Source organism: Schistocerca serialis, chromosome 7, assembly GCF_023864345.2.
Source record: "Schistocerca serialis cubense isolate TAMUIC-IGC-003099 chromosome 7, iqSchSeri2.2, whole genome shotgun sequence".
Lineage (NCBI taxonomy): Eukaryota > Metazoa > Arthropoda > Insecta > Orthoptera > Acrididae > Schistocerca > Schistocerca serialis.
The window spans coordinates 545952369-546096547 of NC_064644.1; the positions used below are offsets into that span (position 1 = coordinate 545952369).

At 43.8% G+C, this 144179-nt stretch overlaps 1 non-coding gene across 1 annotated transcript; it reads left to right on the top strand.

Annotated features, from left to right (window-relative positions):
* The first annotated feature begins 119857 nt into the window (after positions 1-119857).
* On the top strand, positions 119858-119932 carry Trnat-ugu (transfer RNA threonine (anticodon UGU)). Its single transcript has one exon. It is a non-coding gene; the product is annotated as a tRNA-Thr (tRNA).
* The last annotated feature ends 24247 nt before the right edge of the window (positions 119933-144179 follow it).

A 144179-nucleotide genomic window follows, 5' to 3' on the forward strand; every position in this document is an offset into this window, starting at 1 on the left:
CAGCGAAATTAAAGGACATGGCTGCAGTCGATTTGTTCGGTCCAGTGGTTCGATCTACTAATGGTTTTGCGTACATTTTCGTAGCAGTGGAGTTGACATCAAAATATGTGTGTTTTACACCGTTACGCAAAGCAACAGCTCGTTCAGTATCTAATGCTTTCATTAACCATTTTCTTAAAGAAGTGGGTCATGTTGATAAGGTTATATCAGATAATGGTTCACAGTTTCGTTCTAAAATTTGGCTTCGTACTCTACGGCGTCGTAAAATTAAACCAATTTTCATTTCACTTTTTCACCCTCAATCTAACGCTTCAGGGAGATGGATGAAGGAAATCAATAAATTGTGTCGTCTTTATTGTCATCAGAATCACAGAACGTGGGATCAGTATCTTCATATTTTTCAAAACATTCTGAATGAACTCCCTAATGATTCAACTTCTTTACCGCCAATACTGATATTTAAAAACAAAGCACCGACAAATCGCATTTCTGAAATCGTTCCTTTTCCACCTTCACGGAAACTGGCTCTACAAAATATTGCATCTGCTGCTGCTGGAAGAGAGAAATCAGCTAAACATCCTGGTCGTTTAAAAATCTTGTCAGTTGGTCAAAAGGTGTTAATTAAGTCTCATCGTTTGTCTCACAAAGGAAAAGGCTTGTGTCGCAAATTTTTTCTGCTTTATAACGGTCCATATAGAATTCGCAAAATTATTCATGATAACACTGTTGAAGTAGAAACTCTTAAATCACGACGCTCTAAGGGAATACATCATATATCTAACGTTAAAATTTTTGTGGAATGATATACTTTTGAAAAATTTTTGTGGAATGACATACTTTCGAGAAACCAACAGTTTACGTAAACACACGGAGAATGCAAGGTACCGCGCTGTGTTTTGGCGGCGGCACATACTCAAAGCAACAGTCAAGTCTGCGCGCCGCACAAGGCAGTCGTTGACCGCAAACAATTGCTTCCTACGTCACGCGCCTACAGCTGATCGAGCGCTCAGTGCGAATGCACTGACAGCCGTAAACAAATACACAGTTTAATTTCTCCGATTAAATTCAGTATAAAGCTATAGTGACTTGATGAATTATGTTATTAACATTCAGTATTTTTCAGGATACGGTTCTATAAAATATTTAAGAACTTCAGGTAAATTCTGTGCGTGTCCGACGTTAAGACGACTTGCTATCGAGAAATTTTCAGGAAGAATGTAATTTCGAAGAAGAAACTAATAAACTAAAAAAGGTAACTATTAATTGAGTTCATTTTTCAGTTAACATATTTCCACTTAGGTACGTACTTTAGACGTAATTTGCTGCTCGCAATTACGTGATTCATACTTTGTGCTAATTTCATGTTCTATGAATTTACTTGTGAAGCGACGTGCTTGCGTACATTTGCTGATTTTTGTCAATGTTTTATTAATGAACAGGGTTGTTATTTGTATATATTATGCATCGCTTGGCTGCACTGCTTTTTCATTGATGTCATATATTTTTTATTATGTGCCTGCTGTGCTTATTTATTTAAATTATAATTGTCACCTGATTAGTTGTGCTGATATGTATGTAAGTTATACTTTGTGATTTATCTGCTTGCGCCTTCATGTTTACTTATTAAGATTACATATGAACATTTATTTGCTTATGCTGATATGATGCTAATGACCTGTTTGCTGCTATGCGTATGGATTGCATATTTATACATTTCTGTTTGTTGTCATAACTACTCTTTAATTTGGTATATAGAAATGCTGTTATAAGGTGTACAAACATAGAGTTTAGGTCACACTATGGTATTAATTATAGATTGTTCGCTTGGCAGAGCCTCGTTGTAAGAATTGTGCTGCATCCACTTGTTGACATTCTGTTCTCTACTGGTATATTTACTCGCTATTGCTTGTTTTGCTTACGATCAGTGCCTTATATTTTTAAGATAGGAAAATGAACTGCTATAATTCGACATAAACGACATTAGTATAAGAAACTTCATAGAAGTCACATGAGCTAGAGGTTTTATGGAAGCTGTATAAATGTATGCTAATAGGAAGGAAGCTAACGACACGACATACCAAAACTAGGTTTAGACCATTGACAGTTATTACACTGCATTTTTCGTGAGCAATTGAAATAGGAAGTGACACTTGACACAAGAAATACTCCACATGTTTGCTTCTGTTTGCCATAATTCTTGAAGTGATGTACACACTGTGAAATATTATGATCATTCACACTCCATAATCGTACTTAATTACTGAGAGTTATTCGAACTAAGTCTGTTAGAGGTCATGTATGCATTTCTTTTGTTTATAATTCATAATGAGTAGAAGATTTGGGTTAGATGGATTACACAGAGGTTGTGTGTTGACAGTGTGTCTTTGGATTGTATGGGATGATGAGGTTTGCATTAGGATTTTATCTGTACTTGTTCGAGGAGACTGACTAGAGGAAAGAGTTGTTATGGAAGTGAAATGATATTGGCGATAAGGTTTGTATATGAAGTTGATGATTATTGGAGTTTTTGTGGACAAGAGGTAAGGTAAATGCTATTAATGATAAGGTTTATATGTATCGACGTAAGAGGTATTATTGAAGTATTGAGATTATGTGATGCTAATGATTATTGGAGTTTTGGTGTATAAGAGGTAAAGTAAGTGAGGAGCATATTTTTTTTGTTGGTCTATATGGAACAAGGAGGATGAAGATAGCAGACTAGAACACTAAAGTGGAAAGAAGATTGTCTACACACACTTTGTTAAATCACTAAGCAGTATATAACTTTTTTTTGGAGAGAGGAAGTATTTGCATATCTTGGCTCACTGACAGTTGTTCAGCAACCGTACATTTTGATCTGGCTTGGCAAACATTGGTCTTGACATGATGACTATGACGTTGACTAACTATTATTGACTGTATACATTGCTGCCACTACTACTTGATACACAAGATGAACATCAAATTTTGACAGAATTGCATTTACACAGTTAACACTATTCAATTACACAGTAGTGCTTAATGTGGATGAAAGATGAGTGAGTGTGTTTTGTGTGTTTTCCTTTCCTAATCCTACCCACCTATCTCCTAAATATTATTTTATTTGTTTGTAGTGGCTTGCACTGACACCCATAAATATTATAGGTTTACTGATATTTGAGTATTTGTAATAGCTAATATGACAATTATCTGATATCATTTGTGTGTTTATTAGAATTTGTATGTTTAGTGTAAAAGCATTTGTATGTGCATTCAAACTATTGTTCATGCCTGAACTGTCTGATCAGTGATAGTGAATATTATGGACTGTTACTTGTACTTTTTCTACATGATTGGTGCCACTAGGACATGTTTAATTTCTGCTAATAAACTCTGATGAACAGTGTGATCAGTGATAGTGAATATTATGGACTGCTCTCTGGACCTGCTCATCATTGCTAGGTGCCACTGATGGACTGCTTCTACTGAAATGATGTCACTTGTTGGTGTCTGCACCTGCGCAACATTGCTGGGTGCCACTGATGAACTGCTTCTACTGAAATAATGTCACTTGTTGCTGTGTGTACCTGCTCAACTTTACTGGGTGCCACTGATGAACTGCTTCTACTGAAATAATGTCACTGTTGCTGTCTGCACCTGCTCAACATTACTGGGTGCCACTGATGGACTGTTTTTTACTGAAATAATGTGACTTGTTGCTGTGTGTACCTGCTCAACACTACTGGGTGCCACAGATGGAACTGCTTTTACTAAAATGATGTCACTTGTTGGTGTTTGCACCTGTTGACCATTGCTGGGCTGGAATTATCAACTATTTGTTTTTTTTAATAATTAAAAGTATTTTATGTGAACATTTGTATAAACTGATTTTTTGTGTATTGTGTAAACTATTATGTAAAGCCACATGTATGAAAGAATTTGTATTGCCTACTGTATTTTATATATTAGGTTATTGAAAGGTCAGTGCAAAGCCAAAATTTTAACTAATTATGTGATATTTAGGTATTAATATTATCTTTTATTTTTGTCTGTATTTTTGTGGACGAATTTGGTGGTATTTTCACCACCAATGCTGGCAAAAATACCATCAAATTCTGGCCTGTGGAGGAGGGGCATATGAAAGGTGGCTACACTGAGCCACTGCGCCAGAGATTGCGCCAAAGAGTATTATTAAGCCGCCTCAACAGTGCTTGGGGAGAGCTCGTAGTAGTCAGTGCCTGTCGATGACTCGGGGTAGTCTGTGCTGAGATGTCGTAGTGAGGAGTGTTTGTTGAGATGTGCTAGTAGGCAGTGCTTGCTGAGATGTGATATTGGAGGGTTCTGGTTGAGATGTAGTAGTAGCGAGTCGGTGTGGAGAGGTTGTAATGTCTAGAGTGCTTTTCATCAATATAAATTAAGGTAACAAACTACTTTTCTTTTTTTTTCTCATTATTTCAATGTCCTGAATAATGCGTCATTACAGGTTCAGTCAACAAAGGATCTGGCGTGTGTTCTTGTATTAGAGTGTAATTCTGGGTTTCTTGCGCAATTATAGTGTTTCTAATTTTTTTTATCACGTCAGTATAAATGATATTTAAAATTTCTTGTCTTGTTGAAGAAGAACCGTGCCAGATGTGTACGTTGAGTCACACTCCCACACACAGAACAAATACACTTGTGCTTTGGTTTCGTTGGTTTTATAGTTGCTGGGGACTTAATTAATTAATTGTGTTAACGAAAATTTTCATTTCATTCTTTGTTGTTGTTCTATGCAGTCAGATTGCTAATAATACTAGTTAGGGCCAACCGTTTACGAGATACTGCGTAAGCGGACATACAGCTACTAAAAATATTTGCATTTTATTTAATTAAGCCCCCATGCAAGGGTTGTTCTCATCAGAATCGAGAGTAAACCAACACCGACAACAACGGTTCAGGTATAGATACCAACGACGCCAGCAGAAGACGAAGAAACATAGAAAGTATATGAGGATATTGAACTGGTAATTCAGTACGTAAAGGGAGATGAAAATCTAACAGTCATGGGAGATTGAAATGCGATTGTACGAGAGGATGTAGAAGATATGGTTCCGGCAGAAACGGGTTTTATCGTAGGAATGAGAGAGGAGACAGACTAAGTGAATTCTACAATAAATTTCAGATGGTAATACCGAATGCTCTGTTCAGAAATGACGAGAGAAGGAGGTATACTTGGGAAAAGCTGGGAGGTACAGAAATATTTTAATTACATGGTATCATGGTCAGGCAGAGATTCTGAGATCAGGTATTGGATTCTGAGGCATCTACAGGGGCAGACATAGACTCAGATCACAGCTTGGCGATGATGAAGAGTATGCTGAAGTTTAAAAGACTAGTTAGAAAGAATCAGTGCCCTAAGAAGCGGGATACGGAGGTACTAAGGTATAAACAGGTACGCTTGAAATTCTCTGAGGCTACAGGTACTACGATAATGGATATCTCGATAGGCACGTCCGCAGGTCGTGTTCTAGTGGCTAGCGTTGCTGCCTCTGGATCACGGGGTCCCAAGTTTGATTCCCGGCTGGGTTGGGGATTTTCTCTGCCTGGGGACTCGGTGTTTGTGTTGTACTCATCATTTCATCATCATTATCATCATCATCATTCGTGACAGTGGCAAAATTGGAGTATGTAAAAACTGGGACTTTGTACGGGCGCTGCTGACGGCGCAGTTAAGCGCCCCAAACATCATCATCACCACCGATAGACAGTCCAGTTACAGAGGAATGGACATCTCTAAAAAGAGCAACCACAGAAGATGGAGAGAAAATCGTAGGTACAATGTGGGTATCTGCGAGGAAACCATGGGTAACAGAAGAAATGTTTCAGCTGATCAACGAAAGAGGGATTTCCAAAAACGTTGAAGGAAATCCAGGAATACAGAAATACAAGCCACTTAGGAAAGAAATAAGTAGTAACTGCAGGGCCACGTGAAAAAATATTAAGAAATCAAAAAAGGAATGTTTGTCGAAAGGACTGACTCAGCATATAAAAACGTCAAAACAACTTTCGGCGAGATGACGAGCAAGGGTGGTAACATTAAGAATACAAAGGGAATTACACTGTTAAATGCAGAGGAGAGAGTGGATAGGTGGAAAGTATACATTGAGAGCCTCTATGAGGAGGAGGACTTACCTGATGACTTGGTGGGAGACGAAACAAACGTCGATAGGGAAGAGAGAGAGGATCCAGTATTAGAAAGAGAATTTACAAGAGCTTTGAAGAACATAAATTCAAATAAGGCAGCAGTGATAGATGGAATTCCATAGGAATTTCTTAAATTATCGAGGAAAGCGGCAACAAAGCTCTTATTCGCGTTGACCTTTTCAATGTACGAGACTGGCGATATACAATCAGACTTTCGCAAAAATATCATCCACAGAATTCCCAAAGTTGCAAGAGCCGACAAGTGCGAAAATTACCGCACAATCGGCTTAACAGCTCATGCATTCAAGTTACTGACATGAATAATATACGGAAGAATGTAAAAGAAAATTGATGATCTGTTGGACGATCAGTATGGCTTTAGGTAGGAATTTAAGGAATTGGGAGATGGATAAACTGAAAGAACCAGAGGTTGTAGAGAGTTTCATAGGGAGCATTAGGGAACGATTGACAAGAACAGGGGAAAGAAATACAGTATAAGAAGAATGGGTTGCTGTGAGAGATGAAATATTAAAGGCAGCAGAGGATCAAGGAGGTAAAAATGGCTCTGAGCACTGTGGGACTCAACTGCTGTGGTCATAAGTCCCCTAGAACTTAGAACTACTTAAACCTAACTAACCTAAGGACATCACACACATCCATGCCCGAGGCAGATTCGAACCTGCGACCGTAGCGGTCGTGCGGTTCCAGACTGTAGCGCCCTTAACCGCTCGGCCACTCCGGCCGGCAAGGAGGTAAAAAGATGACAGTTAGTAGAAATCCTTGGATAACACAAGAGACATTGAAATTAATTGATGAAAGGAGAAAACATTAAAATGCAGTAAAGGAAGCAGGCGAAAAGGATGATGTACCTGAGGGCAATGTTATGGAAATGGAAGAGGACGTAGGTGAAGATGAGATAGGAGATATGATACTGCGTGAAGAATTTGACAAAGCCCCAGGAGTAGACAACATTTCATTAGAACTACTGATAGCCTTAGAAGAGCTAGCCACGACAGAACTCTTCCATCTGGTGAGCAAGATGTATGAGATACGCGGAATACCCTCAGACTTAAATAAGAACGTAATAATTCGAGTTCCAAGGAAAGAAAATGTTGACAGGTGTGAGAATTACCGAACTATCAGTTTAATAAGTCACGGTCGTAAAATACTAACACGAATCTCACAGAGACGAATGGAAACACTGGTAGAAGCCAACCTCGGGGAAGACCAGTTTGGATTCCGTAGAAATGTATAAACACGCGACGCAATACTGACCCTACGACGTATCATAGAAAAGAGGTTAAGGAAAGACAATCCTACAATGATAGCATTTGTAGATTTAGAGAAAGCGTTTGACAATGTTGACTGGAATACTCTCTTCCAAATTCTGAAGATGGCAGGGGTAAAATACAGGGAGCAAAATGCTATTTATAATTTGAACAGAAACCAGATGGCAGTTATAATAGTCGAAGGGCACGAAAGGCAAGCAGTGGTTGGGAAGGGAGTGAGACAACGTTGTAGCCTATACTCAAAGTTATTCAATTTGTACATTGAGCAAGGAATAAAGGAAACAAAATAAAAATTTGGAGTAGGAATTAAAATCCAGGGAAAAGAAATAAAAACCTTGACGTTTGCCGATGACATTGTAATTCTGTCAAGGGCAGCAAAGGACTTGGAAGAGCAGTTGAATGGAATGGACAGTACCTTGAATAGATGATGTAAGATGAACATCAACAAAAGCAAAACGACGATAATGGAATTTAGTAGAATTAAATCAGGCGACGCCGACGGAATTAGATTAGGAAATGAGATACTTAAAGTAGTAGATGAGTTTTGTCGTTTGGGCAGCAAAATAATTGATGGTAGTCGAAGTAGAGTGGTGTAAAATGTAGACTGATGACGGCAAGGAAAGCATTTCTGAAGAAGAGAAATTTGTTAACATCGAGTAAAGATTGAAGCGTCGGGAAGTCTTTTCTGAAAGTATTTGTATGGAGTGTAGCCATGTACGGAACTGAAACATGAACGATAAAACAGTTTAGACAATAAGGGAATAGAAGATTTGAAATGTGGTGCTACAAAAGAATGCTAAACATTAGATGGGTGTTGAATAGAATTGGGGAGATGAGGAATTTGTGGCACAACTTGACTAGAAGAAAGCATCGGTTGATAGGACACGTTTTGAGGCATCAAGGGATCACCGGTTTAGTATTGGATGGACGAATGGAGGGGAAAAATCGAAGGGGGAGACCAAGAGGTGAATACACTAAGCAGATTCATAAGGATGTAGGTTGTAGTAGCTACTCGGAGATGAAGAGGACTGCACAGGATAGAGTTGCTTGGAGAGATGCATCAAACTAGTCTTTGGACTGAAGACCACAACAACAGCAATGGCTCTAGGAAAAGTAAAGACACCAGAGAGGCAGTTCAAAAAACGTTCAAATGTTTATGAATTACTGAGGTACCGAACTGCTGAGGTAATCGGTCCCTAGACTTACACGCTACTTAAACTAACTTACGCTAAGAACTACACACACACACCTATGTCCGGGGGAGGACTCGAACCTCAGCGGGAGAGGCTGCGGAGTCCGTGACATGGCGGGAGGGAGTTCTGACGTTACGGTTGTTAACGGAAGCAAGACTGAAGGAAAATCAGGACAGGATTTGTCGGACTGGGGAAAGTGCTCCTCAATGTAAAACGGTGCAAGATGTTCGAAATTCTGAGAAGAACAGGGATAAACTATAGAGAAAGACGAACAGTATACAGAATATATATAAACCAAGATGGGACAATAGAAGTGGGAGACCGAGAACAAAGTGCTGAGATTAAAAAGGGTGCAAGGCAGGGATGCAGACTTTCATCCCTGCTTTTCAAGCTATACATCGAAGGGCCAATGGGCGTAATAAAAGAAAGGTTCAAGAGTGGGATATCAGTGACAAGAATCGCTTATGACATTGCTATCCTCAGTGAAAGGGAAGAAGAATTACAGTAGCAGTTGAACGGAATGAACATTGCAGTGAATACAGAATATGAATTGCGAGTAAATCGAAGAAAGATGAAAGTAAAGAAAAGTAGTAAAAATGAGAGCAGCAAGAAACTTAACATCAGAATTGGGAATCACGAAGTAGGAGAAGTTAAGGAATTCTGCTACCTAGGTAGCAAAGTAACCCATGACAGACAGAGCATGCAGGACATAAAAACCAGACTGGCACTGGCAAAAGGGACATTCCTGGCCAAGAGCAGTCCACTGGTATCAAATATAAGCCTTAATTTGAGGAAAAAATTTTGACAATGTACATTTGGAGCACAGCATTGTATGGTAGAGAAACATGGATTGTGAGAAAACTGGGACAGAAGAAAATCGAAATATTTGAGACTTGGTGCAATAGAAGAATATTGAAAATTAGGTGGACTGATAACGTAAGAAATGATGAAGTTCTCGGAAGAATCTGGGAGGAAAGGATTATATGGAAAACACTAAGAAGAAGCGACAGGACGGTAGGACCTATGTTAAGACATCAGGGATTAACTTCCACGGCACTAGAGGGAGCTGTAGGGAGTAAAGTTACAGAGAAAGACAGAGATTGGAATACATCCAGCAAATACCAGAGGACGTAGGTTGCAATTGCTACTCTGAGAAGAAAAGGTTGGCACTGGATAGGAATTTGTGGCGGGCCGCATCTAAGCCATAAGAAAAATAATGAATCAGAAAAAAAAGGAAGAGTCCAACAAAGATTTGGTGATGCGTCACCACGCGCGTATTTCTTTTAATTAGTTTGAACTTCCTCACAATCTTCGTCGTTAATAATTTTCTGAAACATGACTAAACTCCTAACGTGTTGTGTCGTTACCACGTCTGTATATACCTGTTACTTAACCTGGAGGGCTGTGGCCAATATGCAATGGCAGTGTTGTAAATTATATGTCTGAGGACGTCCTACAAGACGTGAGGGCCACAAGCATCCAGCAACAGACGCATTGATATATATATATATATATATATATATATATATATATATATATATATATATATATATATATATATATATAAAACACACACACACACACACACACACACACACACACACACACACACGACATTAATCACTGTGATACACCAAAAGAGACAACGGAAAAGCAAACAATTTTTGTTTTTAGTTTTAAAGCGGTAATATCATCAATGATGAGCTCTCTCTGAATGTGAAGCTAATTAGATTCTTGTACTATCTTCGGTGTCATCCTTTGTGTGATTAATATTATTGAAATAATGATACAGTTGATTTAACTGTTTATCGTGTTCAGAATGGTTTAAATGGCTCTAAGCACTATGGGACTAAACATCTGAGGTGATCAGTCCCCTAGAGTTAGAACTACTTAAACCTAACTAACCTAAGGACATCACATACATCCATGCCCGAGGCAGGATTCGAACCTGCGACCGCAGCAGCAGTGTGGTTCAGACTGAAGCACCTAGAACCGCTCGGCCACAGCGGCCGGCTGTATCGTGTTACCGATTTAAATTTCCCTTCCCACCAGTGCAATGGTTTTTGATTAAATGTAAACGTGTCCGTCTTTCATGAATGGTATCGATTCGCAATTTGAACAAAGTCATTGGTGAACGCCATTGTGCTCCATTGTCATGTTCTTAGTATTTCCGAAATAGAACCTGCAGAATTTTGTAAAGAAAGTCCGATTGCTTTTCCGATTAAATTCATTTCTATAATCATCGTTTTTTAACAGTGCGTGTACTCAAGCATAATTCAGAGCAAGATCGTTTCAGACTCAGAGCATTTTATCCCGAAACGTGCAGGCAAAATTCATGCTACTAATTGCGGCGGAGGTGTGCGTTAACATTCACAACCCCACTTACCGTACGTTTCATACGGCTCCTGTTTCCACTGGACTCGAATTCGCAAGAGCGCTGCTAAATCCACCTTGGAACATGGAAACGTTTTCATTGATTTTCGGAAACATTAAAATAAACAAGTAGACGATTCGTCCGGAAAGGACATGCTGGATTTTCTTCCCAGTCTCAGCCCTGTCATATTGATTTGCATCTGTAATGATTTCATGGTCAACGTGATATTAACACCTAATTATTCTCCCGTCTATCTTTATTGATGCTGCTGCTATACAGCTGTTAAACAGTGCCTGATGAAAGTCAAAACTGCGTAATTTACCAGGAGTAATATAGTCTTATTAAACGGTGCAGTCACATTAATGCGACCACCGCATTTGTTCGACGTCAACGTGCGATAGCCACTCACAGGCAGCAGGCGGCAGCACTAGCTTTGGAGGATAAATGAAGCGAGAGTCGGAGGGACGCGGGAAACAATACAGGTGTTAAAAGGATATTGCGAGACATGGCTTTTAGCCACAGCCTGGGGGATGTTTCCAGAATGAGATTTTCACTCTTCAGCGGAGTGTGCGCTGATATGAAACTTCCTGGCAAATTAAAATTGTGTGCCGGTCCGAGACTCGAACTCGGGACCTTTGCAGAAGAGCTTCTATGAAGTTTGGAATGTAGGAGACGAGGTACTGGCAGAATTGAGTCTGTGAGAACGAGTCGTGAGTCGTGCTTGGGTAGCTCAGATGGTATAGCACATGTCCGCGTAAGGCAAAGGTCCCGAGTTCGAGTCTCGGTCCGGCACGCAGTTTTAATTTGCCAGGAAGTTTCATATCAGCGCACAATCCGCTGCAGAGTGAAAATCTCATAATGCAGGTGTTGTCATAAAGCAGAAACACAGAGATTTATCTGACGTCGAGAATAGTATAACCATTGGCTTCCGGGCCAAGAATGGAAGCATTTCTGAAATGGCTAAATCTTTAAACTGTTCATATGCCACCGTGGCTAAAGTGTACCGTGCGTGGCCAAATGGCGCTGTCCAAAACCGGCACCGAGGCGACTGTGTTGCACCACAGGCGATCGACGACAGGGGTGAACGACCGCTGCAGAGATGTTTACTGGCGAATAGGCGTGCCACTCTTGAGCAACTGACTGCTCAGATGAACCGAGGGTCAACCAACAATGTCTCCTCAACGAGTGCTGAGCAGGCACCTAGTTCATGCACCCATGCTGACTGCTGTTCATCTGCGACGAAGGGTGGAATTTCCACGCCAGTACCGCGACTGCGCATCCACTGAGTGGTAACAGGTGACCTTTACAATCGAGTCACTTTTTATGCCTCATCGGACAGATGGTCGTTGGCGTTTGCGGTGTGAAATGTACGCAGGAGATAGATGTGATGTGATGGTGCCGTGTAATAATGTTCCAAGAACAAGAAACAACGGCATCCACAAGTTCAAATAATGGGTACCTCCTATTTTGTAATGTTGTGCACTACGGTGACAGCCTGCTGTAAGAGAGAGAGGAAAGATGGTGTTGGATGACTTGGTACTTCCAGCGTGGCTCCTGGTTGACGTGGCTTATCGTCAGGCACATAAGAGAACATTTCTGGCTGAGCTACGCAGCAACATATATTTTCAAACAAAATTCTTAACTCGCTGATTTGACGAAATATAAGGCAGCAGATCCACGCCTTGTGTCACAGGTTGAATGTCAGAGGAGACAAGTTGATCACGGAAGGAAGGCCATCAGGAGCAGAAATGTGTTGGTTGTACCTGCTGCTCTTTAAACTAATTTTTCAATTTCTTGCCTTAAAAGTGGAATCTACGTCGGTGGTCTCAGTGATTAACAGATCAGGAGTCGCTCTCGATAAGTACACTCAATCTACGTGTTTATATTTGCATCTTCGCGGTCCGTTATTGTGAAGCCGTTGTGTTCGTAAAAAGTGACTTTTGCGTAATCTGTCTGTAGCTGCTGAATGGGGTATTAATATGAAACGAATGAAGAGGGAAGTGCAGTATATGTGACGACACTACAGGATGGTTTGAAAATTGCACGGCATCCCTTTTTAAATCATTTCACACCATTTTCTTTGAGGATTACCTTTGCAAGTAACCATTGCAGCCATACTTCCACGTCCAGACCTGATGAGCCCACGACCGGCGCTTCCACTGCAGTGAGAGTGACATCATCTGGAAGAAGCAGGTTAGTGGTTTTATGGTTTTCGGATCTACAACCAAGAGATGTGTCGGACGTATGCATCTCTAGTGACCACCTCGCCGTGTACCGTTTCCCTGCTACAAACAGAGGCTGGTACTGATCTTGCCAACGGAAGGGGAATGTTGTAGTTAGAATGGGGTGTGTCCACCCTTCACCTTATGGCGGCCAGGACTCTGCTGGGGGCACATACAATGCTATGTCTGTGGGCGAACTGCGGCTCATCCTCCCTCACGAGTCGAAACCACAGAAGGTAGTAATGGCGGATCCTCGGATCTGGGGCGAAGTCGACTTTCCAACTCATTCCAAAGACGTTCCTTTATGATAGGGAGCACTGCCAAGCTGATATCGTCATCGTCTCCGCAGTTTTCGTCTATTGTATAAGTACGCAATGCAGCAAAATGTTCAAATGGCTCTGAGCACTATGGGACTCAACTGCTGAGGTCATTAGTCCCCTAGAACTTAGAACTAGTTAAACCTAACTAACCTAAGGACATCACAAACATCCATGCCCGAGGCAGGATTCGAACCTGCGACCGTAGCGGTCTTGCGGTTCCAGATTGTAGCGTCTTTAACCGCACGGCCACTTCGGCCGGCGCAGCAAAATGTGTTAACACTGTTGCGAATTTAGCGCTTTCTCTGTTGCAATAGCGGAGTCACACCCTTACCAGGAATAACAACTCCACAACACAACTCCACCTTTCCCTGCGACGGTACCTAAGGTCTCTGCTGAGTAGTTGTTCCTCTAAGCAGAGATCATACGAGCAAACCAGTTGGTACTTTGCCTAATACTGCTCGTACCTTAGATAGTTGGGCTATGCGTGGCTCTGTTTAAAAGAATAGGTCGATATAGTCATAGGGTCGAGTCACGCATGGGCTGGTTTCATGCCCCCTCAACTAATTCGCTGGAAATAATAAGTTGTAGCTGTAATCCTGCAGACAAATGGTCTATGCATTGACTAGAATTGAGAGTTAATAACTTACACAGAAATACAAAATAAAAGTTAAATGAATAATATAAAAACATTCTAACATCTTTAATTGATGAAGACGGCAGAGAAATATTTTGAATAATGTATAATAAAGAAATATCTCAAATAAACGAGAACTGGTCCTACGATATTCATTTAAAATACAGACAGAAAGTACCCTTTCGCTATCATTATCAGAATGGAAGCAAAATCCTCAAACTAAACTGTAATCAAAGAGAAGCAAAAACTAAGTCCATTCATGACCACAATACAGGGAAGATTGACCAGCTCGAAACAGTTCAGAGTTCAACATGATGATTCACAAATTCACACACGCAGTATAAAGAATAGAAGTCACACTCAATCTATTCCCACTTTCATAATACAAGCAGATAAAGTTAGAGTCCTACTCTGGAACACATACAGACCTCTCGAAATATAAAGTCGTTTCAGAAGTTAAAGAATGGTAGAGGCAATACACCGCCCAGAATCCACTAAAAACTGCACGATATCACAGACAGGACTGTATTCTTACAGCATGAACATCCAATGTCCTGTACCGCTCCATTCAACGCTTCACTCGAAAAGTCCCTATATCCACTTGACTCCCATAGTGTTCTCTACTGACTACTTTTCCATTGGCTGAAACTCGTTCCCACCAGAAAAACATCACTCTTAATCTCTACAGACATGATCTGACTCAACATGACCGCTTTACTGCACCAAACTAATATATTACAACAATCTTTAAATAAAAGAAATGTTATAAACTTTCATTTAATATAAGATCATTTACAATACGTATAAGTAATAGTTGGTTCACAAATAAACAAGCCAGCACTCCTGTGCAAGTGTGCTCACGAGAAATGACAATAGATTGCCTTTAAATATTTCATTAAAAGTTGTCATGACTTATTAACAGAAGCGTCTTTTGAGTCTCTTTTCAATTGTGGTGTCCGCTACAGCATGCTACTGACCACTTTCAAACTAGGACAGTGTTTGAATAGCACTTGCAGTCAATATTTAAATAAAGTTATTGGAAATGCAGTAAGCAAAACAGTAAACTGTTCATTAACTAAAAACACTAGTATGAAAAATGGGAGGAATTGATGCTGTGTTCATTTGCTGCTTAAACCTGGAGAATACATCTACATCTACATCTACATGATTATTCCGCAATTCACATTTAAGTGCTTGGCAGAGGGTTCATCGAACCACAATCATACTATCTCTCTACCATTCCAATCACGAACAGCGCGCGGGAAAAACGAACACCTAAACCTTTCTGTTCGAGCTCTGATTTCTCTTATTTTATTTTGATGATCATTTCTACCTATGCAGGTTGGACTCAACAAAATATTTTCGCATTCGGACGAGAAAGTTGGTGACTGAAATTTCCTAAATAGATCTCGCCGCGACGAAAAACGTATTTGCTTTAATGACTTCCATCCCAGTTCGCGTATCATATCTGCAACACTCTCTCCCCTATTACGTGATAATACAAAACGAGCTGCCCTTTTTTGCACCCTTTCGATGTCCTCCGTCAATCCCACCTGGTAAGGATCCCACACCGCGCAGCAATATTCTAACAGAGAACGAACGAGTGTAGTGTAAGCTGTCTCTTTAGTGGACTTGTTGCATCTTCTAAGTGTCCTGCCAATGAAACGCAACCTTTGGCTCGCCTTCCCCACAGATATTATCTATGTGGTCTTTCCAACTGAAGTTGTTCGTAATTTTAATACCCAGGTACTTAGTTGAATTGACAGCCTTGGGAATTGTACTATTTATCGAGTAATCGAATTCCAACGGTTTTCTTTTGGAACTCATGTGGATCACCTCACACTTTTCGTTATTTACCGTCAACTGCCACCTGCCACACCATACAGCAATCATTTCTAAATCGCTTTGCAACTGATACTGGTCTTCGGATGACCTTACTAGACGGTAAATTACAGCACCATCTGAGAACAACCTAAGAGAACTGCTCAGATTGTCACCCAGGTCATTTATACAGGGTGTTACAAAAAGGTACGGCCAAACTTTCAGGAAACATTCCTCACACACAAAGAAAGAAAATATGTTATGTGGACATGTGTCCGGAAACGCTTACTTTCCATGTTAGAGCTCATTTTATTACTTCTCTTCAAATCACATTAATCATGGAATGGAAACACACAGCAACAGAACGTACCAACGTGACTTCAGACACTTTGTTACAGGAAATGTTCAAAATGTCCTCTGTTAGCGAGGATACATGCATCCACCCTCCGTCACATGGAATCCCTGATGCGCTGATGCAGTCCTGGATAATGGAGTATTGTATCACAGCCGCCAACAACACGAGCACGAAGAGTCTCTACATTTGGTACCGGGATTGCGTAGACAAGAGCTTTCAAATGCCCCCATAAATGAAAGTCAAGAGGATTGAGGTCAGGAGAGCGTGGAGGCCATGGAATTGGTCCGCCTCTACCAATCCATCGGTCATCGAATCTGTTGTTGAGAAGCGCACGAACACTTCGACTGAAATGTGCAGTAGCTCCATCGTGCATGAACCACATGTTGGGTCGTACTTGTAAAGAAACATGTTCTAGCAGCACAGGTAGAGTATCCCGTATGAAATCATGATAAAGTGCTCCATTGAGCGTAGGTGGTAGAACCTAGGGCCCAATCAAGACACCACCAACAATGCCTGCCCAAACGTTCACAGAAAATCTGTGTTGATGACGTGATTGCACAATTGCGTGCGGATTGTCGTTAGCCGACACATGTTGATTGTGAAAATTTACAATTTGATCACGTTGGAATGAAGCCTCATCCGTAAAGAGAACATTTGCACTGAAATGAGGATTGACACATGGTACATGGTACGGAAACAACTGGTTCTCCCGTAGCACTCTCCATACAGTGGCATGGTTAACGTTACCTTGTACAGTAGCAACTTCTCTGACGCTGACATTAGGGTTATGGTCAACTGCACGAAGAATTGCCTCGTCCATTGCAGATGTCCGCGTCGTTCTAGGTCTTCCCCAGTCGCGAGTTATAGGCTGGAATGTTCCGTGCTCCCTAAAACGCCGATCAATTGCTTCGAACGTCTTCCTGTCGGGACACATTCGTTCTGGAAATCTGTCTCGATACAAACGTACCGCGCCACGGCTATTGCCCCGTGCTAATCCATACATCAAATGAGCATCTGCCAACTCCGCATTTGTAACCATTGCACTGACTGCAAAACCACGTTCGTGATGAACACTAACCTGTTGATACTACGTACTGATGTGCTTGATGCTAGTACTGTAGAGCAATGAGTCGCATGTCAACACAAGCACCGAAGTCAACATTACCTTCCTTCAATTGGGCCAACTGGCGGTGAATCGAGGAAGTACAGTAGATACGGACGAAACTAAAATGAGCTCTAACAGGGAAATGAAGCGTTTCCGGACACATTGCGACATAACGTCTTTACTTTATTTGTGTGTGAGGAATGTTTCCTGAGAGTTTGGCCGTACCTTTTTGTTCAAAAATGGCCCTGAGCACTATGGGGCTTAACATCTGTGGTCATCAGTCCCCTAGAACTTAGAACTACTTGAACCTAACTAACCTAAGGACATCACACACATCCATGCCCGAGGCAGGATTCGAACCTGCGACCGCAGCAGCCGCGCGGTTCCGGACTGCGCACCTAGAACCGCTAGACCACAGCGGCCGGCGTACCTTTTTGTAACACCCTGTATAGATCAGGAACAGTAGACGTCCCAGGACGCTTCCCGGGGAACACCTGATGTCACTTCAGTTTTACTCGATGATTTTCCGTCTATTATTACGAACTGTGACCTTCCTGACAGGAAATCACGAATCCAGTCGCACAACTGAGACGATAGCCCATAGGCCCGCAGCTTGATTAGAAGTCGCTTGTGAGGAACGGTGTCAAAAGCTTTCCGGAAATCTAGAAATAAGGAACCAACTTGAGATCCCCTGTCGATAGCGGCCATTATTTCGTGCGAATAAAGAGCTAGCTGCGTTGCACAAGAACGATGTTTTCTGAAACCATGCTGATTGCGTATCAATAGATCGTTCCCTTCGATGTGATTCATAATGTTCGAATACAATATATGCTCCAGAACCCTACTGCAAACCGACGTCAATGATATAGGTCTGTAGTTCGATGGATTACTCCTACTACCCTTCTTAAACACTGGTGGACATGCGCAATTTCCCAATCTGTAGGTACAGATCTATCGGTGAGCGAGCGGTTGTATATGATCGCTAAGTAGGGAGCTATTGTATCAGCGTAATCTAAAAAGAACCTAATCGGTATACAATCCGGACCTGAAGACTTGCCCGTATCAAGCGATTTGAGTTGCTTCGCAACCCCTAAGGTATCTACTTCTAAGAAACTCATGCTAGCAGCTGTTCCTGTTTCAAATTCTGGAATATTCCATTCGTCTTCCCTGGTGAAGCAATTTCGGAAAACTGCGTTCAATAACTGCGCTTTAGCGGCACAGTCGTCGGTAACAGTACCACTGGCACTGCGCAGCGAAGGTATTGACTGCGTCTTGCCGCTTGTGTACTTTACATACGACTAGGATTTCTTCGGATTTTCTACCAAATTTCGAGACAATGTTTCGCTGTAGAACCTATTAAAGACATCTCGCATTGAAGTCCGTGCCAAATTTCGCGCGTCTGTAAATTTTCGCCAATCTTCGGAATTTCGCGTTCTTCTGAACTTCGCATGCTTTCACCGTTGCCTCTGCAACAGCGTTCGGACCTTATGATATTCGCTGTTTTTGACTTCATTAAAACAGCAAATTGTTAATACTTTCAGCCAGAAGGCAAATACTTGTTTATAAAGAATGATTAATGTATAATAAGGCGTCGCATAGCGACGGTGGAATTTTCTAAATAATGTAATTCGTCGTCTTTGGGCGGCAATATAAACAGAAAAATACGGATAGATGTGCGATCCTTCACTATTTTGTTCGCTGGAGAATAAATGAAGCCTTGAGCGCTAAAAGACTTGTACTGTTTTTCTTAAGTAAGACGGACGCAGATTTGTGGCGGTCTGATCTAATTTCTTTTACTAAATGTATAAAAACGTGTTCCGTCTAAGTTTGAGTGAAGTGTAAAAAGAAGAACTGTTATAACTTATCGTGACTACGCATGAGCGACTCAAGAGGACAATGGCTGTATAAAAGAGCGCTCAATGGACATGAACGGACATAAAAATCTACCGTCATTGTAGTACTAAGCTGAAGGTACGATACATGTTTTAGTTATAATAAATATTTGTTCTGGAAATATTGAATCAGTTGGCAGTGCTCATTTCTATCATCTCCTCAGTATTATTTCCATTTTAATTATGCATTTTGCTAAGATTACAGACACCGAGATCAGCAGTCCAATGTGCGTGTTACATTGACAAAAGGAAAACTGTTTTATCGTCTTCTTGCATCAGCTTTAATATTGAATTTTCCTTTTGTGTGATGTTACAGTTGGTTTTGTGCCCTTAAGAACTTTCTGGTCCCTTAGGAAATTGTTTTCTCATAACAATAACTTCACGACCGGGTATGATCTTATCTACGATCATGAAGTAATTAGAAAGACGATAATGCAATTTCTTAATCAATAGCACGCTAGCTGTGACTGCTTCAAGCCACGCGAAACTGCAAGTAAAAACTATTCGCATTTCATAATGCAATATTTTATGACAATGGTCAATCCATGATTCTTACGCCGAATGTAACATCACACTTGGCGCCAGAACAGGGACCTGACCAAAAACTAGTTCAAATTCTTGGAAAAGTTTCTATGTGCTTTTGTTAATAAATGTTCTGTCGTTTCATGTACACATCATCTCTCTGTGAGAAAGACGGAAAATATGCTGGTTGATAAGGCAGTTTAGTTACCGAGAGGAAGGAAAAGAAAAGAGATGCGAATTTGCTGAGGCAACATAGCGGTAACCAAGCCATCAAAAAGTGTCAGGATTTTGGATACGCAGTGTAGTGCTTCAGTAGCAACGTTTCTTTTCCAAGTCGATCCACATCCCTTCTATCTCCTTCTCGCTATAGAAAATCTGCTTTATTTTATCTTTCAAAGTAAAATTCTTCGTAGTCTGATAATAGAAATTATTTCTCTCCATTGCTAGTAAACTGTATTACATTTTCAACATGGTGGATATTGTGTGCAATTTGCAGTGAAGAGCATCTTCATTCATTTGTCTGAAATGTTTAGGTTCCATCTTGTGTTCGCCAGATAGAATTTCATTTGTGGTTCATGCGAGAGCGGTGCTCTTAGCGGACTCACCACGTCACTGACAAACGACGAAAGCCTTGCGTAGCACGTGATTTACTGACGAAAATGGCAGATAGCAAACAGAGACAGGTGACAACAGGAGACGGGAGTGAAGACGTTAACCGTATTCCATACCCTTTACGATCGCGAACGGTAGGTTCCCGTGTGGGAACTGAACTAACCATGTCTGTAACAGGTGAAAGTGACCCTAAAGTCCAAACTTTTCCCGCTGCAGCTACAAATGACCCCGGTGCGTTAATGGAAATGCTGAAACAACAGTTTGACGCAGTAAATGAGACTATAAAAACACAAAATGAGACTGTTAACGCCCGATTAGATGCTGCAAGCGAATCAGTAAAAACACAAAATGAGACTGTTAACGCCCGATTCTATGCTGTAAGCGAATCAGTAAAAACACAAATTGAGGCTGTTAACGCCCGATTAGATGCTGTAAGCGAATCAGTAAAAGCACAGCTAGGCACAATAAAAACAGATCTGCATAAATAAATTACGGCCGAATTAAATACCCATTTGGGTGAGGTGCAAACTAAGATCAGTGATCAAATTCAGAAAATGCAGAAACAGGTGAAAAGTGAAATAGCTGAAGTATCTGGAACATTAAACACAAACATTCAGGCAGCTACCAAAGAAATAAACTCAGTTAGAAATGCAGTATCTGACATTGTAGGTGTAGTGAAGGATCTGCCGAGGCAGATAGACTCAATCAATATTGAAGAACAGGTTAAGAGCACCGTGAAAGCACACGCGGAGGCATTGTCGGAACACTACGGTAAATGGATAAAGGGTAAATATATTTTTATCGAAAAAATGGTCAGGGAGGAGATTAGGGAGACTCTCAAGGATGTAACATATGAAATCTTAGCTGCTTCTGGTAAGTCGGGAGACACAGTGGTTTCTGAATTGGGACAGATTCGAAGGACACCTACACGGGATCTTCCCGAGTGGAAGCAGCAAGTAGTGGACGAAGTCAGAATGCTGAGAAACTGGATAGAAAATCCGCACACGCATACGCAAACTATAGTGAAGAACTCTTTAGACGGTGACGAATGTCAGTCAACTCCTTATCGTTCACCGCCTGATTACATGCAAAACAGCAGTCCTGTTGAACCCTGAGTGGGGAAAATAAATGATCCGCCCACAATTGTGAGTTTAATGCAAGAGGAAAGTGTGATTAAGCATCGCACTTTTCCTGTTTTTCATCCGCAGAAGCGAGAAATACACCCCATCGTTTTCCTAAAGAATTTTTCCGGCATATTTCCCAGGAGATGGACAGGTAGACAGCGTATTCAGTTCGTCACTCTATTTATTTCCGGTGATGCAGCATTATGGGGAACGGAAATGGTAGACACGTGTAGGATTAGAAAGAGTTTGAGAAAATGTTCTTGGCAAAATTTTGGAGTAATGGGGTACAGCAGAGATTAAGGAAGGAGGTGAATGTTGCGGAAATTTTCAATGAGATGCATGGAAGTCTCCGGCGATACTTTGAGAAGTATCTAGCAAAAATTAAATTCTGGGATTCTCCGATTTCTTCCAAGGACGTAATTATGATTCTCAAAAGCAAACTCCCTGTGTCTATTAGAGAGAAACTAGTAAATGTGTCCGAAGAAGACACGGATGTATTCCTTTCTGCGCTGGATTCCTTAGATTTAATTAGCGAGGATGTGCGTTCCAAGGTTGGCAGCGGCCAATTTTTCCCTGGCAGCCAGCACGCGGACAATAATGCGCCGAAGGAGAGAGTGCGCGCTACTGCGATCGCGGGTACCAACCTGCCAGCCGTTATGAAAACACAAACGGCAATAACTTTAAACGGAAGCAGAAAACCAATTACAGAAATCAGCAGAGATACCACCCAATTTACAACCACCAGGTACAACATCAGTACGGAAACCCACCCTTTAATTCTGCGCCTGAGCAGTATGGAAATTCTCCACAAACGATTGGTAATTTTTCAAATGGGCCAGTGTACAATCAAAGTTATAGGTGGAAAAATAGCAAGTGGCATGGGCAAGGCGGAGGCCACCCAGCACAACATCAGAACAACTTTTCACAGGATAGAGGACCGCGGAACAATTTTCAAACGGCACCAAATGCGAACTTTCCTTCACAAGGAAATGGTTTTGCCGGCAGCCAAAAGATGGGGCGACAGCAGCCGTCTCAAGTATTCTATTCACAAGTGAATGCACCCAGTGGATTTTACCCCTTTACACCGGCATTTGTACCACATAACCAGCACCGATTTGAAACGGAACAAACACTTAAGGCCATGAATGACAAACAGACTAAACATCCTGCGCAAAATTAGAGGCAGCGTCTTTCAGCCTCCTAGAGGTCGCTCCCGGTTCCAGTTGGGGGTACTAACGAATCCTCTGATTCTGAGTATGTTAGCGGGATTCGGTACGACCATGAGACCGACTTACGAGATGACCTTGCACCTGACATAGAAGCTCAAGACATTAACGACAATTATGATGAACAGGTCCAGGCTTCGATTAAGATTTCTATTGCCAACATTCCTGTCAAAGCCATTGTTGATACAGGAGCAAACATCAGTGTCATGTCATCATGTCTCTTCAGACAGGTGTCTTCTGTTTCAAAAGTTTTATCATTGCTGATTCAGGGTTTCTCCATATCGGGAGCGATTGGTCCATTGAAACAGAGAGTTCGTTTATAGACACAGCCTCAATTGCAGATAGAATCTGTTTTGGTTTCTTACCTCTTGCGTACTGGAAATTTCCTTGTGTGAACTGTTAATGATAAGAAATGTGTTGAACAGCGCCCCGGACTACATGGTAACGGTTGCTACATGGGAACTTTAACTATTAAATGTTATGTGTGGGAAAATTGTTTATAGTGATGGACATGAACTGATATTTCTTCAACAAACTGAAGCAGGGAATTAAGGTCGCAGAAAGAATTTCAATTTAACTTTAAGTTAAAGTGCTTGCGAGGTGATTGCCCGGAGCTATATAAATATGTAAAGGTGAGAAATGGAGGAGGATGCGTACATAAGCACTTCTCTCTAGGTACAAGAAGAGTTATAGATTTATTTTTAGTAATGTAAGTACTTGAAGTTCTGTTGTAAAAGCCCAAATTATCGGCTTAAAAAAATATATATATATGTTTGTTCAAAACGTCCAGACAGTGAACAGGAGTGGAGAAAACATCTTAGCTTAATGTTCAGTTAAAGTATACTGTTAAATGAGAAAACAAGTGGTAACCCACATGTGTTCATGCAAGGAGACAATGAGCTGTAGTAAACTAAGTTAGTTGAAATGCAGTACAAAGAGCGACAAACCATGAAGCATGAGTAATGTAGCGTAAGTACCCCACGAGGCCATTAATTGCTATGAAAGTAAACTGTTTCCCTGTGATCTGTGCCCAATCTAAAGAGTATATGAGGAATGTTAGGTGACGAATTGATTTCAGTAGAATCAAAGTACTAAAAAACCACACAGCAAGCCCCCTGTATCATAAATAAGTCCAAGTAAAGATCTTCAGAAGTTTTTTAGTGTAATCTAGCGACCATTCAATACCCTAATTGATGGCTAATCTAAAGAACAAGCAATGCAGTGATATTTAAACTTAATACTGACTATAACCAGAGTAAGACGTAGAAGTAGCAAAGCATGCTGCAATGAATGTGGTTAAAAATTTATATATGAGCCTATGTTTATAATGGTAATTTTATTTACATGCAGAATGTATTGTAAAAATATCTCCTAAGACACTCCTCTTATGAAATCCATTTTCCTTGTGCTCGTTCCTTTTGATCCTGGTTCATTAACCCAGACCAAGGGTCGACTTGTAAAAGGCACGTGTTCTTGGAGGCAAAGCAGTGCTTATGAGAAATGAGACAAGTAGCGCGATGAACTTCGCTAGCTTTGGTAATATTTTTTTATGCAGAGGTTGCGTAAACCCAGTGAAATGTGGGTAATTCCATTCATGCGAAAAATAGTAGACACGCGTTACCCTAGTTTTAATTTTTTTTTTTTTTTACAGAGAACGATTGCTGAGTACATGAAGCGAAGAGGGAGACCTATTGTTATCCAGTCTGCCCTCAAATATAAAAAAAAAATTGGCAAGCACAAAGGAAAGCACAAAAGAAAAGATTCAGCGTTAAATGCGTATTCATTAGGTAGTAGATATGCTACGTGGCAGTAGAAAATGAGCTTGGGTGCACTAAAGAATAAATGCAACGAGTGTTGCGAAATCTGTAGTTTTCATAATGAGGAGATGAGCCCTTAAAAGAAAATTTGAAAGAATATATTTAGATTCACTTGTGACAGTAAACCTTGAGATATAAAGAGTCCATTCATAAAGCAGTTGTTCACTGGAGTTAACAAAAGGAGTGACCATTAATTGTAAATATTAGCTCGAACGTGATCTTTTGTAAATAGTCGTATATAAGTCTTTCTGTACCAATGGAGGAAACCTGCAAATTTTATTATTTGGAAATGAACACTGTCGACGAAGGAGCTGAGCACGAATGCTGCGTGAAGATGCACACTGAAGTGCGACGTGCATAATAACTGTTCAGTGTGTATTAGTGGTAGTGTTATCCTGCAAGCGTAAAAATAAGTTAAGACTACGACAATAGGTGCAACGCAAAGTTCCGTGTTGTTGTAAGTGCAGCGACAGCTAAAATATTCGTCTTCACTTACCAGTGAGCCTCATGGGAGGCAGTTGACAGGGAAGTATGGAGGCAGCTTCAGTGTCCGGCTCCTCCGATGGAAAACGCGCGCGAGGTGTGTGTATCGATGCACTCGCGTGATATGAAGTTCACAAAAAAGAAAAAAAAAAAGAGAAAAGAGTGATCGACGACCGGCAGCTCTGTTACAACCTGAGCGCGAACGGATACTGAGTATTGGAGCTCACGCAACACTGTGCGGCCGCTGTGAGTGGCTGACGTGTGGGTGACGAAACAATCCAAACTTTAAACGGCTAACCGCCATGACTTCGATCGTACATACTGGAGGAAAGACATTTGCACACTTGTGTGACTACATTTTCATACGTAAATTATGCAATTTTCGTGAGTTGAAGTTAAGATGAGTGAGAAGTAGATTGTCAGATTACTCAGACCTTAAAGCCATTAATACCGGCACTCCTGAACACTGCTAAAATGAATTATAATCCTGTCTCTTGATGGACAAAGAAAATGAATGTGCACTATAGGAAGAACCTGAACTCCAGACCAGTCCCGATCCTTAACCAATGTATCCAATAATTTGTAAGTTATACTAATAATTTTACACTTCTTCTGTTTGATATTGTAAATAAAAACCCGGGAAGCCACTTGAATTCCTGGCACCACAGTGGAAAGGACAGATATACTGCATGATGAATGCCGTATACAGCTAACACAGAAAGTGAAAGCATCACATAATGTAATGCTACGTTATTAAACTGTAATTGAACCACAATGAGTCAACAGAAGCTCCAACATTGTCCACTCTAGTTTAGTGAAAATAAGCATTCACTGAACTCATGTATTAGTTGTTAAGCTCAAGAGAACGTAATTTCTGAATTCTATCCCCTGAAGTGTGAAATGAACGTTCACTTATTGTTATAAGCAAATATGGACCAAACTTAAATATGCACATAAATGTTTATCTTGGTATGATGGAATGAAGTGACTGATGAACAAAGAGTGAAAAACTTTATTTTGAAAAATGATAAATATCTGATATATTTTTCATAAATGTAATTTCAGTTTATGTACTTAGTACGCCAGGAACATTATGTAAATGTCACACCAAAAATCACGAATATCTCATGAGGACATGAGGATCGAGGTAATCCTTCGGCATTCCCTCTCTCCTCATGGGAGGCGATGTGATATTCGCTATTTTTGACTTCATTAAAACAGCAAATAGTTAATACTTTCAGCCAGAAGGCAAACACATGTTTATAAAGAATGATTAATGTATAATAAGGCGTCGCATAGCGACGGTGGAATTTTCTAAATAATGTAATTCGTCGTCTTTGGGCGTCAATATAAACAGAAAAATACGAATAGATGTGCGATACTTCACTATTTTGTTCGCTGGAGAACAAACGAAGACTTGTACTGTTTTTCTTAAGTAAGACGGACGCAGATTTGTGGCGGTCTGATCTAATTTCTTTTACTAAATGTATAAAAATGTGTTCCATCTAAGTTTGAGAGAAGTGTAAAAAGAAGAACTGTTATAACTTATCGTGACTACGCATGAGCGACTCAAGAGGACAATGGCTGTATAAAAGAGCGCTCAATGGACATGCAACGGACATAAAAATCTACCGTCATTGTAGTACTAAGCTTAAGGTACGATACATGTTTTAGTTATAATAAATATTTGTTCTGGAAATACTGAATCAGTTAGCAGTGCTCATTTCTATCATCTCCTCAGTATTATTTCCATTTTAATTATGCATTTTGCTAAGATTACAGACACCAAGATCAGCAGTCCAATGTGCTTGTTACATTGACAAAAAGAAAACTGTTTTATCGTCTTCTTGCATCAGCTTTAATATTGAATTTTCCTTTTGTGTGATGTTACAGTTGTTTTTGCCCCCTTAATAACTTTCTGGTCCCTTAGAAAATTGTCTTCTCATAACAATAACTTCACGACCGGGTATGATCTTATCTACGATCATGAAGTAATTAGAAAGACGATAATGCAATTTCTTAATCAATAGCACGCTAGCTGTGACTGCTTCAAGCCACGCGAAACTGCAAGTAAAAACTATTCGCATTTCATAATGCAATATTTTATGACAATGGTCATTCCATGATTCTTAAGCCAATTGTGATCGATAAAACAGTAAGAGAAATCTCAAATTCTAACTTTTCCATGGAATAACAACATCACTTTTATTTTGTTACATCACAACCTGTTTTGTGTACCATGGGGGATCAGTTCCATCTCTTACCAATTTATGAGGTATGAATCTCTCAATTGCTGTTGCTACTATATCTTCGAATTTGAGCCACATCTCGTCTACATTTGCATAGTCAGTTCGGAAGGAATGGAGATTGTCTCTTAGGAAGGCTTCTAGTGACACTTTATCCGCTTTTTTAAATAAAATTATTTTGCGTTTGTTTCTGGTGGACTTGGAAGAAACGGTATTGAGCCTAGCTACAACGACCTTGTGATCACTAATCCCTGTATCAGTCATGATGCTCTCTATTAGCTCTGAATTGTTTGTGGACTGCTCGAAATAATTTTCGGAGAAAGCATTTAGGACAATCTCGGAAGATGTTTTCTGCCTGCCACCGGTTTTGAACAAGTATTTTTGCCAACATATCGAGGGAAGGTTGAAGTCCCCACCAACTATAACCGTATGAGTGGGATATTTATTTGTTACGAGCCTCAAATTTTCTCTGAACTGTTCAGCAACTATATCATCGGAGCCTGGGGGTCGGTAGAAGGACCCAATTATTAACTTATTTCGGCTGTTAAGTATAACCTCCACCCATACCAATTCGCACGGAGTATCTACTTTGCCTTCACTATAAGATAAACCACTACTGACAGACACAAACACTCCACCACCAATTCTGCCTAATCTATCTTTTCTGAACACCGTCTGAGACTTCGTAAAAATTTCTGCAGAACTTATTTCAGGCTTTAGCTAGCTTTCTGCACCTATAACGATTTCAGATTCTGTGCTTTCTATTAGCGCTTGAAGCTCAGGGACTTTCCCAGCACAACTACAAAAATTTACAACTACAATTCCGACATGTTCCTTGATCCAAGCACGTCCTGTATTTGCCATGCACCCTTTGAGATTGCAACCCACACCGTACTTTCCCGAGGCCTTCTAGCCTTAAAAAACCGCCAAGTCCGCGCCACACAGCCTCCGCTACCCGCGTAGCCGCCAGCTGAGTGTAGTGAACTCCTGACCTATTCAGCGGAACCCGAAACCCCACCACCCTATGGTGCAAGTCAAGGAATCTGCAGCCAACACGGTCGAAAAACCGCCTGAGCCTCTGATTCAGACCCTCCACCCGGCTCTGCACCAAAGGTCCGCAGTCGGTTCTGTCAACGATGCTGCAGATGGTGAGCTCTGCCTTCATCTCGTAAGTAAGACCGGCAGCCTTCACCAAATTAGATAGCCGCTGGAATCCAGAGAGAATTTCCTCAGATCCAGAGCGACACACGTCATTAGTGCCGACATGGGCCACCACCTGCAGCTGGCTGCACCATGTGCTCTTCTTGGCATCCAAAAGGACCCTTTCCACATCGGGAATGACTCCACCCGGAATGCACACGGAGTGCACACTGGATTTCTTCCCCTCCTTAGCCGCCATATCCCTAAGGGGTCCCATTACGCGCCTAACATTGGAACTCCCAACTACCAATAAGCCCACCCTCTGCGATTGCCAGGACCTTGAAGGCTGAGAATCATCCTCTTTAACAGGGCAGGCAGCTGCATCTGGCTCAGCCAGAGACAGTACCTGAAACCTGTTTGTCAGACGCACCGGGGAGGCTTTCTGATCAGCCTCCGGGGACGTCTTTCGCTGCCTGCCACGCCTTGGAACGACCTCCCAATCAACCACACACGAGGGCTGAGCCCCACTGTGGGCAGCATCCGGGGCAACCACAGCGGCAGACCGATCTGGGGACAGACGGGACGAGGTTGACATCCTCGTGATACCCAAGTCCGGCTCCCCACAGTAGTGCCCATTGGCAACAGCCTCAAGCTGCGCGACCGAAGTCAGCGCCGCCTGCAGCTGTGAGAGAAAGGAATGCCAACTCAGCCCTCATCCGAACACAGCAATCAAAGTCCCTGTCCATTCTAATCGATGTTGAACAACAGTTACTGAAACACGAGTCCGTGCCTAGATAACGCAAGGGAAACACGCAAAGAATGTATGAACTAACCTGTACAAATGCCTAACGACTGCGCTACAATCTGCCTGAATTTACGATTAGCTCCTCACTTGGCATCACGAGGCTGAGTGCACCCCGAAATACGGCAACAGCGCATGGCGGCCTGGATGGTCACCCATCCAAGTGCCCGCCACGCCTGACAGCCCTTAACTTCGGTGATCTCACGGGAACCGGTGTATCCACTGCGGCAAGGCCATTGCCTCCAAATACAGAGGTCCTATAAAAAGAAAAGCTTTTGACTAGGACCTACGTGTTTGGAAATCACCGATTTTCACCTTTGACTGGGGATCACTGTAGCAAATATCTACGAATAACACTATTGCTGGCCCCAGTTTTGAACAGAACTGAGGTAGATTCTTCCTACACGTCGGTCAGGGGCTTGAAGATGGCGTAGTAACACGCTGAAACTGGTTGCCAAATGAAATAAAGGTGAAAATTGACGGCTGAAAGGTATTTAATTTGACATCCTCTATCGAACAGCTGAGTCCCGCAACCACTTATAAAAAGATGGACATACAGAGACTGTCTGGGATACGGTCAGTCAGCGACTTATTCGTTCAGGTGCTGCTGCAGCCTCAGTTGATGCGACCAGAAAAGAACAAACAAGCAAACCGCATGGCAGAATATTCTCCAGCAGTATATTCACGCGCTCTTTGGTTCCGTGCCATAACGTCTAACGGTTCTGAATATTAAACATGGTGGAGATACTCCATACTGATTTCTACAGTCACAGAGCATATACAACGCTCTAACTCTAACCATTTGTGTGGTGTCCTGTCCCTAATCAGTGGAACAAACTGAATTGTAATCGCTTCTTTTGGTCTAGGTGTTTCACTTTCTCCAAACAGTAGTGTATATATTTTATTGCTTTAACAGTCACGCTAGAAGTTAACACTAACTTTCTGAAATTTATTTTGTGGAGAAATCTAAACTATTAGCTAACCTTGACGGTATGATTGTACTCTATGAGTGTGTGGACAGGACATACAAACGCATACACCACTTATAATTATTCGAGACAGTTCTGTACTAAGAGCCTTTCGCATGCAGGTAGATGATGAGAATTATACGGCCACGTAGTCACTGTACAGTGGTACACAGCAACACAGAGACGTACAACTAACCACTTCATAGTAATAAAAGGGAGGACAGTAGAGCATCTGGCGGAACAACGACAATGTCATGTACTACGAATTGCTTTCCCGAGCTGTGCGCATCACTGCTTACATTTAATTTCAACAACCGAGGCGTCTTGCAGACGCAGTCCTAGAACTACAGTGAGGTAGCCTGCTTAAAGTTATGCTTCTCCACGACAACGCCCGCCCGCGTTCGGCTAGACTGACAAAAAACACTACACTGGAGCTGCTTTGGGAATTCATTCCGCACCCACCTTATTCACCTGATTTTGCGCCATCAGATTTTCCCCCTCTCTATTGACCAACCTTCAAGGAACTTGCTTTCCGGATGAAAGCGCACTCCGATCATGGCTCGACGAGGTCTTCGCCTCAAAACCGCATGATTTCTACAGTCGCGGAATCGAAAAGTTACCCCATCGTTGGCAGACTGTTGTAAACAGCGAAGAAAAATATATTACTGACGTGTATCTGTTGTGTTTGTCAAACTTACGGAAAAACGCAACGAACTTCTGCATCAATCTATTTCTCATACCCAGTTTTGAAATTCCTGCCTGTCATTTCCAGGTATACTGATTTACATTCTTGACGTTCTAACTAGTGCACATTAGATGGTTAATATTTATCTGGTTTGTCTATTGTAATTTGTAGATGTGACTGGAGTGTGTTTCTTTTGTTGTAAGCAATGCATGATCATTGTATCTTTAGTATATTTGCTATTGTGGTGTTGATTTGTGTTTGTACGTTAAGAAGTGATAGATTTCAACATACGAACACAATCAATTCACAGAATAGCAAATATACCGAAGAAATTCATTGCGTTACGTTCCGTCTTTGTAACTAAAGGAAAGGGAGTTCGTTTTTTGGCACAAGCGGTCCGCTTCTTTTATTTATGTAGCATCTTCATAGTTTGTGATACATGTTTCTTTACAAACAACTTTCGCAGCACAAGTTTCGTGAGATTAAATTATCGTTTGATGTTACGATTTTCAATGTTGCTAGTCCATGTGTGTTGGCCTCGAGATATGTTTACTCGGTCTACATACTACAGATTGCTGATTTCCAGCGTTTTTCCTCGCCCACGTTTACTACAAAACACTACTTGTACTTCTCATTGTGTGTTGTGTGTGTGTTTTTGGGTGGAGGGATCAATTAATTCCTTATTCTGTCTTATTCTGATTATGTTTCACATTTATGTTTGTTATTGTTGAAGTGGCTCACATAATCAGTGTGTTATTGCTGATGTTGATTTTGTCATTAATTAGTTTCTGTTTCATTGCAAGGGCTATTTGTATGTGAAAGTTCTTCTGTAATGTCAGAAGTTTTTAGTTGTAAGTATTCACTCTAATAATTTTCATATGCTTTTCCATGTTGGATGGCTCATGTCCATATTTTATCAGGTGTTCAGCAACGGCAGAATGGCTGTTTTAATACTTCCAGCTTCTTATGTATTCTTTACACATAGTTTTGAAATTCCTTCCTGTCATCCCTAGACTACTCATTCACATTGCTGACTTTCTAACTGGTATATACCTGCGCTTTGGCATTAATGTGGCTTGTCTATTATTGTTCGTAAATTTGACTAGAGTTTGATTCTGTAGGTGTTGTGTAATCCTTATTTCTTGCATGAACCACTGCGTGTTGATGAGCAAGGCAGTAGCAAGAAGCTGTGGAACGAAGCTATTGCGAAGCATGCTCAAATAACGCTCGCTGTTCACAGTTTCTTCAAAGAAAAAGGGTCCAATAAGTCCGTGACTGGAAATTTCTGTCCACGCTGTAATCCTTGGAGCGTAATGTTGTCGTTCAAGAAGCACTTGTGGGTTTTCAGTGGCCCAAAAGCGTACATTTTGTTTGTTAACCACACCGTCTAAATGAAAATGCACCTCGTCTGAAAACCAAACGTTGTTGAGAGTTTCTTCCCTATCCTCCGCCCACTGAGCAAACAGTAGTCTCTGCTGCTTGTGTTCTTCAGTGAGCTTCTGTGCACAGGTCATCCGGAGCGTCTGGATATTCCCGGTTGCACTGCTGCCTTTTTACACGATTTCGCGGGAATTCTCTGTACAGCAACTCGTATTACTTCAATAATCTCCGGCGAACAAACAGGCTCAGGCCGCTTCCAATACTATTCCTTCCTGTACAAATTTATCGTACAACCTGTGGATGGTCTTGCGAGGGACCCATCGTGTGTTAAACTGTTGTTTTCGTTTCATGAAAAAGTAACAAAATTGCCGATCGTTGCTGTGTCGTCAGTCTTCCACTGTCAGCCATTGCTGCTTACTACTCTCCTAGCGGCAGTATCGTGAATTACACGTCATTTCGTAACTCATTTGTTTTTCCAAGCTCTGCTGGTATTGCTGTAGAGATCTCAGCGGGATATCTAATGTGCGTCGTAAATTGTGAAAGAAACAATTTGTAACACATTTAGTGCGCCACCCTGTAGTTTTGCCGGGCCACGTCGAAGGAATGTATCACTTATTAAAGCTGTTAGGAGAGTTACTATTATTTGGCACAGTACTTATATTGTTATAGGACGAATACACAGGGTGACAATTATTGAACTACACTCCTGGAAATTGAAATAAGAACACCGTGAATTCATTGTCCCAGGAAGGGGAAACTTTATTGACACATTCCTGGGGTCAGATACATCACATGATCACACTGACAGAACCACAGGCACATAGACACAGGCAACAGAGCATGCACAATGTCGGCACTAGTACAGTGTATATCCACCTTTCGCAGCAATGCAGGCTGCTATTCTCCCATGGAGACGATCGTAGAGATGCTGGATGTAGTCCTGTGGAACGGCTTGCCATGCCATTTCCACCTGGCGCCTCAGTTGGACCAGCGTGCGTGCTGGACGTGCAGACCGCGTGAGACGACGCTTCATCCAGTCCCAAACATGCTCAATGGGGGACAGATCCGGACATCTTGCTGGCCAGGGTAGTTGACTTACACCTTCTAGAGCACGTTGGGTGGCACGGGATACATGCGGACGTGCATTGTCCTGTTGGAACAGCAAGTTCCCTTGCCGGTCTAAGAATGGTAGAACGATGGGTTCGATGACGGTTTGGATGTACCGTGCACTATTCAGTGTCCCCTCGACGATCACCAGTGGTGTACGGCCAGTGTAGGAGATCGCTCCCCACACCATGACGCCGGGTGTTGGCCCTGTGTGCCTCGGTCGTATACAGTCCTGATTGTGGCGCTCACCTGCACGGCGCCAAACACGCATACGACCATCATTGGCACCAAGGCAGAAGCGACTCTCATCGCTGAAGACGACACGTCTCCATTCGTCCCTCCATTCACGCCTGTCGCGACACCACTGGAGGCGGGCTGCACGATGTTGGGGCGTGAGCTTCAGACGGCCTAACGGTGTGCGGGACCGTAGCCCAGCTTCATGGAGACGGTTGCGAATGGTCCTCGCCGATACCCCAGGAGCAACAGTGTCCCTAATTTGCTGGGAAGTGGCGGTGCGGTCCCCTACGGCACTGCGTAGGATCCTACGGTCTTGGCGTGCATCCGTGCGTCGCTGCGGTCCGGTCCCAGGTCGACGGGCACGTGCACCTTCCGCCGACCACTGGCGACAACATCGATGTACTGTGGAGACCTCACGCCCCACGTGTTGAGCAATTCGGCGATACATCCACCCGGCCTCCCGCATGCCCACTATACGCCCTCGCTCAAAGTCCGTCAACTGCACATACGGTTCACGTCCACGCTGTCGCGGCATGCTACCAGTGTTAAAGACTGCGATGGAGCTCCGTATGCCACGGCAAACTGGCTGACACTGACGGCGGCGGTGCACAAATGCTGCGCAGCTAGCGCCATTCGACGGCCAACACCGCGGTTCCTGGTGTGTCCGCTGTGCCGTGCGTGTGATCATTGCTTGTACAGCCCTCTCGCAGTGTCCGGAGCAAGTATGGTGGGTCTGACACACCGGTGTCAATGTGTTCTTTTTTCCATTTCCAGGAGTGTATATGAAAAAAAAACGGAAATTAGTTACAAACTACGGAGTGGACACACATTATTCAATATGTAAACGCCCTGCAGATATTCGGATTTAGGCTATGACATGTTCGATATGTCTGCCGTCATTGGAGATGATATGACGCAGTCGAATTGCGAAATTCTGTATGATCTGCTGGAGTGTCGGAACATCTATGTTGTCGATGACCTCCTGAATGGCTGTTTTCATCTCGGCAATGGTTTTGGGGTTATTGCTGTACATCTTATCTTTAATGTAGGCCCACAAAGAGAAGTCGTGTGTGTTCAAAAATGTTCAAATGTGTGTGAAGTCTTATGGGACTTAACTGTTAAGGTCATCAGTCCCTAAGCTTACACACTACTCAACCTAAATTACCCTAAGGACAAACACACACACTCATGCCCGAGGAAGGACTCGAACCTCCGCTGGGACCAGCCGCACAGTCCATGACTGCAGCGCCTAGACCGCTCGGCTAATCCCGCGCGACCGTGTGTTCAGATCCAGAGAAGATGGCGGTCAATTGAAGCCCATGCCACTGGCTTGTGAGTACCCCGTAGCCAGAATGCTGTCTCCAAAGTTCTCCTCCAGGACATCAAATACTCCCCTGCTTCGATGGGGTCGAGCTCCGTCTTGCATGACCCACGTCTTGTCGAAATCAGGGTCACTGTGGATAGTGGGAATGGAATCATCTTCCAAAACCTTCACATACCGTTGGATAGTCACCGATTATTCCGTGACTGGACATTGAGCACCCGTTGAGGATGAAGAAACTTCTCGATCCCGAAATGCGGTTTCTCAGTCCCCCAAAGGCAGCAGTTTTGCTTATTGACGGACCCATCTAAATGAAAGCGGACTTCGTCGCTGAACAAAACCATATTCACATCAAAGTCCTGTTTGTCAATTATGTGGACAATGGGCGAAACACAAAGGCTGTTCCATGGCCCTGGGGCTTAATGGCTGATGGGTTTGAATTTTGTATGGGAAGAGAAGCAGGTCTTCAAGAACAATTTGTCGCAGTGTCTCCAGTTGATTCGACCTGTTGTGTTGGTCGTCTGATCAGTTTCCTGGAGTGTCTTATCGATGTTTTCAGGCGTTTTCACTCTTTTTGGACGATCAAAATTGGCAACACTGCCATCACGAACACTACCCTTTCTCTCAAACTTGCGAATCAAATTCTTTATTGTTAGCACACTTGGACCTGTCGTCTTCACTTTGAACTCGGACGCAAACTCCCTTTGAGCCGCAGTTGCGGAATTATTGATCGCATAGTAGGCCTTCACAAGCGCTATACGCTCAGGCACACTGTACCGTGACATTGTCACGTGCAAATGGCCAATAACAACAAGAAGCGTGCGCATGCGCATACGAATTTGTATTATGCCACGCGGCAGACCGATCAGTTTGGACGTCCTGACGCAAACCGTTCAGAAGTTATGACCATTTTACTCCGTATAGTTCAGTAATTATCAGCCTGCTTGTTTGAAAACAGTGCTCGATGGTTTACTTTTCAAAATTAACTGACGTGAAAACGTGTTCGATTTAGTTCACAATAATGTTGCTTAGTTTGCAGCTTTTGAATGGTGCGCTGCGCAATAACCATTAATTCATTGAGTTAAAGTTCGTGTTCAATTGTATTGCTAGCGGCGGAACGTTTCATTTGTGTCAGATGCTGAATACACGGCACCAGCTTGACCTTTACTCTGGTAGCTTAATTTTCCCAGCGGAGTTTTGTTTATTCCCCTCATTGTGGTGCTTCACCCGAGAAAAATTATAAAACGAACATTTGCTCAGGCGCAACAGCAACCCTCGGGAATGGAGTTAAGCGAATATTATGTGACGTGGCCTGAATTAAACCGACTCTTTCGTATCCCCTTGCCGACTGTTTCCTGTGCGTGGCTGGACCTAGGCTGGCGCTTAGGTTTTACACACTTCATGCATCGTCAACTATTTTCCGTGTCTTGCTAGGACTTGTCAGTTTTTATCTAGCTTCCTTAATTTGTCTTCAGGCAACTCTTTTTGCTTAATGCTGTAAGTTACACTATTTCTATTCAAATATTGTAATCACAAACTGATGTATTTTTGAAGATGAAGTTGTGTCTTTGCAGCACCTTGTGCTTATTCGACTGACAATAGTTTCAATATTTCATAATTTTTACTCAGTTTTTTTTCATTAGAGGCACAACACTACGCCATTTTACCAGTGCTCCGTAATATCTCTCCCTCTTCCATTTTTAAAAAAGGACAATAAAGCAGTCAATTTTTAGTAATTACTCTCAAGATTTCCACACGACTAGGAAGAAGAAATACGTAGATCAGTTTCAGTGGGTAAAGCATGCAATAAAGTGTTAAAGACGAGGGTGACTGTCTAATTCTCTTTTCAAGTATTACAACACTAGTGGAGAAAGGGCTGATACAGATTTGTAACATTAATGTTTACCTGTACCACAGTGGATTTTACACAAATGGCAAAAGACCAAGGGACTAATACATTTATTACGCGGATCTTATTCGCAAAAGATCCGACCTAATAGTCAATATAGAGGAGAACATCATAGAAAATGTGACGTACCGTTACCATATAGCGCGTTCTGGTTTTAGGACTTGATGTGATATATGCGTTTTAGGCAGTCTGCGTTTATATTATCCTTTACACTTGATATATACACGTGTCGAAGGGTTTTATTTGTCGAGATCTGCTTTAACAATGATTTCACACGAAGTTTTCCTTAATGTTGTCATTTTATATACGATCTAAGAGTCTACAAGTTTCGACAGTTGGTAGAAATTTCATTTCTCCTGGATAAGGTTTGCCTACCACCTTTGCGAAGAGTTTATGTTTCTGACATGCATAGTGATGTTGAAAGTGCTACAGTTTAATAAGTTTTTTTCTTTCAGTAATACACCTTTTTGGCGTCTCTACATTGATTTCAAAGACGTTACTGTGAAACACAACTCTTCTGCTGAAAAAGTGCCCATACCTCTTAAGGTAGGCAATTTAGAGCTCAGATTTACTAGATTTTTTTTCCATGCTACCCTCATCGGAAATATGGAAGCTAAACAGCTTTCAATAGAAGAGATGCGTTTGACAGTATCGAAGATGAACAATGCTCGTAGCTGATACGGTAAGCATTTTAAGACCCATTTTACTAGAAATCTTTTTTCCTGTTTTGGTCGATACTACCAACTCTGAAAGTTGCTTACTCTACAGTCTTGGCAACGACAGTACTGGTACATGTATTCCACTGTCTGACGTACCAGAATTTTTTTCACTTCTGACTTTAGACTCGGTAGTTTCCGGAGTAGGATTTCTTAAGTATCGGTTGATAGGATGCGTCTTGAGACATCGAGGATAATGAATGGTAATGAACGGTAATTGTAATGGAAGAAATGAGTTCTTTTGATGAGAGGTGGGGAGACTACTTGTAGAGATCAAATTTTGGCTACAGTAAATATTTTCAAACGGTTTTACATTAGCGTATTTATGAAGAAACGAAGAGGCTTGGACAAGATAGATTAGCTGCTTCAGATCGTTCTTCAGACAGAATCAGCAACAAACAGGACAAGAAGGGAGAAATTCCACATGTTGAGGGCACATACTAAACTTCTTAATCTTGTAGCGATTGATCTCATTCCAAAATCATCGAAACATTTACCAGAAGTTACTGAGACGGTCTTTCAGCTCGGATTCTGCGCGCCTGGGCGTTATGCAGCTCACCAAACGCCGATGATACGCAACCTAAAATGCCGATAGGTGTTCGCATGTTTTCTTATTATTATTTTCCTGCAGTGGGGACACTATTACTGTTTGACGCTGCAGATTGCGCTATTTACATTTGAGTGCTGGACTGTACGCCTGCTACGTCGATTTATTTGGAAGGAAAAAAATTGTTGCTCGTTTCATTTCGAAACGTGCGCTCTTGGAATTTCGTCAGTAAATCCCTCCTTCATTCGCAACGACACTCTTGAAGCGTCTGCCACTGTAGTCTGGCGACCATCTCTATAACACTCTAATGTTTACTAAACGAACCCGTGAGGAAACGCATTTCTCTTCACTAGTTAATTCCAACTCTTGTATTAGTCTTACCAGCTATGGAGCCAGACAGATATGCAACGCTTGACCCCTGTTAAACAAGGCCACATCTTTCGTGGTATCCTTATATTTCCTTGTGATTTGTCCAGTGAATCTCAGACTATTATCTGCTTTTCATGGGGCTAGTTTTTTGTGGTCATTCGACTTTACGTTGCCCCAGCCTGTTACAGTTGTTACTGTCTCTTGTGACTCATCGTCAATACTATAACTGAATAGTAATGGACCTATTCGTCTATTTACGTGCTGTGCGATACATTTATTTACTTTATTTTATAAGTCATAGTAATGGATTAGGAATGAGGATGGAGTGAGTCAGGATAAGAGATTTATTGTGTCCACAGCTTCAGCTGCGGCAGTTTCCCCAGCCGACTATCTAACGTATGATAACATTACAGATTTCTACGTACATTCATTGTGAAGTGATACTTAATCTGTTTTTTTTTGTTTTTTTTGCATAGCTACTTCAAGATGACTGAAAACCCAAATCTGAAATAGAATAAATTGATCGTCACATGTCAGACTACTATCTGGCAAAACGTTTGTAATGTCGTAAATACAATGCGACTGTGGTGCCAAATCAAGCACAGTTTATAAAATAAACGTCCACGTACTATCACTGACAATTCCAGGGTGCGTGTTGCACTAATTAATATTACAGATAATGCTACAGGTAGCAACCGTGTGCATTCCTGAATGATCATGCTTATTTGTTGGACGAAAATAAGATCCTATAATTCAGACTGTTATAACAAACTCTTCACTGCTTGCAGCACGCCCAGCAGTGAAATGAAAGGTTCGCACCCACAGTCCGTAAATATGCACAGGTATTGCTGTTGGCTATTCAAAACTATTGCAAGGTGGAGAGACAGTGCGACGCAGACTAGGTTCAGGAGAGATTAATTAGTTCTTCAGACGAGCTCAGAAAGGAAGCTTTTAACAGATAAAAGCTGTTCACCCCACCTAGGGCGGTAATGACGACGAGTGTGACTGTGTCTGGCGATCTATAGCTAACAAGGGGGCAACACGGCAACAGAATATTTTGTGATCTTTTGTCCGTGAAATTGTGAGCTCATTCATACCTCTTCCAAAGTATCTCTGAAAAGTACTCGACAAAATCTACTTTGAAGTTTCCCACCATTCTTAATATTGTAAAATAAGGCTCTGTTCTTTCAGCAAGCTCGCCAGACATGTGGGCGAACGGGTGGGTGTCGGGGTTCGGGGGAGGGAGCTGGGTACGAATCCTGGCGGAATTAATTTTTAAACAAAGGTATGTTACCGGCATTTACGTGAAAAAACATCTAAAAAGATAGAAAAAATGTAATTGATAATTTTTTTTAAATTTTATGATCTGCATTTACAATTTGTAAAAGATGGGTAATTAAAAATTTTTGTTTGCAAATCAAAATTGGATTCTTGTGTGCAGTATATAATTAGAAATAACAAGACATGCATTTTTCACAGAGATGACAATTACATTTCTTAATTAGCATATATATCATGAATCTTATATTTAAATTATGATGATTACCTGACAATGTTAGCTGTATTGGCGACGATCCCAGAATCCAAACACGGTTATTCTTATTACAGAAGTTTATTCACCCAGATCTCATTAAAAATACACAACGTGTGTATTTTTAATGCGACCTGGTTGAATAAACTTATATGATATGAGAAACAACCGTGTTTATATATAAATGATATAAGTATTAGAACTGAAAGCAAAAAGACGAAAAAAATAATGACCTAAGTGAGGTTCGATTTAGCGATTACCCGTTTCGTATGCTTTATGTATTCTCCCACACAACGAGCGAGCACTCTACCACAGAGCCGCATTGCTGGTCCAATAATATCTACCTTATTTTAGTATATTAAACTTGATTGGTAAACTTCAAAATAGATTTTCTCTAGAATTTTTGAGAGTGACGTCGAACTGCTTTGGGGGAGGTACTTTTGCCTTCTGAACTTCACATACCACAATAACGAAAAATTACAGAATCTACTTAGAAGTTTTCCAACCACGTTTAATATACCAAAATAAGATACATGTTTCTGAACGAGCAGCGTGGTTGTGTGATAGAGCGCTTGTTCGCTGTATAGAAGGCCTGCGTTTGATTCCACGTGGAATAAAATTTTCAAGCAAATGTGAATGTTCTGTGGACATTTGTGTAAAGCGCAGAATACAAAAAGCATGCGAGACTGGTAATCGCTAGATCGGACCTCTCTCCTGTCATTATTTTTTCGGTTTCTTCTGTTCAATTCAAAATAATGGTTCAAATGGCTCTGAGCACTATGGAACTAAACTTCTGAGGTCATCAATCGCCTAGAACTTAGAACTACTTAAAACTAACTAACCTAAGGACACCACACATATCCATGCCCGACGCAGGATTCGAACCTGCGACCGTGGCGGTCACGCGGTTCCAGACTGAAGCGCCTAGAACCGCTCGGCCACACCGGCCGGCTGTTCAATGCAAATACGTAGGTCATTGGAATATAACATTCATTAGATACACGTTAATTAACAGATCTAATTCTCACTTGTATGAACAAGACATGCCGTGTTATTTCTAATTATACGAGGGTCGTCCGCAAAGTAAGTTCCGTTTCTATTTCCACCCGCGGCAGCTCTACGATCGCAGTTGCGAGCATTCCCGGCAATTACTCTGACTCAAGAAGAAGACATGTACGCCATTTACAGATCGCTGCTGGCGACGTGTGCTTCGTAGTGCTTCTTTATATTGTCAGCCGTAACTGAAACTGCCGCCTGGTGTGAAATCAGATCTGTGATTCGTTTTCTAAATCAAAAGAAAGTTAAACCAAAGGAAATTCATCGCCAGATCTGCGAGGTTTACGGACAAAATGCTATCAGTAATTCAATGGTTAGAAGATGGGTCAGACTGTTCAATGAAGGACGTGATCAAGCGCACGATGCAGAACGAAGTGGACTCCCGTCTGTGGTTACTGATGAACTGGTTCACACAATTGAAGAGAAGATTAAGCGCTACCGTAAGTTTTCACTTAGTGCCCTTGCTATGTAAGTTCCGCAAATCTCACGATCACTAATTCATGAAATTGTTACTAAAAACTGAAATTTTGAAACTTTGGTCACGTTGGGTACCCAGAATTCTCACTGAACAACACAGAAAACAACGGATGGGCAGTGCACTTCAGTTTTTGACACGCTGCAATGAAGAAGGTTTTCTCTCTCGGATAGTCACGGAGGATGAAACTTGGGTATCGTACGACACTCCTGAAACAAAACGGCAATCAATGGAATGGAGGCACACTTCATCCCCAACGAAGGTTAAGCGTAATCAAATATTGACACCTCGAAAAATCACGTGCACCGTTTTTTGGAACAGAAAAGGCATTTTGCTGATTGATTTCTTACCACGAGGCTAAACAATCAATGCACATGGAGTAGGTTGGTAATCAACACTTCAACGATGATGACGAGCTGAAACATGGTTGAATACACAGGGGGCAACCTTCTATGAAGAAGGCATACAAAAACTTGTGCCACGCTATGACAAGTGCCTACAAAATTTCGGAAGCTATGTAAAAAAGTAGTTTAACAGTTGTACATTTTTGGACAATAAATATTTTTTCTCTGTCTGTAGACGTTTGTTTTACATAACCAAACGGAACTTACTTTGTGGACATACCTCGAACATTGTACATTGGAAAAAAGCTGCCCATCTTATATAAATCATATTTTATCATTAAAAAATTTTCTTCTATCTTTTTTCTGTTTTACGCTTCACGTAAACACTTATAGAACATACACATTTCGTTTTGAAAAGAAATTGATTCCGCCAGGATTCCAAACTGCTTTGGCAGAGGTATATTTGAATTCTGAACTTCACGTACCATAGTAATGAAAAATTATAAAAATCCGATTACCCTGTGGTCCCTTGTAAGGGAAGCTATTTAGAGTCGCAAATTGCTATAATTTTTCGTCGTTGTCCGTGCGTCCAGCTTCAGAAGACGGGGAAATCTATCTCTAGATTTTAAGGTTTTAAAGAGTGTATAAAGCCATTTTGAACATTACAATGACTTAATTAAATTAATTTAAACAGACATCACATCAGTTACAATTCTTAACAATATGTTACGCAACGCAGTCAGCTCCACAATTCCGTAAAAATGTCAAATTAAAAGCTGACAAAGGCAGACAAAAGACGCCAAATTTAGCAATGAACCAATGGATTTCCATGATAAATGCGTTTCTAGATATGAACCGCTATATCAAAAATGTTTCAAATGGCTCTGAGCACTATGGGACTTCACATCTGAGGTCATCAGTCCCCTAGGACGCCGGCGTCGGTGGCCGAGCGGTTCTAGGCGTTTCAGTTTGGAACCGCGCGACCGCTACGGTCGCAGGTTCGAATCCCGCTTCGGGCATGGATGTGTGTGATGTCCTTAGGTTAGTTAGGTTTAATTAGTTCTAAGTCCTAGGGGACTGATGACCTCAGATGTTAAGTCCCACAGTGCCCAGAGCCATTTTTTCCCCTAGAACGTAGAACTACTTAAACCTAACTAAGCTAAAGTCATCACACACATCCATGCCCGAGGCAGGATTCGAACCTGCGATCGTAGCAGTCGCGTGATTCCAGACTGAAGCGCCTAGAACCGCTCGGCTACACCGGCCGGCCAATTGCAATATCATTTACTGATACAAAAATATAGTTATTTCGGAATCTTGTGGTAAAAAACACAGCAGTTGTCACAAAACGAGTAAACGTAGCTATAGGTTGGTGCTGCACGCGCCACCTGAAAAAGAACACACACGGATGAAAATGCGCTGTGGCTGCTGATTGATATAAATGCATTATGCGATTATTTGTCAATGGGTTCTTGCATGAGAAATGGTCCTAGACGAGAACGCACTTTTCGGCTCTAATCTAAAGTATATCCGAATTTATAACAGTAGTAAAGAACTATTTGCAAATATCTACTGCGTTAGTATTGAGTGGAGTTTGAAGTGATCTCACTTCAATTAAATTCATGGACAAGCACTCTGTATTAATCATCCTTAGATATAATTCAGATTCATGTTCCATTCACGCATCCGGTTCTAGTTTTCTTGCACGATTACATATGGAGTACAAGTTACTTGCATAGAGGAGTAAGTAATTTAGGCACAGACTCACCTATGAAGAACTATCAGGTGCTTCTTTGATGAATTCATCCAGTAAACAAAAGCAGGGCTAATAGTGAAAGCAATGGCAGCATTAGCTGGTAGGCCGACAACTTCTGGGGGTAAATACAACTAAATGGTCGAAATAACAACATAATGACAGCTACCCGTTAGGCCAGGCGTAGTGATTCTGGTGGACACTGCAGCCAATCCTCACTGTAATTCAGCAGAAGTACGCACTATTAGCTTGCCGGGGACAGAATTTATTTCAGCACAAAATGTACAAGACCTCTACGCTCAGGTAATCAGCATCGATTCAGAAAAATTAAACGATCATGTGAAACACACACGAGTTTTTGAAATCACTAAATTTAGGTAAACAAGGAGATTCTTTCTTTCCTGATTTCCAAAAATAATTCGACGGTATGATCGAAGATTCGATCATAAGAGTGTCTATGGTAATATGTGGCTGCTTGGAGGAATATCTGATTAATAGGGCTCATTTCGTTATACTGGACGACGAATCTTCTACAGAAACCAATGTAACGTTGGGTGTGCCGCAACGAAGCATAGGACAAGCTTTAATGTATTCAGAACTCATAAATAATTTATCAGGTAGGTTCAGCAGAGTTATAAGGGTGTTCGCCGATGTCGTAGTTATGTGCAAGAAAGTTAAGCAATTGCAAAAAGACTGAACGATATTTCCATTTGGCGTAATAAACGGCAGCTATACTTAAATTTGGATGTGCAAAATAGTGCCTATGACAAAGACAAAAAGCAGTGTAGTATCTGGTTACAAGACTGTTGATGAACATCTTGAGCGCGTCACATCACCTGAGTGTTTAGCAGCAATGCTGAGAAGCGATATGAAGTGGGACGATCACACAAAATCCGCATTAGGGAAGGTGAATGGAGGGCTCAGATTCGTTGGAAGGGTTCAAAGGAAATGCGGTGCACCTGTAAGAATGGTACGACCAGTTCTGGAGTTCTAGATTTTGAATTCCTCAGCAAGGAATCACGACAACAGCCATCGAACGAATCCGGAAGTCCTAGAATCAGTAACGCCCCATATTTTCCTCCGACTGTCTGGTACGCAAACTGATCTTCAGCAGTCTGCATGTCGTTCCATCCCTCTGCAGATAATCCATGTAAGTGCTTTGTAACCATTACTTATTAAAGTAGTGGCTGAGTGACATTTAGATGTGCCACTATCTGACATTTTTGGTATTAATGTTATTAACATTCCTAATGAAGTCGGATAGTGGTTCCACTGTTTTTATTGTATTGTGAGAAAAATGAGACCTCAATTATTGTTTACCATTTACAGGTTTCTGGACCTCATGACACCTTACACACTATGCGTGCTTGTTTTTCTCGCTATCAAATGAGTAACTTGATGCATGCATGCAGACTAAAGCGAGAACAAAAGATTCGAATCTAGGTCTCTTGTACAGTAGTCAGATGCGCTAACCAGTATTCGACCCTGGCACAGTGGTTTTGCACAACTGGATGGACTACATAACTACACCTCCCTCCTCAACCCAAATCCCCCCCCCCCCCCCCCCCCGCGCCTCAGCCCACTTGGTATTTCCCCCGAACTCGATCAGGAAGACGTGTTAGGGTAGTCCGTGCAGTTATGCAAAGACTGTGACAGGGTGGCGTAGGGGATAAAGTGCCTGCCTATTAAGCAGGAGACACTCGCTCGAATCCTGACCTTGGTACAAATTTTCGTTTATCGCTCCAGTCTGCTATTTACATCTTAGATACCTGAGACTAGAAAAGGTCTCTGAATCTTATAGCTTTATTTGATTAAAGCACCTATGCCTAGGTTTCAGGCAGGATCCCTCCCTTCGTTCAATGCTGAGGTGCTATTGCAATGCAGTCGGATTGCCTCTGCAATGCTCTTCGAGTTTAAGCGGAATACCAAGTGGGTCGAAGCGTGAATAGAAGTTTGGATTAAGGAGGGAAACATGCTAGGGCAGTCGGCGCAGTTATGCGCATCTACCGTGCAAGGGTGGCGTAGGCATCTGCCCAGTGAGTAGCAGACGTGGGTTCGAATGAGACCTCAATTATCGTCTACCATTTACAGGTTTCTGTACCTCATGACTGCTTACATACTATGTGTGCTTGTTTTCCTCGCTATCAAATGAGTAACTTGATGCATGCAGACTAAATTTTCATTCTTCGCTTCAGTCTGCATATATGCATCATAAACGTTTGAGGCTTGAAAACGGCTCTGGAACTATATACTTTCATTTGAAATGAGTGGTTCTTGTGCTCTGTCATCAGTTCATCAATTGGACTTTCCGATTTTACAATTTGCTTTTAAAAGACGGTGTTCGAGGTTACGGCTGTAGCAGTCATGTCGTTTTACGAGAAGTATTGTGAGAGACAAGTGTGGGTGCCGATTACCTGTGCATACTTCGGCAATTTTGAGGGAAACTAAACATAACGAAAAATGAAGCCTGAAATACCCTGTTATAATTGCTACGAATGATTTCGTCTAGGATAAAATGCTAAGCATGTGACCCATGTTTCAACACCACAAGACAGTGCGAGCTCCAATCTCAGTGTCGGACATACCTCAAAAACTATTTTCAGTTGTTTTCCGTTTCATCTATAAGTAAATGAGGCGGATCTACTCTTATGGCATGTACGGTGTCAGTTCACTGTTTGGACCTTTTTGTAGGAGCTGAAGTTCGATAATTTCCACACCACTAACGTGTACCACGAATCGGAGTTTTTATGTGATAGGATCTCCAGATTAATGCACATAGTCCAGTGACAATAATGTGCCCACCGCCTATGTTCGACATAAACGTTCAGTAACCATGCAGAGACGGTAGGTGGCAGCACTAGCAGTGCAGGGTATGGAAAGTGTGTCGGGAGGGCGAGGTAAACAGTGGAGTTGTAGTTTTAACGTGGCAACTTAACGATTTATCTGACGTACAAGAGGTATCACCTTTGGCTTCCAGGCCAAGTGTGGAAGCATTTCTGGAAAGGCTAAGTTGGAAACTGCACACGTGCTGCCATGATTAAAGTGTACAGTGCATGGAAAAATGGCGCCATCCAAAATTGGCGCCGAGGCAACTGTGGTGCATCATGGACCACATATGACAGGGGTGGACAATGGCTGTGGGTCCCTTTGAAGTCAGTACCGCCATTAGACTGTTTTTTGTTTGCAGTGTTACATTTAAACGATCATGATTTTGGCTTCAAAGTGCCATTATCAAGTGTTTTAAGTGTTATACAGTGCCTAAGATGGCCTATGTCATATTTAAAATACACTATTAAACACATTGTCTAAGGATCGATATTTCTGGTAAAACCTACGGCTTTATCACTGATATACCACTTGAGTCAAAATGGTATACTCTAGGGTACCCTCTGCCACTGGCATGGGCCTCGATTGGCCGCCATATTCTCCGGATCTGAACACACGCGATTCCTTTTTGTGGTGCTATATTAAGGACTAGGTGTACAGTAATAACCCAAAATCCATTCCTGAGCTGAAAACACCCATACAGGAAGTCAGCGAGAACATCGATATTCTGACACTTCAGCATGTCATGCAGAATTTCGCTATTCGTCTGCACCACATTGTCGCCAATGATGACAGGCATATCAAACATGTCATAACCTAAGTCCGAATGTCTGTAGTGACGTTTACATGTCGAATAAAGCGTGTGCACACCATAGTTTGTAAATAATTTAGGTTTTTTTCAATAGTTCAGTAATTGTCACCCAGGAAGAATTACTGCTGTGCTTTAATGTATGTTGTTGTTGTGGTCTTGAGCCCTGAGACTGGTTTGATGCAGCTCTCCATGCTACTCTATCCTGTGCAAGCTTCTTCATCTCCCAGTACCTACTGCAACCTACATCCTTCTGAATCTGCTTAGTGTATTCATCTCTTGCTCTCCCTCTGCGATTTTTACCCTCCACGCTACCCTCCAACACTAAATTGGTGATCCCATGATGCCTCAGAACATGTCATACCAACCGATCCTTTCTTCTAGTCAAGTTGAGCCACAAATTTCTCTTCTCCCCAATTCTATTAATACATCCTCGTTAGTTATCTTCAGCATTCTTCTCTAGCATCACATTTCGAAAGCTTCTGTTCTCATCTGGTCCAAACTATCTATCGTCCATGTTTCACTTCCGTATATGGCTACACTCCATACAAATACTTTCATAAACGACTTCCTGGCTGTTAAATTTATACTCGATGTTAACAAATTTCTCTTCTTCAGAAACGCTTTCCTTGCCATTCCCAGTCTACATTTTATATCCTCCCTACTTCGACCATCATCAGTTATTTTGCTCCCCAAATAGCAAAACTCCTTTACTACTTTAAGTGTCTCATTTCCTAATCTAATTCCCTCAGCATCGCCCGACTTAATTCGGCTACATTCCATTATTCTCGTTTTGTTTTTGTTAATGTTCATCTTATATCCTCCTTTCAAGACACTATCCATTCCGTTCAACTGCTCTTCCAAGTCCTTTGCTGTCTCTGACTTTGCTACTCCAGATCTTTCTTTTGTTTCCTTTACTGCTTGCTCAATATACAGATTGAATAAAATCGGGGATAGGCTACAACCCTGTCTGACTCCTTTCCCAACCACTGCTTCCCTTTCATGCCCCTGGACTCTTATAACTGCTATCTGGTTATTAAACTGATAGTGCGGTAATTTTCACATCTCTCAACACCTGCTTTCTTTGGGATTGGAATTATTATATTCTTCTTGAAGTCCAAGGGTATTTCGCCTGTCTCATACATCTTGCTCACTAGATGGTAGAGTTTTGTCAGGGCTGGCTCTCCCAAGGCTGTCAGTAGTTCTAATGGAAAGTTGTCTACTCCCGGGGTCTTATTCCGACTTAGGTCTTTCAGTGCTCTCTCAAACTCTTCACGCAGTATCATATTTCATGTTCTTCTACAGCCTCTTCCATTTCCATAATATTGTCCTCAAGTACATAGCCCTTGTATAGACCCTCTATATACTCCTTCCACCTTTCTCCTTTCCCTTCTTTGCTTAGAATTGGGTTGCCATCTGAGCTCTTGATGTTCTCTTTTCTTAAATGTATATGTAATTTAAATTACACCCTTGAAACTATTGTTTTATCTCTGTTCCTAGAAATAAGTCTTGACGCGTGCAAAACTCAAATCTTGCCAGGGGAGCTCATGACCCTAGCTATGACGTTGAATGTACGATTTCGCTATTGGCAACGAATCACAGGGAACACCAACTGATGGAGCTGTATTTAGGCAGGAGCAATATATGCAGCTGCACAGGGTGGCAGAGTTTTCGGGGAGGCAAAATGTTGGCACTGAAAAGAAATTTTTGAAGTATCATTTTAATGTTCATTGAATCAGCATTGAGACAGTCAATAATTTATTGGCAGTGTGTTGACAAATATTTGTACCTGTCATTAAACGCGTATGTTACTACTAGCAGCTGTGTATCGGTTTACGTGTACGAGCGTATCAAGGCTCTCTCAAACAGGGAATGCGCAACCTGCTCGGGCACCCGCCGCTGCCCTGCGTTGCACGCTACGCCGCGCTACGAAGTTGCCCCCTGTCTGACACGAGGCGGGCGTCAGCGCTAGACCGCCCTTGTCTGCGGCGTGCAGCAGCCGGGTTGAGACTTCATGCAAAGTCCGTGGCGAGCAAGTGTGCGCAATATGGCGGCACAAGCAAAAAAGACTGAGTTGGTACATGCAAACGAATTTTTGTACGATATACGACACTGACATTATAAAACTGTGATGAAAAAGGAGGCAACGAGGAAGAAAACTGATGCGAGTGTATATCAAACAGGCGTTTTCTTAGTTTATAAATAAATGTGCAGCTGCATCATCTAGTACAAGCTGAATACTGTAGTGTACAATACAGTTCAGTTGAAATAATAATGTGCTTGCACAAACTAGTGATGCCACTGTAGCACAATTTAAGCTACAAATATGCCGCTTTGACAACTGCTCACGCAGTATCTAATCTATAGGGTTTACAATGACTCATCACTCTTGAGTGAGTGTACCGAAAGCGTTTTCCACCATACCACCCTGCATATTTGTTGACTGAAAATCGTTTTGTAGGGTGTTCTAGTGACACTGATTTGGCGAAAGAGGTCATAGATAGCTTTGTAATTTAAACTCTTCGTCGCCCGTCAGCACGCGAGGGACGGACATGTTTGCGCCCGGCTACGGCTTCGGAGGCAGGATACATTTTCCTCGTATGAATTCGCGCAAAAATGCAGAGTTTTAAAAACTCGTGCTGTCATAGTGTCTGCCATAGCTGTCCACGTCAATAACCACAAAGCTACAATCGTGATCAATAACTGGAAGAACAAAAATAATCTGATCCACTTTTTTTTAGGACAGTTCATCCTAACATGCTTCTCATATATGCTGCCAATGCAGACAGGAAACCGCATTTCCATCAATTCCGTCTCAATTTATTCCATTTCCTCTGCTGTTTGAGGTAAGTACAGTGATTCTACAGTGATTCTAAAACGTTGTACAGTTCTCGACACGTGTTTGACTAAGCTCGGAACGGCTGTCCTTCCCATGTGGAATAAAAAAGCGGTGATGTGGTGTAAGTCACCAGTGGCCATGGGTGTGGAACCAAATGTACTATTTATTATTAATAAATGTACGCTATGAAATAAAATAATTTGCATATGGCTTGACTGACAGGTGAGGCAGTTTAAGTCAAACCGAAGACTCTATGAGACAAAATACAGCAAATACCTGAAATTCATAAAAGGTGACACAAGTTCGGCCAAGAAGTATCAGAATTGGCCAAGGGCAGATCATTTCTATTTTCTTCCTGACACACTGTGGTTCATGGTGTGGATTCCTGTAGTCATGTCCTAGTTCATGAACCACGGGCAACGTATGAGTGGCCAAGTAAGTGGTCCCGACAGTCGGGATACCAGTTACTTTGCAATAAGGCTGGGCATCTCGAACATATTCTGAGTCGTGGTGACCTTTGTGCTCATACGGCAAAGACCACCAAATCCACCGGTTAGTCCCTCAACCGTTAGGGGTAAAACCCAATGGGACTGGGGGCAAGTAAGGCTAGCAACCTGCTTACCTGGTACTTTAAATATGATGCTGGCAACAATCAGAGCAAAAAGCCTCGGACCTTTGCAGGTGACGGAGCTCCACCTCTAACTGACAAACCAGGGACTCCTAAGATACGACTTGGCAAACAAATGGTAATGAGATGGGGAGCTATTAATATCAATGGGGGCTACTCTGGGAAGAAGGTAGAGCTGGCAGAGGCTGCAAGTAAGATGGGGCTGGACGTTTTAGCTGTCAGCGACATTCGGGTAAGGGGTGAGAAAGAAGAGGAAGTGGGATAATACAAGGTTTACCTGTCAGGAGTCAAAGCAGGAATAGCACAATGGGGTGTAGGGCTTTACATCAGGAAAGAAATGGAACCCAGCGTAGTTGCAATAAGGTAGGTAAACGAACGACTGATGTGGATAGATTTGACAGTGCCTAGCAAGAAAATTAGGATTGTGTCAGTATATTCGCATTGTGAAGGGACAGATCAAGATAAGATGGATAGTTTTTATGAGGCACTCAGTGATGTAGTTGTTAGAGTAAAGGACAAGGACAGTGTTCTGCTCATGGGTGATTTTAATGCCAGGATTGGAAATCGAACAGAAGGGTATGAAAAGGATATGGGTAAATTTGGAGAGGATATGGAAGCCAACAGGAACGGGAAACAACTCTTGGATTTCTGTGCCAGTATGGGCTTAGTAATCACAAACTCCTTTTTAAACATAAGAACATTCACCAGTATACTTGGGAAGGCAGGGGAACCAGATCTGTCATTGACTATATAATAACAGATCAGGAATTCAGGAAGGCTGTGAGGGACACACGTGTATTCAGGGGATTCTTTGATGACACTGATCATTATTTAATCTGCAGTGAAATTGGGATTGTGAGGCCGAAAGTGCAGGAGGTCAGGTCCATATGTAGGAGGATAAGAGTGGAGAAACTTCAGGATAAGGAAATCAGGCACAAGTACATAACAGCGATCTCAGAAAGGTACCAGTTAGTTGAATGTAGTCAATTACAGTCATTGGAAAAGGAATGGACAAGGTATAGCGACACAGTACTAGAAGTGGCTAAAGGATGTCTTGGAACAGTAGTGTGTAAAAGTAGGATGAAGAAAACAGCTTGGTGGAATGACACAGTCAAGGCAGCCTGTAAAAGGAAAAAGAAGGCGTATCAAAAATGGCTACATACTAGAACTCAGGTAGACAGAGAAAGTTATGTTGAAGAAAGAAACAAAGCCAAACAGATAATTGCAGCATCCAAGAAGAAATCTTGGTAAGACTTTGGAAACAGGTAGAAGACTATGGGTCAAGCTGCTGGAAAACCATTCTGGAGTGTAATTAGCAATCTTCGAAAGTGAGGTAAGAAGGAAATGACAAGTATTTTGGACAGGTCAGGAAAACTGCTGGTGAATCCTGTGGATGCCTTGGGCAGATGGAGGGAATATTTTGAAGAGTTGCTCAATGTAGGTGAAAATACGATCAGTAATGTTTCAGATTTCGAGGTAGAATGGGATAGGAATGATGATGGAAATACACTCCTGGAAATGGAAAAAAGAACACATTGACACCGGTGTGTCAGACCCACCATACTTGCTCCGGACACTGCGAGAGGGCTGTAAAAGCAATGATCACACGCACGGCACAGCGGACACACCAGGAACCGCGGTGTTGGCCGTCGAATGGCGCTAGCTGCGCAGCATTTGTGCACCGCCGCCGTCAGTGTCAGCCAGTTTGCCGTGACATACGGAGCTCCATCGCAGTCTTCAACACTGGTAGCATGCCGCGACAGCGTGGACGTGAACCGTATGTGCAGTTGACGGACTTTGAGCGAGGGCGTATAGTGGGCATGCGGGAGGCCGGGTGGACGTACCGCCGAATTGCTCAACACGTGGGGCGTGAGGTCTCCACAGTACATCGATGTTGTCGCCAGTGGTCGGCGGAAGGTGCACGTGCCTGTCGACCTGGGACCAGACCGCAGCGACGCACGGATGCACGCCAAGACCGTAGGATCCTACGCAGTGCCCTAGGGGACCGCACCGTCACTTCCCAGCAAATTAGGGACACTGTTGCTCCTGGGGTATTGGCGAGGACCATTCGCAACCGTCTCCATGAAGCTGGGCTACGGTCTCGCACACCGTTAGGCCGTCTTCCGCTCACGCCCCAACATCGTGCAGCCCGCCTCCAGTGGTGTCGCGACAGGCGTGAATGGAGGGACGAATGGAGACGTGTCGTCTTCAGCGATGAGAGTCGCTTCTGCCTTGGTGCCAATGATGGTCGTATGCGTGTTTGGCGCCGTGCAGGTGAGCGCCACAATCAGGACTGCATACGACCGAGGCACACAGGGCCAACACCCGGCATCATGGTGTGGGGAGCGATCTCCTACACTGGCCGTACACCACTGGTGATCGTCGAGGGGACACTGAATAGTGCACGGTACATCCATACCGTCATCGAACCCATCGTTCTACCATTCCTAGACCGGCAAGGGAACTTGCTGTTCCAACAGGACAATGCACGCCCGCATGTATCCCGTGCCACCCAACGTGCTCTAGAAGGTGTAAGTCATCTACCCTGGCCAGCAAGATCTCCGGATCTGTCCCCCATTGAGCATGTTTGGGACTGGATGAAGCGTCGTCTCACGCGGTCTGCACGTCCAGCACGAACGCTGGTCCAACTGAGGCGCCAGGTGGAAATGGCATGGCAAGCCGTTCCACAGGACTACATCCAGCATCTCTACGATCGTCTCCATGGGAGAATAGCAGCCTGCATTGCTGCGAGAGGTGGATATACACTGTGCTAGTGCCGACATTGTGCATGCTCTGTTGCCTGTGTCTATGTGTCTGTGGTTCTGTCAGTGTGATCATGTGATGTATCTGACCCCAGGAATGTGTCAATAAAGTTTTCCCTTCCTGGGACAATGAATTCACGGTGTTCTTATTTCAATTTCCAGGAGTGTAGAATTACATTTGAGGAAGTGGAGAAAATGGTCAATAGGTTGCAGTGCAATAAAGCAGATGGGGTGGATGAAATTAAGTCGGAACTCATCAAATACAGTGGAATGTCAGGTCTTAAATGGCTACACAGGATAACTGAAATGGCCTGGGAGTCGGGACAGGTTCCATCAGACTGGACAAAAGCAGTAATCACACCAATCTTTAAACATGGAAACAGAAAAGTTTGTAACAACTACAGAGGTATCTCTTTAATCAGCGTTGTGGGTAAAATCTTCTCAGGTATTGTTGAAAGGAAAGTGCGAGTACTAGTTGAGGACAAATTAGATGAAAATCAGTGTGGGTTTAGGCCTCTTAGAGGTTGTCAGGACCAGATCTTTAGCTTACGGCAAATAATGGAGAAGTGTTACGAGTGGAACAGGGAATTGTATCTATGCTTTATAGATCTAGAAAAGGCATATGACCGGGTTCCTAGGAGGAAGTTATTGTCTGTTCTACGAGATTATGGAATAGGAGGCAAACTTTTGCAAGCAATTAAAGGTCTTTACATGGATAGTCAGGCAGCAGTTAGAGTTGACGGTAAATTGAGTTCATGGTTCAGAGTAGTATCAGGAGTAAGCCAAGGCTGCAACCTGTCTCCACTATTCTTCATATTATTTATGGATCATATGTTGAAAACAATAGACTGGCTGGGTGAGATTAAGATATGTGAACACACAATAAGCAGTCTTGCATATGCGGATGACTTAGTTGTGATGGCAGATGCGATTGAAAGTTTGCAAAGTAATATTTCAGAGCTAGATCAGAAATGTAAGGACTATGGTATGAAGATTAGCATCTCCAAAACGAAAGTAATGTCAGTGGGAAAGAAATATAAACGGATTGAGTGCCAAATAGGAGGAACAAAGTTAGAACAGGTGGACGGTTTCAAGTACTTAGGATGCATATTCTCACAGGATGGCAACATAGTGAAAGAACTGGAAGTGAAGTGTAGCAAAGCTAATGCAGTGAGCGCTCAGCTACGATCTACTCTCTTCTGCAAGAAGGAAGTCAGTATCAAGACTAAGTTATCTGTGCACCGTTCAATCTTTCGACCAACTTTGTTGTATGGGAGCGAAAGCTGGGTGGATCCAGGTTACCTTATCAACAAGGTTGAGGTTACCGACATGAAAGTAGTTAGGATGATTGCAGGTACTAGTAGATGGGAACAATGGCAGGCGGGTGTCCATAATGAGGAAATCAAAGAAAAACTGGGAATGAACTCTATAGATGTAGCAGTCAGGGCGAACAGGCTTAGATGGTGGGGTCATGTTACACGCATGGGAGAAGCAAGGTTACCCAAGAGACTCATGGGTTCAGCAGTAGAGGGTAGGAGGAGTCGGGGCAGACCAAGGAGAAGGTACCTGGATTCAGTTAAGAATGATTTTGAAGTAATAGGTTTAACATCAGAAGAGGCACCAATGTTAGCACTGAATAGGGGATCATGGTGGAATTTTATAAGGGGGCTATGCTCCAGACTCAACGCTGAAAGGCGTAATCAGTCTTAAATGATGATGATGATGATGATGACACTGTCGCCACACCATACATCATCAAATGTTGGAAAGTCAGAGGAACCATTAGCTGACCACGGGCACCGAAAAAGAGAATCATAATTGAATCCATAATGCCAGTTCATACAGCGAAAATTCAAAACGAAAGAAAATAAATGAAGATGTAGCTGCAATCACAAATTATAAATACACCAGGAAGAGAAACGCGAGCTAGACAACACGGCAGCTTATTTTTGTATTATGCACACTCGTTCAAGACATTCCCATCTCGAACACAAAGTCATTTAAAAATGCAGCTGACACAGTATTTTGAGAGACTGAACTTGTGATATTGAACGATGAAACATCACCACATCTATTCCTGGCAGTACTTGTATCACCCAACGCTGTGGTGTCACGGCATAGTGCCGATACTCCATCCGAACAGGCCTTGGAAGGCCCAAAGGTAGCGACCGGACACCGTGTCATCCTCAGTCCGAAGGCGTCACTGAATGCAGATATGGAGGTGCATGTGGTCAGCACACCGCTCTCCTGGCCGTATGTCAGTTTACGAGACCGGAGCCACTACTTCTCAATCAAGTAGCTCCTCAGTTTTGCCTCACAAGGGCTGAGTGCACCCTGCTTGCCAACAGCGCTCGGCAGACCGGATGGTCACCCATCCAAGTGCTAGCCCAGCCCGACATCGCTTAACTTCGGTGATCTGACGGAAACCGGTGTTACCACTGCGCAACGCCTTTGGCTGTAGTGCTGATACCGTATCAAAAAATGAGGTTACATTGCGATTTTGGAACCAAGGGAATCTTCCAAAGACCTTTCTAGCGCCAGAGAAATGTATGAGAAGACAGAAGTTTGTTTAAGTGTGGACGATTGACAATTGACCTGTAGCTCTCACTTGTTCGTACATAGTTGACAATATTTTTCTGTTTATATTTGATTTGTATAGTTCGATGTTTTATAATTATTAATGGTTTTGAAAATACAGAGTTGTAGTAACTAATAAAATAAAGTAAATAGTTTTTACCATAAATAATGTTCTATAATTAATAATGTTCTAACAAGCAGCGACAGAATGGCCAATTAACATCAAAAATAATGTGTTTGCCTAAAAAAAAAATAACAAGTCTTTTCTCCAAACCTATGGGCTCTCTCTACTTCGTTTCAGTTTTTGAGACTTTTGGTTAAATGAAGTTGTGTAACGTTTCCAATTGTTCAAGAGAGATTCGAAAATAATTGAACAAACGGTCTTCACAGGACCGCAGTTCCTTGTAAAGACGTGAAATTTCCCTTCATTTTGCTGTTTAATGTTAATTTGATGCCGGCTGGGGTGGCCGAGGGGTTCTAGGCGCTACAGTCTGGAACCGCGCGATCGCTAGGTCGCAGGTTAGAATCTTCCCTCGGGCATGTATGTGGGTGATGTCCTTAGGTTGGTTAGGTTTAAGTAATTCTAAGTTCTAGGGGACTGATGACCTCAGTCAAGTCCCATAGTGCTCAGAGCCATTTGGACCATTTTTGGTTAATTTGATATTTCCACTGACTTTGTTTCTCGAAGCGAATGCAAACAAAGACAACAGTTGATAGTCCTGAGAGCTACTATGTGTGTTTACCCAACAGCGGCTGACTCGCTGATAACGAGCGCCGTCCGACTACTGGATCGCTGCGTCCTGTACGCTCTGTGTTTGACCACAGCCGACCACAGTGGGCAACAGGACGTTCTGAGCTCACGGCAGCTCACGCACTGTCTGAACATGGCCTTACTCTCCACGTAATCGCGTAGCCTGCGAGATCTGGCATGTGGCTTGTTCAGTTCGGTATCCATCCATGGTTGTGTTGCCATCTTACACGTGGTTCTCAGTTTAAAATCAAGGTATGTAATTCGACCACTAACTAGTCGTATTGAAGTTGATTCTGTTGTATTTGATATAATCGAAGTACAGCGTGTTTATAAATGAATATCGAGGTTTTAACGCTTTATAATATTTATTAAACTTACAGTTATAAATGATATGTCAAATGAAAGAGCAACTCAAACAGTTTTACCCTTATAAACGTTCAATGTGAGCACCATTTGTCACACGGCACACATCAAGTCTATAGCCGAGTTCTTCCCAAACGTTCATAAGTGTGTCTTCAATGATTGTAGCAACAGCTGCTTAAACCCGCTTTCTTAATTCAGGGAGGTCTGCTGGTAGCGGAGGCGCGTACACACGATCGTTGATGAAGCCCCAAAGGAAAAAATCGCATGGCGTTAGGTCGGGTGGACGTGGAGGCCATGCAAAGCAAGCCCTGTCATTGGACCCCCTTGCGGCCTATCCACCACTTGGGTACAGTGAAGTTCAACCAATAGCGTACTTCGCTATGCCAGAGAGGTGGCGCACCACCTTGCTGGAAAATGAAGTTCTCTGGCTCATCTTCTTCCAACTGAGAGAAGAGCCAGTCCTCTTATGTATCAAGGTAAGAAGTGCCAGTTACAGTAGGTTCACCAAAAAAGAAAGGCCCATAATCTTTCCGCTGGGCACAGAAAACACTCACTTTAGGGGAATCTCGTGGAATTTGTACCACCTCATGAGGATTTTCTGAGCCCCAGATGTGCACATTGTGAGTGTCAACATGTCCACCAAGCTGAAAGGTCGATTCATCACTGAAGACAACATGATCCAGAAAATCGTCATCGTCATGAAACAAAACTTCGTTTGCAAAGTTGGCACCTAATCCACGGTCTGCCGACTTTAGAGCCTGTAATAACTGTAAACGGTAAGGACATATCTGTATGCATTTTCTTAAATCTTTCCAAACAGTCGACATGGGAACTTGTAATTCATGACCAGCCTTCCGGACTGATTTCTTTGGGCTATGAGTGAACGACTCTCTCACTCGCTCAACAGTCTCTTCACTAACTCTTGGTCGTCCTGTGCTCTTCCCTTTACAAAGGCAGCCGGTACCTTCAGATTGATGATACCATCTACGAATGTTATTATCACTTGGAGGATCGCAACCGAACTTCAGCAGGAACGCACGTTGCACAGTAACTACAGATTCGGTCTTTGAAACTGCATAACACAAAACGCTTTCAGTTCACTAGTCGCCATCTTTGCTACTACCGCTGTCTAGCGGATTGCGGCGGAAACATTGCGTTTGCGCATGCGCTGGTGCCAAACACAACTGATTGAGTTGCTCTTTCATTTGACATATCATTTATAACTGTAAGTTTAATGTAATAAGTATTACAAAGCGTTCAAATCCCGATATTCATTTATAAACACCCTGTACAGTGCACTCTCGACCATCTGACTCGTGGCCAACTGGCGTCTAGACTATCTGACGTACTTAATTAATATCATAATAATACTTCTCCATAATAGAGGATTAATGTAATGTACGTGCTGTACTCATTAACTGAAACATCTGGGCCAAGAGGCCGCGGTCGAACAGTAGAAATTCTTCCTCCTGGCTTTCCGTTGCCAACTGCGGGCAACATCCTCCGAGGTGAGCCAATGACTGGCTGCTAGGCCGTGGAGGTCCCGTCTGTACAGAGCGCACAGAGCACGCCACCACTCGTCAGGCGCTGCAGTCAGCCAATAAAAACCCTCTGAAGTGGTATCGGTATGGTGAATGACACTTCTATGATATAGAGTCACGGTGAACTGAATGGTTTCTTGGTGCAGTTAAATAGTATTAATCTAAAGATATAATTTACTATGGAAACAGAGAGTAATGGACAGCTTTATTATTTGGATGTTTAAGCAGTTAAATGGGCAGATGGGACATCAGGTCATAAGGTATATAGGAAAGATACACATACCGATCGTTACTTCCATAAGGATTCGAACCATCATCCCAGGCAGAAGACAGGTGTCACTAAAACATGGGTGGACAGGGCTAATAAAATCTGTGAGCCATTTTACACTCCTGGAAATGGAAAAAAGAACACATTGACACCGGTGTGTCAGACCCACCATACTTGCTCCGGACACTGCGAGAGGGCTGTACAAGCAATGATCACACGCAAGGCACAGCGGACACACCAGGAACCGCGGTGTTGGCCGTCGAATGGCGCTAGCTGCGCAGCATTTGTGCACCGCCGCCGTCAGTGTCAGCCAGTTTGCCGTGGCATACGGAGCTCCATCGCAGTCTTTAACACTGGTACCATGCCGCGACAGCGTGGACGTGAACCGTATGTGCAGTTGACGGACTTTGAGCGAGGGCGTATAGTGGGCATGCGGGAGGCCGGGTGGACGTACCGCCGAATTGCTCAACACGTGGGGCGCGAGGTCTCCACAGTACATCGATGTTGTCGCCAGTGGTCGGCGGAAGGTGCACGTGCCCGACGACCTGGGACCGGACCGCAGCGACGCACGGATGCACGCCAAGACCGTAGGATCCTACGCAGTGCCGTAGGGGACCGCACCGCCACTTCCCAGCAAATTAGGGACACTGTTGCTCCTGGGGTATCGGCGAGGACCATTCGCAACCGTCTCCATGAAGCTGGGCTACGGTCCCGCACACCGTTAGGCCGTCTGAAGCTCACGCCCCAACATCGTGCAGCCCGCCTCCAGTGGTGTCGCGACAGGCGTGAATGGAAGGACGAATGGAGACGTGTCGTCTTCAGCGATGAGAGTCGCTTTTGCCTTGGTGCCAATGATGGTCGTATGCGTGTTTGGCGCCGTGCAGGTGAGCGCCACAATCAGGACTGCATACGACCGAGGCACACAGGGCCAACACCCGGCATCATGGTGTGGGGAGCGATCTCCTACACTGGCCGTACACCACTGGTGATCGTCGAGGGGACACTGAATAGTGCACGGTACATCCAAACCGTCATCGAACCCATCGTTCTACCATTCCTAGACCGGCAAGGGAACTTGCTGTTCCAACAGGACAATGCACGTCCGCATGTATCCCGTGCCACCCAACGTGCTCTAGAAGGTGTACGTCAACTACCCTGGCCAGCAAGATCTCCGGATCTGTCCCCCATTGATCATGTTTGGGACTGGATGAAGCGTCGTCTCACGCGGTCTGCACGTCCAGCACGAACGCTGGTCCAACTGAGGCGCCAGGTGGAAATGGCATGGCAAGCCGTTCCACAGGACTACATCCAGCATCTCTACGATCGTCTCCATGGGAGAATAGCAGCCTGCATTGCTGCGAAAGGTGGATATACACTGTACTAGTGCCGACATTGTGCATGCTCTGTTGCCTGTGTCTATGTGCCTGTGGTTCTGTCAGTGTGATCATGTGATGTATCTGACCCCAGGAATCTGTCAATAAAATTTCCCCTTCCTGGGACAATGAATTCACGGTGTTCTTATTTCAATTTCCAGGAGTGTATTTGCGAGAGGAACTAAATCATTTGCGAACAGCTTTTAAGAAAAATAGATACCCTCGTAATGAGACAGACCATTCCATTCCAAAAGAAAAGTGTCCGAAAACATGTAAAAAACAACAACTGTCGTTTGGGAATGTTTTTCTTCCATTGAACGACAATATTACAGACAGTAGTGGGAAATTTCTGGTTAATTTTCCAGTTGAAACAATCTTTATACCCACCAAGAAGATCAGTGAATGTTCAAGATCGGCGAAAGACACACGACATCCTTTCGCAACCTCTGGGGTGTATAAAATTCCGTGTAGTTGTGAGAAGGTTTATACTCGAACAACGAAAAGAACACAAAATGAACTGTCGTCTAGGACACACCGACAAATCGGCTGTGACGGAACACATTTTTCAAGATCGTGATCATGAAATTAAATTTAGAGAGACGAGAGTGCTAACTAAGACATCGCATTATTATGCACGAACGTGCAGAGAAGTCATAGAGATTTATAAACACAATAATTTTAACAGAAAAGAAGGCTTAAAGTTAGATAAGACATGGCGCTTGACTTTGTTCCAACGAAGTAATAATCGATTGCCTTTGATCGGGATTAATGACTTTAGTCAGAGATAGTTTCACTGTCGACACCATGTGTGGTGGCGCCCTCTATGAGCTCTGTATAATCGGCGAGTTGTTGACTCACCTCGGAAGATGTTGCCCGCAGTTGGCAACGAAACGTCAGGAGGAAGAATTTCTACTGTTCGACCACAGCCTCTTAGCTCGGAAGTTTTAATTAATGAAGACGCCGGTCGTGAAAGCCTACATGTTACGTACTGTACTTTCCCAAAGCTGTAACAAGGAGGCGCCAGCTATTATGCTCTGGGGCCTTTCAAAATGTTTTATAAATCTTTTGCGCTTCTGACACTTTTGGGGGCGCAATTATAATATTAAATAAATTACAGGAACCACTCTTCAAAAAAAAAAAAAAAAAACAATACTTAGAGGCGCTCACACACGTGGAGAGCAGCTCTCTTGGCAACCCCGTGTTCTTTGCTTATTCCGTTGCGTAGCAGACGACCAAAGTGCATGCGTTGTTAAATTTTTTATTTTGTACGGTCCTTTGCATTGTACTTAAAGAGTCCGAAATGGGTAATAAACGAAAAATCTTGTAGTGATATGGAAATCAGAAAATGTTAATAAAATTGGGGATTTGGTATGAAAAATGGTGTTTTTAACGGTACCGCTGGGGTCGGAGGAGAGAATATACACTGAAGCACCAAAGAAACTGGCCTAGGTATGCAAAATCAAATACAGAGATATGTAAAGGGGCAGTATATGGCGCTGCTGTTGGCAACGCCTATATAAGGCCAAAAGTGTTTGGCGCAGTTGTTAGAACGTTTACTGCTGCTACAACGGCAGGTTACCATGATTTAAGTGAGTCTGAACGTGGTGTTATAGTCGGCGTACGAGTTATGGGACAGAGCATCCCCGAGGCAGCGATGAAGTGGGGAATTTCCTGTACGACCATTTCACGAGTACACCGTGAATAGCAGTAATTCGGTAAAACATCAAATCTCCGACACCGCTGCGGCCTGAAAAAGATGCTTCAAGATCGGAGCCGAAAGCCCACAAGTGTACCCTTGATGGCTGCACGACACAACTCTTTACATTCTGCCTGGGCCCGTCAACACCGACACTGGGCAGTTGGTGACTGCAAACATGTTGCCTGGTCAGACGAGTCTCGTTTCAAATTGTATCGATAGGACGCACGTGTACGTCTATGGAGACAGCCTCATGAATCCATGGACCCTGCATATCAGCAGGGGACGCTTCAAGCTGGTTGAGGCTCTGTAATGGTGTGGGGTGTGTGCAGTTGGAGTGATTCGCAACTCCTGATGCGTCTAGATACGTCTCTGATAGGTAACACGTACTTTAGCGTCCTGTCTGATCACCTGCGTTCATTCAAGTCCATGGTGCATTCCGACGGACTTGGGCAATTCCACCTGGGCAATGCGACACCCATACGTCCAGAATTGCTACAGAGTGGCTCCAGGAACACTCTTCTGAGTTTGAACACTTCCGCTGGCCAGCGAACTCCCCAGACATGAACATTATTGAGCATATCTGGGATGCCTTGCAACGTGCTGTTCAGAAGAGATCTCCACCCACTGTACTCTTACAGATTTATGGACAGCCCTGAAGGATTCGTGGTATCAGTTCCCTCCAGCACCACTTAAGACGTTAGTCGAGTCCATGCCACGTCGTGTTGCTGCACTTCTGCGTGTTGCGGGGCCCCTACACGTTATTAGGCAGGTGTACCAGTTTCTTTGACCCTTGAGTGTTTAAGACTCCACCCTGTCTGGTTTTGTTGTTGTCGAACTTGACCTTCCGCCACATTCGGCCAGATAGTTTGGAGTATACAGTGTGCTCAGTTTCCAACAGTCTACATTGCAGGGTTTTTCTGCAGCTCACAGTAGCGATATGAGTGGACGATTTAGGTTAAGAGGTGCTGCATATCGAAAGTAAGATGAAGAAAAAGAGACAGATGGAATGTAAACTTCTACAGAAAATACAGCGACATTACTCGTATTTTAGTAGTAAAAGTGAAAGTGAACCGTGTCTCTCTTAACATTCAAGTGAAATTGCGGTTCAAAACAGTAAGAATGAACAGTGTAGGTATGTAAGTGCAGACGAAATTAGAGTTCTAAACGAAAAACAGAGTGCAGAAATACTAGCTTTCAGAGTTCCAGAAGGATGTCAAGAACCTACATGCTCTAAAGCAGAGGATTTTCCAGTTTTCGGTAATTTTAATTGGGAGAACAATGAACAGACATTGGATTACTTGGTTAAAAACGGTATTATTCAGAACAAAACTGCTGATTTTTCTATGCTCTCAAGGCGAGACGCTGACAGTTCTCAGCGATTTCGGAGCAAAATATTGTTGCAGTGGGTTTTGGTAAATGGGGCAATTATTAATCGTGAATGTCTTGCATATTCTCCTAGCCACGGTTCACTGTTCTGTGGACGTTGTAAATTATTCGTTGGTGCACCTCAGCTTATAACATCTGGTTTCAGTGATTTCAGCCGTGCTGAAAAACGAATAGCTGAACGTGAAAATTCTGCTTCATACAGAGACAGACACTGCTTGTTAAAGTTGAAAAAGAGAGGAAACGAGATGAATGGAACTGACGAACGGTTGCTCACCCATCATAAACATGAAGTAACATATTGGAGAAATGTGCTAAAAAAGTTGTTTCTGTAGCTGAGAAGCTAGCTTTGAACGGTCTAGCGTTTCGTGGAGACAAAGAGGTGTTTGCCTCTGTCAAAAATGGGAATTTCATGTGACTGGATGTAAGTGCGGAGTATGATTCTTTTTTGGCTGACCATATGGCATGGTTTGGTACCCCTGGAACAGAATTTACTTCTCAGCAGCATTATGAAGATTTAATACGTCTGACGGGTAAGTCAGTGACCAAAAGAAACATGTACTGACGTTATTTCTTCTAAATATTTCTCAGTAGTAGTAAATTCTACACTTGATATGTCCCATAATAGTCACTTACTTATAATATTTAAGGACTTAAATGAGGATGGGCTCTCAGTTGAAAGATTCATGTTTTGTATATAGAAAAAGCAAGTCACACTAGAGAATCATTTTGAAGCAGGTTTGAACTCTGTAGAACTACATAGGCTGAATTTTGACAACTGTAGAGGATAGTCATGCGATAACATAGCCAACATGTCTGGTCTATTTCCAGATTTGCGAGCAACACTCATTCTACGTTTGTCTCACTTTCAGAATCTGAGATGCACAGTGCTTCTCAGCTGCAGTAAAGTTTTTGAGTTACTCAAGTATTATACAGCTTCCTTGAAGATTAGATTGGCAGATGGAACATCTTTGAAACATCTTTTGATTCTGCGAGCGTGACACTGAAGTCAGTGTCTACAACACGATGGTTTGCACGGGAGGATGCTCGTAAGAGGTTTGAATACAGGTGTGAAAGCTGTGTTTTCTGCATTAAGAACAGTTTCAGAAAGTGAGAGTGGCAGAGTTAGATGTGAAGCTCGATGTCATCTTAGAAGCAGTATTGAGGTAGCTTTCAAGTTGTCACTGTGTGGTTACATTCTGCAATAGTTTGGCAAAGCAATGAAAAAAGTGCAAGCTAAAGATGAAGACATTTCTACGTCTTTTGCTGGTTCTCTTGTAATGTTTATAGCTGAGCTTTAGACATCTTCCTTAACTCACAAGGATCAGCTGAAAAGAATCTTATGGAGGATTTTTTTTTTTGGTGGGGTGTAAGTGCGCTCAACTACTGAGGTCATTAGCGCCCAGTCACAGTTGTTAGAGCACATGGAATCTAGTAAAACTCAAGGGGAGGGGGGGACACCAGAAAGGCTTGACAAAGATGCAGATAAAATAAGTAAAAAAGTTAGATGTCTTCGGACAAGCCAGTCAAAGTTATAAAACAAAGAACATTAGCATCTGCTCGAGCGTCATCAGCTAAAATATCCGGTAAAGTAAATGGCAGGGACAGGACAACACGGGATTGACTAAAGCGGGGACACGACAATAAAACATGGCGCTCTGTTAATGCCTGACCACAAGGGCACTGCGGGGCTGGGTCACCGGAGAGCAGGTAGCGGTGGCTAAACCGGCAATGCCCAATCCGCAACCTGGTCAGAAGGACCTCTTCTCGCCGAGATGGTCAGGAGGAGGTTGTCCATGCAGTTGGGAGCGGTTTTACTGCCCGGAGCTTGTTTCCTTGGAGGGATGACCAAGCATCCCACCACAACGACACAAGCCTCTTACAAACATCCCCACGAACGTCAGATGACGGGACACAATGGGAGGCTGGCCGAGGTAGGAGGACTGCAGCCTTGGCTGCAGCATCTGCAACCTCATTCCCAGGCACTCCTACATGTCCGGGAACCCACAGAAAGCTGACAGGAGAACCATTATCAGCGAAAGAATGGAGGGACTGCTGTATCCGTTGAACCAAGGGATGGACCGGATAGGGAGCTCCAAGGCTCTGAAGAGCACTGAGTGAGTCAGAGCAGAGTACATACGATGAATGGCGGTGGCGGCGGGCATACTGAACGGCCTGATGGAGAGCAAAAAGCTCGGCCGTAAAGCTGCAACATTGGTCGAGGAGCCGGTATTTAAAGGTGGCGGCCACGACGACAAAGGCACAGCCGACACCATCGTCAGTTTTGGAGCCATCGGTGTAAATAAAGGTGTGACCGGCAAGTCGAGCACGAAGTTCAACAAACCGTGAGCAATACACTGCAGCCGGAGTACCCTCCTTCGGGAGTGAGCTGAGGTCGAGATAAATATGAACAGGAGCCTGGAGCCAAGGTGGTGTCGGGCTCTCACCCTCTCTGAAGGTTGTAGGGAGGGCAAAATCCAATTGTCGAAGCAGGCGACAGAAGCAGACTCCGGGGGGCAGCAGGGCAGACACATACAACCCGTACTGACGGTCGAGAGAATCGGCGAAGAAGGACTGGTAAGAGGGGTGGTCGGGCATAGACAACAGCCGGCAGGCATACCGACACAGCAGTACACCGCGCCGGTAGGTCAATGGTAATTCGGAAGCTTCAGCATAAAGACTCTCGACAGGACTAGTGTAGAAGGCTCCGGTCCCAAGATGTAAGCCCCGATGGTGGATGGAGTTGAGACGGCGTAAGAGGGATGGCCGAGCAGACGAGTAGACGAAGCTCCCATAATCCAGCCTCGATCGGACTATGGACCGATACAAGCGAAGCAGGACAGTGTGATCCGCTCCCCAAGATGAACCACTAAGAACTCTGAGGACATTAAGGGAACGTGTACAACAGGCCGCCAATAAGAGACATGTGGAGACCAACAAAGTTTCCTGTCCAACGTGAGCCCTAGAAACTTAGTTGTTTTCACGAATGGGAGAACAACGGGACCGAGATGTAAGGATGGCGGAAGGAACGCTTTATATCGCCAAAAGTTGATACAAACCGTCTTCTCTTCAGAGAACCGGAAGCCATTTGCCATGCTCCATGAGTATAGGCTGTCTAGACAACGCTGAAGGCAGCGCTCCAGGAGGCATGTTCTCTGGGCACTGCAGTAGATCGCGAAGTCATCGACAAAGAGAGAGCCTGAGACATTAGGTGGAATGCAATCCATAATTGGATTGATCGCGATGGCAAAAAGGGCTACGCTCAAGACGGAGCCCTGAGGCACCCCGTTCTCCTGGAGGAAGACGTCAGACAATACGGAACCCACACGTACCCTAAACTTTTGATCCGTTAAAAATGAATCAATAAAAAGGGGCAGGCGACCGCGTAGGCCCCACCTGTGCATAGTGTGGAGGATACCTCCTCTCCAACAGGTATCATAAGCCTTCTCCAAATCGAAGAACACGGCTACCGTTTGGCGCCTTCGCAAAAAGTTGTTCATGATGAATGTCGACAAGGTCACAAGGTGGTCAACAGCGGAGCGGCGGCGACGAAAGCCACATTGGACATTGGTAAGTAGCCGTCGAGATTCAAGAATCCAAACTAACCGAGCATGAACCATGCGCTCCATCACCTTACAGACACAGCTTGTAAGAGAAATGGGGCGGTAACTAGAAGGAAGGTGTCTATCCTTCCCGGATTTGGGTATAGGAACAACGACGGCGTCACGCCAACGCATGGGGACCTGACCTTCGGTCAAGACACGATTGTAGGTACGAAGAAGGAAGCTTTTGCCTGCCGGAGGAAGGTGTGCCAGCATCTGAACGTGAATGGCATCTGGCCCCGGAGCAGAGGACTGAGACAGTGCAAGCGCACATTCGAGTTCCCGCATAGTAAATGGGGCATTATAAGTTTCCAGATTCAGTGAGTGGAAGGAAGGTCACCGAGCCTCTTCTGCCTCTTTCCTGGGAAGGAAGGCAGGGTGGTAATGGGCGGAGCTTGAAACCTCCGCGAAAAACTGGCCGAAGGCGTTGGAGACAGCCACAGGATCAACGAGGACCTCATTACTTGAGGTCAGGCCAGGTACCGAGGAGTGGGCCTTAATGCCCGACAGCCGGCGCAGGCCACCCCATACGACAGAAGAGGGAGTAAAACTGTTAAAGGAGCTGGTGAAAGAGGCCCAACAAGCTTTTTTGCTGTCTTTGATGGCTCTACGGCATTGCGCTCGGAGTCGTTTGTATCCAATACAATTCGCCAACGTAGGATGGCGGCGAAAGGTGCGTAAAGCACGTCGTCGAGCACGGATAGCGTCTCTACAAGCCTGGTTCCACCAGGGGATGGAAACGCGACGTGAAGAAGAGGTAGTACGAGGAATGGAACGTTCGGCCGCATTGATAACAGCTGTGAGGTATTCGACCTGACTGTCACAACTGAGAAAATCGTGGTCCGGAAAACCAGGTAGGAGTAAAGTCCCCAGGCAGCTTTCAGTATGTTCCAGCTCGAAGGACGTGGGGATGGGGTGTGGTGCAGGAGACGAACGACACAGGGGAAGTGGTCGCTCGAATAGGTGTCAGAAAGGACATACCACTCGAACCGATGGGCAAGAGTGGTAGAACAGATCGAGAGGTCCAAGTGGGATTAGGTATGAGTAGAGTCCAAGAGGAAAGTCGGGGCGCCAGTATTGAGGCAGACAAGATTGAGATGGTTGAAGACATCCGCCAAGAGTGAGCCTCTTTGACAGGATGCAGGAGAGCCCCAAAGGGGATGATGGGCATTGAAGTCGCCAAACAATAAAAACGGCGGGGGAAGCTGAACAATCAGGTGCATCATGTCAGCCCGACTAACAGCGGATGACGATGGAGTGTAGATGGTACAAACTGAAAAAGTAAAAGGAGAAAGAATAATACGGACAGCTATTGCTTGGAGTGGGGTGGTCAATGGGATGGGATGGTAATAGACATCGTCCCGAACGAGCAACATGACCCCACCATGAGCTGGGATACCGGCCACAGGGGTGAGGTCATACCGCTCCGAGGTATAGTGGGTAAAGGCAATACGGTCAGTCGGGCGCAACTTGGTTTCCTGGAGACCAAGGATGAACGGACAGTGCAGGCGGAGGAGCAGTTGTAATTCCTCCCGATTAGATCGAATACCTCTTATGTTCCAATGTAACAAGGCCATCGCTAGTCAAAAAAGAGGGGGAACGAGATGGGGGAAGAGCTGGTCACCTCGACGGCCGCGGAGGGCCAGTTTTCGAGGGAACAACGCTACAACCGGCGGGAGGCGGATCCTGTTCCATCGAGTCGTCGCCAGTTGCGGCCGCTGTCGCTGGTTGTGTAGGAGGGGCAGCATCATTTGCCGACGAGAGGCCAGCTGAGTGCCTGGCAGGAGATCGTCCCGGCGAAACTGAGGACGGCCGGGAGCAGCGACTCACGGATGGAGCGTCAGACGAAACGCGCCGGGGTGGAGAGGGGGATAGAGACGTCTTCTTGGAGGCCTTCTTGGAAGTCGAGGAGGCACAGGGATGGTGGGCTGGACCCGAAGAAGGTCCTCACGCACAGAGTCCGTTTTGGAACGCCGGACCTCGGAAGCTGGGGTCTGGAACGTTTCCCCGATGGACGCCTGAGAAGAGGATCGCTTCTCAGGCGGTGGGGGGGGGGGGGGAGGAGGAGGAGGAAGGGTGGCCCCTGGGGCAGAGGGGGCGGGGGCCATGGGGGAGGAGGATTTGGAAGGGAGGGATTTGGGATGCGGAGGCATAGACCCCGAATGGGGGGAGGAGGCGGAGGGGGGACAGGATAGGGGTGAGGATACCGCGGAAGGAGTGGACACAACTGAGGCAAACGAAGTGGTCAATGGCACGGGATGGAGGCGGTCATACTTCTTCCTGGCCTCAGAATAAGAGAGACGATCCAAAGTTTTGAGTTCTTGTATCTTCTTCTCCTTCTGATACGCGGGGCAGTGTAAGGATCTAGGCGAGTGGATGCCAGGACAATTAATGCACCGAGGTGGTGGGGTGTATGTATGTTCCTCACGAAGAGGACGTCCACAATCGCCACAAAGGGGCTCAGCCTCACACCGTGACGACATGTGCCCAAAGCGCAAACACCGAAAACAGCGCATAGGAGGCGGGACGTAAGGTCGCACGTCGCACCGGTAGCACATCACCTTTACCTTCTCCGGGAGAACGTCCCCCTCAAAGGTGAGGATAAAGGCCCCGGTGTCGATGCGACGGTCTTTGGGGCCGCGCTGGACTCGCCGGACGAAATGCACGCCTCGGCGCTCCAGGTTGGCCCTGAGCTCCTCATCAGTTTGCAACAGGAGGTCCCGATGAAAAATAACCCCCTGCATCCTATTTAGTGCCAGATGTGGGACAATGGACACTGGGATGTCCCCTAGGCGGTCGCACGCCTGGAGCGCCGCCGACTGTGTGGCGGAGGAGGTCTTTATAAAAACGGACCCTGAACGCATCTTACTGAGAGCCTCGATTTCCCCGAAGATGTCCTCAATGTGCTGAACAAAGAACATGGGCTTGGAGATGGCGAACGTCCCCCCATCGGTTCGAGAACAGACCAAATAGCGGGGGAAGTACTTCGCCCCAAGCCAGCGGGCCTGTCCCTCCTCCCAGGGAGTGGCCAAGGGGGAAAGGGCAGGAGAACCAGAACCAGAGACAGTACCTTTCCTTTTGAAAGACTCGGCCGCAGAGCGACCTGATACATGTTGACGTTTCATCTGCGAAACGTCCGCCCCGATACCACCCACTCCGATCAGGGGCTCTCCCCACGGGCGCCATCCAGCCTCAGCAAGGGCCACCTGGCAGGATGACCATTGCCGGGAGTCCTGATGCCCCAAGGAGACGGGCATCTACTCCTTGGCCGACGTGAGGAGGGTGCAGCTCAGGTATCAGCAGTATGATCCCTGTGTTGTCAGGGGGCTACAACCTAGAGGGTACATGACGACCCCACCACAACGGGCTGGCTACCGTGCTGGATTTCTGGTGCCATGGAAAGTCCATCATGATCGTAGGTGCAGATGGGGACGCACTATGGGCGTAACTTGTACAACCCATCAGGCGTTTAGGCCCAATTTGAGGAATAGTGGGTATGGTTACAGCGCCGGTACAGTGCTGAGTGCCAAGGTCTTAGTGCACTGAGGACCAGTGGTACACCACGTAAGGCGTCCTTCCCCAAAAGGCTCGTACTTCTGTAGAATTTTGAAAAATGGAGGGCAAGCCCCAAGGGGGACCATCACATGGAAGGCCGAAACGGTTGAAACTCCTTTTAGTCGCCTCTTACGACAGGCAGGAATACCTCGGGCCTATTCTTACCCCGGACCCGCAGGGGGTTTTATGGAGGAATTCGGGATCAGTTCCACCACCTTCAGCTACTGAGAATCGAAAAAGGAAGCGGCAAATCAAACGCAAGAGATTCTTTGATGAACCACCTGACTCAGAAGATGAACACAAATGTCCTGAAGAAGAAACAGGGTCAGACTGGGTTTAAAAATATCGTATTCTAAGTTTATATAAAGTCTTCGGGATGAGTTACACGATAGAGTTAATGTCTACAGAGAATATAATAGGATTTTCATTTCTCTCAAGTATCACTGAACTAGAAGCCGTTCCAATTTATGTTGCTACAGAAACTTACAGACATCTATATTTCTGACATAGAGAACAACTCTGGTGAAGAATGTATACATTTTAAAAGCTATCTGTTGTCTATGAAGAAAGAAGATTGTGAAAAGTTGTCCTGTCTTCCGTAACTCTGTACACTGTTGGTTTAAAATAATTGGGGATGTCTACCCAAATGTGTACACAGCACTCAGGATTTACAACTGTACTCCATCAACAAACTGTTCAGCTGAAAGGTGCTTTCCTGTTTCAAAATGGATAATGAACTACCTACAGACAACAGAAAATCAAGAACGACTGGTCAATCTTGGAGTACTAGCCAGAGAATCAGCCACGATGGTCAGTTTGAATTTTCAGGAAGTAATAAATGAATTTGCAAATACAAAAATAAAAAGGAAGTAATTTCTCTAAGTCTGCTATATTTTCGAGAGGGTTAATTGAACGGTGTTATGTCATGTATTTGGAACTGACTAAATTTCACATTTACGTAAGGTAATTTTGGTACAGGGTATTAAGCTGTAATGATTGTCTTTATATTTGTGGCATATATTGTGTCCAAGTTTGATGTTTCTGTGGTAATTTTGCAGTAAAAGGGACTATCGAATTGTACTAGTTATTTTATTATTTTTCAATGTTTAATTTTCACATGTGCTTTCTGTTACACGTCATTTAAATACTTCAATGTAGTTTATAATGGAAGTTAAAGATTACGCAGCTTTATTGTTGCTAGTCCTTAGGTATGGGGAGCATAAAATAAATTACTGTACAGGGCGTCACACAACCTATATACGGCACTTCCAACCAATATTAAGTAACTAGGAGTAAAGATCAGAAGCGGCTTAAACTTGTATCATCACATAAAATTAGTTGTACGAAAAGCAGATGCAAGGTTGAGATCCACTAAAGGAATCTGAAGGAAACGATATTTATCCGCTAGAGACGTGGATTGCCAGGCACTTGTTCGGATGATTCTTGACTGTTTCTCGACAATTTGCGACTTTTGCCATGAAGGTTTAATAGATTAGATAGACGAGACAGAACCAAGGGCAGCACGTTTCGTCAAGGGATCGTTTAGTCGGTGCATCAGCGGTACAGAGATGCTCAAACAACTTCAGACGCAACAAGAGAGACGTTGTGGCGTCACAGAGAGGTTAACAACCGAAGTTCCGAGAGAGTACATTTGGGCAATACATTATTCACTCACACGTAGGTCTCGTGAAATGATGACAATGAGAGCGTCAGAGAAATTAGAGCTAAACAGGAGGATTTCCGTCATTATTTTTTTATCACTCGCTATTCGGTAGTGGTATCAGAAATACTACCATCCAGCACACACCGTACGATGGCTTACAGAGCATGTAAACTGAAGCGCCAAAGAAACTGGCATAGGCATGCATATTCAAATGCAGAGATACTGTATGTAAACAGGCAGAATACGGAGCTGCGGCCGGCAACGCCTACATAAGTCAACTAGTGTCTGGCATAGTTGTTAGATCACTTATTGCTGCTACTATGGCAGGTTATCAAGATTTAAGGGATCTTCAACGTGGTGTATAGTCGACGCACGAGCGATGGGATACAGCATATCAGAGGTATCGATGAAGTTGGGGTTTCACCGTACCACCATTTCAGGAGTGTACCGTTAATATCATGAATCCCGTAAAACATCAAATCTCAGACATCGCGGCGGCTGGAAAAAGATCTTGCAAAAACAGTACCAACGACGACAGAAAAGAATCGTTCAACGTGACAGAAGAGCAACCCTTCTGCAAATTGCTGCAGAATTCAATGCTGGGTCATCAAGTGTCAGCGAGCGAACCATTGAACGAAACATCATCGCATGAGGATACTGCATTTTACAAACCTTTACACCTCGCCTGGGCCCGTGAACACCGACATTCGACTGTTTATGACTCGAAACATGTCGCCTGGTCGGACGAGTCTCGTTTCAAGTTTCGTCGAGCGGATGGACGTGTATGGGTATATTCCAGCAGGACACTGCCATACTCCACAGGTCCAGAATTGCTACAGAATGACTCCAGGACCACTCTTCTGAGTCAAACACTTCCGCTGGCCACAAAACTCGCCAGACATGAACATTATTCCGTATAACAGGGATGCTTTGCAACGTGCTGTTCAGAAGAGATCTCCACCCCCTCGTACCAGCTCTCCAGGTGTCAGTTCCCTCCAGCACTACTTCAGATATTAGTTGAGTCCATGCCACATCGTGCTGCGGCACTTTCGCGTGCTGGCTGGGGCCCTGCACTGTATTACACCTACATAAATACTCCGCAATCCACCATACGGTGCGTGGCGGAGAGTACCTTGTACCACAACTACCATCTTCTCTCCCTGTTCAACTCCAAAGCAGAACGAGGGAAAAATCGCTGCCTATATGCCCCTGTACGAGCCCTAATCTCTCTTATCTTATCTTTGTGGTCTTTCCGCGAAATATAAGTTTGCGGCAGTTAAATTGTACTCCAGTCGGCCTCAAATGCTGTTTCTCTAAATTTCCTCAGTAGAGGTTCACGAAAAGAACGCCTCCTTTCCTCCAGAGACTCCCACCCGAGTTCCTGAAGCATTTCCGTAACTCTCGCGTGATGATCAAACCTACCAGTAACAAATTTAGCAGCCCGCTTCTGAATTGCTTCTGTGTCCTCCCTCAATACGACCTGATAGGGATCCCAAACGCTCAAGCACTACTCAAGAATAGGTGGTATTAGTGTTTTATAAGCGGTGTCCTTAGAGATGAACCACATCTTCCCAAAATTCTACCAATGAACCGAAGACGACTATCCGCCTTCCCCACAACTGCCATTACATGCTCGTCCCACTTCATATCGCTCTGCAATGTTACGCCCAAATATTTAATCGACGTGACTGTGTCAAGCGCTACACTACTAATGGAGTATTCAAACATTACGGGATTCATTTTCCTATTCATCTGCATTAATTTACATTTATCTATATTTAGAGTTAGCTACCATTCTTGACACCAATCACAAATCCTGTCCAAGTCATCTTGTATCCTCCTACAGTCACTCAACGACGACACCTTCCCGTACACCACAGAACCATGAGGAAACAGCCGCACATTGCTATCCACCCAATCCAAAAGATCGTTTATGTAGATAGAAAACAACAGCGGACCTACCACACTTCCATGTGGAACTCCAGATGATACCCTCACCTCCGATGAACACTCACCATCGAGGACAACGTACTGGGTTCTATTACTTAACAAGTCTATCCAATTTGCCGACTTACCTTACCTGACTAGGAGACCTGCTGCGGATATGGGTAGGCAGCGGCGCGACACCTCCACGTGGCCCTCTCCCAGATTTTCAAGGTCCGAGGGGAAGATCGGGACACCGGCGCAAATGCCGTGCTGCTTAGGCAGGTGTACCAGTGTCTTTGGTTCTTCAGTGTGTATGCTGATATTCTACGACGAGGAATCGGAGGATTTGACATGTCCAACGCCTCTGAACATCAGACTGAGGTGACAGAAGTTGTGGGATACCTCCTAATGTCATGTTGGACCTTCTTTCGCCCCGCGTAGAGCATCACTGTGGCGTGGCATGGACTCGACAAGTCACTGGAAACTCCCTGCAGATATAGTGAGCCACGCTGCCTCCATAGCCGTACATAAATAAAATACGAAAATGTTGCAGGTCCAGGATTACGTGCACGAACTGACCTCTCGATTATATGCCATAAGTTTTCGATGAGACTGATGTCGGGCGATCTGGGTTGCCAAACCAGTCTTTCGAGCTGTCGAGAATGTTCTTCAACTCAACGTGAACAACAGTGGGCTGGTGACATAGTGCACGGTCATCCATAAAAATTCCATTGTTCTTTGGGAACACGAAGTCCATGAATAGCTGCAAATGGTCTCCAAGTAGGCGAACATAATCAGAGGATCAAGTCTATTCAGTGTAAACACAGCCCACACCATAATGGAGCCACCGCCCACTTGCATAGTGCCTTGTTGACAACTTCGGTTGTAACCTCCCCACGAAAATTGTTAAATAAAAATTCCAAAATAATAATTAAATGAATTTTCTTAATAATATTGTAACCTCTGAACAAAACTGGCTCCCATTAACTGTCTGTGTGCAAAAATGCATTCACACTTAATATTCCCACAAAATTCTTTTCTCATTTAATGTCAAGTTCGAAACAGAAAAATTCCTAAATACCAAAATAAAAAAAAGTTTTGTAACCTGATGAATTTTATGAGGACAGTAGCGCAGACCTTCGGCCCTGTATTCTGAATTAAAAAAAGGCAAAAATTGCTACCTCAATAAAACTGCAATTATATCTGCTCTTAATTAGTCATTTTTGGACACAGCTTCGTGCAATGCTGGCACATTTTTTTTTTTTTTTTGATTCTTGGATGCAATGATAATGCATTGGAAATTCTTTAAATTGAAATGAATGCTTTTCTTTTAAAAGAGTTACTTTATATTATAAAAATTATTATTGGGTCATTTTTGAACAAATTAGATTACAATTAACATACATTATTAAATACGCGGAAGGCTGCTTCTTTACCTTCTACAACAATACTCATCCTCCAGAATCCTGACCAGAGTCGCGAGCAGAGCACACAGCCGACGCATGCCGACTCCCGCAGACTACACCAGACTACCGTCCACTCGCTACTAAAGCCGACCGACTACTACTGAATCCGACTCACTACTACTGCAGACTGACTACTACTGCTGTCCACTCGCTACTGTCGACTCGCGCAGACAAGCGCAGACTGGCGACAAGCAACAACTAACGATAAACTACTCTGTGGTCAAAGATTCTGTCATGCCTCGCCCATCGCCGGCGAAGCATACACCTTACACGGTCCATGGCTTCGTGGTCTGCGCCATACTCGACCATTAGCATGAGGTTGTCCGCCCCTGGTAGATGAGTGGTCAGCGCGACGGAATGTCATACCTAACGGCCCGGGTTCGATTCCCGTCTGGGTCGGATATTTTCTCCGCTCAGGGACTGGGTGTTGTGTTGTCCTTATCATCATCATGTCATCCCCATCGACACGCAAATCGCCTCAGTGGCGTCAACTTGAAAGACTTGCACCAGGCGAACGGTCTACCCGAAGGGAGGCCCTAGCCACACGACATTTCCATTTACCATCAGGTTTTACCAACTGAAATCGAGACTCATCCGAGCAGGCCACGGTTTTCCTGTCGTTTAGCGTCCAGCCGATATGGTCACAGTCCCAGAAGAGGCAGGCAATGTCGTGCTGTTAGCAAAGGCACTGGCGTCGGTCGTGTGTTGCCACAGCCCATTAACGCCAAATTTCGCCGCACTGTCCCTGCAGAAATATTCGTCGTACGTCCCACATTGATTTCTGCAGTCATTTCAAGCAGTGTTGCTTGTCTGTTTTCACTGAGAACTCTACGCAAACGCCGCCGGTCTCGGTCTTTAAGTCGATGCCGTCGGCCATTGCATTGGCGGTAATGAGAAGTAATGCCTGCAATTTGGAATTCCCAGCACGCTCTACCACTGTGGCTCTCGAAATACTGAATCCCATAACGACTTTCGAAGTGGAATATCTCATGCGTCTAGCTACAACACCATTCCGCGTTCAAAGTTTGTTGATTCCCGTCGTGCAGTCATGATCATGTCGGAAACCTTTTCACGTGAATCATCATAGTGTCGGAAGTTCCATGCGGCTTTTCACGTGAATCATCATAGTGTCGGAAGTTCCATGCGGCTTTCCACGTGAATCATCATAGTGTCGGAAGTTCCATGCGGCTTTTCACGTGAATCATCATAGTGTCGGAAGTTCCATGCGGCTTTTCACGTGAATCATCATAGTGTCGGAAGTTCCATGCGGCTTTTCATGTGAATCATCATAGTGTCGGAAGTTCCATACGGCTTTTCACGTGAATCATCATAGTGTCAGAAGTTTCATGCGGCTTTTCACGTGAATCATCATAGTGTCGGAAGTTCCATACGGCTTTTCACGTGAATCATCATAGTGTCGGAAGTTCCATGCGGCTTTTCACGTGAATCATCATAGTGACGGAAGTTCCATGCGGCTTTTCACGTGAATCATCATAGTATCTGAAGTTCCATTCGGCTTTTCACGTGAATCATCATAGTGACGGAAGTTCCATACAGCTTTTCACGTGAATCATCATAGTGTCGGAAGTTCCATGCGGCTTTCCACGTGAATCATCATAGTGTCGGAAGTTCCATGCGGCTTTTCACGTGAATCATCATAGTGTCGGAAGTTCCATGCGGCTTTTCATGTGAATCATCATAGTGTCGGAAGTTCCATACGGCTTTTCACGTGAATCATCATAGTGTCGGAAGTTCCATGCGGCTTTTCACGTGAATCATCATAGTGTCGGAAGTTCCATACGGCTTTTCACGTGAATCATCATAGTGTCGGAAGTTCCATGCGGCTTTTCACGTGAATCATCATAGTGACGGAAGTTCCATGCGGCTTTTCACGTGAATCATCATAGTGTCTGAAGTTCCATTCGGCTTTTCATGTGAATCATCATAGTGACGGAAGTTCCATGCGGCTTTTCACGCGAATCATCATAGTGTCGGAAGTTCCACGCGGCTTTTCACGTGAATCATCATAGTGTCGGATGTTCCATGCGGCTTTCCACGTGAATCATCATAGTGTCGGAAGTTCCATGCGGCTTTTCGCGGATGATGCTGTAGTATACAGAGAAGTTGCAGCATTAGAAAATTGCAGCGAAATGCAGGAAGATCTGCAGCGGATAGGCACTTGGTGCAGGGAGTGGCAACTGACCCTTAACATAGACAAATGTATTGCCAATACATACACTCCTGGAAATGGAAAAAAGAACACATTGACACCGGTGTGTCAGACCCACCATACTTGCTCCGGACACTGCGAGAGGGCTGTACAAGCAATGATCACACGCACGGCACAGCGGACACACCAGGAACCGCGGTGTTGGCCGTCGAATGGCGCTAGCTGCGCAGCATTTGTGCACAGCCGCCGTCAGTGTCAGCCAGTTTGCCGTGGCATACGGAGCTCCATCGCAGTCTTTAACACTGGTAGCATGCCGCGACAGCGTGGACGTGAACCGTATGTGCAGTTGACGGACTTTGAGCGAGGGCGTATAGTGGGCATGCGGGAGGCCGGGTGGACGTACCGCCGAATTGCTCAACACGTGGGGCGTGAGGTCTCCACAGTACATCGATGTTGTCGCCAATGGTCGGCGGAAGGTGCACGTGCCCGTCGACCTGGGACCGGACCGCAGCGACGCACGGATGCACGCCAAGACCGTAGGATCCTACGCAGTGCCGTAGGGGACCGCACCGCCACTTCCCAGCAAATTAGGGACACTGTTGCTCCTGGGGTATCGGCGAGGACCATTCGCAACCGTCTCCATGAAGCTGGGCTACGGTCCCGCACACCGTTGGGCCGTCTTCCGCTCACGCCCCAACATCGTGCAGCCCGCCTCCAGTGGTGTCGCGACAGGCGTGAATGGAGGGACGAATGGAGACGTGTCGTCTTCAGCGATGAGAGTCGCTTCTGCCTTGGTGCCAATGATGGTCGTATGCGTGTTTGGCGCCGTGCAGGTGAGCGCCACAATCAGGACTGCATACGACCGAGGCACACAGGGCCAACACCCGGCATCATGGTGTGGGGAGCGATCTCCTACACTGGCCGTACACCACTGGTGATCGTCGAGGGGACACTGAATAGTGCACGGTACATCCAAACCGTCATCGAACCCATCGTTCTACCATTCCTAGACCGGCAAGGGAACTTGCTGTTCCAACAGGACAATGCACGTCCGCATGTATCCCGTGCCACCCAACGTGCTCTAGAAGGTGTAAGTCAACTACCCTGGCCAGCAAGATCTCCGGATCTGTCCCCCATTGAGCATGTTTGGGACTGGATGAAGCGTCGTCTCACGCGGTCTGCACGTCCAGCACGAACGCTGGTCCAACTGAGGCGCCAGGTGGAAATGGCATGGCAAGCCATTCCACAGGACTACATCGAGCATCTCTACGATTGTCTCCATGGGAGAATAGCAGCCTGCATTGCTGCGAAAGGTGGATATACACTGTACTAGTGCCGACATTGTGCATGCTCTGTTGCCTGTGTCTATGTGCCTGTGGTTCTGTCAGTGTGATCATGTGATGTATCTGACCCCAGGAATGTGTCAATAAAGTTTTTCCTTCCTGGGACAATGAATTCACGGTGTTCTTATTTCAATTTCCAGGAGTGTAGAAAGAAGGATCCTTTATTGTATGATTATGTGATAGTGGAACAAACACTGGTAGCAGTTACTTCTGTAAAATACTCGTATCTGGGAGTATGCGTGCGGAACGATTTGAACTGAAATGATCATATAAAATTAATTGTTGGTAAGGCGGGTACCAGGTTGAGATTCATTGGGAGAGTGCTTAGAAAATGTAGTCCATCAACAAAGGAGGTGGCTTCCAAAACACTCGTTCGACCTATACTTGAGTATTGCTCATCAGTGTGGGATCCTTACCAGGTCGGGTTGAGGGTTGACGCAGGAGACAGAGAAGTTCCAAAGAAGAGCTGCGCGTTTCGTCACAGGGTTATTTAGTAAGCGTGATAGCGTTACGAAGATGTTTAGCAAACTCAGGTGGTAGACTCTGCAAGAGAGGCGCTCTGCATCGCGGTGTAGCTTGCTGTCCAGGTTTCGAGAGTGTGCGTTTCTGGATGAGGTATCGAATATATTGCTTCCCCCTACTTGTACCTCCCGAGGAGATCACGAATGTAAAATTAGAGAGATTTCGCCGGCCAGGGTGGCCGTGGAGGTTCTAGGCGCTACAGTCTGGAACCGAGCGACCGCTAAGGTCGCAGGTTCGACTCCTGTCTCGGGCATGGATGTGTGTGTGTCCTTAGGTTAGTTAGGTTTAATTAGTTCTAAGTTCTAGGCGACTGATGACCTCATAAGTTAAGTCGCATAGTGCTCAGAGCCATTTGAACCATATATACAGGGTGTTACAAAAAGGTACGGCCAAACTTTCAGGAAACATTCCTCACACACAAATAAAGAAAAGATGTTACGTGGACATGTGTCCGGAAACGCTTAATTTCCATGTTAGAGCTGATTTTAGTTTCGTCAGTATGTATTGTACTTCCTCGATTCACCGCCAGTTGGCCCAATTGAAGGAAGGTAATATTGACTTCGGTGCTTGTGTTGACATGCGACTCATTGCTCTACAGTACTAGCATCAAGCACATCAGTACGTAGCATCAACAGGTTAGTGTTCATAACGGACGTGGTTTTGCAGTCAGTGCAATGTTTACAAATGTGGAGTTGGCTGATGCTCATTTGATGTATGGATTAGCACGGGGCAATAGCCATGGCGCGGTACGTTTGTATCGAGACAGATTTCCAGAACGAAGGTGTCCCGACGGGAAGACGTTCGAAGCAATTGATCGGCGCCTTAGGGAGCACGGAACATTCCAGCCTATGACTCGCGACTGGGGAAGACCTAGAACGACGAGGACACCTGCAATGAACGAGGCAATTATTCGTGCAGTTGACGATAACCCTAATGTCAGCGTCAGAGAAATTGCTCCTGTACAAGGTAATGTTGACCACGTCACTGTATGGACAGTGCTACGGGAGGACCAGTTGTTTCCGTACCATGTACAGCGTGTGCAGGCACTATCAGCAGCTGATTGGCCTCCACGGGTACACTTCTGCGAATGGTTCATCCAACAATGTGTCAATCCTCATTTCAGTGCAAATGTTCTCTTTACGGATGAGACTTCATTCCAAAGTGATCAAATTTTAAATTTTCACAATCAACATGTGTGGGCTGAAGAGAATCCGCACGCAATTGTGCAATCACGTCATCAACACAGATTTTTTGTGAACGTTTGGGCAGGCATTGTTGGTGATGTCTTGATTGGCCCCCATGTTCTTCCACCTACGCTCAATGGAGCACGTTATCATGATTTCATACGGGATACTCTACCTGTGCTGCTAGAACACGTGCCGCTACAAGTACGACACAACATGTGGTTCATGCATGATGGAGCTCCTGCACATTTCAGTCGAAGTGTTCGTACGCTTCTCAACAACAGATTCGGTGACCGATGCATTGGTAGAGGCGGACCAATTCCATGGCCTCCACGCTCTCCTGACCTCAACCCTCTTTCATTTACGAGGGCATTTGAAAGCTCTTGTCTACTCAGCCCCGATACCAAATGTAGAGACTCTTCGTGCTCGTATTGTGGACGGCTGTGATACAATACGCCATTCTCCAGGGCTGCATCAGCGCACCAGGGATTCCATGCGACGGAGGGTGGATGCATGTATGCTCGCTAACGGAGGACATCTTGAACATTTCCTGTAACAAAGTGATTGAAGTCACGGTGGTACGTTCTGTTGCTGTGTGTTTCCATTCCATGATTAATGTGATTTGAAGAGAAGTAATAAAATGAGCTCTAACATGGAAAGTAAGCGTTTCCGGACAAATGTCCACATAACATATTTTCTTTCTTTGTGTGTGAGGAATGTTTCCTGAAAGTTTGGCCGTACCTTTTTGTGACACCCTGTATAGAGAGATTCGAGCGCGCACGGAGACTTTCCGGCTGTCGTTCTTCCCGCGACCCATACGCGACTGGAACAGGAAAGGGAGGTAATGACAGTCGCACGTAAAGTGCCCTCCGCCACACACCGTTGGGTAGCTTTCGGGGTATTAATGTAGATGTAGAATGACAGTTCTGCCAACGCACTGCCCTTTTATATCTTGTGTATACGATGCTACAGCCATCTGTATAAGTGCATATCACTGTCCCATGACTTTTATCACCTAAGTGTATTTCGTAATTACTTTAAGGTCGCGGTTATTACCAGGTACAGAATGACACTTGTTCGAGTTACCAGCAGCTAGCTGGAACATGACCGGGCATTGTTTGCGTTTCAGCCACGTCTGTAAGACGTTCTTCCCGCGCTGTTTGATATGGCATGCCTCGCAACTGTCGTGCGCCAGCAGCTGGGTTTCTGGGAAACTCGGACACGGTATCATGCATTACACAGGCGCGCCTCGCAGACAGGGTTAGGCCGGCCGTGGGCCAGTAATCGGCGTAATGAGTCACGGGGGAGCGGCGCTAGTTTCCGTGCCGGCCGCGTGGCGCCGCTGCGGAGTCGCGTGCGCCGCAGACGGTGGCGCCGCACGAAACGCGCCGGTCGGCGTCGGCGAGTCTCGGCGTCGCTGTGTAGCGGAGCAGCAACGCCGGCAGGCGAGCGCATTGGCATACCTCGCTAGCAAGGGAAGTCTCCAGCCCAGACATGCGTTTGAGGCAGCTCTCCATACTACTCTTCATCTGCTACATAACACAACCTACATCCAGTTGTACGTGCTTACTGGATCAATGTCAAGTCCTCCTCCACAACCCCATCTCCCTCCCACACTTAGTTCCATTACCAGACTGAACATTCTTTAATGTCTCCTATCAAATGATCACTTCTTTTCGTAAGTTCGTACAACAAATTTCATTCTTCTTCAGCCCGGTTCAGGATCACCTCAGTAGTCATTAGATCTAGCCCTCTGATTTTCAACATTCTTCTTTAGCACCACATTTCAAAATCTTCTGTTCATTTTGCGTGTGGACTGCTTCTCACTCACATTTCGCTTCCGTACAAGGCTGAACGCCACACAAATACCCTCACAATGGAATTCATTACACATAATTTTGTAATGGATGGTAACAAACATATCTTTTCATAAAGGCTTTTCTTACTATTGCCACACTGCGTCTTATACTCTCTACTTTACCATAGCAGTTATTTTGCCTCTCAAATAACAAAAATCATGAAACTTCCTGGCAGATTAAAACTGTGTGCCGGACCAAGACTCGAACACGTGGCCTGTGCCTTTCGCGGGCAAATGCTCTACCATCTGAGCTACCCAAGCAAGACTCACGCCCCGTCCTCACAGCTTTACTTCCACCAGTACCTCGTCTCCAACTTCACAGAAGTTGTCCTGCGGACCTTGCAGAACCAGCACTCCTGGAAGAAAGGATATTGCGGAGACATGGCTTAGCCACAGCCTGGGGGAAGTCAAGCTCCGCAGAAGAGCTTCTGTGAAGTTTGGAAAGTAGGAGACGAGGTACTGGTGGAAGTACAGCTGTGAGGACAGAGCGTGAGTCGTGCTTGGGTAGCTCAGGTGGTAGAGCACTTGCCGGCGAAAGGCGAAGGTCCCGAGTTCTAGTCTCGGTCCGGCACACAGTTTTAATCTGCCAGGAAGTTTCATATCAGCGCACACTCCGCTGCAGAGAGAAAGTCTCATTCTGGGAACAAAAATCATCGTCTACTTCTAATGTAGCATTTCGTAATTTAGTTCTGTCAGCATCATCTCACTTTATTTTGCTGTGGTTGATGTACTATATATGAAGGTAGTATCTGTCCCCGAAAGAACAGATATCATTGATGACCGTACAGCTTCTCTATAATGAAATGATAATTAAATCGACACCCTATCTGCAAACAGGTGTTGATATATAACATTGCGGAGCGTGCAAGGGATAAGTCCCTGCAGGCACACTCCCTCGGTGGCTCAGTTGTATAGAGCGTCTGCCATGTAAGAAGGAGATCCCAGGTTCGAGTCCCGGTCAGGAATACATTTTCAGTATGTCCCCAATGATGTATATCAACACCTGCTTGCAGCTAGGGTGCCATTTAATTATCATTTCATGGTTGATGTTCGTCATACAACCTACTTGAAGGCACTGTCCATTCCGTTCAGTTAGTCCTCTAAGTATTTGGCCATCTCTGACAGTAATGTAGCGTCAACAGCAAACCTCAGGGTTCTTAATTTTAATTCCCTTTCCAGATACGTATTTATTTTCTTTACTGGTTGTTCAGTGTACAGATTTAATACATAGCCCTACCTCACTCCCTTCTCAACTGCTGCTTCCCTTTCATGTCCTTTGACTCTTATAACTGATGTTGGCCTTTATACACGTTGCAAATATCCTTTCGCTCACTGCCCTTTATCCCTGATACCATCAATTTTTCAGAAAACTTTTTCCGGTTCATAGCCGACTTGGCAGACGATGAAATTGAAGAAATGTATGATGACGAAGAAATTGAAGAAATGTATGATGAGATAAAAGAAATTATTCAGGTAGTGAAGGGAGACGAAAATTTAATAGTCATGGGTGACTGGAATTCGACAGTAGGAAAAGGGAGAGAAGTAAACATAGTAGGTGAATATGGATTGGGGCTAAGAAATGAAAGAGGAAGCCGTCTGGTAGAATTTTGTACAGAGCATAACTTCATCATAGCTAACACTTGGTTCAAGAATCATAAAAGAAGGTTGTATACATGGAAGTATCCTGGAGATACTACAAGGTATCAGATAGATTATATAATGGTAAGACAGAGATTTAGGAACCAGGTTTTAAATTGTAGGACATTTCCAGGGGCAGATGTGGACTCTGACCACAATCTATTGGTTATGAACTGTAGATTAAAACTGAAGAAATTGCAAAAAGGTGGGAATTTAAGGAGATGGGACCTGGATAAACTGACTAAACCAGAGGTTGTACAGAGTTTCAGAGACAGCATAAGGGAACAATTGACAGGAATGGGGGAAAGAAATACAGTAGAAGACGAATGGGTAGCTCTGAGGGATGAAATAGTGAAAGCAGCAGAGGATCAAGTAGGTAAAAAGACGAGGGCTAGTAGAAATCCTTGGGTAACAGAAGAAATATTGAATTTAGTTGATGAAAGGAGAAAAAATAAAAATGCAGTAAATGAAGCAGGCAAAAAGGAATACAAACGTCTCAAAACTGAGATCGACAGGAAGTGAAAAATGGCCAAGCAGGCATGGCTAGAGGACAAATGTAAGGATGTAGAGGCTTATCTCACTAGGGGTAAGATAGATACAGCCTACAGGAAAATTAAAGAGACCTTTGGAGAAAAGAGAGCCACTTGTATGAATATCAAGGGTTCAGATGGAAACTCAGTTCTAAGCAAAGAGGGGAAAGCAGAAAGGTGGAAGGAGTATATAGAGGGTCTATACAAGGGCGATGAACTTGAGGACAACATTATGGAAATGGAAGAGGATGTAGATGAAGATGAAATGGGAGATACGATACTGCGTGAAGAGTTTGACAGAGCATTGAAAGGCCTAAGTCGAAACAAGGCCCCGGGAGTAGACAACATTCCATTAGAACTACTGACGGCCTTGGGAGAGCCAGTCCTGACGAAACTCTACCATCTGGAGAGCAAGATGTACGAGACAGGCGAAATACCCTGTGACTTCAAGAAGAATATAATAATTCCAATCCGAAAGAAAGCAGGTGTTGACAGATGTGAAAATTACCGAACTATCAGTTTAATAAGCCACAGCTGCAAAATACTAACGCCAATTATTTACAGACGAATGGAAAAACTGGTAGAAGCCGACCTCGGGGAAGATCAGTTTGGATTCCGTAGAAATATTGGAACACGTGAGGCAATACTGACCTTACGACTTATCTTAGAAGAAAGATTAAGGGAAGGCAAACCTACGTTTCTAGCATTTGTAGACTTAGAGAAAGCTTTAGACAATGTTGACTGGAATACTCTCTTTCAAATTCTAAAGGTAGCAGGGGTAAAATACAGGGAGCGAAAGGCTATTTACAATTTGTACGGAAACCAGATGGCAGTTATAAGAGTCGAGGGACATGAAAGGGAAGCGGTGGTTGGGACGGGAGTGAGACAGGGTTACAGTCTCTCCCCGATGTTATTCAATCTGTATATTGAGCAAGCAGTAAAGGAAACAAAAGAAAAATCTGGCGTAGGTATTAAAATCCAGGGAGAAGAAATTAAAAGTTTGAGGTTCGCCGTTGACGTAATTCTGTCAGAGAAGGCAAAGGACTTGGAAGAGCAGTTGAACGGAATGGACAGTGTCTTGAAAGGAGGATATAAGATGAACATCAACAAAAGTAAAACGAGGATAATGGAATGTAGTCGAATTAAGTCGGGTGATGCTGAGGGAATTAGATTAGGAAATGGGACACTTAAAGTAGTAAAGAAGTTTTGCTATTTGGGGAGCAAAATAACTGATGATGGTCGAAGTAGAGAGGATATCAAATGTAGACTGGCAATGGCAAGGAAAGCGTTTCTGAAGAAGAGAAATTTGTTAACATCGAGTACAGATTTAAGTGTCAGGAAGTCGTTTCTGAAAGTATTTGTATGGAGCGTAGCCATGTATGGAAGTGAAACATGGACAATAAATAGTTTGGACAAGAAGAGAATAGAAGCTTTCGAAATGTGGTGCTACACAAGAATGTTGAAGATTAGGTGGGTAGATCACGTAACTAATGAGGAGGTATTGAATAGGATTGTGGAGAACAGAAGTTTGTGGCCCAACTTGACTAGAAGAAGGGATCGGTTGGTAGGACATGTTCTGAGGCATCAAGGGATCACAAATTTAGCATTGGAGGGCAGCGTGGAGGGTAAAAATCATAGAGGGACACCAAGAGATGAATACACTAAGCAGATTCAGAAGGATGTAGGTTGCAGTAGGTACTGGGAGATGAAGGAGCTTGCACAGGATAGATTAGCATGGAGAGCTACATCAAACCAGTCTCAGGACTGAAGACGACAACAAAAACAGCCGACTTGGTAGATCAATCAGAATATACGATGAAGAAACAGTCTTGCGTTGCCAGAATATGAGCAACTGCACATCCATCAGGTCTCCAGACGCCATTTCCTTATAGGCTTGATCCTATTTTATATTCAATGGACCACGTTGCCTGCCTCAACAAGGACACCACACAATGTTTCCCCAATATTTGGCGAGGGCAGTTATTTTCTGGGGCATTTGTGTGCCTGGAATCCCATGTCCCTAACACCAAGAAAGATCAGCCAATATGAAACTGCCTGAATAAGGGGAACATGTTAATGATAAATAACTGGAAGTCACCACCCTGCACCGGAAACTTTTTCTTCATTTAAAATTTTAGTCAACATTTTCTATAAATCTAAAAAAGCTGTAACTGTAGGATTGCCTTCCTTCAATCTAACTTCTCAGTATTGGCATGCTTGATGCTACATTTATTCGGAATCCAAACTTATATTCGTGGAGGCTGGCTATTACCGCTTCTTCCCCATTTTCTATAAGTAATTCATGTCAATATACTGTAGCCATGACTCATTAAACTGATGGTTCGGTGATATTCACACTGGTCAGCATCTGCCCGCTTTGGCAACTCCAGAATATCAAGCTGCGACCATAAAATTTGTTATTGATGTTAAGTCTTCTCTACTTAGTCACTCTTCAATGCGACACATTCCACGACTTATGGAAGCCTTGACAGAGACGTCGTTGGTAATATACTTTACATTGTCTGTCCATGGAATGTGCCACCTCGTAAACAATTACATCAACAATTCATCGAACCATCTTCCTGTTGCAGCGCTTTGTGATTCAATGACCCACACTCATTTTTTTTTTTATTTAAAGGACTTGCAGTCCGGGGTGATATGTTACAATACAGCATCACCGGCCTATTGCGGTCTAACTGTGTATAAGGCAGTAAATTTCCACAGGGCAGTCACTGCAATTCACTTTGGAGGTGTGGCGGTGGGACTTGTAGTCCCGTACCACCCTCTGACGGTGATAGTACTACATGAGTCAGGCAGAAGAATTTAGCTTAACATGAGCAGGTGCGCCGCGACCGACTATTAATACGACGATAAATGTAAAATACCTGCGCGAGAGATAGATACTCTTTGGAATATAAGCATCTCCGTGCGAACTCGATAACAAGGGTTTACAGACTGTATTAAGCTACGGCAAAGAGATAATCATCCATGTTGGACATTGGAAGAGAGATGTTCTATGTCGGATTGAGAGGAGATTGTTGGAGGTTGCCGTTAAGGCAGTAATCTATGTTTTATGGTATCGAAGAAAATAAGTACATATAAAAGCACAAAAGGAGTATCAGGTGTGTAGAGTTCATAGCCCTTAATGATTTCAAAAGAAATAATCAGTGTTTATAAAGACGCAAATCGTTCGGAAGTGTTGTGTGGTGTGCTGGTGCGAACCTGCAGTTTTACTCGGTTTTGGGATTCGTCGAGAATATTTCTCCGAAGACCTAAATAATTTGTTGGACGCCACATTCTATACACGTGACACAGCATAGCAGCACTTGGCTGTATCGATCGATTTCCGTAGAGCGATAAATTATCTTTAGCGATTTCTGATGGAAAAGTTCCAGCAAGGAGACTCAACGAGATCTTCTGCTGCGAAATGCGTATGGTATTGCCGTATTCTTTAACTTACGGAGAACGGTAAGCAATATACACTTCATAACCACCGCAAACATAATTAAAAGGACGCAACTTAAATAAAAGAAGCAAACAGTAAAAAAGAATCACTAAACTAAAACATAAATAAAAATCAGTTTATAATAATACGCAATCACATTAATAAAACACTCATTACATAATAGAATAAAAATAAGAACTTTAAATTGGCGTCCGAGTACAGGACGGCCAACAATTATTAAGAACTGTTGCTGTATATTGTATGTATGTATTAATCGTTTCATTGTGTGTGTTCCATGTACGCTGAGCATTGGTGGAATTTGGTACGGTGAGCAGAGCAGTCACCATCCCCTACGCAAAACTTCACACCGCTGCAAGCTGAATAAGGCAGGCACATACAAAAATTTCACAACCTTTACTCAATCTGGTCTATATGTAGAAAGAATTAATATTCTGAGTCTGTAGAGGAAGAGGTAGTTAGATTTTTCTTTCTTTTCAGTTTTGCAGAAGTAGATATAAAGAAATATATGTTCATTCTCGCCAGGTGTAATTTCATGTTACAGTTTATGTAAGTGTGAACCCTGTTAGGTATTTTGTGCGTTTTTTGATTTGTTATGGTAAACTAGAGCCCAAGTAAAGACGGATCCGTAAAAATTTCCAGACTATCATGAAATGAGTGATAAGTCTGCTGCAGAGGAAACAGCAGCTTCGTCTCAGCAAGAGACAAACCGCATGGCTCAAGTTTTAAAGCAATTAAAACTTTTATCTGTAGTGGGACAGGCTGAATCCCAGAAGCAGGAGGATGTGTTACAAAAGCAACCAGACATGGCACAAAAGCAGTCTGACTTATTCAGAAGCAGACAGATATGTCAGTGGTTATTCAATCGATAGTGACGCAACAATAGAAAAAAAATGGTTCAAAAGGCTCTGAGCACTATGGGACTTAACTTCTGTGGTCATCAGTCCCCTAGAACTTATAACTACTTAAACCTAACTAACCTAAGGACATCACACACATCCATGCCCGAGGCAGGATTCGAACCTGCGACCGTAGCGGTCGCGCTGTTCCAGACTGTAGTGCCTAGAACCGCTCGGCCACTCCAGCCGGCGCAACAATAGATCTCAAATGAGGTAACAGAGTTGTGCGAGGCCCAAAAGCAATTTCCTTTGGAGTTACAAAAGGTGACACAGGAAATGCATACTATAAAGTCGAAATAGGAGGAAGTGGAGAATTCCGTAGTCGAGTTGACAGAAACGGTAAAAAATATAGCTTCTGATTGTGATAAACTCATACGCAAAATTTCAACGAACAACAACAGGAACTTTCCAGTAAGCTAGACGAATGGGCATCTGCGAAAGAGAATCAAGTGAAGCTATGTGTGGATTCTAGTATCCAAGAAGCGGTAAGAAAATTGCCGATCGAAAGTTTACCCATTGCTGAGAGTGTTAAAGAAGACTTAAAGGACGTTAAAGATCAATTAGGAACAAACTTTAAGCAATGGAAAGACGAAATAGTTCACTCTGTGGAAAACATTTCTAAGGATCTCGGACAAATACAAGGGGCAGTAAAGGAGTGCCGAAATGAAATGCGTGAGGTTGAACGTACGCACAATTCAACACCAGGGTCTTGTTACGAGAATGGACATGCTTCCCATCCTACGAAATTGAGTTATAACGGAATGCAAGCAGCGCCGCCCAACAACAATGTTTACGCTGCGATGTTGATTGAAGAGAAATTGCTTGAACACAGACAATTTCAACCGTTCTCACCCTACAGGAAGTCAATAAACCCTGTAGTGTTTATACGTGGATTTCGAGGTATATTACCCAGGGCATGGACGGAAGCACAGAAAATAAGTTATTAGTCAGGATACATTGAGCGTGACGGGCATTGTGGGCTACAGACATGATGGACACATGTGAGACCTACAAAGAGTTTGGAAAGGCATTTTCGAGGTATATTACCCAGGGCATGGACGGAAGCACAGAAAATAAGTTATTAGTCAGGATACATTCAGCGTGACGGGCATTGTGGGCTACAGACATGATGGACACATGTGAGACCTACGAAGAGTTTGGAAACGCATTTTCGGCGAAGTATTGGTAGCGAGGCGTACAGGAACGTTTACGTAAAGGAAGCTTTTTAATCCTGAACAGTTCTGTATTAAGACAGACAGCCTACGCATACACTTCGAGAAGTATCTAAATAATGCCAGATATTGGACGAGTCCATCACACATAAAAATATCTTACACATTCTGAAGGTAAAACTTCCCGCAGAAACTAGGAAAAAATTAATTCATGCTTCCGACAAGAATCTTGTAGAATTTATGTCGGTATTGTATTCAATACACATAATTCAAGAGGATATGAAGGCGAGAAAAGATAAGCACAGCACTTTCTCGCAGTGAAATAATGCTTACGGCGGACGGACTGGTAATCAGCTGGTTGGCGAGACAAATGCCAGTCGCACTTCGCCACAGAATAACAGCTACAGCCAGAACAGAAATACACGCAACGGCAACGGAAATAACATTTGTTATGGCCGTAACCGACAAAACAGACAAGGTAGACGATACAACCCAGGGTACAATGTAAATGCAAATTCTTCCAATTGGCATAATGCAAGTAATACACTGCTGGCCATTAAAATTTCTACACCACGAAGATGACGTGCTACAGACGCGAAATTTAACCGACGGGAAGAAGATGCTGTGATATGCAAATGATTAGCTTTTGAGAGCATTCACACAAGATTGGCGCTGGTGGCGACACCTACAACGTGCTGACATGAGGAAAGTTTCCAACCGATTTCCCATACACAAACAGCAGTTGACCGGCGTTGTTGTGATCCCGCAGGTGCTTAAAACATAACAGGTGCAGAGCGCAATACTTATTTTTTGTGGAAGCTGGTGTCTACCGTCTTTGTGTAAAGCTATGTCCAGACAATACTGCGGAGTCAGTCAAGTACGACGACGTTGTTAAACTGCTCTCCGAACATTTTAATAGTCAGATCCATGTTGCATCAGTAAGGTTTAAAATTTTGCGTGCCGGTTGTAGCCTGTTCGAAATCTAAAACACAGGTTTTATGAACTCGGAAGCCTATCAGGGCATTGTAAATTTAAGGGTTTTTGTGGAAGCAATTACTGTGAAGTCATATTACATGATTCAATCACACTGAATGTATCAGACACAGGTATTTATCCTGCAGTTCTAAAATTACGTGACGCTAATTTAAAAATAGACCTGTCTACTGAGGAACTTCAAACTATTGTGGCCTCAACAGAGGTTGATTTTGAGGCTCCATGTATCTCAATTGTTCGAAGTGCACAAGACACTCAGTCTGATGTATAAGATAATTTTAAAGTGATTAAAAATGAGTGTCAGACAAACAGTAAGTATCACAGTAAAAGCTTTCAGTGTCATGGTACACGATGTGAGCTACAAAATTTTGTGACGAAGACTAGTCCTCAGTGGTTTCGCATCACGACCAGAAAGCTTGTCCTTGTTGTGACACAAAATCCTAGCAGTGCGGACGGCGAGGTCACATGCAAACAGTATGGTCACGCTGAAATCCAGGCTCGGCCAAGCTGTCAACACGTGTATTTGGTTATGGAGAAAGTATTAACAACAGCGCAAGCTAAAATTCGGACTTTGGCATCACGAATATTTTCCACTGCAATATGCACATGAGCAAACAAACATTTTGTTCATTTAAGAGTGGAGCAAAAGACAATCAAATTACAGTTGGACCCTGGTGAGTCTGTCTCCTTGTTAATAAAGACAGGTACCAAACCACTACAACTGCCTGCTACTATATTGTCTTTCTACAATGGACATGAAATTCCAGTCTTTGGAGTGTATAGTTTGCCTGCGGGCTTTCATGGAGTGTAAAAACGTGTTTTGTTTCATGTACTGAGTTCTAGGAACAGTGCAAAACTTTTTTGGGTTAGATTTCTTTGATATGTTCAATCTTGCGTACAGAACACTGTGTTAGAGAACAGTGTTTCAATGTCTCATACCAATGTTTGTGACTTATGTAGTAACTACAAGTAAAGGTTTCCACCAGGTTTAGCAAAAACTAAGGACTTCGAAGTGCATAGTAACTACAAGTAGAGGTTTCCACCAGGTTTAGCAAAAACTAAGGACTTCGAAGTGCATATTGTAGTGAGTCAATGCAAATACGTGATTTTTTGCTGCACGTCCTGTTCTTCATGCAATAATTGAGCAAGTTGCTCAGGAACTCCAAAGAAGGGAATTCGTTTCTGTAAGCCAGTGAGCATCACACTTGGTGATTTTCAAGAAAGCACCGAGAGATTTACGTTAGTGTGCCGACTTTCAAGCAACAGTAAACGCACAGACTGTCATGGATCTTTTTTCTGTTTCACGTCTGAAGGAACTGATAAACAGACTGGGACAAAGAAGATACTTTCCAAAGACTGATCAGCACGATACATATTTACAGTTACCACTGGACAAGCAATTCAAGCAATATTAGGGGATAGACACTAACAGAGATATGTTCCAGTTTCTAAGACTATCGTTTGAAAGTACTTCAGCTCCTGTGATTTTTGAATGGTTGCTGGAACAGTTAACAGCAATAAACTATTTGGACCATGTTGTAGACGAGAGCCATATGCAAATGTAGACTGCTTGTTTCAAGTTCTTTCTGCGGTTGGCTTAAAGTATAACAAACAAAAGTGCTCCCTCTTCCAAAAAGAACTGAACTGCTTAGGTATTCATCCTACTACATCGCACTTGGCTGCGGCGCTTTACGACGTTAAGGATCTCCGATCAGTCAAGAGGAAGCTTACATATTATACTCGTATCAACGCCGCACAAATTCCTGCACGCTCAGCTGGTTGTGTCAGAAAAGAGTTCCCTTTGTATTATCCTAAGAATGTCGCAATGCATTTCAGGACTTAAAGGACGTACTGTTTAGTCATAGATGTTTGAGTTATTTCGACTTAGCTAGGCTTGTCTTGTTAGCTGTGAATGCACCTTTTTAAGCGATAGGAGCAGCGACCTCCCATAAAACTGGTTCTGCTGATAGACCTTTTGCTTTTTCTCCGAAAATTCTTACCAAAAAGGAGTGTAACAACACTCAGCTTGAAAAAGTTCCACCAATATCTGTACGATCGGAAGTTCTATATGCTGTGGAATGCTGCCAAGCCTTTTCCACATTGGAAACCAAAACTTGCAACGTTGGGCTCTAATATGTCTAATTATCGGTATCAGTTGTTGTAAAGGCCCACTGCCCAATATTCGAATGCTAGCTTGCTGCCTCAGTTACCAATCGGTACCTACAAGCGTTTAACTCATCTGAGGAATCGTGTTTTCAAACGGATTCTCAGGATTTTGGATGTCTTCCAAATTTCCAGTTCGGTCTTCGCCGTTGTGCCGTAGCTCTTCAGGTTGTTTTGCAATACGTGCACTATGAATGACCAAGCATTTAAAAGGATACTCCCCAACCAGAGGCGCATTGCTACTTTTCGTATCATCATGCTGTCCGCACGATGAGCTGTTCTGTAGTTTCGTTAACAGAACGGCGATGCGCATGTTGTGATTCCTCACTCCCTACAGCCGAAAGTTTTATGGGTTCAAATGGCTCTGAGCACTATGGGACTTAACATCGATGGTCATCAGTCCCCTAGAACTTAGAACGACTTAAACCTAACTAACCTAAGGACATCACACAACACCCAGTCATCACGAGGCAGAGAAAACGAAGTTTTATGCTTATGCACCATAGTCAGCGTGGTGTAGCTCGCACAAAGCAAATCGCCAGACATCATTGCACTCGGCAGGGAATGGACGATCAGGTTCAGCAAGTAACCTCACTGAAAAGCCTGTACACAGTTAGCTCCACCGCAACGCTTTTTTAAGTGGTCACATCCGTCCGGACCATGGCAACGTATTTGTTGTTCCCATGACATCCACGACAACCCCACGTACATTATCAGCTGTCTTCTGTTTTCTTGTCTAGAAGTCTACCAGTGGACATTGTCTCGGACAATGGACCACACTTCACGTCAGCTGATTTCCAACAGTTTTCTCCCGTAAACTGCAAACATCATGTGACAACTGTACCTTTTCACGCACTGTTTAAGGGTGAAACTGAACGGTTTGTTCGTGTGTTCAGAAGTCACATGGAGAATCTTGGTTCTTCCCACACATGGGAGCAAGCTTTAAAGGTTTCTCTGTCCTCCTACAGCTCCTTGCTGTGTGATGAGAAGTCGCCAGCAGAATTGTTTCACGGTCGTAGGCACCGTACCGCGGAAAGAACCCGTTCCACGAAGTCATACAAAGTGACGGCCGCAGGATGATGTCTTGTACGAAGATTTCGGAAGGAAACAGCGATGGGAGCACGGAGTCATTGCCAAAGCCATCGGATGTGCATCTTACGCCATCCAAGGTTCTGGAGGACTGCAGCAGTACCACCAAAACCAGCTGTGGCGCGTTTCTGAGTATGGAAGTGATTCGGCCGCAGTACGTTTACCCTCAGATCCAGCACGACACTGGGGTCCACACCCGCTTTCCGTCCATCTCTCCACCAGTCGCGGCCGGCAACATCCACTGAGGTGCCCATGGAGGTCGGTGCCCCAACGCCGCTGCCGCAACTGCTGGCGTCGCCGATGTCACCACCTGTCCCGCAGCCAAAACCGACGTCCGTGGACACACTGGCTCCAGAAAGTCATCACGCCGTCCACACTGTCTGGTCTCTGGGTACGGGCGCGCACCCTGTGACTGGTTTTTATGCTGCTGTTCCCGGTCACTCGCAAGTCGGATATGCCTGGGTGCGGGCAGGCAGCTGCCATTGGCTTCCCCGTCTCCTCACCTGCATCCGCTTTTCAGTCCTTCACCCCCCTCCCTCCCCCCCCCCCCCCCCGTGCATCGATCGACTTAACACGACGATGGTGCGTAGGTCTGGGGGAGGAATGTGGCGTCGTCCGAGAAACGGGGCTCCAAAGCAAGGTTGACACCTCACAATGAAAGCACAGGAGATTATAGTCACTGCATGTCGCACCAACGAATGAGCAACACCGACGTGTCCACGGCTCTGACAGATCAACTACGCCGCCTCATTCAATGGTCTACTTACGGCTGGGCAGAGAAACGCTCGAAACAGCCGTGCAATTGAGATGTTATTTTATTTTATATTCGCTACTAGTTTCGGCAATTTATTGTGCCACCTTCAGGCCCCATATGCACCGCTCAAAAATAATCGATGTTGGCATACTGGCGCCATATGTTTCTGGATGTCCTGAATTCGTAGGTAAAGTGCTTCCATCGAAGTTTTGCTGTGAAGCTTTCGAAGGAAGCACTTTACCTTTACATACAGACTTCCATCTTCAGTTGGTGAAATTCAAATGAGCTTGCTGTCTTGGGACTAATCGGCCGACGTTCTCACATATGAAATATGGACCGTGAGAAACTGATAAGTAAGTCCGAGAAAGAAGGAGGCTGTGGCAGCCTGAGGATGCAAAATATAATGATCGAGATATAGCTCGGAATCTATGGAATTGCGGATTTATTGGAAAGCGCAAGTAGACAAAATCTCATCCAGAATTTTTGACGTCAATTATAACCTCAAAAAGTAGTTTGTTCATGTGAGAAGCGTGGCGTGTCTTACACTTAAAGTTACTGTAGTGTTTTTTGTTTTGTTTTTGAGTTGGGGTAAGTGGGCATTATCTATCTAGGAATTATTGTTCTACTTAGTGGTGTTTTATGGTAGTAGTGTGTTGATTCTATTAAACGAGGTGGTTTGTAAATGTGATGTATGGGTTTCGAAATTTCAGTGGTTTAGGTGCTCAGTGCATTTTGTTCTAAAAAATTTGTTTGTCATTCACATGTAAGTTGAATGACACGTAGAAGGGTTACTTGCTGAATTTATTTGAAACTGTACAGAGTATTTATAACTTTGCTTTTCAATGTTACCATGAGTAATCTTGAGTATGTAATAGAAAGTTTCTCTCTTCATCTCCCATGTTCGTAAAACTTGTCTGGTTATTCGAGTAACTGAGAAAAGAGTGTATAGTACTAGTCAATTTATTCGGCGTCTCGTTAACATCAAAAGCCGCAATGCAGCTCTCGTCTCCTAGCGCCGTGGCGTCCATTCCACCGAAAGACGTTAAGACCTGACCTCCCAGACAGAATAGATTCGAACCTACCGTAACTTAACATAACCTCATTGATCCCACCAAAACTGACGAAGGAGACCCGGCTCACCGTGGGCAAGCTGTCGGCCGCCGCGACCTCTGGCGACCGTAATCGGCCGATCCTATCCTTGAGGGTACGTCTATCGCTAGGACTGCGCTGGTGGCAGCTGGTACTTGGCAGCTCGCTGATCGCCGGGTTCCTTATTGCATTGCCGGTGCACCCTCTCTGCGAGCCGGCCGGGACGATGAATGCGGGAGTAATCAGCTTCTCCGACGTTCACGCTGTAAAAGCTCTTGGCGGTATATAAGACTACGCCACGTCGTTTTATGAACTTATATTCACCTTTAGGCCTTCACTTTTCCTGTGGAAAGAAGAGAATCCTACGTTTTCTGTCGTGTAATTTTTTAGTTTCATAACAAAACAACAAACACAGCAACGTTTTCCAAACGATTTTGGAAACAAATATATGCGCTAAAAGGATCTGATTTTTGGACTTGCGGTAGGGTAGCAGCTTAACTTCTTAATAAACTCTTTACTTTTTCATATTTCGTAACAGTCACGTGTCGTGTGACTAGGGCCTCCCTTCGGGTAGACCGTTCGCCGGGTGCAAGTCTTTCGATCTGACGCCACTTCGGCGACTTGCGCGTCGATCGGGATGAAATTATGATGATTAGGACAACACAGCATCGAGTCCCTGAGCGGAGAAAATCTCCGACCCAGCCGGGAATCGAACCCGGGCCCTACAGTCATCGTGAAACGAGGCTATTCGCCAACCACGTGCACTTGATTTACAAATCTTGTACTGAAAAAAAAAAAGTTTACTCTCAGATACGATTTAGCCAATCATTACTGAGAGTGAAATATAGCCATACGAGGAAAAAAGTTTTGAAGTTGTTTTTGAAATCGTAGTGACACTGATATCGGTCTCGGTTCACGAGTAAATGCGAATTATTGCGTGTCGTCAATGCCGCTATCGTAACCCCACGGCATTTGAGTCGCTTAGGGTACGTAGTGCCAGACATTACAGAAGAGAAAAAACGAATTACTAGCGATCAATGCAGTGTCGGGAATTCGCATTATTTTCATGATTCATGTGTAGAAAAATCCAAATGCATACAAACTTTTACCTCGACTACGTCCAATTATACTGGACAACCATCTGCGATGGTATTACAGAGGGCCGCATTTTACGTTATGAAAATCAAAAACTTATTTATCGTCCACATCCTACAGTTAGTGGAATGTACTTTTCGTATTTGAAACTAGAAGAATAAATTTGTCTAAGATGAGACTTTGCTGCCGCGCGAGATTAGCCGAGCGGTCTCCGGCGCTGCAGTCATGGCCTGTGCGGCTGGTCCCGGCGGAGGTTCGAGTCCTCCCTCGGGCATGGGTGTGTGTGTTTGTCCTTAGGATAATTTAGGTTAAGTAGTGTGTAAACTTAGGGACTGATGACCTTAGCAGTTAAGTTCAAAAACGGTTCAAATCGCTCTGAGCACTATGGGACTTAACATCTGAGGTCATCAGTCCCCTAGAACTTAGAACTACTTAAACCTAACTTAAGGGCATCAGTCACGTCCATGCCCGATGCAGGATTCGAACCTGCGACCGTAGCGGTCAGGCAGTTCCAGACTGGAGCGGCTAGAACCGCTCGGCCACACCGGCTGGCAGCAGTTAACTCCCATAAGATGTCACACACGTTTTTTTCAGATTTTGCTATCGATGGGACGGTAATAAAAGCTAGGAACATTGCACACAATATTCCTTCCTAATTGCAGGTGAAAAACGGCAGACACTAAAAAATATAATTACATTAATTAAGTTTGTGGCAGTATACTTTCCCAGAACTGCTTTTGTAGCTCTGAAAAAGCGTAGTACCACAAAGTGAAAATAATTACTTCCTTCAGAGCGACCATATCTCCACTTTCAAAGAACTGTGCATAGCTTTTAGGAATAGTATTTATTTTAGGAAATCAATGCACTGAAACCCCGGATATACGAACTGCATTTTATGTTCTGACAGCAAAAACGGCTGAAAAACATGTCTGTTTAAAATCGCCACATTTTTCTTTATTGAACTATCTCTACCGCTCACAACAAACAATACCGTTTGCGTATATGCTCCAAGAAAATATGCGCAACGAACAGCAGTCGGAAACGGCGCTGCTCGAGGACGTTGAAACGACCAACGTCAGCCGAATTATCGGGACATACGTGGTCGCAGCGCGAAACACAAACTAGCTTGATATCATCATCTGGCGAAGATCGTAGAGAGCAGTCGGGCAAACACCGATGATGCAGGTTAAGTGGACGGGTAAGACTCAGTGGGCGTGATTCATCGTCGCCATGCCATACTGGCGAGCAACGAGGTGGCAGCATAAACGCAGCCTTTATTCGGAGACGGCCCCCGTGGCGTTATCAACGTCGGGAGTGCTCTACTGCTGCAAACCTGTGTAGTGGGGATGTAGAGCAAGGGCTTAAACAGTTGCCAATTTACCGTAAATTGTTTATGCAGTATCCATCTCATTGGTTCTGTGTTCACAATGTCCTCTAGCTGCATATAACGCTCAGCCCTCACTTTCATGTGATGATGTTAGTGCCTTCTTACACGCTCCGTAAAGAGAGCAACAAAGCGTGCGCTAAAGCGAATGAGATAAGTCACGTGTGGTTAGATGTGTCTCGAAGTGTATATCTGTAGAGCACTTGCAGAGAGCAGGCTATCATGGCGTCGAATGATAAAAGGAAATCAGGAATTCTTACTTTCTCTGCACCACTGCATTATATTCCGTGGCAGCGAACAACACGGAAAGAAGATCACAGTCATTATGACTAAAAAAAAAATGGATGAGCGGACGAGAAGAGAGAAGAAGCTTGACACTTCTTCGAAAATAACTTCATTCAGAGGACGAATACTCATTTCGAAATTATCCAACGAAGAACGAGGAAAGTACGGCCTGTTGAAGGCTTATCAGACAGTTGCCCGCATCTCGTGGTCGTGCGGTAGCGTTCTCGCTTCCCCCGCCCGGGTTCCCGGGTTCGATTACCGGCGGGGTCAGGGATTTTCTCTGCCTCGTGATGGCTGGGTGTTGTGTGATGTCCTTAGGTTAGTTGGGTTTAAGTAGTTCTAAGTTCTAGGGGACTGACGACCATAGATGTTAAGTCCCATAGTGCTCAGAGCCATTTGACCACTTTTTTTTTTATCAGACAGTTGTAAATTCGACTGGCTTGGTCGAGATAGTGTGCTTAACTCGGCAGCAGATATTTTGCACTCGAGAGACGTGTTAGACAAAATATGTGACAAACTATGCAACTAGAAAACGATTGTGTAATTCACGACAAAGATCCTTCCTAAAACTTGATGTGATGTTAATCAGTGACTTGAAAGTGATCATTTAACTGAAAAAATCGAAGTAAATATTCATTACAACAGCTTTTGCTGCTTCCAAGATATCATATCGTCTTTCAAATGCATTGGGGGCACTGTTAAAAGTAAACACTCTAGCAGTATATTACGTATATGGTTCGCGCGTGATTAGCCGAGCGGTCAGGGCGCTGCAGTCATGGACTGTGCGGCTGGTCCTGGCGGAGGTTCGAGTCCTCCCTCGGGCATGGGTGCGAGTGTTTATTCTTAGGATGATTTAGGTTAATTAGTGTGTAAGCTTAGCGACTGATGACCTTAGCAGTTAAGTCCCATAAGACTTCACACACATTTGAACATTTTTTTCATTCTTTTACGTACGTGTTTCTCCCACAAACTCTGTGCGCTGACTAGATACACAATCGTAATATTCTTCAAAAGAGGGTACGTTACAGACCCAGGCAGTGTAGAAGTTTCATTAATATACATATCTAAGGATTTTTTTTTTGTGCCCGTTGTCTTGAAATAAAATGAGAAACCTTTAACACAGTTGCCCCACCTAAGTGGATACCGACAATTTACTGTCTGAAGACGGCGTGTTGCGACACGACTCCAGAGGGTCAGTAAAATCTCAAGTCCACAGTCGTAAAACGCCGCCAGAGATGCCGTAGATTAAATGGAGGTAGTGAAAGGAGAGGGGGGAAGAACAAAAGCCTGTTAAACACAAATAAAGAAATTAACTCGAGAAATCTGGTGTTAATAACTGGTTACCTATACTTGAAGGAGAAAAAAAGTGGGGTACTGTAAGTACTGGTTAGAAGGAGTAGAACATAACGTATATCACTCGTTAACATTTTACACATTTTCGTAGGAAAATACCATCCTGCCTCAGTGTACACGAACAATAACACTTAGGAATGTGACAGTTCCCGCTTACGAAAGTGCTTACACGTTTATTAACGCCGTATAGAGAATAGTAAACTTGAATGAATGTACACACTGCGGGGTAGAGTAGGCTAATTTGAAACCTCCTAGTGGATTAAAACTGCGTGCCGGAGCGGCACTAGATCCCAGACGCTTTGCCTTTCATGAATAAATGCTCTTCTGGCCCTGGCACACACTTTTAATCTGGCTGGACGTTTCAGTATTCATCCTACTATTTTCCTTTTTTTTTTTTAAAAAAAAAAGAAGGTGTCAGGGAAAGAAAGTAAAATACTGTGGAAAATACACCGCCTGACAAAAAAATGTGGAGCAGCCACAACACTGGTCGGATGTCAATGTAACTTCATAGCAACACACATCGGCGTGTATGTAAGTGATTAGCAGCGACAGCTAGAACAACTGCCAGAGTTCGTTAGTTGTGTTCTTGCTTAGTATCCTTAACAGGCTGGAGGGGTAGTAAAGGGGCGCGAACAGCGTCAGATGTTGAGTGGTCCTCGCGAAGAACAGGGAAATCCTGCATACCTGTGTCAGATAAAGTTATCAGTTGTGACTCTTCAAGCTTTCCCGGTGGATATGTTGTAAATAGTCTTCGCGGGTTTGCCGCCGGATGACATTGTGCAAATTCTACAATATTTCCTCGGAGCAACTGTCTGACATCTTCAGGTGCTTCAACCTTGCTGGTAGCTAGGTTCGACTGACGGTATCCGCACGTCGACGCCCTGTACATAGAACACGGCCGTGAAGAATGCGCAGGCGCGGAAATCACGCATACGCAATGATTTGCAGATAGATGGCGCCATACTAAAACTCCCTCTCCCGAAAATCGCAGAGCGGCCCTCCTGCGCTTGCGCTATGTTTACTAACAGTGCGGCCAGGCCTCACTCACTGAAAAATTATACTAGTCCAGAGTTACGATAGATCTGTAATTGAAAAAAAAATCTTGATTTCCGCATCGTGATTTAATAGCAGCCAATGCAGTGTTCCAGGCTGTGCTCAGCTGAAATCCCGCATTCCTGTTGATAAGATTATCGGCTGTACGGATATGTATTGTGTCTTTAATGACGCAATCCCAGAAAGATGATGCCAGGGATAAAACTTCTGTCTTTTCATAAATCATGCAATGCCCTGTATTCAGACAGTGCTCAGCAATTGATTGATTTCATAGGTCGTCTGAAAACTGTTACATTGCAAAAAAAAAAAAAAAAAAAAAGAAAGAAAAAAAGAAAATGGTTCAAATGACTGAGCACTATGGGAGTTAACATCTATGGTCATCAGTTCCCTAGAACTTAGAACTACTTAAACCTAACTAACCTAAGGACATCACACAACATCCAGTCATCACAAGGCAGAGAAAATCCCTGACCCCGCCGGGAATCGAACCCGGGAACCCGGGCGCGGGAAGCGAGAACACTACCGCACGACCACGAGCTGCAGACATGTTAGATTACAATCGTCGAACTTCTTAGTAAGTTTTTATCTTGTGTCTTTATTTACAAAGGTGCCTTTGCAGGACTCTTTAGGGCTCATTGGCAACAAGGTTGAAGAGAACCTAGTGGCATTATTTAAACGCGTGCTTACTTCAACATAATTTTTATTACATGACCAATATTTTGAACAAGTGGACGGTGTCGATATGGGAAGCCCTCTGTCTCCTGTGGTGGCCAATTATTTTATGGAGGACTTTGAAGAAAATGCACTACAGTCAGCGACTCTCAAACCCTCTTGTTTTCTGCGATTTGTGGATGATAAATTTGTGGTTATGGACTTGATTACCTACGTTTCTTCAGCATTTAAATTTGCTCCATCCCAAAATAAACACAATGGAAAGATGCTACTTTATCTTTTCTTGATGTTTTCGTACGAACGAAAGCAGATGGAACCTTGGGACACAGCGTCTATCGCAAGCGAACGCATAGAGATCTATATTTGCAGGCCACAAGCTGCGTCATCGTGCACAATGCGGTAGTGCATTACGTACGTTAATTCAAAGAGCGCTGTGGTACCTGACACTGAAAAACTGTCGAGTGAAGTACAACATTTGAAGGCACTGTTCCGACAAAACGGTTATTCTGAGAGAGAGATACGTAATGCATTCAGGCGCAAGCGAGTTTTATCTACAGAGTAGAATGAAGATGCGAAGCCACGCACCACTTTGGCCTTTTTGCCGAATTTGGGTGCCATGTCGTCAAGAACCGGAGGAGTCCTCGGAAGACATTGTAGCGAAACAAGCGCTGTATCGGTTGTGAGACACAGAGGCGAGCGAGTGTGCCGGGACTTACCCTAATTCACAGCTAGCAGCGCCACGTCACTAAAACGCGTCTGTGCGTAGCGTGCAAGTATTGCACCATAATTAAGAATGAAATTAAATGTTACAGTTGCTTTTTCAAACTTTGTCACCATGAACTTTAATGTAATATAATTTTAAATGTCAAGTCTCAGATCAGGTCAATATTTTACCTAAATACATCGCTTTAAGATAAAAATAAGTGGCGCTAAATAATTAAGGTAGGAAGCCATAAATTAGTCTTAAAGCACAGATATGTGTCAGAATTAACAGGTGCAAGTCTCAGCACGATTAAACAAAAATTGTGGTCAGAACCTGCCATTTTAAGAAAAATGGAAGGCGCTAAATGTTAGACTTAGAGATGTGAAAATATGTATGACGCTTCTGTTCAACCTAAAAATAAGAACTATGTGACCCCATTAAGCTATCTCTAATAGTTTTCGAGTAATTTTCAGAGAACTAAATTTGGAACTAAAATGTCCTTATTTGTAGTAGATTAAGTATCTGTTGTATTAATGCTAGAAAGTTTTGGCTACAGCACATGATAAAACCTATTAAATGATAGAGCTATAACGAGTTTTAGGACCGTGATGTTAATGACAACCAATACAAAGTCTCTTACAGTTATAATTCAGAGGTAACGATCTACTGTCAGTTCCTTTCTAAAATTTCTAGACGGCAAAGTGTTAATGCAAGCGAGCTAAAACTTCTTCTGTGTTCAGGGCCGGAGTGGCCGCGCGGTTCTAGGCGCTTCAGTCTGGAACCGCTAAGTTCGCAGGTTCGAATCCTGACTCAGGCATGCGTGTGTGTGAGGTGCTTAGGTTAGTTAGGTTTAAGTAGTTCTAAGTTCTAGGGGACTGATGACCTCAGATGATAAGTCCCATAGTGCTCAGGGTCATTTGTAGTTCACAGATAACGATCTACTGTCAGCCCCGTTCTATAACTTCTAGAAGACAAAGTTTTAATGCAAGCGAGCTAAAACTTTTTCTGTGGTTTCAACCAACTTACCTACATTTCTGCAAGAATTATGAAGATTCTAAACTGATTTGTAACATTGTTATTACATACTGTGTGTACGAGAAAGCGGCCGTGTGCATAAGGCGGCTGACAGCAGGTGTTCCCTTGGCCGGCCGCTGCGCCACAAATACACTCCTGGAAATTGAAATAAGAACACCGTGAATTCATTGTCCCAGGAAGGGGAAACTTTATTGACACATTCTTGGGGTCAGATACATCACATGATCACACTGACAGAACCACAGGCATATAGACACAGGCAACAGAGCATGCACAATGTCGGCACTAGTACAGTGTATATCCACCTTTCGCAGCAATGCAGGCTGCTATTCTCCCATGGAGACGATCGTAGAGATGCTGGATGTAGTCCTGTGGAACGGCTTGCCATGCCATTACCACCTGGCGCCTCAGTTGGACCAGCGTTCGTGCTGGACGTGCAGACCGCGTGAGACGACGCTTCATCCAATCCCAAACACGCTCAATGGGGGACAGATCCGGAGATCTTGCTGGCCATGGTAGTTGACTTACACCTTCTAGAGCACGTTGGGTGGCACGGGATACATGCGGACGTGCATTGTCCTGTTGGAACAGCAAGTTCCCTTGCCGGTCTAGGAATGGTAGAACGATGGTTCGATGACGGTTTGGATGTACCGTGCACTATTCAGTGTCCCCTCGACGATCACCAGTGGTGTACGGCCAGTGTAGGAGATCGCTCCCCACACCATGATGCCGGGTGTTGGCCCTGTGTGCCTCGGTCGTATGCAGTCCTGATTGTGGCGCTCACCTGCACGGCGCCAAACACGCATACGACCATCATTGGCACCAAGGCAGAAGCGACTCTCATCGCTGAAGACGACACGTCTCCATTCGTCCCTCCATTCACGCCTGTCGCGACACCACTGGAGGCGGGCTGCACGATGTTGGGGCGTGAGCGGAAGACGGCCTAACGGTTTGCGGGACCGTAGCCCAGCTTCATGGAGACGGTTGCGAATGGTCCTCGCCGATACCCCAGGAGCAACAGTGTCCCTAATTTGCTGGGAAGTGGCGGTGCGGTCCCCTACGGCACTGCGTAGGATCCTACGGTCTTGGCGTGCATCCGTGCGTCGCTGCGGTCCGGACCCACTGGCCGACCACTGGCGACAACATCGATGTACTGTGGAGACCTCACGCCCCACGTGTTGAGCAATTCGGCGGTACGTCCACCCGACCTCCCGCATGCCCACTATACGCCCTCGCTCAAAGTCCGTCAACTGCACATACGGTTCACGTCCACGCTGTCGCGGCATGCTACCAGTGTTAAAGACTGCGGTGGAGCTCCGTATGCCACGGCAAACTGGCTGACACTGACGGCGGCGGTCCACAAATGCTGCGCAGCTAGCGCCATTCGACAGCCAACACCGCGGTTCCTGGTGTGTCCGCTGTGCCGTGCGTGTGATCATTGCTTGTACAGCCCTCTCGCAGTGTCCGGAGCAAGTATGGTGGGTCTGACACACCTGTGTCAATGTGTTCTTTTTTCCATTTCCAGGAGTGTATAAATACAGTGCGAGAGGCAAGACGAGGCTTCACTTGGCATTCAGCCACTGTAAGTTACACGTCAGTCCAACGCCGGAGTGTGCGCTGCCTCGGATGACGTCGGAGACAGGCTGTGACAAAACGCTTATTTTCAGTAATAATAGATAGTGAACACGCGAGGACTGTCACTGTTAGTGTGCCGCCCGTAATGTTAACAAATCCGCTTGGCAAGTTGTGACAGTTATTTTCGACTTTTGTGACGAGCATTTATTTTGATTAGCAGTAATCGGGGGGAAAGATAATGTAGTCGGAACTTACCGTAGATGTCGCCTCTGAACTACTCATAGTGCTGTGTAGGATAGTAAGATTTACTGTCAGTATGAACATAATGGATATTACATGTTGTGCGTATGAAACTTTACTAAATAAATGTATCAAGTACAACTCAGAATCTTCATTTATAATCCTAGTTCTGATCCCGCTGAACAAACAGAGAACAGAAACATTTTTTCAGTGCGCTGGACAAGAATGTGAACTTGCAGACTAGAAACTATGGTCGGTATGTTCTCCATCGCTTTCGGGCTGACCACAAAAATAGTTGCCTGGCTCTCGTGAAAGACGGCGGAAAATTTACAACAATTCCAATTCCCTTCAATTACTATAATATTTTTACCCGCCACCCCATAACATGACATCAAGTGCGTTTTTCGACCATCAGCAAAACTCTGTTGGGTTCTGTTAAGGATGATGCTGGCCTGAGGAGGCGTGGTGTGTACGAGATTCCTTGTCAGTTCAAATGGTTCAAATGGCTCTGAGCACTATGGGACTTAACATCTGAGGACATTAGTCCCCTAGAACTTAGAACTACTTAAACCTAACTAAGCTAAGGACATCACACACATCCATGCCCGAGGCAGGATTCCAACCTGCGACCGTTGCGGTCGCGCGGTTCCGGACTGAAGCGCCTAGAACTGTTCGGCTACTCAGGCCGGCCCTTGTCAGTGTTGGGCAGTATATGTAGGCCACATATGTCGCACCGTATAACAACCCTTCAATGAACATCAGCGCCATACAGGCCTATGTCAACCGGAAAAGTTGGAAATTGCAGAACACTGTCCGATTACAGGACATTGCATAATTTATGAAAAGACGGAAGTTTTATCCCTAGCATCATCTTTCTGGGACACACCCATACAGCCTATAATCCCATCAATAGGGATGCGGGATTTTAACCGAGGACAGCCTGGAACCTTGCATTCGCGGCTATTAAATCATGATAGAAAAATGTAGATTTTTTTCGGTTTCAGACCGTTCATAACATTGTTCTAGTATAGTTTTTTGTGAGTGACGTCTGACCTCACTGTTAGTAAACATAGCTACGCGCAGGAGGGCTGCCCCGCGATGTTCGGCAGAGGGCATTTTAGTGGCGCCTTCTATTTGCAAATCGTTGCGCACTCTTCGCGCTGGTGTTCTGTATACAGGGCGTCGACGTGCGGATACCGTCAGTCGTACCTAACCACCAGCTGGGTTGAACCACTTGAAGATATCGGATAGTTGCCCCAAGAAAATAATGCGGAATTTGCACAGCGTCATCCAGCGGCGAAACAGTGAATACTGTTTACAACGTTATCAGCGTCTGACCAAGTTTGAAAAGAGCCTCGTTGTGGGCCTCCATACTGGCCGAAATGTGCAAAATCCAGATTTTTGGGCATCCAGAGTGGGAGTGGCCTGATGCTGGACTGCATGGGAAAGTAAAGGCAGCCATACTCGCCGGCTGACTATCAGACGTGAGAATCGCAGCATTCTGCGCAAAATACATTGAAATCTCTTCGCGTTTGCTCCTCCCATCCCGTAACAAATAGTGGACTCCCTCCAACATTGTATGTCCTCCCGCACCGTCGGTCAGAGACTGTCAGCAGCTGGACCACGGAGCTACCCTCCCGAGCGTAGGCTGTCGTTAGCACAGCACAAACGGCTGCGTTTGGGATGGTAACGAGACCTGGGCTGCTGATCAATGTCGTCGCATTGCACTCAGGGCTGAAGCGCGGTTTTGGACTATCTCTGATGACCGTCTTCGGTCATCTCGGGGGGAGGTCCAGTCTTTCCAATGTTTTGGAGAGGCGCAGCGGTGTTATTCCCGGTGTCGTGGTGTAGAGAGCCATCGATCTGACGTCATATCATAGTTGGTAGTGTTCAAGATAACGCTGCGTCCTCAATAGTGCCTCTCAAGTGGAAGTATTGTGGTGCCCTTCTGCAACAGGACAATGCTTGTTCACACTTGTCACTCACCTCGATGGTCTGTGTGCTTGATGTTGATACACCGCCGTGGATAGCGAGGTCCCTAGAACTGTCCCCGACAGAAAACGTGCGGTACCACCTCGGACGTGAAATCCATTTCACTGTCAGTATCCGGGATATCAAAGATCAGTTACAATAGGATACGATGGATTTATGACACCCTTCCCAACCGAAACAGTGCTTGCATCCAGGTCATGGGATGGGGGTTGTGGGTGTGAGAGGAAACATCTTACCCGTAACTGGACTCAAGTTTTTTCTAAACTTTCCTCGATATTTCAATCATCGAAATAATGTCATATACCCTACAAAAGCGTCAAGTTTCATTTCTTTCCCCTCTCCCTTTGGGTGTTTCACATGTTTGTCAGCTAGTGTATGTAGGGAAAGAATTATAGACAGAGCAGGCAGAATTACAATTTCAGAAGTAGCAAAAGGAAAGAAAATTGAAGGGCCCGGAGCAAAACAGCGCTATTGCCACACTTTTGTCTTTCTGAGAAAAACGCATTTTAAAATTTCAAAAAAAATTATAAACCAGTTTTTCGTACAGTGGTGTCGAAAATTAAAGCAAAAAACGGAGATGGCGTTTATTTTGCCATAAAACAGTATAAACAAGTGACAGTAAAGTAGGAATAATGTAAAAATTACAGAACGTAAGCAACTGGAACAAACATAATGGCAAACAAAAATGTTTTTCGTTTTTTTCCGACTTATCGGATTTGCACACACATTCTGTCAACTGATTAATGTGCTCGGTATGGGGTGTGACCAGCTCTGGCACCAATACAGGCCTGGCAACGACGGGATATGCTGTGAGTGACGTCATCAATCTCATGTTGAGGCGATAACGCCCACTCTTGCAGCAGCGCTGCTCACACGTCTTGGAGCGTCGTTGGTGGATGCTGCCGTGATGCAACCCATCTCCCCAGTGCATCCCAGGCGTGCTCTATTGGACTGAAATCGGGAGAGCGAGCAGGCCACGCCATGCGTGCAATATCTTCCATTTCCAAAAGAACATCAACCACCCGTGCTATATGAGGTCGAGCATTATCGTGCATTGATATGAAAAAGTCAGCGTCACAGCTACTCGCAACAACCGCGCATGAGATCCCAAGATCTCCTCGCGGTACCTGACAGCACTTAAATCTTGCTGATTCACCCGTACATTTTCATGGAGGAGTGTTCATGTGGTCAACATAATCCCTGCTCACGCAATTAGGGTTAGGGATCCTCTTCGATATCGATCTCTACCCACTTTGTTTGTGTTCCGAAATCGTTTCCCACGAGCCCTGCAAATGCGAATCCGTCGAGAAGCACTCTCCAGCCCAAATCGTGACTCATCTGTGGAAAGAACTTTGGCCAGCTGTTCGACCGTTTCGGTGGCATGTTGACAGCTTCACTCTAGACGTTCCCTTCTGTGAAGACACGCCAGAAGTAAATAGACAGCAGGTCTCTAACAATAAGGGCCACCCTGCTGAAAGCGTATGTACACCATTTGCCTGGATACAACACGTGCAGCGGATGCTGCCAGGTCAGATGCCAATTGCAAAGTAGTACAAAGGCGGTTACCGTCGTTCCCTTACAGCCAAATAACCGTTCACTCTTTCTGATGTCACTTGTGGTCAGTCCTGTTCTGGTCTCTTGCGATACAGTTTCGGTCCCTATAAACTGCCGGTTCATGGGAGAATCAACAGAACAATTCACATTGAGCCATCGGGCTACATCAATCTGCCAACAGTGCCAATTAATACCGTTCGTTTTTTCATATGGCCCTCCACAGCAGAGAGTCTGTAGGCGTCTTCTCTGTGTCAAACTGCACCGTCTGTGACTGTGTACACAGTGATTGTGGATGTGGGACTACCCGGCAAACACTACCCCGCTGGATAGGTGTCCTGACGACGTTGCTGGCATGGTTGTCCATTGATCAGAATGCCGTCTTACATGCAGTACACGATCGTAACATTTGTTGACAGTTTGTATGATTATATCGTTAACTGGTCACAGGACGGGGAAACAGTAGTTTGTTGCTTTAATTTTGGACACCTGTGTGTTTTACTTTAAGTATCTATACTTACGATGGTTCATGTCATTTATTACATGTTTTCAGTTTGTATAATCGCATGTATATCTTAAAAACCTTGTAAACTGCAATTACATGAGGGCATGCACTTTCTTGCCTCAGAACTTGGCACAGTATGTCAGTAAAGGACGATGTTTATTAATTATTATCTATTATATACTAAGTAATCGGCAATATATAATAAAAATGTATTTTAATGTCATGTATGAAACAAATGTCGAGCAAATGAAACTATTCTTTCTCAATGATAAGCACAGATTATTCAGTCAACATTAAGAGGGGAGTCATAATCATGACCGCCTTATATTCGTCCCAACTCTTTCCACTTAATACTCTTATAAAAAGAATGATGCAGTGGCGGGATGAACTGGAGTCGATTTTGCAAATCCTTGAACTGCTTTGTGTGTGTGTGTGTGTGTGTGTGAAATCTTATGGGACTTGCAGTGTTAGCAGTTAGCCAACACTACGCACACTACTTGGTTGAGGAGGCCGAAATGCACGCGTCAAACTCACGCAGGCTGGCGTGAGGTCTGAAACAGGATACGTAATGAATGCTATAAAGAAAAGTACGTAGCTGCTGGAATACTTAACTTTGATCCATCCTTGTTGTACATCGCTCTTGACGATACAAGTGACACTCTGTAGATACATGCAATGTAATGCTAATGGCGCCTTGCTAGGTCGTAGCCATTGACTTAGCTGAAGGCTATTCTAACTAGCTGCTCTGCAAATGAGCGTGGCTTCGTCAGTGTGCATCGCTAGCTAAGTCGTCCGTACAACTGGGGCGAGTGTCTAGTCCGTCTCTCGAGACCTGCCGTGTGGTGGCGCTCGGTCTGCGATCACTGACAGTGGCGACACGCGGGTCTGACATGTACTAATGGACCGCGGCCGATTTAAAGCTACCATCTAGCAAGTGTGGTGGCTGGCGGTGACACCACAGGACTTAACTGCTAAGGTCATCAGTCCCTAAGCTTACACACTACTTAACCTAAATTATCCTAAGGACAAACACTCAAAGCCATGCCAGAGGGAGGACTCGAACCTCCGCCAGGATGGTTCGAGTGAACTGGAATTGGTTTCCTGTACTTCTAACTGAGGTGGACATCTGCTGGCCGTCCTCGCTTCGCAATTGTGACTGAAGCTGCCTCAACATGTACGGAAATTTTCACATACGTTGTTCCCTGTGATTCACTCAGGAATTTGAAATTGTGGACGTTGGTGAACTTAAGTCGCATTTCGTCATCAGCAGTTGTCATCTTCCGTATTTTGTTCGAAAAGCAGTCAGTTGCATTAAAAATATCTTCTTTCTCAATAGTGATGACTTTGAACGGTTTCTTCTTGCAGATTTTCGAAATAACATCTTTCCACTCACTAGTGGCAAACACATTTCCGCAGTGAGCTCTCTATAAAATCTTATTTATAAAATTGTTTGAAACTTTAAAATGCATTTTTCTCAGAAAGACAGAAGTGTGGCATTTTGCCCCAAGCCCTTCAATTGTCTTTGCTTTTGCTGCTTGTGAAATTGTAATTCTCTCTCCCTGGTCTCTGTATAATTCTTCTCCTACATACACCAACTGACAAAAAATGTGAAGCACCTAAAGGGGAGGGGGAAAGAAGGCCTGAAGGCAGAAAAGAGTGGGCTCGGGTAAGAAAAGCAGTGCTCCACAGAATCAAGCTGACTACTGGTTACTAGATGTTGCCAGAAAGCCATAATGTTCCAATTCTTGTTCTGCCCGTGCAGTGGTCCGTGAACACAAGATTCTTTGCGTTTTTAGCATTGCTGATTTCTAAGTACTTGATGATACAGGTAACAATTTCGTTACTACCTCGCTTTGCCACTGATTCATCCCATAGGAACATGTACCCCTCGTCTTTAGCACAGCCGTGGACACAGAAGTTAAAAGTTCAGACGTCAGCATAGGAGAAGAAGCGATGCTGAAGGCCCATGGTTGTCACATGTAAGACTGTTTTCTCCTTCGCTTCTTCAGCTCGCTGCTGTAGGAGATTCTTCATTGAAATGATAATTAAATCGACACCCTAACTGCAAACAGGCGTTGATATACATCATTGTGGACATGTTGAAAATGTGTGCCCCGACCGGGACTCGAATCCGGGATCTCCTGCTTACATGGCAGACGCTCTATCCATCTGAGTCGCCGAGGGCAAAGAGGATAGATTAATCTACCACGAGTAATGAGTGTGATGGGCAAACATCTATTAGGCGCACGTCACACCCGGAATGGAACACAGTCGAAAGATAGCAGCCATAGACAAAATATTGAGCGAAATGGGAGCAGAGTTAAAAGCTAAGCATGTTTCATCTGCTCTGTTAACCGTCATTACAGACGAAGTGTTCCCCTTAGCTTTCCAAATAAGTAGCCTTGAAGCTAAACTGTCCTGCCTAAACGATGAAAATAGGCGATTAAGACTTGAACTACAGATATCCTCGAATCCAGTCAAAGACTTACGAATACAAACTTTGCAAGAGAGGGCTGAGAAATTAGAGGATGAAAATAGGGAATTCGGTGTAGCGAATCAAGACTTCCAACAACAAATTAGAGAACTAACTAATAAAGTCACAAAACAAGCGCAAACACAAGAAGAGACACTGACATATGCTGCCGCCTTAACAATAGAGCCCAAGACCAAAGAGGCTCGAAGAATAGAACAGGCTAAGACAAAACAGGCCACAACCCTATGTATGAAATCGACAGCAAATAAAAACGCCAAAGCTGTTCGACAGACAATCACCAAGAACATAAATCCCAGGAAAGAGAATATACATATAAAATTAATCAGAACCACCCAGACTGCAGTTATAGTAGAAACAGAAACACAGGAGGATTGTCGAAAAATAATAGAAAAGACTAAGAACCTGCACACCATTGTCTGTGAAGGACCGGGAAAACGCAAGCCACTCGTGGCAGTATATCACGTGCCAGATACACTTACCGACGAGGAGTTCCTAGAAAGCCTTTACTAGCAGAATCTAAGCGGTGACACCACGAAAGAAGACTTCCACAGTCAAAAGAAGGTTTAAAACAGGGCCTAAGGGAAGGGGTTTCAGTCGCCAGATACTGGAGGTCAGCCCACACCTGTACAGAGTCCTTACACGAAGACAGAGACTCTACATAGACTTCGAATCACTCTCCGTGAAAGACTATACAGTACTAAACCAGTGTTTTAAGTGTTGTTACCTAGGACACACGATTAAAACCTGCAGAAAGGCCGACGTCACGTGTGCCAAGTGGGGCAACCGAGGACACAAGCGCAGTGAGTGCACGTCCGAGGTTTGCGTCTGCAGCCCCTGCAAATACAGAGGCCGCGTCTGCAATACAACAAAAGGAAGCGATTGTCAGACCTATAAACAGTTGCATGGCCGGCTCATGGACAGTATAGACTATGGCAGCTAAAATTAGCACACACACAAGAAACGCGAACGACCAAAGCCAATCACCCAAAACACATAAATACAAACCACCGTCAACATTACAGAGAACCTACAAAAGAGCAATTTCCCTGAGAAGACAAATGAATCTTCCGCCGGAAAATTACGACAATAATGAACCCATCCCGCCCCTAACACACTCAACGACGTTACAGCATAGCTGCATTAATACGGTAGAATATATAGATGACATGATAATCGGTGGCTCCATCCACTACGAGGTGGCAAAGCAAATTAAAAGACAATTACACCATTGGATAAACTTCCAAATAACATTAACGCAGAGCATAGATGAATTGGAAGATGAGCTTACATATATTGTACACAAGAAAATGTACAAACAAAACCGACATACTCCTTCATAATTTCTCCCAAACCAGAATCATCATCACATGGAAAACCCTACCACACACGTAAATGTGAATAGTACATCAAACCAGTCAAATTTGTCTCGGGAGGCACTCTTCACCCCGGGAAAAAGGAACAAGGAACAGACAGGCACGCAGTCCCTGAATCAAAACACATCGAAACACTCGGGCTACAGAGCAATGCAAAACTCAAAGCTACCGGACCCAGCCTTATAAAAGTAGACCAATTAGATGAGGACAAATCTGAGGGAGAGACATGTGACATTTGCAACGATGTCAACGTGCGTCTAGCAACAACCTCCATACCAAACACAAACAAAGACAACATAACACGTACAGTCAGTCCCATACAAATCACCACCATCGCCGACACCACGCCAGCAAGCACCACCAACATCAGTGAAAAACATGTGAAGGCAAACAGCATTGAAGAGGCGTGTGACAAAACGAAATGTAGCCGTGTGACATCCCAAAGAGGTCTTAAAATGTCCCCCAATCAGCGGCCAACATCAAGCCACAATCCGTCTAGTGCCACCTCAGAAACCAGCTCCAACAGCAAGCCAGCTGCACCTAATTATGATAATTTAGAAGTTAACTTACTTTTAAGTAGGCTAGAGAAAAAAGAGATACTGCAGACAGCGCAGCGGATGCTACTTAGACTGTGCTATCCAAAGGGAGATTCTTTCTGTTTTCCAGTAACTGAACAAACAGACAGAATCATCCTAAGGACAGAAAGTATTCCTACATCAGCAGAGACGCTGCTCGGCCTCTGAATGCGCAGGTCAGAATCATTCAACTTGGACAAAATATTTATAGATCATGTAAGAGCACACGCACAAACATATTTCGATTACCCACAGACTGACAGTAAATGTTTTGTACACGTAAAACACCCAGAACACATACACAAAAAATGAATATCTTACAACATAATACAAAAAACAGTACGACAGTCAGCGCGGAAATCCCTAAAATAGCACAAGACCCGCAGGCAGACATCATGTGCTTACAAGAACCTTATAATAGAAGTGGGCAACTGATATGTCTACCAAAACGATGCTACCACAATAACAGGCAGCAGTGGCTGTAAGGCTGCAATAGTAATTTTAAATAGAACTTATAACATAATTAAGGTAACACAGTTATGCAGTCAACACTTGGTTACTATAGAGATAACTAATGGTAACGTAACATGGGTTATTGCAGCCATTTACGCCCAATACAGCCATCAAATACAGCCGTACGCAGACTACAACAGAGACCTAGAAATGTATGCCAGTGACAAAAAATTAGTAACAAGTGCTGACATTAGTTCCAGATCGACCCTCTGGGACTCAGACAGAACAGATGACAGAGGACGCATAATAACCGACCTAATACAAGAAACACAATTACATGTAATGAATACGGAAGGACCTACACCAACGTATGCAGGGTTCGATGGTTCGAGCAGTAATATCGACTTTACGCTAGCAAATAATGCAGCAATGGCATACGTAACAAACTGGACTGTACACGACGACATAACCAGTAGTGATCACAATGTCATAACATACACACTAACTCACACTCAGAACACAATGAACAAATCACACAAAAGACACTTGTTGTTGCACAAAGCAGACTGGAACAAACTAACGGAAATTATCCAACAACATGATCCAGAAAACATCAATGGAAGTATCGATTATAGAGCACACAAGTTAACACAGGTAATACAACATGCACAAAACACTTCAATACCGACAGCAAAAAACACAAAATGCTCACCAGTACCATGGACCAACGAACTTACGAGACTCAAAAACGATGCAAGACGCAAACGAAAATTATATCAAAGGGCGATAGCAGATAGGGATAGACGAATAAGACTTGAAGTATATAGGCATGCACATGGGGAGCTATTTGTAACATCACAAACAGAGCAAAATATATGGGGGGAACCATACAAAATACTGACAGAGAAGATAAAAACCCCACTAGTTCTGGGAACGCTAAGGCAGGATGACGGCACGATGACGAGGGGATGGAGGAATACAGCGGAGTTTCTGCTGTATAAACTGCTCCCTGACGACGTTATCGATTCAGGCACACAATATTATGCAACACTGAGAGAAAACCTACACACATCATACAACACTGCAACTGTCACCTGTCCTTTTACGCAAGAAGAGGTTGCGCTAGCAATCTCAGAGCACAAAAACAAGAAAGCACCTGGACCAGATGGTATCCACTCGAAAACACTGAAAAAATTTGCACCGCAGATCACCCCGTTCCTAACAACGTTACTGAACGATGCCTTACGGCTGGGCAGGGTACCTACAATATGGAAAGCCTCCAAAGTAGTCATTATTAAGAAATCAGCGGACAAGGGTTCCTCAGATCCAAAGACTTACAGGCCAATATGCCTAATAAACAGCCTAGCAAAGATTCAGGAGAAGCTACTGTGTAAGCGCCTGCAAACACACAACGTTCTCAGGGGTATGAGCCAACACCACTTCGGCTTCAGAACTGGCAGATCAATAGATGATGCCATCAACCATCAACGTAGTGAACACCACGAAACAGAAATACGCCATGGCAATAATGATTGACATTGCCGGAGCATTTGATAATCTCTGGTGGCCCGCAGTATTTCAGAGGCTAAGACATGTTGAGGCACCGCAGTCACTGTGTGGTGTCACCGCCAGACACCACACTTGCTAGGTGGTAGCCTTTAAATCGGCCGCGGTCCGTTAGTATACGTCGGACCCGCGTGTCGCCACTATCGGTGATTGCAGACCGAGCGCCGCCACACGGCAGGTCTAGAGAGAGTTCCTAGCACTCGCCCCAGTTGTACAACCGACTTTGCTAGCGATGTTTCACTGACAAAATACGCTCTCATTTGCCGAGACGATAGTTAGCATAGCCTTCAACGTAGTGAACACCACGAAACAGAAATACGCCATGGCAATAATGATTGACATTGCCGGAGCATTTGATAATCTCTGGTGGCCCGCAGTATTTCAGAGGCTAAGACATGTTGAGGTACCGCAGTCACTGTGTGGTGTCACCGCCAGACACCACACTTGCTAGGTGTCTGGCTACGACCTAGCAAGGCGCCATTACCATTTACTATTGATACTGTGAATCATGTAACGTCAAGAGCGACGTTCACCATTAATGGATTAAAGTTAAGTATTCCACCAGCTACGTCCGTTTTTTCTAAATTCTAATTTCCTTGTCCTGTTCCAGACCTCACGCCAGCCTGCGTGAGCTAAAACGCGTGCCTTTCGGCTTCCTTTAGTAACACGGTGTTGGCTCTCCTGCCAACCAAAACACACTGTACAACAGTTTTCTAGACTACTGTAAAGACCGAATAGTCGAATGGCAGATGGGCAGCCGGAAAGTAATTAAAAGAAATACCAAAGGCTGTCCTCAAGGGTCGATCTGCGGCCCCATCTTCTGGGACATAATAATCGAACCCTTCCTACAACTTCTGGATGGGGATGACAGGTCAGACGGAATTGTCGCCCACGCAGATGACCTATTAGTTGTAGTCACTGCAAACAACAAAGCCCAGTTAGAAGAGAAAGCCAGTGCAACACTACAAAAAATTACTCAGTGGTGTCACAACAACAAACTCAGGATAGCCGAAAACAAAACAACGTACACTTTACTGAAAGGATCACTCCAAAGGAATCCTTCGGTTAAAACTGGGGACACAAACATCAAACGAGCACACGTTACGCGCTATATTGGGGTACACATAGATGAAAAATTGAATTTCCACGAACACATAAGGCTAACAACAGACGAAGCAGAAAAAATACTACACAAACTGGTGAGGCTAAACTCAAAACAGTACAGACTACCTCTACCAGTCATACGGACATACCACTGTGCGCACTTCGAATCAGTACTCAGCTTCGCAGCTAGCACGTGGGCACATAGACTGAACGTGGTCACCAACAAAGCATCGGTCAGACGAGGGCAGAGAAGTGTCCTACTTAGGCTATCTGGAGCCTTCGGTACCAACTCAGAGGATACAATGTGTGTGGTGCTCGGAATACGCCCCATATCATGATCAAATACAGAGCTGCAAGGTACTCGTTAAAGGTGGGGAGACTAGATAAGGTACACACAGTAACCGGTGTGCCGATAGAGACGATACGTCACCTTAAAATTTGGCGGCTGGCTGGCTGGCTCTGAGCACTATGGGACTTAACTTCTAAGGTCATCAGTCCCCTAGAACTTAGAACTACTTAAACCTAACTAACCTAAGGACATCACACACATCCATGCCCGAGGCAGGATTCGAACCTACGACCGTAGCGGCCACGCGGTTCCAGGCTGTAGCGCCTTTAACCGCTTGGCCACACCTACGTGGGCATGCGGGGAAGAATGTTCCCCAGAACACACTGTCTTTTTATGCGGGCAATACGGGAACAGTAGACATACACTACTCTTAGACTAAACAGATACAGACATAGATATACACACAGCAATAAGAGACAAAGAACAATGGGCACAATTAAACGGACTGACAAACAGTATTTCGAAAACAACGCATGAAGAGTGCATGCGGACAAGACGTAACAGACATGCTTATGTGCAACTTAACAACAATCTCCAGAGGGTGGACAGCGATACCCAAAGTGACAGTGAAAATAGTGACAATGAGGAGGAACAGGAGGTGGAAGCTGAGATGTGACAGTAAATAAGCATAAAGTGCTGGCGATCTAGCCAAGAAATCACCAAATGCTTTACATGGATGGACACCTAAAGCAGTTAATACACAGGATTAGTAATAAATAGGATAAGCGTGTGTGCGCGTGTGTTTATGTGTGTGTGCGACTGGCGGTCAACGGCTCGAAGAAACCATTTCGAGATATTCACCGTCAGTCACATTCGGTGATGGTGTAAGTAGGCTGTTTAGGTTTTTATATTGGTAACACCACGTAGCGCTCTGTATGAAAATCACTGGCTGTGCTGTGTGCAGTCTGTGGCTGGTTTGCATTGTTGTTGGCTATTGTAGCGTTGGGCAGTTGGCTGTTAACAGCGCGTAGCATTGCGCAGTTGGAGGTGAGCCGCCAGCAGTGGTGGATGTGGGGAAGTGAGATGGCGGGTTTTTGAGAGCGGATGATCTGGACGTGTGTCCATCAGAAACAGTACATTTGTAAGAATGGATATCATGAACTGCTATATATATTATGACTTTTGCAAACTATTAAGGTAAATACATTGTTTGTTCTCTATCAAAATCTTTCATTTGCTAACTATGCCTATCAGTAGTTAGTGCCTTCAGTAGTTTGAATCTTTTATTTAGCTTGCAGTAGTGGCACTCGCTGTATTGCAGTAGTTCGAGTAACGAAGATTTTTGGGAGGTAAGTGATTTGTGAAAGGTATAGGTTAATGTTAGTCAGGGCCATTCTTTAGTAGGGATTATTGAAAGTCAGATTGCGTTGCGCTAAAAATATTGTGTGTCAGTTTAAGGACAGTCATGTATAATTTTTCTAAGGGGACGTTTCAATGGTACTAACAAATCTCTCCTCTATCTTATCATCAAGCACAGTCATGTATAATTTTTCTAAGGGGACGTTTCAATGGTACTAACAAATATCTCCTCTATCTTATCATCTTTTTATATTCTTCCTAGAAAACAAGAAAATTTATTTTTATTTCAACCTTAAATTATCGTTATTTTGAAAAGTATCATTCTTTGTAAATGTTGTAGATAAAACAAAAGAAAAGAAAACTGTAAAAAAATGAAAAACGAAAATTGTAAGATGTACGACCTGTTTTAAACATCAGGTAACAGGGCTATAATTTGGCAATAAATAAATCAATAAATAAATAAAATAAATAGGCGCACTACGAATGTAGTGTTGTGGACATGTTGGGAATGTGGGTCTCACGGGGAGCGTGCAAGGGATAAGTCCCTGCAGGCGCACTATCCTCTGTGCCCTCGGTGGCTCAGACGGATAGAGCGTCTGCCATGTAAGCAGGAGGTCCCGGATTCGAGTCCCGGTCGGGGCACACATTTTCGACATGTCCCCAATGATGTATATCAATGCCTGTTTGCAGCTAGGGTGTCGATTTAATTGTAATTTCATTCTAGGGAAGCTGCACGGTCATCAATGATATCTGTTCTTTCGGGAACAGATACTACCTTCATATGTACACTCATGCTCATAAATTAAGGATAATTGAAGAATGTGGTGCCCCACAACGTGGCACTGCACAAAACTGGCTCTAATAGCATAGGCACATAGGGAACACAGACACAGATCTGTAAGTCCACGGTATTGGTTATAAGTTGAGAAAACAGTCCCGAAGCACATGTGCTACAAAACGCCACTGTTTCCAATGCATGTACCGCGACATCAATATGGGATATGGTCGCCATGCACACGTACACAGGCCGCACAACGGGTTGGCATGAGGTGGTCGAGCAGCTACTGGGGTATAGCCTCCCATTCTTGCACCGGTGCCTGTCGGAGCTCCTGAAGTGTCGTAGGGGTTTGAAGACGTGCAGCGATACGCCGACCGAGAGCATCCCAGACGTGCTAGATGGGGTTTAGGTCTGGAGAACAGGCAGGCTACTCCATTCGCTTGATATCTTCTGTTTCAAGGTACGCTTCCACGATGGCAGCTCGGTGGGGCCCTGCGTTATCATCCATCAGGAGGAAGGTGGGACCCGCTGCACCTCTGAAAAGGCGGACATACTGGCGCAAAATGACGTCCCGATACACATGACCTGTTACAGTTCCTCTGTGAAAGACGTGCAGGGGTGTACGTGGACCCATCGTAATCCCACCTCACACCATCAAACCACGACGCCAATACAGGTCCCTTTCAAAGAGGTTAAGAGGTTTGTATCTGGTTCCTGGTTCACGTCAGACGCAAACCCGGCGAGAATCACTGTTCAGGCCATGCCTAGACTCGACCGTGAACATAGCCTGGGACAACTGTTCCAATGACCAAGTACTGTGTTTTTGACACGAGGCTTTACGGGCCCTCCTGTGACCAGGGGTCACTGGAATGCACTTTGCAGGTCTCTGAGCGAATAAACCATGTCTGTTCACTCGTCTGTAGACTGTGTGTCTGGAGACAACTGTTCCAGTGGCTGCGGTAAGGTCCCGAACAAGGCTACCTGCAGTACTCCGTGCCTGTCTGCGGGGACTGGTGGTGACATATCGGTCTTCTTGGGGTGTTGTACACTGTGGACGTCCAGTACTGTAGCGCCTGAACATATTTCCTGTCTGCTGGAATCGTTGCCATAATCTTGAGATCACACTTTGTGGCACACGGAGGGCCCGTGCTACGACCTGCTGTGTTTGAACAGCCTCCAGTCGCCCTAGAACTCTACCCCTCACAACGTCATCAATATGTGTTCTTTGAGCCACTTTCAACACACAGTCACCATTACCACGTCTGACAAATTCTGCACACTTACTCGCTGCACCGTGCTCTGACATGCACCATCTGCGTATGTGGATTGCTGCCACCACCACCGTGCGACGACCGCAGGTCAAATGCGCCGCGTGGTCATACCCCGAAGTGATTTAAACTCGCAAACTGCCCACCAGAGCGTTGTTTCACCTTGTATCAGCACTATCTTTAATTTATAAGCATGAGTGTAGATTCTTCATTCTCTCCGCTCTGAGTAAATGCGCTCTGTGTTCGGCTTCAAGCTTTCGAAGTTCAAGATCGTTTAATGTAGTGCTTGCAATTCCTTTTGCTATAGTTGACTTATCACACGTATTGTACGTATCCGATTGGGGGATCTTTGTTGAACTCTGTACAAAATATACGTCTGTGTTTGTCGGAACTGACAGTTTCAAGACCACTTTCATTGAACTGTGATACATAATAGTCTGAAAAGAGACTATATGGTCAAGTAATAGTTCAGATAAACTCTAGTTGCGTCTTGGCTTCTTGAATAATGCGACTGGTACTTCGGAATAAGGCGAATATGGGGCCTACCATTCTCCACACGTTGGTCAGAGAACTTGTTTGGAGTGTTTCAGTGCTTTCCTCTACCATCAGTTTGCACAAAATCTGTTTGTATCACTTTCTGAATATTTCGAAGACGACCTCTTTTACTGTGCAGCCCATGCAAAGACAAAAACGGATCGTGACAAATACCTACACTTTTCCTGAAACATTAATACGAATCAGTAAATATTCTTCTAGATTCATCGACATGTTTACACTTTCTTACATACTTCCTTGTAACTGCGTTTGTGTTAATGCAAGAAAACAAGTAGGCATTTTGTGTGTTGAAATCAGACATATTCTAGAAATAATTAAAAATTTTGGAAGCTTCATCTTCTCTTAATACCTAGCACTGCTTTGTGCATTTGCAGTTACGTCCCTGCTCCCAGCTCCTTTTTTGTACTTCGTTCCTTCTTACTTCCCTCTCCATTTTTTGGGTACTATTTGGATTTCTGTTCCTCCAACGAGCTTTGTTAGTCTTAATAGGTGTCGCGGTGGTTGGTCTAACGGTAGTTTCATCTTCTTCCTGAAAATCTTTTCTATAAAAAGGTCACAAAAATGTAGGTGAAATGGTAAAGAACAACAGTTTTAAATTTTATTACATTTCATGAAGATTTTGTATCAATTTATTTGGTAAGTAAAACAAACTGTCAACAACCTGCATGTGGTTATTATTGTTGTATACCAATTAAACCTTGACTCTGAGAAGCTATAAATACATTGGACAAAATTTCGGCAGTAATGTCACGTAGAAGAAGGTGTCATTAGATGAATGACGAACACTATCTTCACATAACGAAGAGCGCGGAGCGAATTGCCTCCGGCCAGAACAATAACAGTATATATACAGCTACAGAACATTCCAGTACCATGATTCTTTACATTTGTGGATGCTTCTAGAATGAACTCGAATCGAATATAGAAATTAAAATTGTACAGTCCAGGTGAATTATGAACTCACAACCCTCCATGCAGTAGTTTAGTATCACAACTACTACAGCACGGTGCTACTCAAATTTTTCTGCGAAAATATAGGGTTATGTCCACTGCTGAATACTATGCTGTTTTTTCAAGAGCTACAAGGTTTGTGTTTAATCTAGCATGCTGTATAAGCTTGATATACAGTCATCTAATGTATTAAATACATTACCTGTAAGTTCCACAAAGATCAGATAACTATTTTTATAGCACGCAATGTAATATTTATTGGGCAAATATTTCAGCAATGCAGTACTATTGCACAGTATCAAAGAAAATGTAATACGTACCCCAGGTGACACTTTCTCAGAATATGACGATGAGGAAACCACCAACTCAGTTAAGAGGAAAATCTTGTTCCGAACCCTTCAACTTCCGGCACAGCTGTTGTAAAATATTTGTCTGAAAATCTCCTAGAACAGATTTCTCGGTTTCCTATCCAAGGTGAAAATGTACAAGACCTGGTGGAAACAAATACTCTTTCCCTCTTCAATGACATTCACATAGACATTTGAATCAGCGAACACGAAGCAGTTGTAGCAATATATAAATAACTGTAGATCAAGTAAATAAGGAGCGGCGAATTATTGACAGCAATACTGAGAAACTGCATTTCGTTTGCAAAATCTATTGCATACAAAACACCTGTGCTGCCGAAAAGTGTATACTGCCACAGTGTGTGGGACTAATAGGGGCAGCGAGCTCATACAGAGAGGGACTAGTCTGACTGCCTTTTGTGAACATTAACGAGCTAACAGGTGAAGAAAGCTGACGGTGTAGTAATAATAAGTGCCCCATAATGCAAACTGCTTTGTAGTTAGGGCAACCACAGCGGAGGCCGGCAGTTGTGGCCGAGCGGCTTTAGGGGCTTCAGTCCAGAACCGCGCGACTGCTACTGTCGCAGGTTCGAATCCTGCCTCGGGCACGGATGTGCGTGATGTCCTTAGGTTAGTTAGGTTTAAGTAGTTCTAAGTTCTAGGGGACTGATGACCTCAGATGTTAAGTCCCATGGTGCTCAGAGCCATTTGAACCTTTTGAACCGCAGCTGACATGGTAAAATTTAGAGAGTAATGACATTTCGTTATTGCGTCTTGCGCTTGCCTAGTTTTCCTTCATGGGACGTTTACCTGGCCTGTGTTCAGTTCATGTTAGTACTAATGCTGTTGATATTTTTTTTGAAATCGAGAATTCGGTATATCGATATTTAATGCTGTATCCACATCGGCCCGCGATATATCGAGAAAAATTGTCGATATAAGCAGCTCCAAAACTGACAGTATATTTACAATGTGACTCCTATAGTTTTATGGGCCGGTATGTCGATACTATTGCCGCTAACATATCCACATATCGATGTCACGCTCGACATGTCGGTATATTGACGGAAAGAATATCGACGTACCGGCTCATAAAAATATACTGCTGGTTTTAGAGCTATATATTTAAGTATAGATTTATTATGGGATATTCTGTATATCAACAAACTAGCAGCCTGCCTATCCCTGTTAGAGCAAGAATTGGAAGGAAAACGATGCACGTTCACGCTTGGCGATAACCACTTTGAATGGTAATTGCGTGCAAGTAGCACAAGAGAAGGTGTCCTATGCGTCCGTCGCTCGTTTTCGTCACATAACGGATTTGTCCGGAGCACTTCATGGCTGTTTTTCTTTTTTTTTCATGTCTGCCAACGCCAGAGAACTAACAATTCTAGCATCAGAACCTCGTGGTGGAGGTAAACGTTTCTGATGGTAGCGCCGATTACGTCAGCATTTCGCTTCACACGTCTCCGCCCACCGCAAAGACTAATCTCATCTCTAAAATTTTTGTTTATTTTTGTCAGCGACTGCTTCTGAAGAATGTCGATATGAAAAAATAACACACTAGTTGTGTTAAAAGTTGTTTTTAGCGCAAGTGGTGTGCTATTTCTTCACATTGGAAATCTTGTTATTCCACTCACACCACCATTTCCCCCCCCCCCCCTGCCACACCGTGCAATTGGAATTCTTCTTTTGCGCTTCCTCACACAGAAGAAGAGAAGGACTGGACGTGCTGAAAGCTCAAAAAGTAGAAAGACTCCTTCACACAGTGAAAGCAAAATTATCTTCTACTACCATTTCAAAAGAACATCGTCAAATATGTACCGAAGATTGCGAAAAAAATTTGGAAAAAATTGATATATCGATACTTTATCAACAGCATTAATTATTACCTCCCAGTGACCTCTTCTACTATGGGACAGCTCACTCTAATGGATTCCGTACAAGATGGACTCTCAGTATCAGGGTACAACAACTCATCATCGGATGACCACCTTGAACTGTCGTAGCCCCCCCTGTCTTAGCATAGTTTTATAGGTAAGTTTCAAAAAAATTCTTATTAATTCTTCCCGTTTAACATACGTTCGTTCGAAAGTTCCTGGCAAATTAAGGCTGTCTGCTGGACCTAGACTCGAACTTGTGACCTTTGCCTTTCGCGGGCAAGTGCTCTAGCGACTGAGCTACACACGCAAGACTCACGAGCCATCCTCACAGCTGTATTTCCGGCAGACCTCCTGCTTCCCAAACTTAACTGTAGAGAACTTGACCGGGAAGGGCCACATTTTTAGTGTGCTAGGAAGTTTCGTATCGGCACACACTCCGCTGCAGAGTGAAAATTTCATTCTGCCAAGTGTTCACTTGCTGGCCCCCCCTTTTTTTTCGTTTAATGTTTTGTCTGTAAACGTTTCACAAGAATTATAGATTTATCCACCTGACGAAGATTGTGCATGAGTTAGTTGCACTCCCCTTTTAATTTGGACCACCATTTAAGATTACGTTTAATAAGGAGTTAACTTTGACTCTGTTATAACACAGCTTTGGTGATCGACGCATTTCAGTAAACGGTGTCCATTACCACTGTTTCGGCCCTATATGTTTCAATTGCAGTGATTTGCTCTTCTTCCCTACGTTTTCTTATTGGATTATGAGTTTGGACGCCGTCAACGTTCACCTTGCGGTGTACAATTATAAGTTAAGCTATTCCATGATCAACCAGTTAAGAGGTTACGCAATTAAGCAGTCTGCAACTTGAACTTTGGGGCATCGTGCTTTCTCTCTAGCCTCATGAAGTGGAAGGTTGTGGATAAAAATCTCTTCCCATTTTGAACAGTGTGATGTCATCGCCAGACACCACACTTGCTAGGTGGTAGTTTTAAATCGGCCGCGGTCCATTAGTACATGTCGGACCCGCGTGTCGCCACTGTGTGATCGCAGACCGAGCGCCACCACAAGGCAGGTCTCGAGATACGGACTAGCACTCGCCCCAGTTGTACGGACGACGTAGCTAGCGATGCACACTGTCGAAGCCTCGCTCATTTGCAGAGCAGATAGTTAGAAAAGCCTTCACCTAAGTTAATGGCTACGACCTAGCAAGGCGCCATTAGTAACATTGCATGTATCTACAGAGTCTCACTTGTATCGTCAAGAGCGATGTACCACAAGTATGGCTTAAAATTAAGTATTCCAGAAGCTACGTACTTTTCTTTATAGCATTCATTACGTATCCTGTTTCAGACCTCACGCCCATCTGCGTGAGCTTAGCGCGTGCCTCTCGGCTACTTCCGTGGCGTGGCTGTCTTGCTACGCCACAACAGACAGCAGTACTATTACTAATAAATGCTGTTTTTCTCTTCTTTAACAGCTCAGTCAGTAGTTGTATTGAATTTCACAGTGGTGCACGAAGAAAAGTGGAGTAATTAGTGTTGACTCAACAAGTAACGAAAAGGGCTTTTGATAAATATCGCATCATGATGTTTGAATAGACACTCACAGTTCCTTCGTAAAAGCAGAATCTTGAATAAGTAGGGAGCACTTCTCAGCGTCTCATTAATGCTCAGTTTATTCCGTTTGACAGAAAGCAAAGGCCAATTTATACACAAAGGTAATGAATTCAGGTAGTTCTTGGAAAGGATTTACTAATATTGCGGAACAGTTCTCATTTAGAGCAAAGGTTCCCAAAACGATTTAGGCTTTGTAATGATACTGCTTCTCTTTTCTGCTTTTTGCTTCCAGATTCATTACGCAAAGCAATTTTGGTCTATTACTGAGGACGATTTGCGTTTATCCATTGAAGGAGTGGTGACGTATGCGCCGCGCGGAGTGGCCGTGCGGTTAGAGGCGCCTTGTCGCTTACTGCGAGGCCCCTCCCGCCGGAGCTTCGAGTCCTCCGTCCGGCATAGGTGTGTGTGTGTTGTTATTATCGTAAGTTAGTTTAAGTAGTGTGTAAGTCTAGGGACCGATGACCACCATGTTTGGTCCCTTAGGAAAACACTCACATTTAAATGTGCAGGGCAAGCTTTCGCTGTAGGGACAACTGTAAACTGTAATCGAACATAACATTTTCTTTTATTCTTCTACATCTACATCTACATCCATACTCCGCAAGCCACCTACGGTGTATGGCGGAGGGTACCTTGAGTACCTCTATCGGTTCTTCCTTCTATTCCAGTCTCGTATTGTTCGTGGAAAGAAGGATTGTCGGTATGCCTCTGTGTGGGCTCTAATCTCTCTGATTTTATTCTCATTGTCTCCTCGCGAGATATACGTAGGACGGAGCAATGTACTGCTTGACTCCTCGGTGAAGGTATGTTCTCGAAACTTCAACAAAAGCCTGTACCGAGCTACTGAGCGTCTCTCCTGCAGAGTCTTCCACTGGAGTTTATCTATCATCTCCGTAACGCTTTCGCGATTACTAAATAATCCTGTAACGAAGCGCGCTGCTCTCCGTTGTATCTTCTCTATCTCTTCTATCAACCCTATCTGGTGTGGACCCCACACTATTCAGCAGTATGCAAGCATTGGGCGAACAAGTGTACTGTAACCTACCTCCTTTGTTTTCGGACTGCAGTTCCTTAGGATTCTTCCAATGAATCTCAGCCTGGCATCTGCTTTACCGACGATCAACTTTATATGATCATTCCATATTAAATCACTCCTAATGCGTACTCCCAGATAATTTATGGAATTAACTCAAATGGTTCAAATGGCTCTGAGCACTATGGGACCTAACATCTATGGTCATCAGTCCCCCAGAACTTAGAACTACTTAAACCTAACTAACCTAAGGACATCACACAACACCCAGTCATCACGAGGCAGAGAAAATCCCTGACCCCGCCGGGAATCGAACCCGGGAACCCGGGCGCGGGAAGCGAGAACGCTACCGCACGACCACGAGCTGCGGACTGGAATTAACTGCTTCCAGTTGCTGACCTGCTATATTGTAGCTAAATTATAAGGATCTTTCTTTGTATGTATTCGCAGTACATTACATTTGTCTACATTGAGATTCAATTGCCATTCCCTGCACCAAACGTCAACTCGCTGCAGAGACTCCTGCATTTCAGTGCAATTTTCCATTGTTACAACCTCTCAATATACCACAGCATCATCTGCAAAAACCTTCAGTGAACTTCCGATGTTATCTACAAGGTCATTTATGTATATTGTGAATGGCAACGGTCCTACGACACTCCCCTGCGGGAAACCTGAAATCACTCTAACTTCGGAAGACTTCTGTCCATTGAGAATGACATGCTGCGTTCTGTTATCTAGCAACTCTTCAATCCAATCGCACAATTGGTCTGATAGTCCATATGCTCTTACTTTGTTCATTAAACGACTGTGGGGAACTGTATCGAACGCCTTGCGGAAGTCAAGAAACACGGCATCTACCTGGGAACCTGTGTCTATCTACGGCCCTCTGAGTCTCGTGGACGAATAGCGCGAGCTGGGTTTCACACGACCGTCTTTTTCGAAACCCATGCTGATTCCTACAGAGTAGATTTCTAGTCTTGAAACGACATGTAATCATTTTGATTTCTGTAGGTTATGTAGTAACATTTTTAACGTAAGTTGTCATCAGATACCGTTGGAAATTGCAACAAAACAGATTTTTATTTTTAACAAAATGAACATAAAAATAAAGGAACACACGGCAGTGTTTGTGCTATTCTGTTGAGAGTTTTTAGGAGAGGGATTACGACAGGACGGCATCAGCTGGTATGTACAGTGTTCAGACCACCTGTTATCCCTTCTAAAGAGTGGTTCGCAGCCTGATGAAAAGTGCGTGTATGTGAATTCCTGAGGGACCAAATTGCTGAGATCATCGGTCCCTAGACTTACACACAACTTAAACTAAATTATGCTAAGAACAACACACTCACCCATTCCCACGGGAGGACTCGAACCTCCGGTAGGAGGGGCCGCGCAATCCGTGCCATGGCGCCTCTAACCAGGCGGGGCGATGAGAAGAGTATCAGCAGCTGCGCTCTGCACTTTATCAACACGAAGTTTAACACCGCTTCTGCTAATCGTAACACTAGGAACCAATGCATCTCTGAACCATTTATGCAGTAGCTTCTTTTTTGATAAAATATTTACAACATAAATTTATGTAAACATGTTCGCCTCATCCTTCTCACGAGCTCTTTGTGCCATATCAGTTCGCTTCTGGAATCGTAGAGTTCGCTCAAAACTTATGATAGCTGCAACGGCACCTTTCTTAGATTGAAGTCAGCTGATAGGTATTCCTGCTTAATGGAAGTCTCTCTAACAAAGGAGCCACTTTCGGCAAAGCTTAGGTATCCGAGTAATGAGGTAATTAGTATATTTCATCAAAATATACAAGGTATTAGAGATAAAGTTAGTGAACTGCTTCTGGAATCGTAGAGTTCGCTCAAAACTTATGATAGCTGCAACGGCACGTTTCTTAGATTGAAGTCAGCTGATAGGTATTCCTGCTTAATGGAAGTCTCTCTAACAAAGGAGCCACTTTCGACAAAGCTTAGGTATCCGAGTAATGAGGTAATTAGTATATTTCATCAAAATATACAAGGTATTAGAGATAAAGTTAGTGAACTGCTTATAGATATTGACTCTGAAATTATTGGTATATCTGAACACTTCTTACATAAGGAGATAATTCAGAGGCTTCCTTTACCAGGATACAGGTTGGCTGGCAGCTTTTCTGGGAGTTCTTTGCGGTGTGGGGGGAGTAGCCACGTATGTGAAAAACGGCATCCCATTTCAGTCAATTGATGTTTCAAAGTACTGCACTGGAAAGGTGTTTGAAAGTTGTGCAGATGTGGTTAAATTTAGTGGAGCTAAACTTCTAACTGTTGTTATTTATAGATCCCCAGACGCAGATTTCACAACATTTTTGCTAAAGCTGGAGGAGGTTCTTGGTTCACTTTGTAGGAAATACAAAAAGTTAGTTATATGTGGTGACTTCAATATTAATTGTATAAGTGATTGTGCAAGGAAAAAGATGCTGGTAGACATCGTTAATTCATATAATCTTATGCAATCCGTATTCTTTCCAACGAGAGTGCAAGGGAACAGTGGAACAACCATAGACAACATTTTTGTTCATTCCTCATTAACATTCTGTTAGCAAAAAGGTGAATGGCCTTTCAGATCATGATGCACAAATTTTAACTCTTAAAGATTTTTGTGCTGCAACACATGTTAAATATAGTTATCAACTCTTAGGAAAGCTGATCCAGTTGCTGTAGAGACCTTTGTAAACCTTATCAGGGAACAAGAGTGGCAAGATGTTTATAGTGCTGATACAGTAGACGATAAATATAATGCTTTCCTCAAGACTTTTCTCGTGCTCTTTGAAAGTTGCTTTCCGTTAGAACGTTCAAAACAGGGTACTAGCACAAACAGGGAGCCTGGGTGGCTGACTAAAGAGATAAGAATATCTTGTACAACAAAGTGGAAATTATATCAAAACGTTGGAAACAGTCAAAATCTAAATGCAGCAGCCCATTACAAACAGTATTGTAAGGTGCTTAAAATGTTATTAGGAAGGCAAAAAGTATGTGGTGTGCAGATAGAATAGCTAAGCCTCTGGATAAAATTAAAACCATATGGTCAGTCGTAAAGGAAGTGGCTGGTCTACAGAGACAGGTCGAGGATATAGAATCAGTGCGCAGTGGGAATGTCCGTGTTACTGATAAGTCGCATATATGTACAATATTTTATAATCACTTTCTGAATATAGCAGGTGAACTAAATAGAAACCTAGTCCCAACAGGGAATCATATAGTACTTGTAGAAAAAAGTGTTCCGAGACTGTTACCGGAAATGCTCCTACATGATACTGACAAGAGGGAGATTGAGTTAATAATTAAATCACTAAAAACCAAGAACTCTCATGGATATGACGGGGTATTTAGCAGAATACTGAAGTATTGTTCTATGTATATTAGCCCAGTACATAGCCATATCTGTAACTTTTCCTTTATGAGTGGTCGGTTTCATGACCGATTAAAGTACTCGGTAGTGAAGCCACTTTATAAAAAGGGAGACAGGGATAATGTTGACAATTTTGGACCTATTTCTATGCCATCGGTGTTTGCTAAAGTTATCGAGAAGGTTGTATCTACAAGGTTACTGGAGCATTTAAATTCACATAATTTGCTGTCAAATGTACAGTTTGGTTTTAGAAATGGTTTAACAACTGAAAATGCTATATTCTCTTTTCTCTGTGAGGTTTTGGACGGATTAAATAAAAGGTTGCGAACGCTAGGTTTTTTCTTTGATTTAACGAAGGCTTTAGACTGAGTTGACCACAAAATATTACTGCTGAAGTTGGACCATTATGGAGTAAGGGGAGTAGCTTACAATGGGTCCGCCTCTTACTTTAGAACAGAAAGCAGAAGGTAATTTTCCGCAATATTGAGAGAGGTAGTGATGTTCGGTCCCAATGGGGCACTGGTAAGTGGGGCGTTCCCTAAGGGTCGGTGCTGGGGCCACTGCTGTTTCTTATTTATATAAATGATATGACTTCTAGTATTACAGGTGATTCAAAAATATTTCTGTTTGCTGATGACACCAGCTTGGTAGTGAAGGATCTTGTGTGTAATATTGAAACAGTATCAAATAATGAAGTTCATGAAATAAGTTCGTGGCTTGTGGAAAATAATTTGATGCTAAATCACAGTAAGACTCAGGTTTTAGAGTTTCTAACTCACAATTCAACTAGAACCGATATTTTGATCAGACAGAATGGGCGTATTATAAGCGAGACGGAACAGTTCAAGTTCCTTGGCGTTCGGATAGATAGTAAGCCGTTGTGGAAAGCCCATATTCAGGATCTTGTTCAGAAACTGAATGCTGCTTTATTTACCATTAGAACAGTATCTGAAACAAGTGTCAGTTCAACGCGAAAAGTTGCCTACTTCGCATATTTTCATACGCTTATGTCGTATGGTATTATTTTTTGGGGTAACTCTTCTGATTCAAAAAGGGTATTTTTGGCTCAAAAACGGGCTGTTCGAGCTATATGTGGTGTAAGTTCGAGAACCTCTTGTCGACCCCTATTCAATAGTCTGGGAATTCTGACATTGCCCTCACAGTATATATTTTCTTTAATGTCGTTTGTTGTTCGCAATATTAGCTTATTCCCAAGAGTTAGCAGCTTTCACTCAGTTCATACTAGGCAGAAATCAAATCTGCATGTGGAATGCACTTTCTTTTGTACAGTATTCTGCTGCATCCATTTTCAGAACTCAAAATCCTTCGCAGTAGCCCAAACACTTTTGAGTCTAAACTGACGAGTTTCCTCATGGCTCACTCCTATTCTGTCGAGGAGCTCCTGGAAGAGCTGAAAAATTAAGCAAATTCCAGTGTTACATTGTTGATTTTCTTTATTTAAACTTACGACTTGTCGCCTGAATATGTTTCATATATTTCATTTTATCTGTTTCTCCAATCGTGTTATAATTTTATGTATTGACTTGTTCCATAACCATGGAGACTTCTCCTTAATTTGGTCCCACGGAACAATAAATAAATAAATAAATAAAATAAAATAATATTTCCAGCTGGCCCCTAATCGCGACAATGAATGCCAGCCGGTGGCGTGACGCGCTAATGGAAGCATACAAGAGTAGCAGAGGTGAATGGGGATCATTCTAGGGACGATACACGCCGCAAATGGGAAAATCCACTGACACAGGCGACTTTGACAAATGGCGGCAGACTTTTATGGCCCGGCGCCAGGGAACAAGATCGGAGGCTCTGCAGAGAAGGAGCGGCGGCGATCTGTGGCACATCTGACGACGCGGTACAGGTCTGGTGCAGGCACATGTGTTTCAGAGCAAGAACGATCAGCGCACGTTCTCGAACGCGGGGGTTCGTATCGGGCGACCTGTACGTGTTCCAATGTGACCCAAAAGCAACGTCAATTACAACTGCAATGACCACGCTACCATCGAGATTAGACCACTGGTCAGCTGAAAAATGTCGTCTCGTGGGATGAATCACGTTTCTTGTTACGCCAGGTCGACAGCCGTTTACGTGGTCGCCGTCTGTTGCTCGAAACATGCACCTCTCCACTGTCGTGCGGCAGTGGGGGCAGTGCTATGCTATGGCGCACCTGGGCTTCCATGGGACGTGTGGTAGTACTCGAAGCTACTATGACGGCAGTGGACAACGATAACATTACTGAGGACCACCCCTATCCCTTCACGCCTCATATCCTCCCCGACGGCGATGGCGTCTACCATCAGGATAGCTATCGATATCACAAGGCCTGAACCGTACGACAGTGCTGTGGGGAAGATGATAATGAACTCATATTGATCTTTCACCTGCTAAATTCGCCTGATCTGAACTTGACGGAACACACACAGTCGAACACCAGCGTCACGTCCTCAGACCATCGACGCGTAAATTAGGGGAATTGCGTCACAAGTGTGTAGACGTCTGGTCCACAAATGTGAGGAAACCTACCAAGGACTTGTCGATTCCATGCTAAGCAGAATCGCTGTTGGATTGCGTTAAAGGGTTGGACCAATACGCTATCAAGAACACAATGTTTTGGCTCATTAGTATATCATCATCATCATCATCAACAACATCGATTTGGCCTGTCTCAGACGGCGCACAACATAGCGTCCCTGCAGGTTCTTACATTTCTCCCGATCTTGAGCTTCTCGTTACCAGTTCAGTCCAGCTGTCTTTCTCAAGTCACTGTCCCATCTTTACGATCGTCTACCCTTTGTGTTTTTTCGTGAATTAGGTTCCGATCTAAAACTTGTTTTGAGGACCTGCCATCTTTTCATCGAGCGACATGATCAGCCCATCTGCAACTGTTTCCATAATGCCACTAGCCTTTATTTTCTGTCTGATGTCAACTGCTTTCTTTCTGTCTTTATTTGTGTAGTTGAATAAAGATCTTCCAATCTCTCTTCGGGTTTCTGTTAGTTTTCTAACAATGAATTAATTTAATGTCCGCGTGTCACAGCCGTAAGTTGTTACTGGCAATGTACATTGGTGAAAAACTGTTTTCTTCAGTTCGGCTGACATCTTACGCCTCAAAACTTAAGCCGAACAGCCTAATTTAATGTATATTCACTATCTAATATGTAATTATCCCCAGAGTTGCTGAACAGTGATATAATAAATAATAGATATTTAAGTAACCAACGCATTTGTTTTGCACGAATTACTTATAGGTTTGGCGATTGTTTGTGTTCACAGGACTGAGAGACATAATCGTTTCCAAGCAACCGAAGTCTCTGTTACGTCTTTCATTGTATGACTGTTATCACCGTTGCTGTACAGTCGACATTGGCCAGAGCAGCATCGCTGTTTCTGTCAGTCTTCTCTTGTGGAGAGAAAACTAACACTTAGGAAAGGTTATAAATCTATTTTTATTCGGACATTGTCAAAATTAGTGGGGGAATATTTTATTAGTACATTGGAGACTAGAGAAACTTTCAATTGTACAGTTCTTTGGTCTTGTTGTAATTAGTAGGATAGCCGTTAAACACTGCTGGGATTCGATGAGATTTATTCACAATCATGTCTCTGCAACTTTAATATGGCGATCGTAGACACGGTGTGTTACCAGAGTCGCAAAAGGCTAGGCCAACTTTTGAACAATTATACAAAAAATTAACAAATCTCAGTGGCAACCACGTCCGACGTAGAAGCATGTAAGAGTAGCCTTTCGTCACTGTCTGCAGTTTCAGTGGTCTAACAGGATATCAGTGTACATCCTATACCCTCCCCTCCTGTTTTTCACGTACTATCCTTAATTTCATCTGAATGTTTAGAAGTGTCCGTTAAAAAAAATAATTATTACTTACTCAACATCCTGTTATCTAATCGTTCCGAGTTTTTGTAACGCATACACGGAATCACCCTCCCCTAGAGGACGGAGGGAGAGGGGTGTGTGTGTGTGTGTGTGTGTGTGTGTGTGTGTGTGTGTGTGTGTGTGTGTGTGTGTATGTGTGTGTGTGTGTGTGGGTGGGTGGGTGCGGGTATGAGTATGTGACACCCATTCTGTAACATCTCCTTCAGAACAGGACGATACCGTGTTTTAGCAGATGTTGCAGTCCAACACTTCTGAATATTATTACATAGATCTTCAAAAGTAGGCTTTCTGCCGTCCATGTCAAGTTCATGCCATAAGAGTTCTATGGCATTTAAATCAGGTGACTGACGTGGCCAAATTACATTCGTCAGCTTCTCAGATTTCTCTTTTCTATTGACGCACCCTTTTCACATTTTAAAAACATGTTTGGGATCATTGTCCTCCTACTGGACAAACCTATCACCATTTTTATCCATCTGGAACTGTATTTTCGATCATAATCCTGTGATATTTTCCTTCTTTAATGTTCCTTTAATTCTCACTAGATCACCTACCTCATCACCCCAAAACATCCCCTCATCATGATCGATCCTTCACCATTGGTTTCACATATGGACTTTTAATTTATTCTCCATGAACTCGACAAGCAAACATTCGACGATGACTTCTAGGTATTTGAAATTTAGATTCTTCCGCCTGTAACAGTTTGGACCATTGCTGTACGCTCCAGTTTTTGTGTTGCTGTGCCCATTGCAATCTTTTTACCTTATTTTGTTTGCGTAGTATAGGACCTTTGATTATTATGCATCCTTTTAATACTTGTTCATGCAGGCATGACATTGTTGAGACAGGGATTGGAGCTGCTCACATATTATTTACTTGTTCGCAAATTTTAGGTTCAGAAGTTGACCTCTGATATTTATTCTTCCCTGTATGATGCTACTCGGTTTCTTCCAGATCTCAAAAAACTTGCATTGGGACCAGTTTTCTTGAATCGCTGCAATATATACACCACTGTAGATCGGGCTACACCAGCTTTTGCTGCTATTATCCATAGCCTTCCTGAAGTATAACTACAATTACCACACTTTTTACAATTCCAACGTCCTGTTTCCATCCCATTTGGAGGTAATGTAGTGTGAACCTGATCAGATCAACGAACAGACTGCTAGATCCACTCAATGTACTGAAAACTACCGCAAACTGATTGCTACATGGATAGCTGAAGGAATGAAGGCTATTCGAACGGAACCTTCTTAGGCAAAGGCACGTCAATGTTGTGGACATTCATTAGCGCCCCTATACGCCACCAACCAGTCAAATACACAACAGATGAGCTTAGTCTTTATATGTTTAAACTTCTTTTATTTTCCGAATAGAATATTATGGAATATTCAAAACGAAATTCCTGTTTTAGCCACAAATACTTAGTTGTGGCCGGTGATGAAAAACTTTTGACTGATAGTGTAAAAATTACGCACACTACATTTTTATGTTTTGTATATATAACACACATATATACACCGTATGGTGTTCCATTAGATATTTGAAATCACGTACATTATCAAATTAGACGTTGTGCCAAAATTTCAAAGGAACAGGCGAAGAACTTTCGAAGATTTACGATTTTGAACAAAGGAACATTTACATTTTTATTTATATACATGTAAGAACTCTTGGAGAAATAGTGCATAGTGCCAAACTGTTTACTTTAGGTTTGATCACAGGAAATGTATGTTATAAAGGCAAAGTTATTTGCGCTCCGTATTAAGAAAAGCTAGTTTTTCAAGCCTCTTAATCTGTATGACGTCATGTCTCCTAAACTATGTGAGAGTATATAAATAACTACTTCAGTATACTTTGTATTTAAGTAAATGCCTTATTGAACCTTATAACAGCACAGACTTCAAGTAGGGCTATTGCAGGTTGACTAAGTACAGGTGCAATGACATTTCGACCCATGATAGCGGTAAGCCTTGCTCCCCTTACCAACGACGTCTTCAACATCACGTGACAATCCAGGTCGCTCCACACCTGTTCCCTTACCCACTTCTCTCTCCGCATCAACCTCTCTAGTCAGATCGCAGAGTATTATTAAAAAGAGACAGTCAGTCACTTTAAGTGCATAGAAGTGGCGCCAAAAATGAAAGACATGCAGCATCCCCGAAAAAATTACGTGAGCTCGACACGAACTGGCGTCATGTTTACATGTTCAAAGATATTTGCTTTTGCATAACGTAAGTGTGCCATTATGCGGGCGCACGCGCACATACACACACACACACACACACACACACACACACACACACACACACATAACACACCTCTGTATTTCATTTCTATCTGTTTGAAAATGTCAAATACTGTGCTACTTAACTGTACTCTCTCCCCTTTAAATTTCAACACGTGTAATTCCACATCTGCCAGATCGGTCTTGTATACGTCACCGGAAATTTCATGTTCCTCTCTCTTTCCTCTTCTGCCTTGTCTTTAAATTTCACCTCATATGTATATGCAAAAAAAAAAAAAGAAAAAAAAAACACATACAATAATTGCAAATGTGACTTATCATTATAATCAGTAAATTTCCTCTCTCTGTAATACTTACTCTAGTGAGGCATCAGCATTATAATACTTTGAGTGCAAAGCTTAAGTACATCAATAACTTTCGCATGACGTCGGTCTACTAGGTAAGATAGCTCGATGAAACTTGGACCACACACTAAAAGAACTGCTACAGTACACTACAGGAGATAAGTGTAAGGTATACGCAGTGAGGCAGAAAGAAATGTCAATTTTATTCAAAGACAGGAATGACAGTGATTTTAAAGCTATTCGTGATGGTCCCCTGGACATTAAATACGGCTTGGATTGTCAGAGAATCTGTAGGCAGTTGCAGTCTAGTATCTAGTGATCGAGCAGCAGAGATTCTTCAGCAATAGAAGGACTGCAGTGACTAGTACCCGGTAGAAGAAGAAGAAGAAAAAAACAAGAAGAAGAATAAGAAAACAAGAAGAAGAAGACCGAAGTCTCTTTGTAAGCTGAATTTTGAAACAAACCTAGTAATTTTGTTGTGTTTGCATTAATGGGTGAACCAGCAATAAAGCGCATTAAACTGGATTAAACCAATGACGTTGAATGGGTTGCTGCTGACTCTGCAATTGGAAGTGGAATATGTACAGGTGTAATAGATAATAGAGATGAGTTTAGGGCACTTAGACATTTCTTGTATGCCTGTTTCCGTGTTTCCGAAAACAGAGCACGTCTGATTAACCAACCTCTTAAAATCAATGTTTTGCTAGTCTGAAAGTTTCGTTCGGCCAAGTCAGGTGGCGAAAAACGAATATCAATATAAATAATGCGAATTTTTGTGTCATCTGAAACTAGTGATGATTGGTACTCGACTCATGACATTAATAAACTGTTACAGAAAGCTGACACTTTTAAAGAGAGAAATTCTGACTGGGCATTGAAGAAAATAGCTCGGTTGTATGGTAATGTTAATTTAAATAAGGGATTTTACTCAGAACTATACGCAAACCTGCTCAATGTGATAGTAAATAAACGTGCAAGTAATAGACGATTAGTCATATTACAATGCCTGTTGTAAGTGATGATTTTCTGGTAGGTTTATATCCTACAAATACAACATACAGTTTCCTACTGAGGTGGAACATAATCACACTTTCGAAAATAAGAATGAAACAATCTCCGTAAAAGTCCGTGCGATCCAGTATTCTGATTATGAACGGATCGTCACAGTTGATAATAGAGATAAGAAATAATTTTCGTTTGTACTCCTACAGATCACAAAGCATCATCGTGAAAAACAAGTAAACATATTGCAGTTGAAAGTTGCTAATACAGGCACACCACTGCTACTGAATAAAAACCTATCAAAGGTTTTACACAGTAGCTGTACTGCTTGTAAGTATCCAGTTCAGATATGTGAGCAATGTCTGTGTTGTTTTTATTCTGACGATACATTTGAAGCACATTCGATTGCCTGTGTGCACTTTGAACCAGTACACAGTAGATTGCCGTAGTGGCAAGAATGAATATGAAAAGTTTACCAAGTTAAGCAACACACTGAAGCTACCATTTGTAAATACGGAATGTATGTTATGACAAGTTACTACTTGCAGTCATAGTAGCGACTGTCGTTTTTATTCTTATGACGGAAATTTGCATACAGCATTCTGCATAGCTTACTACGTACATGACGGCTATGAAGAGGAGAATCCCGAGTATAAATTTAAGTGGCAGCGATTGGATGAAATGGTTCACTGAACAGCTCCATGCCGTCCATGAGAATGTGAATCACTTTTTGTCACAAAATAAAAAATAGTCCCGAAAGAGAATTAGCGTTTCGTTCGGTAGGGGGCAGTCAAATTTGCTGCAAAACGATTGAGGTAGACGATATTAAACACGGACACCAACATTTCACCAATGCATACCGAGGTGCAGCACATGCCGGTTCCATTACGCACTACAGGCCTCACTACACACTCTTTGTCGGATTTTACAATTTGAGCAATTACGGTGGGAAATAATTGATCATGAATATACGCGAATAAAAGATGACCAATGGTAATTAAATTAAATTCAGTCCAGTTTGAATTTATCTTCTACCATATAACATGAAAAATATAAATTATTTACGAAAAGTAATTTAATGTATAGAAACAGTAAAATAGAATGAAATAAAATGTAATTTACACTTTCTCGATTTGCTAAGTGAAGATATCTTTTCCTGACGACCGACAGTTTAGCCTAGTTGACCATATGGGAATGTTACCGTTTGATTCTGGGAGACATAAATAATTTTTACTAGGAAATCACTTATCCTCAATTCAAAAATTTAAAAGTTGACTAACAGGTGAAATGATAAAGGAAGGCGAGCACCAAAGAGCTTGAATGTATGGAATGAATTCGAGTGTAAAGCACTTGCAGACTATTGTGATTTATATTTGAACATTGACATACTACTCCTTACTAACGTGTTCGAAAACTTCCGTGATCCATACATTAAAGCATATGATTTAGAGCGCGATGCTCTGTTGCAAACAAAGAGGGGGGGGGGGGGCTTCAATAAGCTATGCAACTGTGGTGTGCGTACTGTAAGACCTTCAGAACACACACCATCAGATTATTTGACTTGTCGCTCTAACGAAGTAGGCGAGTGTCAGCAATATGTCTCGTGGTCTTACCATGGCGTGTTTTTCTTCTGCCGTTAGGTCAGATGATAGAAATGCCACTTGCATGCTTAGAGTAGCAGATTGACGGTGACCAACTTTAAACAGAACTTGATTAATTTTCACACACATTTATTAAAATAATAACAAGTATAAACATTACGTAACTTGATTCTGGATGCTATTTACAATTGACAATCTGAAGTTCCTTTGGTCTGGGTACGTTAATCTTATTCTCACATATCTCTCATACTTGACAAATTGTCTATACATTTATCTTCATGGCTATGTACAGGAATATGGTAATCTTATTAGGCGCAGACTGAAACTTGACTATAAACTGGTACAGACCAATGCAGACTGGTACAGACTGGTGCAGACAAATGCAGACTGACTAATCGAAGGTCTGTACACTCGTTATAATACCTCGCACATTCAGGTATCACTGCGCGAGTGTGATCCATGAGGAGAAAAGGTTCTACGTTAGCAGCAATCTCATTGGCTGCGTTACATATTAATACGCGGATAGGCGGAAGCGGAATTTGGTCCGTCTCTAAGGCAGCGCCATCTCGTAGTGTGGAGACGGACGAGCGCTGCACCTGCGCTGTTGTGGTTCGCGGGGCGCGCTCTAGTGGGGAAGCTGTGTACGCGCTGACTACGCGGAACTATGTACACAACAGCAACATATTTTCTTCCTCAGCGAACTTCGGTTAAAAAATGTGGAAATTTTTACGGGATACCGTGGAATATTCCCACTTCAGCTCCTATAGTTTAATGAAGTTCCGATAGGTGGCTGGGCTACATGTAGCCTTCAAAACGGCGTCTGTAACCGAGGAGTGGTCCATGCAGAGAGCTGTCATTGAGCTTCTTTTGCAGGAAATCCAGAGACTCGCAGATACTCGTAGATTCCTGCAGGACGTCTACCGCCACCTGGCAGTCAAGAAATCCACGGCGAGTTAGTACTGTTGCAAAACTTACAGAACAAATTGAATGTGGACGTATTTTACTTTAGAGAGCAGTGTGTCTTACGACAACAGTAGACCTAAGTAATTACATGTTTGCAGTAATCGAGAATGCCTGTTTGTATGTTTGACTGGCATTTTAATTAGTATATATTTTATGCTCTGCCATGGTAGTGTCGATCAACACTAATGCAAAGGAGTTATCTATTTTGGGAAACCCGGTAATTGTCCCCCATTGCGAAACATAAATTTGAAACGGCTCAAAGGTGCCTGCAAGCTTCCTCTGTAATTGTGCAAAAGCGTGGCGCTTCGTCACGGTTCTCGCGGCTCTCCCTGTCGGAGGTTCGAGTCCGGCCTCGGGCATGGCTGTGTGTGTTGTCCTTAGCGTAGTAGTGGCTCGAAGCCAGGCCACTAACAGGCTGCCCATACACATTCGCTTGGTTTCCCGGGTTGCAGCCAAATTTTCGACGTCCCACGGGTGGAAACTGCAGCGCACTTCTCTGACAGGGGGCTGTGGATGCCAACGTTCCCTCCTTTGATGTCATAGCTCCGATTCTAGCGAACCAGGGTATAAAGTGGCCACAACAGCTAGCCACAGTCGTGCCTGAAGATGAGCAGCAGATCCCTCGTGGAAATACTGTTCTGTCTATACAATTCGATCGGACGCTAAGCCCGAGAACTTCACAAGCATACAGGTTCATAATAATATTTAGAATGGTGGCATTTCAGTGCCTAGAAATTGTTGCGCAGTAGTCATGAAGTCGAGGGTGATTAGAAACCTTTTCGACTGTTATAACTGTCAACTGCGTTGACGCTCAAAAGATGGCCTTCGGCTTTAGTGCCTGTCGGGTGGTTGTGCCTTCCTCAGCGTACCCTGGTTGTGCTCAAGTCTGCAACCTTCCGGCTTTCCCTTTCATTTTACTTAGCATTCCGGTTTTCCCTTTCTCTATGTCCTAATATATCGCCATTCTTTATTTTGTGGTTATTTTCTTTTCTCTTCGTATTTAAGATATTGGTTACCGTGTTGGAAGGTACATTCGTGCTGTATCGGTCCATTGACTGCGATTGTGCCCAGGCCCCTTGATATGGCGGTTCTCGGTCTGATACGATTTCTCCTAAATGAACAGCACACTCTACTGAAAACTCCCCATGACATGGGGACGCCTGTAAGTGTCTGCAACTACCATTCAGAACAGGTTTTACAATATGGATACGTCAGTTCGCTGCATTCCTTCGCGTATCAGCGGCCTACTACAGGACCAGTGGGTCAGCGACTTGTACAAGATAACACAGAGGTGATCCGACAAAGTGGGGTTCAGGAACGAGTAGATAAGGTTGCCCAGTAGTGATGGACGTTCTGGGGGTGCAGCTCGATTGCACTGGATTCCCATCGATGGGGACGTTCTGTACGTTGATGATAATGGCATGACATTTGCCTGCGCTGATAGCTGACATTTTACGATTCATCTAGTGATGCAGTCAATGGTGTCTTGTGCACGTCTACTCAGATGCAACATGTCCATGTCCTGTCTGAAAACCACAGTATCGCCAGCATACAATGTGAACTCCTTGAGGAGCAGCCATAAAGTTTTTGTTGTCACGTTGAAGAAAGCTTAACCTACGACTATGAAACTTATTAGTGCCTATCTCTACATATTCGCTGTCCAATGCAAAACGCTTATACCAAACCTGGATGACGTGGCGGTGTTCTTGGTGGTAGAAGTCTGCATTTTGGCTGCTCCAGGAACGTTCCAAATCGAACATCACTTCGTCGTGTTTCTGGAGATGTCTGCCATCCGAGGATTGTTTGTCTGGAGAATACTAGGGAAAAAATTATTAGCTGGAACAACCAATACGCGCCACTTCGTCTTTCCACTCCCTCGCAACCTCGTCAGGAGATTTCGGTTGTATGATCCTCTGACGGTTTGCCCCTTACGAGCATAAAGTTTTAGCTTCGCACAGTAGTCCCAAAAACTACTCATCCTTGTCTGGCCGATAGTAGTCGGTTCTTCACCAATTTCCTTATGTTTCCACAGTTTGCTTTGTTTCTTTCTGTTGTGCTCTCTTAGTGATACGCCCAGCGCTCGTCGATGGCAATAAGGTGGTCAAAGAAATCACCTGGACTGGTTTGACACAGGTGCAACATTTCTGGATCTCCCTTGCTCCGGCGCGCATTTTGAGTTACTGTGAGCAGTGGTGGAAACCAGTAGGTGGCGTTATTTGTCGTGTTCAAACTCTCGTGCAAGGCAGAGAAAACTGACGTATGATGGATTTTCACTTTTTACACTGTCAACTCGACTGTGACATGGCAGTGCTCAAGCACCATTGAGATTCCTTGTTCTTCCCAGAGAGACGATTTTCCATTCGTTCCTCATCATTAAGACTTGTGTGAACACACTGGAAGTACGTTGCGGTACGTTTTTACCAATACAACGTGCACTGTTGGAGCTTTCAAAACGCCTTGTTGCAGCCTTGTAAGACGAATTACTTGCACGGTGCTCCACTTTATCTGGGAGCTGACACACCTACTTTTGGCTCATCTAGCGATGTTCCACTGTTGTGGCACAGGAAATTCAGTATTAATTGTGTACCAGTACTTGAGATGTCTTCCTGAAAAAGAAATTGTATTCATTTAATCAAGGTGATAATTATTTATGTCTACGTCTACGCCCTGTATTCTATTGCGAGTAGCTAGGCGGCAGCGAAAAGAGTTTAGATAAGCAGACCAGACGCCGTACCACAGTGCATGCGGTGCAGCCGTTGCCGAAATATTGCTCCCAACACCATGACTCCCAAAAGAAGGAGTTCTGGATCTTGGTACACTGTCTGCTATAGCTCAGCAATTTCTGCTCTCCTGATTGTCGATACAGATTCAAACAACCGTCGGTCACGCAGTACAATACAGTTAGTTAGTTACTTGTTCCATGGATCCTTTTGAAAGATAAATCGTAATCATATGGAACGAGACATTTTACATTCACATTGCACATTAATTTGTAC